Source organism: Tachyglossus aculeatus, chromosome X4 (assembly GCF_015852505.1).
Source record: "Tachyglossus aculeatus isolate mTacAcu1 chromosome X4, mTacAcu1.pri, whole genome shotgun sequence".
NCBI lineage: Eukaryota > Metazoa > Chordata > Mammalia > Monotremata > Tachyglossidae > Tachyglossus > Tachyglossus aculeatus.
The window spans coordinates 39,309,886-39,454,064 of record NC_052098.1 but is presented as its reverse complement, the minus strand read 5'-3'; the positions used below and the strand labels follow the sequence as shown (position 1 = coordinate 39,454,064).

General features: G+C 43.9%; 1 protein-coding gene and 2 non-coding genes across 10 annotated transcripts; 2 read left to right on the top strand and 1 right to left on the bottom strand.

The window, feature by feature from the left end:
• Nucleotides 1–20,209: 20,209 nt before the first annotated feature.
• Nucleotides 20,210–20,347, bottom strand: LOC119948579. The gene has a single exon (XR_005456965.1). It is a non-coding gene; the product is annotated as a small nucleolar RNA SNORA7 (small nucleolar RNA).
• Nucleotides 20,348–30,415: 10,068 nt separating this feature from the next.
• Nucleotides 30,416–142,820, top strand: CSNK1G3 (casein kinase 1 gamma 3). 8 transcript variants are annotated; one of them, XM_038770016.1, is made up of 14 exons: nt 49,556–49,628; nt 50,206–50,211; nt 66,819–67,241; nt 77,856–77,896; nt 85,278–85,347; nt 107,202–107,350; nt 108,981–109,215; nt 114,624–114,709; nt 115,037–115,121; nt 118,818–118,966; nt 126,049–126,144; nt 131,235–131,341; nt 135,653–135,801; nt 142,388–142,820. In XM_038770016.1, the coding sequence occupies exons 3-14, from the start codon at nt 67,073–67,075 to the stop codon at nt 142,501–142,503; spliced, it is 1,452 nt and encodes a 483-aa protein (XP_038625944.1). In that variant the 5' UTR covers nt 49,556–49,628; nt 50,206–50,211; nt 66,819–67,072; the 3' UTR covers nt 142,504–142,820. The 8 variants fall into 8 exon arrangements, with proteins under 8 accessions (XP_038625945.1, XP_038625944.1, XP_038625943.1 ...); XM_038770015.1 differs by lacking the exon at nt 49,556–49,628 and having other exon boundaries at nt 49,979–50,211; nt 66,819–66,928; nt 67,044–67,241; XM_038770017.1 differs by lacking the exons at nt 49,556–49,628; nt 50,206–50,211 and adding an exon at nt 30,416–30,440.
• On the top strand, nt 31,250–31,392 carry LOC119948594. Its single transcript, XR_005456979.1, has one exon. It is a non-coding gene; the product is annotated as a small nucleolar RNA SNORA7 (small nucleolar RNA).
• Nucleotides 142,821–144,179: the final 1,359 nt, after the last annotated feature.

Below are 144,179 nucleotides of genomic sequence, written 5' to 3'. Positions count from 1 at the left end.
GTAAGCTCTTAACGAATACCACAATTATCATTATTATTATTATTATTACTATTATTACTACTAGCCTCAGAAGTTCCCGGTGTCTTATCAGTGTGGGAGGCACTTAGTACAGTGCTCTGCACACAGTCAGCGCTCAAGAAATCCTATTGATTGGTTGATAACAGGCCAAGAGTCATATGACTAAGCTACCCCAATACAACCCTCCTGGGGTAGCCCTCCAGGCCCTCCCGCTTAGGACTCCATCTTTAACCCTGACACAAAGAAGTTTGATTGTCCTCTTGGACTTCCAGTCTCAGTTATTCATCTTCTGCAACAAGTTCAAACTCAGTTAACTCAAGCCAAAGCGATTTCCGTGCTTGCTTGCTGGCCTTTTTTTAAAATTAACTGAGCAATTGTGTCAATCTCCGGTTTTTTTTTTTCTTACCGGCGGTGACCACCTAGCCAGAAAGTGTCGTTCATGCCAACTCAGTAAGAGGTGGATTGAACATAATCTTGCTCCAAAATTAGAGCGTTTTCATTTTGAATAATGATTCTTTTTACCTCTTTTCCGGCCTCAGTGAGACAGGAATCAATTGATACGTAGGTGACCAACAATCATCTGCCCTGAGAGTTTGATTCCCTCTGTGATTACCTGCTCTTTCACTAAGAAGGAGCTTGTACTTGAAAATTAAATACTAGAAAATGACGCAGGATGGTTGGCAAGGTGTCTCACACCACGGGCGACTCCGTGGGTCGAATGGAACAGCATTTTAATTGAGTGAGACAACCTCCCACTCCTCCCCTCAAACAACCAGAGTAAGCATCTCTGAAGGTCAGAAGATTTTTCTCTCTGAACTCAGCAAGGTTATCCTGTGATTATCTTGGCACTTTCTACTTGTGATTTCTAAGGATCCGAGACCTGATCTGTATTTGCTATATCGCCTAATGATTCAAGTCAAAAAATAAACTTTAGCCTCAATTATCTGGATATTTCTGATAATTGCTAAACTTCACTTACAAACATTTCATGTTTTTCCCTGAAAATAAGGTTTGAGTCTCCCCTATTTGGAAGATCAGTACATGGGGTTGTGAGGTGCAAAGGTATCATTTTACAAATATCAAATATCACTCTCACCACACAGGTGCCAGGTTTTTGTTTTTTTGTTTTGTTTTTAAGTAGGGGTTGGGTGGCATAGAGGGTGGGCCTTCTTAAGATGGAACTTCTGAGAGCATTGTGGGTAGGTGCTGGGGCCGTTGTGAGAGAAAGCAACCGGGAAGAGACCCTCAAGACAACTTAGATGTAGCCAAAGTCTCAGACAGACTGACAGGGACTCAGAGAGCAGAGAGACAGACAAGAACTGGAGACTGGAAGCAGAGAGCAGAGAAAGCCAGGCCCTGAAAGTATAGAGCAGAGAGAGTTGGAGTAGAGGAGTAGAGAGAAGGGGAAGCAGGTCGAGAATGGTGAGAGAAAACAGGAGAGTGAAGAAAAAGAACGGAAAGGGACTGAGACGACACTCAGGCAAGCAGATCTCAGATGGCAGGGCTAGGTAACAGGAGAGGAGATTGAAGGCCACAGCCCACCCAGGTTGGGATCCCTGTCAGGAGGCACCAAGAAGCGCTGTTCAGAAGCACTCGGGAACATCAGATTGAGCCACCTTCTTAGGTACCCTCTGCCCTCCCTCCCCTCACCTGGAATCCCACACCTTGTCTTATGCCGTGGAGTCATTTCCGACCCATAGTGACACCATGGACACATCTCTCCTAGTATGCCCCGCTCTCCATTTGCAATCGTTCTGGTAGTATATCCATAAGTTTTCTTAGTGAAAATATGGAATTGGCTTACCATTGCCACCTTCCACGCAGTAAACTCGAGTCTCTGCCCTTGACTCTCTTCCATGCCGCTGCTGCCCAGCATGGGTGAGTTTTGACTTGTAGCAGGTTGCCTTCCACTCGCTAGTCAATGCCCAAGCTAGGAACAGAATGGGTAGGCCTCTGTTTGACTCTCCCTCCCGTAGCTGAGACTGGTAGAGTACTGGAAACTCTCCAGGTGTGACCCTGAGAGGGGGGATTCCCACCCCACATTCTGACAAACCAATAGGAGCATGGCCTAGTGGGAAGAGTACAGGCCAGGGAATCAGAGGACCCAGGCTCTAATCCCAGCTGTACCGATTGCTTGCTGTGTGACCTTGGGCAAGTCATGGAACTTCTCTGTGCTTCAGTTTCCTCACTGTGAAATGGGGATTAAATCTTACTCCCTCCTACTTAGACTGTGAACTCCATTTGGGACAGGGACTGTGTCCAACCTGCTAAACTTCTATCTACCCCAGGCCTTAGAACAGTGCTTGGTACATAGTAAGCGCTTAACAAATACCATTTAAAGAAAAAAAGAGGCCAGGCTGATGCTGTTGTACTTTCGCCATGAAAATGAAAACCCTGGCACTTCCCTCTGTCCGATTAGCCATTGCTCCATCACTCTCATGGAGTTGGTACCCTTTTACTGCTTTTATTTTAATGGTTTAATGTTGCTAGGTAGCAAATAGCATGGCTTTATGAAGAGCAAATTATGCCAGACCTATTTAATTTCCTTCTCTGACCAAGTGACAGGCTGTTTACCAGCTCTCGTTTTGCTCTTGGCTGTGGAACAGCCAATGAAAACTGTCCCTTTCTTTTCCCTGAAAATCAGTACAAGGAAATTTGGGCTCTGGGGCCAGTGTAGGGTTGGCCAGATCTTTTCCAGACCCACAGGGATTCATCTCTTTCATGAGGACACACTCGTAGCCCCAGCACTTAGTACAGCACGTGGCACATAGTAAGCGCTTAACAAATACCATAAAAACCAAACCAACAAACATATCCCACTGGGTTGTACGAGGGCCGGAATTGCTAACTCTATGTCCTCTCACAAGTGCTTGGGTACAATGCTCTTCACCCAGTAGGCACTCAATAAGTACCATCGATGGATTGATCCATTGACCTCCAAAGCCAGAGCAGCACAAGAGCGGTTAGTGCAGCTCAGCCTGCTTCCTGGGAAAAGAATAGGTGGATTTCTGGGCCCCTTAAGGAGCTCTATTTTGAGGCCCCCGTGGGGGTTACGGGTATCATGAGCATCCAGTAATTTAGTAAACCAGAACTGAGTCTTTGTATTTGACCCCGTGGGAGAACAGGTGTCAGGCCGGTGTTGTGGGTGGGGCTCTTTCTAAGGCCATCTGTTTCTTCTGGTGGAAGAAAGGGCCCGACAGAGGTAAAGTCCTCTCAAAGCCACTAAGGGGCTTATAACCGAACACCAGTTTGACTCTCCAAGACCCCTGGTGCGTGCAATCGATCAGGGCCCTCCAGACCCACCCCCACCTCTCTGCCCTCCCAGGGGTTGGCTGCAACCAGAGTTCAAATTAGTCCATCTGCTGCTTGGTTACGTCCATTACTACTTGCGCAGATCAAGCCCTTGGACAACATCGGCCCAGCAGCAAAACCATGATTAGGGTGGCCATTCATCCGGTTTCATATTGGGCAGCACCGGACACATTTATGTCTGGTGTTTTCATTTTCAGGAGCCAGCCTCCCTCGGCTTTGGCTCCTGCCTCTGAGTCCTGCAACTTGGAAGCGGCAGCTGAGATCAGAGGAAACTGGAAAGCACTCAATCACGTTGTCCCCTCCTGCCTCACCTCACGACTCTCCTGCAAAAACCCAGCCCACACACTTTGCTCCTCTAATGCCAACTTACTCACTGTACCTCAAACTCGTCTATCTCGCTGCTGACCTCTTGCCCATATCCTGCCTGTGGCCTGGAATGCCCTCCCTCTTCATATCCGACAGACAATTACTCTCCCCTGCTTCAAAGCCTATTGAAGGCGCATCCCCTCCAAGAGGCCTTCCTCGACTAAGCCCTCTTTTCCTTTCCTTCCACTCCCTTCTGCATCACCCTGCCTCGCTCCCTTTATTCATCCGCCCCTCTCAGCCCCACAGCATTTATGTACATATCTGTAATTTATGTATTTATATTAATGTCTGTCTCCCTCTCTAGACTGTAAGCTCACTGTTGGCAGGGAATACGTCTGTTATATTGTTCTCTCCGAAGTGCTTAGTACAGTGCTCTGCACACAGTAAGCCCTCAATAAATATGACTGATTGGAAGCACAACAGTTTTGGAGTGGGTAGTGGGTGGTAGCAGTGAGATGTTTTACATCTGGGTGCTCTCGAACTGACTTCCACAAAATATCACATATGATCCTGTAGACTGTAAGCTCATTGTGGGCAGAGAAATGTCTACCAACTCTGTTATATCGTGCTCTCCCTAATGCTTGGTATAGTACCCTGTACACAGTAAGAAGCAGCATGGCCTAGTGGATAGAGCACAAGCCTGGGAGTCAGAAGGACCTGGGTTCTAATCCGGACTCCACCACATGTCTGCTGTGTGACCTTGGGCAAGTCACTTCACTTCTCTAGGCCTTAGTTCCCTCATCTGTAAAATGGGGATGAAGACTGTGAGCCCCATGTGAGGCAGGGACTGTGTCCAACCCTATTTGCTTGTGTCCACCCCAGTGCTTAGCACAGCACCTGGCACATAGTAAGGGCTTAACAAATACTACAATCATTATTATCATTATTATTATGTGCTCAATAAATATTAATTCAGTCATATTTATTGAGCGCTTACTGTGTGCAATTAATACCATTGATGGGTGTCATTTTGTTATGCTGTGTGGCTGGCTTAACTCATGCCACATCATACTCCCATTGTTTAGTCTCCATGAGGACTCTCAGTGGCCACCCGAGCCATGAACCCACGGGCTGAGTTTTCTGCTGCCTCCTTGCAGAACAACCTTTGACTTTGGAGAGGTTGCAAGGAGAGCCTCTCTTCAGCCATTGTGAATGAAGACAGGTTTTAGGCCTACACTACAGCCCTTACAGAGCTCCTGCTGCTGGATTTCTCTATTGGCAGCACCAGGAGCCAGGCAGCCAGCAGGCCCAATGGGAGGCCAAGGTTCAGGCCTGCACTGGTCACAGTGCCCCAGGCTTCCAGTAACTCAAAGATCACCCCAGGCTCCTTCCCCAAAAAGAAAGGTCTCCTGTCCCTCTACCCCACTTTGACCTCGCTGGTGGCGCTGCTGATGCAGTAGGAGGGGGTATGGTGAAGCAGAATGGCCTAGTTGGTAGAGCACGGGCCTGGGAGTCAGAAGGACCTGGGTTCTAATTCTGGCTCCACTACTTGTCTGCTGTGTGACATTGGGCAAGTTACTTCACTTCCTTGTGCCTCAGTTCCCTCATCTGTAAAATGGGGGTGAAGACTGTGAGCCCCATGTGGGGTAGGGACTGTGTCCAACCTGATTAGCTTGTAGCTACACCAGTGCTTGGCACATAGTATGTGCTTAACAAATACCATAATTACTATCATTACTATGGTGGAGGTAAAATTAAACTACAACAATGGGGGTGGGGGATTTGGGGGCATAGGGATGGAAGTCTCACAGGACTGCAGGGATGGTGGAGAGGGATTGAGGGGAGATCTGGTTGTCAGGCAAAGTGGGAGATAGATGTCATGGTGGGGACAGTACATCAATGTGCTTTCACCTGGAAGTCAAATTCACCTTGCCATCACATACGCCTATATACTCCCCATCTTCAAGGAAAACCCACTTCCTCCAGGGGGCATCTAAGGAACACCACCCTTGACAAATCCTGTTCCTGTTCCTTGCACAGCATCTCCCAGAGCCACCCAAACTGCTCCCTTCCTGGTACAAGCTCTGTCCTTGCCACAGCTTGACTATTGGATCAGCCTCCTCACTGGTGTTCAGGCTTGCAGCCTCTCCCCTCTCAATCAGTCAATCAATCAATGGTATTTATTGAGCTTTTCCTATGTGCAGAGCACTGTACCAAGTGTTTCGGAGAGTACAGCAAACATGTTCCCTCTCCCCAATCTGTACTACACGATGCTACATGGATCATCTTCCTGAAACATCGTCCAGCCCACACCTCTCCTCTCCTCCAAAACCTCCACCAGCTCCCCGTGTCTCTTCACATGAAAGAAAAACCCCTGACAACTGGTTTCAAGACTCCATCACCTGGCCCCATCTTACTTATTTGCTCTCTTCTCCCACTTTCCCCCAACTCACTGTCTTTGTTCCTCCCAAACCAACCTTCTCCCCATCTTCAAAGCTCTACTAAAATCACATCTCCTCCAGGAAGCCTTCCCTGATAAATCTCTCAACTCCCCACCCTATTTTCCTTTCCTACTATGTCACTTATGCACTCGAATCCATATCCCTGAGCCATTTAGGCACTAACTCCACCTCTAGACTTTGAGCTCATTGTGGGCAGGGAATGTGTCTGTTGGCTTCCGTCCCCTACATTCCACAGAAACTGCCCTCTCAAAGGTCACCAATGACCTCCTGCTTGCCAAATCCAACGGCTCATATTCCATCCTAATCCTCCTCGACCTCTCAGCTGCCTTCGACACTGTGGACCACCCCCTTCTCCACAACATGCTATCTGGCCTTGGCTTCACAGACTCTGTCCTCTCCTGGTTCTCCTCTTATCTCTCCGGTTGTTCATTCTCAGTCTCTTTTGCAGGCTCCTCCTCCTCCTCCCATCCCCTTACTGTGGGGGTTCCCCAAGGTTCAGTGCTTAGTCCCCTTCTGTTCTCGATCTACACTCACTCCCTTGGTGACCTCATTCACTCCCACGGCTTCAACTATCATCTCTACGCTGATGACACCCAGATCTACATCTCTGCCCCTGCTCTCTCCCCCTCTCTCCAGGCTCACATCTCCTCCTGCCTTCAGGACATCTCCATCTGGATGTCTGCCTGCCACCTAAAACTCAACATGTCCAAGACTGAACTCCTTGTCTTCCCTCCCAAACCCTGCCCTCTCCCTGACTTTCCCCATCTCTGTTGACGGCACTACCATCCTTCCCGTCTCACAAGCCCGCAACCTTGGTGTCATCCTCGAATCCGCTCTCTCATTCACCCCTCACATCCAAGCTGTCACCAAAACCTGCCGGTCTCAGCTCTGCAACATTGCCAAGTTCCACCCTTTCCTCTCCATCCATACGGCTACCCTGCTTGTTCAAGCTCTCATCCTATCCCGTCTGGACTACTGCATCAGCCTTCTCTCTGATCTCCCATCCTCGTGTCTCTCCCCACTTCAATGTATACTTCATGCTGCTGCCCAGATTGTCTTTGTCCAGAAACGCTCTGGGCATGTTACTCCCCTCCTCAAAAATCTCCAGTGGCTACCAATCAATCTGCGCATCAGGCTGAAACTCCTCACCCTGGGCTTCAAGGCTCTCCATCACCTCGCCCTCTCCTACCTCACCTCCCTTCTCTCCTTCTACAGCCCACCCCGCACCCTCCACTCCTCTGCCTCTAATCTCCTCACCGTACCTCGTTCTCACCTGTCCCGCCATTGACCCCTGGCCCACGTCATCCCCCGGGCCTGGAATGCCCTCCCTCTGCCCATCCGCCAAGCTAGCTCTCTTCCTCCCTTCAAGGCCCTACTGAGAGCTCACCTCCTCCAGGAGGCCTTCCCAGACTGAGCCCCTTCCTTCCTCTCCCCCTCGTTCCCCTCTCCATCCCCCCCCATTTTACCTCCTCCCCTTCCCCACAGCACCTGTATATATGTATATATGTTTGTACATATTTATTACTCTATTTTACTTGTACATATCTATTCTTTTTATTTTATTTTGTTAATATGTTTGGTTTTGTTCTCCGTCTCCCCCTTTTTGACTGTGAGCCCACTGTTGGGTAGGGACTGTCTTTATATGTTGCCAACTTGTAATTCCCAAGCGCTTAGTACAGTGCTCTGCACACAGTAAGTGCTCAATAAATATGATTGATTGATTGATTGATTGATTGTACTCTCCCAAGAGCGTAGCACAGTACTTTGCACACAGTAAGCGCTCGATGAAATATGATTGAATTGAATTGAACCTCCATGGCACTTGTGTATATTTCCTTGTTCTCTGTTCTTTTCCCACCTGTAATTTACTGTAATGTCTGATTCCCTCACTAGATGGTAAACTTTTTCAGCTCAGAGAGCATGTCTCCTTAGCCTATTGTTCTCTCCCAACCACTTGATACACTGCTCTGCACACAGCAAGCTCTCGGTAATATCATTAAATAATTGATTGACTGACTGGCAATACCTCGCTTTCAATTCTCTCGCCTCTATCCCCTCTCTCACACTGTTCCCCTGGCTTGGAACTCCCTTCCTCCCCAAATCAGACAGATCCCAAGCTTTCCTAACATGCAAACACCTCCTAAAATCCCACCTCCTCAAACAAGTTTTCCCTAATTAATTTCTGACCACCTGAGCCATATTGTATCTTCCACCAACCCTAGCACTTATAAGCTTATTTAAACCTTCCTTAGCACTCATGTATTTATGCCTTCTCAGTTTATTTTGACCACTAAGGTTATAAATATTTTTCTGTATGATTCCCCTTAGAGTGGAAGCTCATTGTGGGCAGAGAACATGTCACTTTGTTATTCTGTACTTCTCAAGAACCTTGTATGAGAAGCAGCGTGGCTTAGTGGAAGGAGCGCGGGCTTGGGAGTCAGAGGTCATGGGTTCTAATTCCGGCTCTGTCACTTGTCAGCTGTGTGACTTTAGGCAAGTCACTTAACTTCTCTAGGCCTCAGTTACCTCATCTGTAAAAGGAGGATTAAGACTGTGAGTCCCATGTGGGACAACCTGATTACCTTGTATCTATCCCAGTGCTTAGAACAGTGCTTTACACATAGTAAGCGCTTAACAAATACCATTATTATTATTATAATTATTGTATAGTGCACTACACCAAGTGGGTGCTCAATAAATACTACTACTCCTATTACTACTGTATGCATACCATCTATGCCTGTGTGTCTTCATGATAACACTGATAATCATAATAATTGTGGTATTTGTTAAGCACTTACTATGTGCCAGGCACCGTACTAAGCACAGGGTAGAGAGATACACTTTTATCAGGTTGGACACAGCCCCTGTCCCACATGGAGCTCACAGCCTGAATCCCCATTTTACAGATAAGATAACTGAGACCCTGAGAAGTGAAGTGGCTTGCCCAAGGTCACACAGCAGACAAGTGGCAGAGCTGGGATTAGAACCTTCTGACTCCCAAGCCTGTGCTCTGTCCACTGTGCCACGCTGATAAAGTAGTAGATGAGGATGACTGAGTTTGGGGCTTGCCAGACAGTGCCCAATATGAAGGGATAGGGATGATCTCATGGGCCTGGATGTAGGGCAAGCTCTAGCTATGCCCTTGACTTCAGTCACCTGTGCTCAGCCTCTTGACCTTCCAATCAGAATCAGGGCTGGCCTGGCCTACCGGTCATGGTCAGCCTCCTTCTCAACTCTTTCACCACTGACCTCTTACTCGCATCCTCCCACCTTACCTGGTTCTTCCTCCCCCCTCACATCAGGCAAACCACTACTGTCCCCATCTTCAAGGCTCTTCTGAAATCACATGTCTTCCAGAAGGCCTTCCCTGATGAATCTCTCATTTTTCTAATAGCATTTTTTAGTAGTAGAGTATTTTTATGGTATTTGTTAAGCATTTACTACATGCCAGGCACTGTACTAAGCACTGGGGTAGATACAAGCTAATCATTTAAAATAGTGAACCCTCACTGGTCTCGGTCCACAGGTCCTCATCTAGTGAGTCAGTCAAAAAAGGCCTAGGAGAATGCCTAGACCATCTTGCAGCTAGGTAGTGCTGAATTTTCCTCCAGGATTCCTGCCACTTAAGGGTTAAAATACACTGTGTCATTTCCCCCACCCCCACACACTTAACAATAAGTTTTCTTGAACATTTTTGATCCTTCCCATCATAGCAGAATTCTCATCCTAGTCTCCTTTGCAACAGCTGCAAGTCATCCTCAGTTTTCTGGCTATCAGATTCTTTGTCTTGAAATCAGAACATCTGGCCACCCTGCCTTGATTTCCCTCTCCCCCCACATATCCCCTCCCCCTAAACTCCATCTTCCCCAATCTCAGCATCTCTGGATCTCTTGCAGCACAAGTGAGAAGGTTTGTATATGTATATTGTGAGTATGTGAGTATGGGGGGGCAGGGGAAGTGACTCTTTGAAGATAGCTATTTGGGCTTGCGCACGTGTGTTTCACTGTTGGTGAGCATGACTGTGTCTTTTGAAAGTACACAAAGGAAAGGGACACTTGGAAACTAACAGAGCCAGAGGGATAGAAGGTGAAGACACCGTCATCTTCCTGATAAAAGGGAGAACAGAGAACTCCGGAAAATCTTTGGCTCTCATAAATCACATCTGTTTGTGTAATTGAGGCGATTACTAACTCTGGGTAGTATTGCTCTCTGTCTAGATGGTATTAAGGTTTCACGTTTTGTCTGAAAATCAATAGCAGCTACGTGTGGTTCTGGGTAAGGAGAATATAACAATGCCTGTCATTTAGGTGGTGACATTTAAAAATAACTTTGAAATACCTGAGTCAGTTGATGAGGATTGAATGAAAATTTAACCAAACTAATTTGGCTGGAAAAGGGCAGAGTCCTTTCCCCACACAATTTTAGGTGTTGTCTGGGGTAATAACGAGGTAATCTCTGTTTTGATCTACCTCTGCTGGGCATATATATAATTCAATCTTTTACAAGGGGATACATCCTAAATCTATACCAATTTACAATCATCATTGCATAGAATCAGTATGCAATATGAGATGAGAAGCAGAATAGCCTAGTGGAAAGATCACGGGCCTGGGAGTCAGAGGACCTGGATTCTAATTCCGGCTCTGCCACTGGTCTGCTGTGTGACCTTGGGCAAATCACTTAACTTCTTTGTGACTCAGTTACCTCATCTGTACAATGGGGATTAAATACTCCTTCTGATTTAGGCGGTGAGACTTATGTGGGACAGGAACTGTGTCCAACTTGATTATCTTGTATCTCCCCCAGTGCTTAGAGCAGTGCTTGGCACATAGTAAGCACTTAACAAATGCCATTATAAGCTCTTAGTACAGTGCTCTGCACACAGTAAGTGCTCAATAAATACGACTGAATGAATTAATGATTATCTTGTATCTACTCCAGAGTTTAGTATAGTGCTTGACACATAGTAAGCACTTAACAAATACCATTATTATATAGAGATGTCTGTATATATAGAGATCTGTATATATAGATATTTGCTGTTGGACACTTCACCATAGATAGCTACCTATCTAGATCTATATTTAAAGAAGGATCTCTATATATCTGTATATTTATATAGATCTCTCTGTTCATAGATATAGATATATAGCTATCTACAGTGAACTGGTCAACAGCAAATATTTATCTAAGTACTCAAAGTAGTATTTTCCCAAATGTGTAATTTGGACCCATGTCTTTTTTTTTAATGGTATTTGTTAAGCACTTACTATGTGTCAAGCACTGATATAAGCACTAGGGTAGATACAAGGTAATCAGTTTAGAAACAGTCCCTGTCCCACATGGGGCTCACAGTACAAGTAGGAGGGAGAACACGTATTGAATCCCCATTTTACAGTTGAAGAAACTGAGGCACAGAGAAGTGAAGTAAGTTGCCCTAAGTCACAAGCAGCCAAGTGTCTCTAGACTGTAAGCCTGTTGTGGGTAGGGATTGTCTCTATTGCTGCATTGGACTTTCCAAGCGCTTCGTAAAGTGCTCTGCACACAGTAAGCGCTCAATAAATTCGATTGAATGAATGAATGAAAATGGCAGAGCTGGGATCAGAACCCTGGCTCTCTGACTCCCAGGCCCGTGCTCTTCCAGATGTCTTCTTGATCTGAAACTGAAACTGATTCTCTTAGATTGAGTCCCTAAGTAATTCTACATTTCTAATATTTTCAGAGATCTGCCCTTCCTCTCCACTCTGCTTTAAGCTTTCATCATTTCCATACTTGTGTCCTCTCCTCTGGCCTCTCCCCTCTTCAGCAGTGCCCCGTCCCAGCCCGGCTGTTGGTCTAAGTGAAACCTTTTTAGGAGAAGAGGCAAACAAAATGAACTTGGATTAATCTCTCATCTCCCTACCCTATTTCCTCCCTACTGTGTCACCTATTGCACTTGAGCCCTCATACCCCCTTCCCTACAGTACTTCTTTACATATCTTTAAACTTGGTCACATCTCCCTACCAGTAATTTATTTTTGTGTCTGTCTTCCCCGCACAGTGTAAGTGATCAAGAAATTCTATTGATTGATTGCAAAGAGCCGGAATACAATTTAAAAACACATTAATATACCTTACTTCATTGTGAGTCAAATGGTTTTTAACGCCTCATTTCCCCCCATCTCAACCTCCTCACAATAGCTGCTTAAATGATTAGGTTTTTGTTATCACTTACTATGTGCCACAACTGTACAAGTTCTGGGGTAGCAGTGTGGCGTAGTAGATAGAGCATGGGCCTGGGAGTCAGAAGGACCTGGGTTCCACCACTTAATAATGATAATAATAATAATAATAATAATAATGACATTTATTAAGCACTTACTATGTGTAAAGCACTGTTCTAAGCGCTGAGGAGATTACAAGGTGATCTAAAATGATGAAGAGGAGAATGTTTTGGAGTGTGGTTCCTTCAAGATTTTTACTACAAAATGCTGGAAGCCAGGAAAAACCCTCTTATTTTCCCAGGTGTTGAGAATCCAAGAGTTGAGGTTTACAATTAGTAATCCAGTTGATTGCAAATTTAGGATTAGATTTATGTTTTGTTTTTTAACCTTTTAATCTATTAATGCAGGTATACCTGCACTGCTTAAAATCTTACACACACTAGGTAGACTATTACTCATTTGTCACTGCCTGATTTTTCATTTCTTCCAAAATTCAGTGTGGAACTGTGGGGACTGGAGTTCAGTTTTGTATCACTGAATGTGATACATACTTTATTTTGGAAGTGAACCGCTTTATAGGCTTTAATTTAAACTCCATGATTGCCTGTCAATTAGCTTTCCACTGACTCCAGACCAGGAAAGCCTGCCATTATTTGTAAAATCAGACTTAAGAGTTAGCAAGAGATAGTCCCATTTTATGTATTTAATGAATGACTTGTGCTAAATTGCTTGTAGCAAAAGCTTACCTAACATTTACCGAGGCTAGAACTGTTTATTTTGATGATTTTAAAAAATGATTGTATACCAAAAATCATGTTACTTATATGTTAACAAGATAGGTATTTGAATATCCATTGCCCCTCCCATCTCACCTCCCTGACTGCCATTCTTCAACTGTTCACTTTCCAATAGCTCCTTCCCCACTGCTTTCAAAGTGCTCATGTCCCCATCCTAAAAAGAATCCTCCCTTGACCCCATAGTTCGCTCCAGTTATCACCTCATCTCCCTCCTACTCTTCCTCTCAAAACTCCTAGAGTGAGGTGCCTGCATCCACTTCCTGCTTTTCTCCAATTCTCTCCTTGACCTCCTCCAATCTGGTTTCGCCCCCCTTGACTCCCCCGAAACTGCCCTCTCAACCGGCATCGGTGCTCTCCTTTCCAAAGCCAGTGACCACCACTCCCTGCTAATCCTCACCCTCTCAGCTGCCTTCAACATTGTGGCTCACCCCTTTCTGGAAACATTATCCCATCTTGGCCTTGCTGACAGTGTCCTCTCCTGTCTCTCTGACTGCTCCTGTTCGGTCTCTTAATAATGATAATAACAATAATAATAATAATGGTATTTGTTAAGTGCTTAACTATGTGCCAGGCACTGTACTAAGCGCTGGGGTGATTACAAGCAGATCAGGTTGGGCACAGTCCCTGTCCCAGGTGGGGCTCACAGTCTCAATCCCCATTTTGCAGATGAAGTAACTGGGGCCCAGAGAGGTGAAGTGACTTGCCCGAGATCACACAGCAGACAGGTGGCAGAGCTGGGATTAGAACCTGTGACCTTATGATTCCCAGGTGCGTGCTCTATCCACTATGCCATGCTGCACCTCTTTTGTGGTTTCCTCCTCTGCATCCCACAGGCTAACTGTGGGTGTGCCTCAAGGTTCAGTTCTTGGTCCCCTTCTATTCCCCCTCTACACCCGCTCCCTTGGAGAGCTCATTCCCTCCCATGGCTTCAACTACTGTCTAAATGGATGATTCCCAAATCTACCCCCCAGCCTTGACCTTGCCCCTTCTCTGCAGTCACACATTTCCTCCTGCCTTCAGGACATTCCTACTCAGATGTCCTTGTACATATTTACTATTCTATTTATTTTGTTAATATGTTTTGTTTTGTTGTCTGTCTCCCCCTCTAGACTGTGAGCCCGCTGTTGGGTAGGGACCGTCTCTATATGTTGCCAACTTGTACTTCCCAAGCGCTTAGTACAGTGCTCTGCACACAGTAAGTGCTCAATAAATATGATTGAATGAATAGGTTGTCCTGCGGTGGGCTCACAGTCTTAATCCCCATATTACAGATGAAGTAACTGAGGCACAGAGAAGTTAAGTGACTTATCCAAAGTCGCACAGCTGACGTGTGGGGAAGCCGGGATTTGAACCCATGACCTCTGACTCCAAAGCTCGTGCTCTTTCCACAGAGCCACACTGCTTCTTGTTTGCTGTCTTGTGTGCTGTTTGACCTTGGACAAGTCACTTAACATCTCTGCACCTCATTTTCCTCAAATGTAAAATAGGGATTAAGACTGTGAGCCCCACATGGGACAGGGACTGTGTCCAACCTGTTTAGTTTGTATCTACCCCAGTGCTTAGTTCAGTGCCTGGCACATAGTAAGCAGTTAACAAATGCCATAATAAATAAAATACAAGACAATTGGGTATGCACATTTCCTGCTCCACAAGGGGCTCACTGTCTTAAGAGGGAGAATAAGTATTGAATCCCCATTTTACAGATGAACTGTAAGCTCGTTTTGGGAAAGGAATATGTCTGTTATATTGTTATACTCTCCCAAGCACTTAGTGTTCTGCACACATTAAGTGCTCAATAAATACAATTGACTGACTGAGATGAGGAAACTGAGGCGTAGAGAACGTGTAACTTGCCCAAGGTCACACAGTGGTAGAGCCGGGATTAGAATCAAAGTCCCCTGAGTCCCAGTTCCAGTCCCCCACTTCTCCCCCAGAGAAGCAGCGTGGCTCAGTGGACAGAGCCCGGGCTTTGAAGTCAGAGGTCATGGGTTCAAATCCTGGCTCCACCACTTGTCAGCTGTGTGACTTTGGGCAAGTCACTTAACTTCTCTGTGCCTTGGTTACCTCATCTGTAAAATGGGGATAAGTCTGTGAGCCCCATGTGGGACAACTTGATTACCTTGTATCTACCCCAGTGCTTAGAACAGTGCTTTGCACATAATAAGTGCTTAATAAATGCCATTATTATTATTAGTATGTTTTTTTCACTGGACCATGTTTCTCACTAATCCTGGCTCCACCACTTGTCTACTATGTGACCTTGGGCAAGTCCCTTCACTTTTCTGTGCCTCAGTTACCTCATCTGTAAAATGGGGATTGAGACAGTGAGCCCCATGTGGGACAGGGACTGTGTCCAACCTGATTTGCTTATATCTACCCCAGCGTTTAGAACATTGCTTGACACATAGTAAGTGCTTAACAAATACCACAATTATTGCTATTAATAATAATAATAATATTAATGCCCCCTCCACCAATTCTCCCCCAGCCCCACCGGGGGTTCAGAACTACTCAGTTTTATGCCCCCCTTCACCCCATGAGCTATGATATCATTACATCACGCTGAGCATGGTACAGTGTGATGATGTCATTGTGTCATATGGCTGCTTCACAGCAATAGCTGTTACTGTCTGTGACAAAGGGAGGGGAGGAAAAGGAGGGGAAGTGAGGGAAATGAAGAGAATGAGAGGGGAAGGGAGAGAGGTGGAGCAATTGGCTGGCCCTGGCAGAGATTAGTCTCTCCCACCTCCCCTCCCCTCCCCTCCCTTTTCCCCACTTTCTGACCCCAGGGATATGAGAGGGCATGTGGTTGAATCCAGAGGGTAGTGGCACAAAACCTCCCTCACTGCCAGCACCCTTCCCTCACAGGGGCTGCAGAGAGATCTCTGCTCACAATTGGGCCCTGCACTCCTCAGGACAGAACAGGACAATTTCCCTTCATGTCTAGCGGTCTGCAGTGGATTTTGGCTGTGCTGCTCAGGTGTCGGAGTCACAAGGAGGGCTTCTCAGGGCTGCATGTTGAGGGCCTAAAACCTGCTCTTGTCCCTGCTCCTGTCCTCAGCCTCCAGATTCCCTCCTTCCCTCAAAGTTTTGAGGAGCTGCTGAGCTCATGCTGGGCTTCCCATCTACGACAGAGTGAGAACTTCCTCCCTGGACTGAAGAGGGTGAAGATTCCTCGGTCTGAACCCCGCAACCCCTGGTCTGCCCGGTGCTGAATCCCCTCTGCCCCCGGTAGTAATGGACCAGATAGGACCCGGCAGCCCCATCTGGGGCGGCCCTTTGGATTATTTGAGTTAGGGGTGCCATGCACGGTAATGGCACTGCACGCTGTGGGGTGGTTGGTGGCAGGTTGCCCGTGTGGCAGCTCTTAGATCAGTTATTTTAGGGGTGCCATGAGTGGTAACACCGCTGCACATTGTCGGCTGTTTGACGGCAGGTCCACCACTTAGCCAGAGGCCCGGCAAGTGGTTTTAAATACCTCACTCACTCTCCCCGGCTTGGTTCCAAGGCAAGCCAGATAGGCTCTTGAGTCATAGGTTACCGACAGACCTGTGGTCCAGTGGAAAGACCACAGCTAACCCCGGCCCCGCAAATAAGGGAATCCTTGCTGCGGCTTTGCCTTCATCGACGGAGACCTCTGACTGATGAGCCACACAGGACGATCCATGAAGAGGACGAACACCCAGCAGGAATCCCAAAAGGAGGAGTTGGCCAGTGTGACCAGCGGAGACCACAGCAGATACAGGAGAAATGGCCTGGGGGTTTTGGCGATATGGCCCTGCACCAGCATAATACTGGTGTCCCTTTGGCCCTAAATGGGTCTTCCACTGTAAAAAGCCGTTGGGTACACGTCACAATGTGTTGCAACCCTGCCTGCCTTCTCATTTGTGAGGTATTTCCCTGAATGAATGCACCAAGCACCTTCTTGTCACCACCAACACCATCTTCCACCTGCCAAACCAAATCAATCAATCCATCATATTTATTGAGCACTTGCTGGGTGTAGAGCACTGTACTAAGTGCTTGGGAAAGTACAATATAGCAGATTTGGTAGGCATAGTCCTTATCCACAACAAGCTTACAGTCTTGAGGGGGAGACAGACATTAATACAAATAAGTTACAGATATGGGCATAAGTGTTTTGGGGCTGAGGGAAGCATGAAGACTGTAAGCTCGTTACGGGCAGAGAGCGTGTCTGTTTATTGTTATAGTGTTCTCTCCCAAGCTCTTAGAACAGCGCTCTGCCCACAGTAAGCACTCAATAAATAAGATTGAATGAATGAATGCAAATCCAAGTACAAGGGTAATGCAGAAGGGAGTGGGAGAAGAGGAAATAAAATGAGGGCCTAATTGGGGAAGGCCTCTTGGAGGAGATGTGCCTTTAAAAAGACTTTGTAGGTGGAGAGAATGATAGACTGTTGATTATGAAGGGGGTGGGCATTCCAGGACAGAGGCAGGTTGTGGGCAAGAGGTCAGCAGTGAGATAGATGAGATTGAGGTACAGTGAATAGGTTGGCATTAGAGGAACAAAGTGTGAGGGCTGGGTTGTAGAGGGAGAGAAAGGAGGTGAGATAGGAGGGGACAAGAGGATCGAATGCTTTAAAGTCAATGGTAAGGAGTTTCTGTTTGATGCAGAGGTGGATGGGCAACCATTAGATGTTCTTGTGGAGTGGGGAAACATGGACTAAACATTTTTGTAGAAAAATGATCTGGGCGGCAGAGTGAATAATAATAATAATAATTATGGTATTTGTTAAGTACTTACTATGTGCCAGGCACTGTACTAAGCGCTGAGGTGGATGCAAGTAAATCGAATTGGACACAGTCCCTGTCCCCCATAGGGCTCACAGTCTTAATCCCCATTTTACAGATGAGGGAACTGAGGCCCTGAGAAGCGAAGTGATTTGCCCAAGGTCACTCAGCAGACAAGTGGAAGAGTGGGGATTATGGACTGGAATAGGGAGAGACAGGCTGCCACACTAATCAGGGCAGGATAGGATAAGTGCTTCTCCTCTAGACTGTAAGCTCATTGTGGGCAGGGAATATGTCTGTTTATTGTTGTATTGTTTTCTCCCAAGCACTTAGTTCAGTGCTCTCACACTGTAAGGGCTCAATAAATACGATTGAATGAATTAATTAATGTGGTAGCAGTTTGGATGGAGAGGAAAGGGTGGATTTTAGCAATGTTGTAAAGGTTGAACCAACAGGATTTGGTGACAGATTGAATATGTGGGTTGAATGAGAGAGATGAGTCGAGGTCAATGCCAAGGTTACGGACTTGTGAGACAGGGAGGGCGGTGGTGCTGTCTAACCAAAGAAAAACAATCTGGATGCATCCATGAGAAAAACAGTGGGCTTTCTAGATCAGAGCGCAGCAGAGGGGCCCCAAGGGGTATGCAGATCACAGCACTTTTGTGGGAAGCAGAAAGCTGCCCAGAGACCAGCATCATCTGAAATAATAATTATGGTATTTGTTAAGTGCTTACTATGTGCCAAGCACTCTTCTAAGTGCAGGGTTAGATACAAGGTAATCAGGTTGTCCCATCTGGGGCTCACAGTCTTAATCCTCATTTTACAAATGAGGTAACTGAGGCCCAGAGAAGTTAAGTGACTTGCCCAAGTTCACACAGCAAAATGGCGGAGCCGGGATTAGAACCCACAACCTCTGACTCCCAAGCCCATGCTCTTGCCATTGGGCCATGCTACTTCACGATATGCTCCCACTGACTGAGGGACCAGACCCCTGACGCCATGTGGATCACCTTTCCCTCACAGAGTTGCCGTCAAACCCCCTACCCTTTGCCCTCTGCCAAGCAGGGCTTGAAAACCTAGAGATCCTATCACTTGTGAGGGCCATCTCTCCAATTCAGGTCCAGTAAGATCCAGTCAGTCAGTCAGTCATTCGTACTTATTGAGTGCTTACTGTGTGCAGAGCACTGGTCCAAGCGCTCAGGAGAGTATAATGTAACAATATAACAGGCCCAGTCTCTGTAATAATAATGATAATAATAATGGTAATGATGGGATTTGTTTAATGCTTATTATGTTTCGAGCACTGTTCTGAGGTCTGGGGTAAGGACAAGGTAATTGGGTTAGACACAATCCCTGTCCCACAAAGGGCTCATAGTCTTATTCCCCATTTTACAGACGAGGTAACTGAGTCCCAGAGAAGGGAAGTGACTTGCCCAAGGTCCCACAGCAGATAAATGGCGGAGTCAGGATTAGAACCCAGGTCCTTCTGACTCCCAGGGTGTCAGGGCCTGGGTCCGGCCTCAACCCGAGGCATACTTTTATGACCTGACTCAGCCCCGCAGATCAGGCAGTTCTTTAGCCCAACCTCGTCTATGGTCCATGCAAAACGCATTTTTCTTCATTTTCCCACTGGCTAGACAGCAGTTTTTTGGGGTTTTTTTTTCCTACAGAAGAAAGACTCTGATTCATGGGGGCAGCATAGTCCAGAGACCGCAATATTGTTGTCTCTTCCTCTAAATTCTTCCATCCTTATCTTTTGAAGAGAAGAAACATTCTTCAAGAAGCTTTGCCCGGATCTTATTCCCATCTGGAAAGAAGCTATTTTGCTTTTGTCGAATCTTTGTCACTAATTTTCTTTCCTCCCTCAAAAAGACACATCTGATACCTATAGAGTTACTCCGTGTAACTTCATTTCTAAAAAAGATGGAATCCAACATTTATCTTCAGATTCATTTAAAGAGAACTTGGTTTTTTTGACGTTTGGCAGAGAATGTGTCTGTTTATTGTTATATTGTGCTCTCCCAAGTGCTTAGTTCAGTGCTTTGCACACAACAAATATGACTGACTGACTGACTGAATGAATGAATGAGGTTTGTTTTGGCTGAAGTGGGCTGCCTTGGACTTGTCTCGTCTCGACTTTTGCTGTCAAATTGTCTCCGACCCATAGTGACTCCATGGACACATCTCTCCCAGAACGCCCCACCTCCACCTGCAATTGTTCTGGTAGTGTATCCATAGAGTTTCCTTGATAAGAATACAGAAGCGTTTTACCATTGCCTTCTTCCATGTGGTAAACTTGAATCTCCGCCCTCAACTCTCTCCCATGCCGCTGGCTGCCCAGCACAAGTGAGTTTTGACTTGTAGAGGATTGCCTTCTACTCACTAGCCACTGGCCAAGCTAGGAATGGAATGGGTATGCCTCTGCTTGACTCTCCCTCCCATAGCTGAGACTGGTAGAGTAATGGAAACTCTTCAGGTGCGGTCCTGAGAGGGGAGGCCTTGGAATTAGCTTACAGTTAATTACCTGTAGAGCATGGGATATCGAGACCCACGGTCAGTGAGGCAATGGTGGAGCCTAGTGTCTGGATTCATTCATTCATTCAATCATATTTATTGAGCACTCACTGTGTGCAGAGAGCACTGTACTAAGTGCTTGGGAGAGTACAGTATAATGATAAACAGACATATTTCCTGCCCACGATGAGCTTCCAGGCTAGAAGGGTAGAAAGACATTAATAGAAATAAATTAATGACAGATAGGTACATAAGTTCTGTGGGGCTGGGAGGGGGGATGAATAAAGGGAACAAGTCAGGGCGATGCAGAAAGGAGTGGGAGAAGGGGAAAGGATGGCTTAGTCAGGGAAGGCCTCTTGGAGAAGATCTGCCTTCAGTAAGGCTTTGAAGGGGGCGAGAGTAATTGTCTGACAGATGTGGGGAGGGAGGACATCCCAGGCCAGCGGCAGGACGTGGGTGAGAGGTCAGCGGTGAGATCGAGGTACAGTGAGTAGGTTGGTGTTAGAGGAGCAGAATGTACTAGCTGGGTTGTAATAGGAGCTCAGGGCAGGGCAGATGGGGACTGATCTGGTCTGGGTAATTGGCAGAAGAGTTAGCTGGGGACAGGAGCAAGAGCACTTTCTGTGATTCAAATGTAGATTGCTTGCGGGGTAGGGGGCAGGGCAGCGAGGGTCTGTCGAGTGCTGGTTGTTACCCCTTAGCCCAGGGACTGCCTAAGCCCAGGTCCCTACCAACGAGCAATTTCAACTTGTGCAAGTGTGTAAAAACTGAGTTGACATTTTGTGGTTGCAGGTTTGGGAGTAAAACTAGAGCAAGATCAGTGTAGCTGTTCTGCACTGTTATTTTCCTTCATCCTTGTACCTAAACCACAGAGGTTTGGGGGAAAGATTATTATTCATCATGTGAGATTCTGAATAGCATCTGGAGTTCCTCAGAGGAAAGGGATGCAATAAATACAAAATTATTTGAACAGTTTTACTGCCAAGATCAGTTACCAAAGGCAGAATTTATTGGTGTCACCAGTCTTGCAGATAGCCTGCCCACAACCCTAATTTTTGCCGGGTGAAGAGGAAAGAATGCCAAAAAGAGAATAGTCAACCAATTTTATGCTGTGTTCTGGTTGGCGGCATTTGGAAACTGGATTGAACCCCTGAAATGTAGTGTTTTTTCGGGGGGACACACTTGTTTCGGTTGCCCCAGAACCTTTCCATTCCGTTCCAGGTCCCTGTTGCCCCAGGCACTGCTTCTCATAGGTGGATGCTTTCAAATTGTTAACCACCACCACTTCGCCCCTGCTTCCTTCCCACTCCATTATTGTCCCCCTAGATGACATATCCCTGAAACTTACCATCTGAAGCCAGCCCTGGTAACCAGTTGAAATCTCCAGTCTGTTATATATTTTGAAGATTCAGTGTGTTTACAGATTTGTTTGAGCACTTTGATCACTTTGATCTGTGACCTTTGGACATTTGATATTTGCCCACTCCTAACCCCACAGCACTTATTGTATGTATCTTTGAATTGTAGGTTATAACTTAATTATATTAATGTCTCTCTCCCCCTCTAGACTCCAAGCCTGTTATGGACAGGGAATGTGTCCGCTAATTCTGTTGTACTCTCTCAAACAGTTAGTATGGTGATCTACACATAGAAATTGCTCAATAAATACCATTGATTGATTGATGGAATCATACAACTTGATTAGCCAGAAATTTCAAATTTTGGATAATAGAACCCTGCCACCTAAAGTAGCAGCATGCGCTGTTTTGTACATCCAAATAACTTGGGTGAAGGGTTTAAATACATGTTGGGGTTTTGTGGTAAGAGCTTTTCAGATGAGGTGAGGCAAGGGTGGGGTAGTAGTACTGATGTAATAATAATAATAATGATGGCATTTATTAAGTGCTTACTATGTTCCAAGCACTGTTCTAAGCACTGGGGGGATACAAAGTGATCAGGTTGTGCCTGTAAGGTTCACAGTCTTAATCCCCATTTTACAGATGAGAGAACTGAGGCACAGAGAATCAATCAATCAATCATATTTATTGAGCGCTTACTGTATGCAGAGCACTGTACTAAGTGCTTGGGAAGTACAAGTTGGCAACATATAGAGACAGTCCCTACCCAACAGTGGGCTCACAGTCTAAAAGGGGGAGACAGAGAACAGAACCAAACATACTAACAAAATAAAATAAATAGAATAATTATGTACAGGTAAAACAAATAAATAAATAAATAGAGTAATAAATATGTACAAACATATATACATATATACAGGTGCTGTGGGGAAGGGAAAGAGGTAAGATGGGGGGATGGAGGGGGGGGCGAGGGGGAGAGAAAGGAAGGGGCTCAGTCTGGGAAGGCCTCCTGGAGGAGGTGAGCTCTCAGTAGGGCCTTGAAGGGAGGAAGAGAGCTAGCTTGGCGGATGGGCAGAGGGAGGGCATTCCAGGCCCGGGGGATGACATGGGCCAGGGGTCGATGGCGGGACAGGCAAGAACGAGGTACGGTGAGGAGATTAGTGAATTGACTTGTCCAAAGTCACACAGCTGACAAGTGGTGGAGTTGGATTAGAACCCATGACCTCTGACTCCCAAGCCCATGCTCTTTCCACTGAGCCACACTGCTTTTCTAATAATGGCATTTGTTAAGTTCTTACTATGTGCAAAATACTGTTATAAGTGCTGGGGGCGATGCTAGGTGATCAGGTTGTCCCATGTGGGGCTCACAGTCTTAATCCCCATTTTACAGGTGAGGGAATTGAGGCTCAGAGAAGTTAAGTGTTTTGCCCAAGGTCACACAGCTGATGTGGAGGAGCGGAATTAGAACCCATGACCTCTGATTCCCAAGCCCATGCTCTTTCCATTGAGCCATGCTGCTTCTACTAGTAAGTAGTAGTAGTAATAGCATTTACCAAGTATGTATTTCATGATGAGAAACAGCATAACCTAGGGGATAGAGCACAGACCTGGGAGTCAGAAGGACCTGGGTCCTAATCCCAGCACCGCCACTTGTCTGCTGTGTGACCTTGGGCCAGTCGCTTAACTTCTCTGTGCCTCAGTTACCTCATCTGTAAAATGGGGATGAAGCCCCATTGAACTGAGCCCCACGTGGGACATGGATTGGGTCCAACTTGATTCCCTCGTACCTACCCCAACACTTAGTTCAGTGCCTGGCACACAGTAAGCTCTTAACAAATATCGTAAAAAATAAAATAAAAGTGCAAAACACTGTCCTAGATGCTTGGGATGTACTAAAGAAGTGACACGGTCCCTACCCATCAAGCTCTTACATGCTAACAGGGGAGACAACCATAAAACTATTTACCACACTCTTAAAATAAATGAATTGAATGGACATCTTTATGTGAGTGTTAAGGTTGGTGTCAACAAGTTCCTAAATTCTAGATAATATGGTATTTGTTAAGCACTTATGATGTGTCAAGCACAGTTCTAAGTGCTGGGAAGATACAAACTAGTCCCTGTCCCACATGGGGTTCACAATCTTAATCCCCAATTTTACAGATGAGGTAGCTGAGGCCTGGAGAAGTGAAGTGAAGTGACTCTATCCTCATCCTGCTCCCCAGCAGACCCACTCCCATGGATCTATCAGGCCTGGATTGGGAAACGCCTCTCCCCAGGAGAAGGTGAGAGCAGGGACAGAAATTTGAGGCTGGAGGTTGGGAGAGACATTTCACTTTCCAAGCTGAGATAGACTCAATTAACCCATCAATTAAGAGTATTTACCAATCACCTGCTGAGCACTGTATTAAGCACATGGGAAAGTACAATAGTTAGAAGACATTAATTCAATAATTCAATCATATTTATTGAGCACCTACTGTGTGCAAAGCACTGTACTAAGCACTTGGGAGAGTACAACACAACAAAAAACAGTGACATTCCCTGTCCACAATGAGCTTACAGTCTAGAGCAGGTATGTAAGTCAATAGGTACAGAAATCCCATGGATAGGTGTGAGTGCTTAAATGCTTGGTGGTGTAGAGGTGGTAGTTGTGAGTTGTGAATATCACATGCTGAGGTGGTAGTTGTGGGGGTTTGATATGGGGAGAAGAGTACTTCATCTGGGAAGGCCTCCTGGAAGGGATGGGCTTTCAGAAGGGTTTTGAAGATGGGGAGAGTAGTGGTCTAGTGGATTTGAAGGGGGAGGGAGTTCGAGGCAGGAGGGTGAGTGTGAGCAAAAGGTCAGATGTGGAAGAGATGAGAACTGGGCATAGTGAATAAGTGAGTTTGAGAAGAACAAAGAGTGCAAGCTGAGTTGTAGTGGGATAGTAGAGTGGATAAATAGGAGGGAGAGAGTCGATGGAATGCCTTAAAGCCAGTGGTCAAGAGATTTTGCTTGATGTGGAGAGGAATGAGGAATTTTTGAGGAGTGCAAAAATGTGTGTAGGATCTAGGCATAAGAGGTGAAGTACGGACTGGAAAGGGAGAGGCTTGAGGCAGGGAGGCCAGTGAAGAGGCTGATGAGTAGTCAAGCAGGGATACGACAAGCACCTAAACCTGGGGATGTAGAGAAAAAGATCTGAGAAATGTTGTGGGGGGAAACCCAACTGGATTTAATGACAAACTGACTATTAGGGTTGAAAGAGAGGGAGAAGTCAAGGATAACGCCAAGATTACAGGCTTCAGAAATGGGGAGAGTGACAGTGTGGTCAATTGTGATGAGCGTATTAGGTGGGGGAGAGGATTTGGGAGCAAAGATGAAGAGTTCAGTTTTACACATCTTAAGTTAAAGTGTCAGCTCTACATTCAAGTGGAGATGTTCTGAAGGCAAGATGAAATGCAAGATAGCAGAAGAGTCAGAAGGTTGGGGTTAGCTGTGTGGATTTGGAAGTCATACGCCTAGAGGTGGTTGTCGAAGCCGAGGGAGCAGATGAGCTCCCCAAGGGAGTGAGTGTAAAATATGAAGCAGCCGTGGCTCAGTGGAAAGAGCATGGACTTTGGAGTTAGAGGTCATGGGTTCAAATCTTGGCTCCACCAATTGCCAGCTGTGTGACTTTGGGCAAGTTACTTAACTTCTCTGTGCCTCAATTACCTCATCTGTAAAATGGGGATTAAGACCGTGAGCCCCCCGTGGGACAACCTGATCACCTTGTAACCTCCCCAGCGCTTAGAACAGTGCTTTGCACATAGTAAGTGCTTAATAAATGCTATCATTATTATTATTATGAAGAGGAGACCCAGAACAGAGCCTTAAAAGGACACCTACAGTTAGCAAGAGCTAGCAAAACAGCCTGAGAAGGAGAACCAGATGAAAACTGAGTTGAGAAAATCAAATTTAGATTGCTTTTTGAGAGGAAGAGAACGGTTTTCCTGTGTTAAAGGCAGTCGAGAGGTTGAGGAGGATTAGACTTGGCAAGAAGGAGGTCAGTGATGATTTTGGATAGTCTGATCTCAGTAGAGCGAAGAGGGTGGAAACCAGATTGAAGAAGACGGAGAAGGTATTTGGAGGGGAGAGAGTGGAGGTGGTGCGTGTATATCACAAATTTGAAGAACTTGGGCAGGAGTTGGAGCAGGGAGTTGGAGAGATAGCTGCCAGGTGCAGTGGGATCCAGGGATGATTAGTAATAATAATAATTATAATAATAATTATGGAATTTAAGTGCCAGGTACTGTACTAAGTGCTGGGGTGGAGACAAGCAAATCGGGTTGAACACAGTCCCCGGCCCACATGGGGCTTACAGTTTTGATCCCCATTTTACAGATGAGGGAACTGAGGCACAGAGAAGCTAAGAGACTTGTCCAAGATCACACAGCAGACAAGTGGCAGAGCTGGGATTAGAACCCATGAATTTCAGACTCCCAGGCCCATGCTCTATCCACTATGCCATGCTGCTTAGAGAGGCAAAGTGACCAGGTTTTAACATATAGGAGACAAAAAGAAGCAATCAGAGTGAACTATTGAAGGGGGGTCAGGGAAGGAAAAAGAACCTGTCTCTCTAGGCCCTCCGCAGTTGGAGGGGGAGGATGACAGAGAACAGCAGGGCACCACCATCATATATCACTTGACCAAAGGGATTTGAAGGCCCTAAAACACAATCAATTCACCAGAAATGAAGAAATGTTCACAGCAACACAGCTCTGCTGGACGGGACAGAAGAATGGATCATAGCAGGATCCCTCAGTGACTGTCGAAAGGGTGAAACCAAAAGCGGGCGTTATACAAACCAGGAGGGCAAAAATCCAATTTAAAGCTATAGTGATGGTGGTATTTGTTAAGCACTTACTCTGTGTCAAGTACTGTTCTAAGCACTGCTAAAGTAATCAGGTTGGACACAGTCCTTGTCCCACATGGGGCTCACAGTCTTAATCCCCATTTTACAGAGGAGGTAATTGAGGCCCAGAGAAGTGAAGTGACTTTCCCAAGGTCACACAGCAGATAATTAGCAGAGCGGGATTAGAACCCAGGTCCTTCTGACTCCCAGGCCCGTGCTCTGTCCACTAGGCCATGCTGCTATAGTGAAGCACAGCCTCAAACAAAAACATAGCAGTGGACTGTTGGAAGAACCACTGCAGTAATAATAATAATAATGGCATTTGTTAAGCACTTATTATGTGTAAAGCACTGTTCTAAGCGCTGGGGGATACAAAGTGATCAGGTTGTCCCACGTGGGGCTCACAGTCTTAATCCCCATTTTATAGATGAGGTAACTGAGGCTCAGAGAAGTTAAGTGACTTGCCCTAGGTCACACAGCAGACATGTGGCGGAGCAGGGCTTCGAACCCATGACCTCTGACTCCCAAGCCCGTGCTCTTTCCACTGAGCCATGCTGCTTCTCTGCTTCTCAGTAGAAAGATCAACTTGATGGGCAGAAATTGAGAGGCATCATGAATATTGGGGTACCAAGAGGTGGGCTTGAAAACAGAGACAGACCCTGTTTGGAATAAACTCATTATTGCAGAAAGAGTCTATTCTTAAGCGCACTGCAGGGAGAGTGCTTTAGTCACACTTCAGTCTTTTCAGTCACACTTGCCCAGCTTCACGTTCAGCTGTTTTGCTTGCTTTGATGCTCTTGGGGTTTTCTGCCTCTGACCTGGCTTATGCCCTCTGCTCTGGTTTCTCTTGCTGCCAAGCCTCCTGTAGCCTGGGGGAAGATGTTGTCACATTCCGGGCATGAGAGCACACCCTGTTATAAGCACAGTTAGAGATGCATTTCAGAAAGACAGTGGACCAAGCAGAGCAGGGACCAGAGCAGTGTCTTATTTTTATTATCATTATGATAGCGTTTGTTAAAGCACTTACTGTGTGTCAAGCACCATTCGATGCACTGGGGTAGATACAAGGTAATCAGGTTGGACATAGTCTCTGTCCCACAAGAGGCCCACGGTCTAAGTAGGAGAAAGAACAGACATTGAATCCCCATTGTACAGATGAGGAAACTGAGACACAGAAGTTATGTGACTCCCAAGGTCACACACCAGGCAACCATGTGTATGAACATGGTTAAAAAAGACCTATGAAGAAAGTAGGGCTAGTTCATTCATTCATTCATTTGTATTTATTGAGCACTTACTGTGTGCAGAGCACTGTACTAAGCGCTTAATCCTAATGGACATGACCCACACCCAGTTTACTTCTATTTTCAAGCCTGCCTCCTGGCATCCTGAGCTTCAGGAAGCCATTTTTCAGGGAGAGTGAGCCCTCTCACAATTTCTACCCTCCAGACTGATAATAATAATAATCCATAATAATGCATCTTCTTGCAGTGGTCTCCTGAACAATTCATCGCTCTGTCGCATTATTTGAGATTGAGACTGTGCTTCACCATGTCTTTAAATCATTGATTTTGTTCAACCAGCTAGGGTACATCCCCTTTCATTTCCCTTTATGGCACAGCTTGAGTCATCTGTTCTCCCTGCCTGTATCTCGCCTGGCAAATCTGTATTGCTGTGAGGAAGCTCGTTGTGGGGCAGGGAACATGTCTACCAACTGTTTTAGAGTGTTTTCTTCCAAGCACTGGATACAATGCTCTGTACAAAGTAAATGCCCAGTAAATACCATTGATTGATTATAATGATAATTATGGTATTTGTTAAGTGCTTACTATGTGCCAAGCACTCTTCTAAATTCTGGGGTAGTGACAAGTTAATGAGATTGGACACAGTCCCTGTCCCACATGGGGCTCACACTCTTAATCCCAATTTTGCAGATGAGGTAACCAAGGCCCAGAGAAGTGAAGTGTCTTGCCCAAGGTCACATAACAGACAAGTGGCGGAGCCGGCAGTAGAACCCAGATCCTTCTGACTCCCAGATCCGTGCTCTATCTGCTAAGCCACACTACTTCTCAGCTTCAGTGCTGCCGAACTGACTGCGTTTGAGAGCCTCGTTGCGGGTAATCTTGTCCTGCCATTTGATTTTGAATAGAGTTTGTCGATAACGCTGACGAAACCGCTCACAGGCCTTGCAGCCATATAGATATGGTCTGTCGGTTATGTAGGGGGAGGTAATTCCAAGTAGGCAGGAAGGCTTGAACAAGAGGGTGACAGGAGATGAAGTGAGAGTGAGGGAAAGTGAGTAGGTTAGTGTTAGAGGAGTGAAGTGTGTGGACCGGGTCGTGGTTAGAGAGGAGCAAGGCTAAGTAAGGGGGAGAGAGCCGATTGAGTGCTTTACATCTGATGGTGAGGAGTTTCCACTTAATGTGGAGATGGATGCCATTGGAGGCACTTGAGGAGTGAGGAGATGTGGGCAGAATGACTTTTTAGAATAATGATCTGGGCAGCAGAGTGTAATATGGACTGGAGAGGGGAGAGGCTAGGGGCAGGGAGGTCAGTATGGAGGCTGATAATAATGATGGTATTTGTTAAGCGCTTACTATGTGCAAAGTACTGTTCTAAGCGCTGATGGAGAAGCAGCATGGCTCAGTGGAAAGAGCATGGGCTTTGGAGTCAGAGGTCATGGGTTCAAATCCTGACTCCACCAATTGTCAGCTGTGTGACTTTGGGCAAGTCACTTAACTTCTCTGGGCCTCAGTTACCTCATCAGTAAAATGGGGATGAAGACTGTGAGCCCCATGTGGGACAACCCGATCACCTTGTATTCCCCCCTACCGCTTGGAACAGTGCTTTGCACATAGTAAGCACTTAACAAATGGCATTATTATTATTATTATTATTATTATAGTTGAGACAGGATATATGACAAGCGTGTGAACCAGTGTAGTAGCAGTTTGGATGGAGCGGAAGGAGCAAATTCTGGAAGTTTTTTTTTAATGTGGTAGCTATTAGGCACTTACTATATGCTAAGCACTGTTCTAAGTGCTAAAGTAGATACAAGTTAATCAGGCTGGATGCAGTCCTTGTCCCACACGGGGCTAAGTCAGAGGGAAACAGATATTGAATCTCCATTTTACAGATGAGGTGACTGAGGCACAAAGAAGTTGAATGACTTGCCCAAGGTCACACAGCAGACCAGTGGCAGAGCCAGGATTAGAACGCAGGTCCTCTGACTCTGAAGCCTGTGCTCTTTCCACTAGACCACACTGCTCCTTACTAGGCCACGCTGCTTCTTGTAGATCTTGGGGAGGTACAATCGACAAGATTTAGTGACTGTCTGAAATGCAGATTGAAGGAGATGAGTCAAGGATACCACCAAGGTCTGTGGGCTTGTGAGACAGGAAGGATGGTCTTGTTGTCCACAGTGATGGGAGAGACAGGGGGAGGGGAGAGTCAACTGATCACTACCCAAATCTCAATGTGGCTTCAGAACAAAGCTCAGTACTGCAAATCAATCAATCAATCGTATTTATTGAGCGCTTACTATGTGCAGAGCACTGTACTAAGCGCTTGGGAAGTACAAATTGGCAACACATAGAGACAGTCCCTACCCAACAGTGGGCTCACAGTCTTATGACCTTTGCAGGTGGACAGATACAGGAAAAATGCAGAGAGCAACATTGAGACCTCTATGCTGTGTGACATCACAAAGCATATGACAGGATCAATAAACCAGGGTTCTGGAAGTAGTTGAGCACATGCGGCAGTCCTGCTGCTAGCCTTTAACAGAGTGGTTGGGTGACTCGGAGTCTTCCTTAAATATTGGAGTTCAATCAGACTTCGGGGTAGGTCCAGTTCTATTTACGATAATGATAATATCAGCATTTATTAAATGCTTACTATGTGCTAGGTACAGGGTAGCTACAGGAAAATCAGACTCTGATCCACACCAGGTTCACACTCTAAGGGGAAGGGAAAGCAGATATCTCATTCTCATTTTACGTATAGGAAACTGAGACCTGTGGCAAAGCTGGAACTTGGAAACTCCCAAGCGCTTAGTACAGTGCTCTGCACACAGCAAGTGCTCAATAAATACGATTGATTGATTGATTGATTGGAACTAGAACCAGGGTCCTCTGACTCCCAAACCTGAATTCTTTCCTCTTGGCTATGCTGCCTTTCAACCTATTCTCTGCTGCTATGTTCGAGGAGGCATCTTGGGATCTGGAAGCTGGAGTTAGAAGATATTTCCGTTCGATCAATCAATCATTAGCACGTACCGAGTATTTATTGAGGACACTGTCAGAGAAGCCATGGTGAGACGGTGCTTTCTGGGCGCTGCAGGTGCAGTAGTGGTGCGGTTTTCAGACCAGGGAGCAGACCAAGGTGTTCGTTCCCATGCTCCCGGCAACGGCTGATGAAGGGAGTCAGTTCCGTGGTCCCAGAGGTTCGGTTCTGTGGAGTCTCTGATGGTATTTGAGGCTTGGGCTTGGTGGAGCGGATGAGTCAGGGAGGGTTTTCTGGTGCAGATTTGGGTCGGGCCATGTGGCCATCGGGGGAGCAGGCCAAGGAGAAACCAAGGAGAAATGGATCCCAGGTCCGGGTAATGGCTGGTCAGAGATTTTAGGATAAATACTGGGTAAAAGTCCCCAGTCACCTCTCAGGGTCTCATCTGGAGAGTTTCCAGTACTCTACCAGTCTCGACTATGGGAGGGAGAGTCAAGCAGAGGCCTGTCCATTCCATTCCATCCCTAGCTCAGGCAGTGGCTAGTGAGTAGAAGGCAATCTGCTACAAGTCAAAACTCACCCTTGCTGGGCAGCAGCGGCACAGGAAAGAGGCGAGGGCAGAGACTCAGGTTGACTGCGTGGAAGGAGACAATGGTAAACCGCTTCTGTATTTTTACCAAGAAAGCTCTATGCTCTACCAGAGCGATTACAGATGGAGGTAGGGCGTTTTGGGAGAGATGTGTCCATGGCGTCACTATGGGTCTGGCACGACTCGACAGCATAAGACAACAACAACAACAACAGCAAAAGTCCCCAGTATGTGACCCAGAATGGCAAACAGGGTGAGGGGAGGGAAAGAGTGCTGCAATGCTCATGCCCTGGATTTACCCATACAGTTTTCCTGAGAGGAGGCACACCCAACTTCCCCTAAATGGAGGGTTTCCCGATCCGTGGGGAAACTCGTCCAGTTCAACCGGCCATGAGCATCATCAGAAAAGTCATTGAGATAGGGGTCCAGAAACTGCTCTAGCAATTGTCTGTGCTCTCAAAGCACACCCACAAGAAGACATGCAGTTGATTATTAATTGCTTTGCAGATTCAGCATAGCACTATGGTCTGACAATAAGTCTGTAGGAAATGGAAGTTAATTACGAGCCTCACAAGAGCTTAGATCTTGGAGTGAGACTCGATAAAGCAAGTCTCCCACCTCCACTTCACTCTCAAGGGTTGCCTGGAAGCTGACCAAATCTTCAGGAGGAGGGGACCAAAGGGAATTCCACCAGAAATGTAAAGTCAGATGGCTTATTTCATAATGCTCACTTGTTAAAACATATTTGGGTTCCTTTTCTGTCAGATCCCCCAAAGTTCAACTTCTGGTTGTTAGTGTTATTTCCGTGGATTCAAAAACACTGAAAGGAGAATGGTTCATTGGAAATAGCGAGCCATAATTTCAATGGAGATGTAGATTCTATTACAGCTTTCTGTTTTCAGCAGGCAGTGGCATTTAGGCGTTAATCTTTCCCAAATGTACTGCACTGCTGTTCAACTCCTGCTGTCATGAATGAAATCCGAATGAAGTGACGTCCTTAGCAACAGAGAACAATTTCACTGATGAAGGAAATAAAGGATTGAGTTAGTGATCAGGATTTCTGCCATCCAAGAGAGGCCCAGTGGAAGGAGAGATGGGATCCATTATGGTTCATAAATGCAACCCAGGGCTTTCTCAGGCCATTGAGAGGTAGATATTACCCAAATCTATCCAGAAGCGTGATTCTTTGGTCTTTCAGGGGGCACTGTGGGTACCGAGAAATACTTTCTGGTTCTGGAATTGAGATCTGTAAAAGGTGGATGCAGGAGAGAGATACCTACTATATATATTATGTGTATACATATATACATACATATATATATATATATATATATTTCATATGGTATTTGCTAAGCACTTGCCAAGAAACAGGCACTGTTCTGAGCACTGGGGTAACACAGTTAAGCACAGGTTAATCAAGGTTGGACATGGTCCCTATTCCACATGGGGCTCACAGTCTAAGTAGGAGAGAGAACCCCCATTTTACAGATGAGGAAACAGACACCATAAGCTCACTGTAGGCAGGGAATGATGATGGCATTTGTTAAGTGCTTACTATGTGCAAAGCACTGTTCTAAGCACTGGGGGGGATACAAGGTGATCAGGTTGTCCCACGTGGGGCTCACAGTCTTAATCCCCATTTTACAGATGAGGGAACTGAGGCTCAGAGAAGTTAAGTGACTTGCCCAAGGTCACACAGCAGACATGTGGAGGAGCAGGGATTCGAACCCATGACCTCTGACTCCAAAGCCCGTGCTCTTTCCACTGAGCCAAGCTGAATGTGTCTATTGTTATATTGTACTCTCCCCAGCACTTAGTACAGTGCTCTACACACGGTAAACACTATAAATATGATCAAATGAACAGCAGGTAAGTGGCAGAGCCAGAATTAGAACCCAGCTCCTCTGACTCCCAGGCCCGGGCTCTATCCACTAGGCCATGCTGCTCCTCAAGTGGTTTTCTGTGAGAGGAAAATTCCCAATTATGCTTTTGCATGTAATTTCATTCTATTACAACATAGAACAATAAACCCAAGAAACAAGGGTTCCCATCTTTAGTTTCCTACTAGCAGACAAGGAAACAGAATTGAACGGTTACCAGGCTCAGGGACAGCCCTGGGAGGGGTCCCGTGTGTCCATGAATCCCAATCTGTATGTGATCGATCCATTGCAGTCACCATTGCCTGGTCACTGCTCCAAGGCATGATCATTCAAAAGCCTGTCTCAAGGCCTGGTGCAGCAACGTCCTTGGTCCCCCCTCACCACTAGAGGTTCCGATTCCCCAAAGCTCTGGGCATATGAATAGATCTATGGAGACTGCTCAAGGACACATAATGAACTGAATGGAGAGAGAGAGAGAGAGAGAGAGAGAGAGAGAGAGAGAGAGAGAGAGAGAGAGAAAGCGGGGAAACAGGCTTAGACACCAACATAGGGAGAAAAAAAAATGTTTCCTCAACCAATGTCATTCAAATGACTCTTAGAAGCATTGTACAGAACTTAATCTCTGTTTATTATTAATGTCCGTCTCCCCCACCCCCTTGACTGGTAAGCTCGTTGTGGGCAGGGAATGAGTCTATTTATTGTTGCATTGTATTCTCCCAAGTGCTTAGTACAGTGCTCTGCTCACAGTAAGCACTCAATAAATATGATTGAATGAATGAATGAACTTATAATGTAAACTTGAAGATTATATATACAGGTTAACTTGGTTACAATGTCTTTCTTTCTTTAGCACCCTCTGGACTATAAATTCATTGTGGGCAGGAAATGTGTCTTCCAACTCTGTTGTATGGTGCTCTCCCAAACACTTAGTTCAGTGCTCTGTACACAGTAAGCACTCAATAATACTACTGATTGATTTAGTCTTTCACCTGTAATTATTATTATTTGTCATTATTATTATTATTACTTGTATTATTATTATTATCCACTTACTATGTGCCAAACACGTGGATAGATACAAGATTATCATATTGGAACACAGTTTCTGTACCACATGGGGCTCATGGTCCAGGTCGGAGGAAATAGGATTTAATCCCTATTTTTACAGATGAAGGAACTAAGGCACAGAGAAGTTAGGTGACTTGCCCAAGGTCACACACAGCAGGCAAGTGGTGGAGCTGGGATTAGAACCCAGGTCCTCTGACTCCTAGGCCTGTAATCTTTTCACTAGGCCACACTACTTCCCTAATGTAATGTCACACAGAAGTTGGCACAAGTGAATTCCAGCATAAGGCATATACAGGCATACCTGGTTCCAAATGTCTAAACTCCTTAAAAACCCAGAGATACATTATGTGCTAATTGCTGATGTCGGCCAGTAGGCAAAAACATTGTCCAACATCACATCCAGTCACTGCATAGCATGTATTTCCCTCACCACCTGGCCTTTTTATTTTATTTTGTGGTATTTATTAAGCGCTTACTATGTGCCAGGCACTGTACTAAGTGCGGGGATAGATACAAGTTAATCAGGTTGGATGCAAACCATTCATTCATCCATTCAGTTGTATTTATTGAGTGCTTTGTGCAGAACACTGTACTAAACACTTGGGAGAGAACAATGAACAAACAGTCCCTGCCCACATGGTGCTCAGTCTTAATTCCCATTTTATGGATGAGGTCACTGAGGCACAGAGAAGTGAAGTGACTTACCCAAGGTCATACAGCAGACAAGGGGCGGAGCCGGGATTCAATGGGTTCTCCCATGCCCTGCGCCTCCCAAACACAAACTGAATGCCAGCGTCCCTTCTCTGCCCCAAAGCAGCAGAGCAAGCAATGTGGTGCAGCAGAAAAGGCTGCTAAATCCAACTAAAATCTATGATCTTCTACCTCACCCCAATTCTTTGCTGTTTTGGAATGGAATGGAGAAACCCTCGTTGAGGTGCCGCCCCACCTCATTCATTCATCCATTCAGTCATATTTATTGAGTGCTTACTGTGTGCAGAGCACTGTACTAAGCACTTGGGAGAGTACAATAGAACAACGAACAGACACATTCCCAGCCTGCAATGAGTTTACTGTCTAGAGTACAGTCTTCCTCCCCCACCCCTCCCCAAACACTAACTGAAAGCTAGGCCCACTGGTCTATCCAAATTCATTCATTCAGTCAATTGTATTTATTGAGCACTTACTGTGTGCAGAGTACTGTCCTAAGTGCTTGGGAGATTACAGTGCAGCAGTAAAGAGACACATGCAGCAGAGAATCTCGATGAGGTAGAAAATGATATTAGATCCAGCTAAAACACCTCTGTCCTTCTACATCCACCTCCCCTCCCCCCCGCAATTCTGGGCCACTTTCGGATGAAGCGGAGTGATCCCCGGTGGCGGTGGAGAAGGTTGTCATGGTTGCTGCTGGGGCTAAAATCTTAGCACCACCAGTTACAATTTTCACGTTAAAACGTTTTGTGAGCATTTTCAAGAAAACAAATGAACATTTAAAAGGTGATCAGAGAAGACATCAGTCAGGGCCATGATGAGGTGGCATGGGTCCACATACAGGTGTGCATTGCCTGCACCCCGAAGTTATGTCCTGCACGGTATGCTGATTTACCCCCAGCATCTGTAAGCCCCACCTCTGATGTTGTAGCCAATCACTGCAGGTAAGTGAATTCCCTCCTCCAACCCCTCCTTTCCTAATCCAACTCCCTTCCCACTCCTATTTCCAGCAAATTTCCTGCTCACCGCCCCCCAGTCCAAACTCAGCCCTCTCCTCATCTCCTCCCTGAGTATTTTTTTTTTAATTAACCTTATTGATGCCAGTGACTTTCATTGCCATCACACCACCACTCCACTTCACTTTCCTGTTCCTGACTTGTTATTGCAGCAGGACCTGGAGCAGGCACATGAGGGTTACAAAGCAGGAAGGGGAGAGGAAAGGGGAAAGTTAACACAATGGGCCTGGTGGCAATGTCTGCAGCTGCAGTAAAAGCTGTTGCCATGATTAGTGTTCAGAAGAGGACAAAAACACTGGAGTTTGGAGGGTAGAGGGGGGCCAAGTTCAACACGTGTGTTGGGGGGGTGGGGGCTGGGGGGACAGGAAGGAGAAGGAGGAGGCACCGAGGAACTTTTATTTTTACTTCTCGGAGCTGGTTTTGGTGCAGAACCTTAAGTAACTGCTTGTAACTCTGTAGGCAAATGTATCCACTATAAAGCTGTTAAGGAGACTCCTGTGAAGCATTTGTTCAGTTCTTTCTTTCCTATTTAGCCAACTCCCTGTTCCTACTCCACCCCAGTTCACACTCTTCATTCCTTCCAGGCTAACATACTCGCTGTGCCTCGTTCTCTTCTCTCTCACTGCCGACCTCTTGTTCATGCCCATTCCACTGTCTGGAATCTCCTCCCCATTCCCATCCAGCAGGTCACAGCATTTCACATCTTTAAAGCCCTTCTGAAATCCAATCTCCTCCAGGAGGCCTTCCCAATAAACCTCTAATCTCCCCCCTTAATATCCTTTAACAGTCACTTTGGCCCTTCTGTGCCACACTCACAACCCTCCCCTTAGCACATATGTACATAAAGTATCTACTTTATTGCTTCCTCTTAATTATAATATAATGAAGTGCTTGTCTCCCCCACTAGATTGAGAATTTCTGTGGGGCAGGTATCGTATGTGGAAGAAGCAGCATGGCCTAGTGGAAAGGGCATGGGCTTGGGAGTCAGAGGACCTGTGTTCTAATCCCAGTTCTGCCACTTTTCTACTGTGTGACCTTGGGCAAGTCACTTAACTTCTCTGGGCCTCAGTTACCTCAACTGTAAGATGGGAATTAAGACTGTGAGCCCTCTGTGCAACAGGAACTACCCCAGCGCTTAGTACAATGCCTGGTATGTAGTAAGTGCTTAACAAATACTACAACTATTATTATAGTTATTATTATTGATGATCATTTCTTGTACTCTCATAAGTGCTTAGTACAGTGCTCAGGACCCAGTCAGGGCTCAATAAATGCTATTGATTGATCAAGACAGCCATGTTTGCAGTTGCACAAACACCTGCAGAGGGCCAATAATCCCAGGATACAGTATGTACATTAATGACTTATGTATCGTTCAATACTATGGGAATATAAATAATGATGGACAAGGATAATAATAAAAGAACAATAGAAGAGGAAAAATACAAGGACTATGTTGGTGTCAATTAGTAATAAACAGTACAAAATCTTTGGCTTAAGTATCATAGATAGGAAAGCCCCCATTAAAACAATAAAATGCACCCATTCTGGGAATAGAGTGAAATAATAGATCACACAAATTCCATAGGTAAAATCTCTCTACAATAGGAACATACTGGAAGACTTGCCAGGCCTCCCAACTCAGATTCAGCAAAGAAAATGAGGTCATTGTTCCTCTCTGGAGTTTCTTCTTTTGCTGCTGTGGGACATTTCTCAAAAAAACAAAAAAGAGTAATCACAGCTCTGTTCGTTTACCCTAAAAATTGCTGAGATTATTTTTATGTATAGAAATTATTTATCATGGCCTATGAATGTTACATTCATAGAGAGTGGCCTTGGTCAAAAGAATGGTGCTTGTTTTCATAAGCTAGCTATTGTTTTTCCCTCCGTCCCAAAGTATCTCTTTTCGTTCCACACCCATATCAAAATGTTCTCACAACTTTCATATTCTTTGACCTTCATAGTTCTTGGGATCTCAGCGGGTTACTGTTTTCTGGTCTATGGATCTTCCTGGTTTTTCAAACCTTTGGCTCTCTTAGCCTGAGTATCCTTTCCCAGCTTTGTGTCACGTAGGGCTCACGTCCACCGCATTTCAAGGAACATAGCCCCAGCACAGATGTACTGTGGGGTCACACCTGTACTTTTCAGGTTGGGTTTCCAGCTGCCTAACCTTGGACCTCTTCAGCCTCCGCCTGTCCATGCTTGCCGTGCATGTCATAACATGGGATCCGATAATCACCCCTTTTGTCAGGGTTAACAGGAGCTGCTAGGTGTTGATGAAGCTCTGCTTTCTTAGCTGCAAGCATTTCTTTGGTCCTGGTTCTGTCTGTTTCCAGTCTGAATGGTTGTCTCAAATACCCACCCATTTGCTTGGCGCTATGGTAAGAAGTGCATGGAGTTTTTTTTTCTCTAATAGGGCTGTTTTGATGTTGCTATGGAGCTTCTTGCAGATATCCTCAAAAATCTCCAGTGGCTACCAATCAATCTGCGCATCAGGCAGAAACTCCTCACTCTGGGCTTCAAGGCTCTCCATCACCTCGCCCCCTCCTACCTCACCTCCCTTCTCTCCTTCTACTGCCCAGCCTGCAACCTCCACTCCTCCACCGCTAATCTCCTCACTGTACCTCGTTCTCGCCTGTCCCGCCGTCGACCCCCGGCCCACATCATCCCCCGGGCCTGGAATGCCCTCCCTCTACCCCTCCGCCAAGCTAGCTCTCTTCCTCCCTTCAAGGCCCTGCTGAGAGCTCACCTCCTCCAGGAGGCCTTCCCAGACTGAGCCCCTCCCTTCCTCTCCCCCTCGTCCCCCTCTCCATCCCCCCCCATCTTACCTCCTTCCCTTCCCCACAGCACCTGTATATATGTATATATGGTTGTACATATTTATTACTCTATTTATTTATTTATTTATTTATTTTACTTGTACATTTCTATCCTATTTATTTTATTTTGTTGGTATGTTTGGTTCTGTTCTCTGTCTCCCCCTTTTAGACTGTGAGCCCACTGTTGGGTAGGGACTGTCTCTATGTGTTGCCAATTTGTACTTCCCAAGCGCTTAGTACAGTGCTCTGCACATAGTAAGCGCTCAATAAATATGATTGATTGATTGATTGATTAATCTTAATTCCCAACACTATCAGCAGTGTCATCATTACCTACCAAGGATAATAATAATATGATTAGACACTGACAGTCACACTTTTTGTATAGCAGTGATTTAGGAAGTTGTTCTAAAGGTAAGTTGAGATGCCCTTGAAAGACCTTTGAGGGTTAATCTTATCAATCTCATTACACCTAGAAATACTAGCCTTACGGTGTCACTCTGGGTCAATGTTAATATTCCATTACTTATGTTGCTATTACCAATCCAATGCTTCTTATAGTTCCATCTCCTCTCACATTAGAATAATTTTCACTTACATGACCCTTCATTTGACTCTCATTCGGACTTTCCAGTCCAGCAGCAAGCAGGGGGGATGGAGGACAGATTGAAGGTGGGAGGTGGGGGAGGGAGGAGAGGTTTTGTCCCTACAGAATTGTGACCAAGGGAGGAAGTGGGCAGGCAGGAAGCAGGAGCCACCTCGGGGTTTCTAGCCATCTGTGACTCTCTCTCCTGCTCCTGGCCTTGGTGGGAAATGGGCATAACCGGCCCCATCTGGTTTTGTGGTGAGCCGCGAACAGGTGTTCCAGATGCAGCCCAGCTCTGGCCTCAGAAGGGAACAGGTACTCTGCACTGGACTCTGGTCACCTCAGCCTCAGTGAGGAATCAGCACTGTGGGCCTCTCCGCTTCCTGGCCTCAGTCAGTGGTATTCATTAAGCTCATGCTGCGTACAGAGCACTGTACTGAGAGCTTGGGGAGAGTACAGTACTATAGAGTTGATTGACATGATCCCATCTCCCCTTGTAATTGGGAAGGGGCTTTCTGCCAGGCCCTGCTTACTTTTTCCATGTGGTTTTAGTTCTGTGTGTGTCTGTCTTTCCCCCTCCCCACCCTGTGTCTGTCTGCGTGTCCATTTTTTGAAGCGTGTGTGTGTATGTCTCCACTTCTCTGGTCCTATGCACCCAACTCCAATTACTCAATAATAATTAAAAGTAATTATGGTATTCATTAAGTGCTTACTATGTGCCAGGCGCTGTTCTAAGTGCTGGGGTGGATACAAGCAAATCAGGTTGGACGCAGTCCCTGTACTATACGGGGTTCACAGTCTCAATCCCCATATTACAGATGAGGTCACTGAGGCACAGAGAAGTACCTTGCCCAGGGTCACACAGCAGACAAGTGGCAGAGCCAGAATTAGAACCCATGACCTTCTGACTCCCAGGCCCATGCTCTATTCACTACATGATGCCGCTTCTTTATTGGGAGCATATTATGTGCAGAGCGCTGCATTAATGGCTTCGAAGATTCCAGTAGATGTAGTAGGCATGATCCCTGTCCTCAAGGAGCTTATGTGTGTGAAACCTACCTGACCCTATTTATTTCTTTGTGTCCACCTCACTGAAACTGTTTATGTGTCTCTCTACCTCCCTGACCTTGTGTGTATATGTGTCTGCATGTCCACCTCTCTGGCCTCAGGTGTGACTTTCTTTTTTTTCATAGATGGTATTTGTTAAGTGCTTACTATGTGCCAAGCACTGTTCTAAGCACTGGGGTAGATACAAGGTAATCAGGTTGCCCCAAATGTGGCTCACAGTTTTAATCTCCAGTTTACAGATGGGGTAACTGAGGCACAGAGAAGTTGGCTTGCCCAAGGTCACACAGAAGACAAGAGGTGGAGCCGGAATTAGAACCCACGTCCTCTGACCCCAAACCCGTGCTCTTTTCACTAAGCCATGCTGCTTTGGGAGTCAAGCCCAAATATATGCCCATGCTCGAAAGGAAAAGTTAGCACCCCTGCCAATAAGGGTGTTATTTATGTTCCCCAGGTGGAGAAGCGGAGGCACCAAAAGGATGATTAGTTTGCTTATTTTTTATGCTATTTGTTAAACTCTTACTATGTACCAGGCACTGTATTAAGCGCTGGAGCATATACAAGATAATCAGGTTGGACCCAGTCCCTGTCCCCCATGGGGCTCACATTCTGCATCCCCATTTTACAGATGAGGGAAATGAGGCACAAAGAAGTGAAGTGACTTGCCCAAGGTCACACAGAAGACAAGTGGTAGAGCCAGGATTGGAACCCACGTCCTTCTGACTTCCAGGCCCGTGCTGTATTCACTAGGCCATGCTGCTTTTCCATGCTACTTCATCACATAAATGGGAACAAGAACAATGAGAATAAGTTGATAATATGGCTTCTAAAATTTGTTCATCAATCGATCAATCATATTTATTGAACACTTACTGCCTGCAGAGCACTGTACTAAGCGCTTGAGAGAGTACAACCCAACAGAGTAGGTAGACACATTCCCTGCCCACAACGAGCTCTCAGTCTAGATGGGGAGACAGACATTAATGTAAATGAATAAATTATGGATATGTACATAAGTATCATGAGGCTGAGGGTGGGGTGAATAAAGGGAGTAAATCAGGGTGATGCAGAAGGGAGTGGGTAAGGAGGAAATGAGGACTTAAGGAAGACCCTCTTGGAGGAGATGTGCCTTCAATAAGGGTTTGAAGGTCGGGAGAGTAATTGTCTGCTGGTTACGAAGAGGGAAGGTATTCCAGGCCAGAGGATGTGGGGTGGGTAGTTGGTGGCGAGATAGATGAAATCGAGCTACAGCGAATAGGTTGGCATTAGAGGAGCGAAGTGAGAGGGATGAGTTGTAATGGGAGAGTATATGTTGCCGATTTGTACTTTCCAAGCTCAGTACAGTGCTCTGTACACAGTAAGCGCTCAATAAATATGATTGAATGAATGAGAGTAGAGAGGAGAGGGAGGAGGGAACAAGGTGAGTGAGTGCTTTAAAGCCAGTGGTTCATGATCAACAGAGAAAGCAAAGGGGAGGTCCTGTTGCAAGAATGGCCTTATGGGAGAGTGAAGTGGTTGATAAAAATGATTGTTGGAATTTTCCTGGTTCTCAAAGTATTCGAATGAGGACTACGTACCCCATAAACACACGGGACACACGAATCTCCCATCTCTTTCATCTGGCTCTCCCACTCTATTGGTTTGCCAGGCCAGGTTGGAGATTTGTTTGGGGGTTTTTGTCAAAGGCTGGTTTTAAGCCCTTCCAGAAGTTTGCTTATTGATGATTAAACAAACATATAATTGTAAACAAAAACAAATTCCTTATCTTTATGTTTGAACTCATCCAATTCTTTGCTATACATGAAAGAAGTAACAGCTTTCAACCTTGTACCAGTTAAATTTGGAGTCAGTCTCCTTCCCTCTTAGATGGTGAGTCAAGTGTAGGGGCAGTGATTGCACCTGATCTATTAGCCCATTTTATCTACCCCAGTGCTTAGCTCACAGTAAGTGCTTAATCTCACAATTATTATTATTATTGTTATTACAGGTCCCAGAGAGCTGGTAAGATGAATTACAACTGAGTGCCAGTAAGAGGAATTGCAACTAGTTACACATTTCTTATCCTGGAAAACACACAGAAATGGAATTGGCTGATTTGAGACCTAGCCAGTTTCCAAGAAACTGGCCTACCTTTCAGGGGGATCTACAGTACTTCCTTGTTAAAATAGGTTCTCAAGAGCTGAGTTTCCCTTACATTCTGTAGAAGTTGCTTTACTGACATGAAATCCTTGTCTGAATGTGGATTCCGAGAGCTCTGTTCATCCAGGCCAAGTAGGTTTTTTCCTCCTTCCCATAATTTAAAGGAAAACCATGTCAGACCTTTGGTTCCTAACTCTGCTCCTGGATACTATCAGTCACACTGTGGGATCCTGTCTCTTCTGGCACCTAGTTTACACTGACTGCCCTGTTCAAAACTGCAAAAAGGAGGCTTTGTTAGGCGTTAAGGATAACCTACAGAAGATACATTTCTAAGTACTGTCTGGAGATGTGGTGATTTTATAAGCCATAAACAAGTTAGACCACCCTTTACTGAATTTCAAATGCAATGTCTTTGGGACCACCTTTTAGCTGTGGTCAGATGGCAGTCTAACGGTAAGTGAGAAGCAGCGTGGTCCAGTGGATAGAGCACGGGCCTGGAATTCAGAAGGACCTGGGTTCTAATCCGGGCTCCACCACTTCTCTGCTGTGTGACCTTGGGCAAGTCAATTCCCTTCTCTGGGCCTCAGTTGCTCATCTGCAAAATGGGGATTAAGACATGTGGGACATAGATTATGTCCAGTCAGACTAACTTGTATCTACCCCAGCTCATAATACAGTCCCTGGCACATAGTAAGTGCTTAACAAATACCATAAAATAAAAAAAGAAGCTTGCTATGTATCCCTCCAGGGTTATGCTTTCACAATTTTATGCTGCTAGCCTTGCCATCACATAGTCTGGAGGGTCATCTCCCTTCACTGTGTTTGAAGCAGGATCAGCGATCATATCCCCAGTTCAAGTGATGTGTGGGGCCTCCAGTTGAATTCTCTATCTGGGGCCTTCCTCATAAGAAGCAGCATGGCCTCGTGGAATGAACACAGAGTTGGGAGTTAGAGGACCTGGTCTCTAATCCTGGCTCTGCCACTTACCTGCTGTGTGACCTGGGGCAACTCAGTTCACTTCTCTGGGCCTCAGTTCCCTCATCTGCAAAATGGGGATCCAATACCTGTTCTACCTCCTACTTGGACTGAGAGCCCCATGCGGAACCTGATTGTCTTGTATCTACCCAGCGCTGAGTACAGTGCTTGACACAGAGTGAGCGCTCTTCAAATGCCACAATTATTGTTGTTAAAACTCCTGACTTTCTTGCTTGCATTTTCCTTCAGATAATGCCCCAGGCAGAAACACTAGGAAAAAAAGGAATTGGGCACAGTTTCATGGCTGATTCATGAGTTTTTTAAGAAACACAACAATCCAAAATAGTTTTTTTGCTAGGGAAGCAGTATGGCCTTAGTGGAGAGAGCACGGGCCTAGGAGTCAGTGGGCCTGGGTTCTATTTCTGGCACCACCACATGTCTGCTGTGTGACCTCGGGAAAGTCTCTGTGCCTCAATTCCTCATCTGTAAAATGGGGATTAAAGCCTACTCCCTCCTACCTTAGACTGAGAGCCCCATATGGGACAGGGACTGGGTTCAACCTGATGATCTCATATCTTCATCAGCGCTGAGTACAGTGCTTGGCACACAGTAAGCACTTAACAAGCTCCATAAATAAAGAAACCATAATATACCAAAAATCACCTTAATGATCTAATGAGCTCCCTGGTCCCATCTATTCCAGTTATTGGAAAAACTTGACCAAAAAAAACATTCACTGGTTACAAAGCAGGTGCTCTGAGTAAAGGTGACTTTACTCTTCAGTAGTCATCTTAGTAGAGAAGCAGCATGGCTCAGTGAAAAGAGCACGGGCTTTGGAGTCAGAGGTCATGGGTTCAAATCCCAGCTCCACCAATTGTCAGCTGTGTGACTTTAGGCAAGTCACTTCACTTCTCTGTGCCTCAGTTACCTCATCTGTAAAATGGGGATTAAGACTGTGAGCCCCCCGTGGGACAACCTGATCACCTTGTAACCTCCCCAGCGCTTAGAACAGTGCTTTGCACATAGTAAGCGCTTAATAAATGCCATCATTATTATTATCTTGATGCTGCTGCTGAAAGGTTAAGAAAACACCTCCCTCCTCGATTTTACATGGAGAAGGAAATATCCCTTCTTCACATTAGGAAGTCACAATCCGGCATGAATTTCAATAGTCTTATGTCTCCCATTTTCTCTATCTAGTTGTTGTTAATTGAAGGAGATCAGTCATTGGAAAGAGAGACACCGGTGTCTGACACATTCAACTCTAAAGCAGTGTCAACAAGTGTTAACTTTTTGAACCAAACTCCAGCTTGTACATTCCTCAAGTCATTTGGCCCAAATCGATGGCCTGTTGTTACGTTTTAACCTGCTAATACCGGGGCAGTGTTGGTTGGTAGTTAGTCATGCCATTTATGAAACACACGTTCTGTGTCAACCCCCCTGCTAAACCCTGGGGTAGATACAAGATAATCGGATCAATCACAGGTCTGAATGTTTGAGCTGTTAGGACTGTTTAGTAACACCAGTGAAATTTTTTATCAAGTTTCTGTTTGAACAGAATGGAGTTTTCCAATAATGTCTTCCTAGTACTTGTGATAAAAGGAAGGATATGGTTATGTTGTGATGATTTATGTGAAAACAAAAATGGAGTGTTGTTTGTATAACTACTGATGAAACAAGAATATCGCGCTAATAGGTTTCTTTTATACTTACATAGAAATGAGAATGCAGGAATTCCAGTTGATTTCAGACTTTTCCGTATAATAACTAGTATGTCAACGATTATGGTCAGTAATTATTGAATTTCACACTCTCTATGTTGTCATAGAAACTTAGAGAGCAACAAAATAAACGTGAGGTAATAAAAAGAAAAGTTTTGCTTTCGGGGGAGTGGAGGGAGAGACTCAATGGAGACATGAGTTGATATGGGAAAATACAAAGAAGCAAAGAAAAAGTCTTTGGACTGTATATGTGCAGACAAGATACCAAGAAGCAAGGAATCAAAGGTTTGGAACAGAGGCCTAATAAAAATGTTTTTAAAGCCTTCCGTATCCACAGGAAAATAAAGAAGTGACTATATAACCATTATCTGCTTAGTATGTGGGTGTCCAAAGTGAGACTGTGTCCAACCTGATTAACTTGTATCTCTCTCAGTGCTTAGAACAGTGTTTGACACATAGAAAGCATTTAACAAATACCGTTATTATTATTATTGTTATTAGCAGTAGTAGTAGTATCGTTATTATTCCTTGATGTTCTGAGATGACAATTTGCCTTAGAATGGTGGTTTCCCTGTTTTAGCCCTTTCTGAAATACCTTATTTATTGCTCCTGAGTTTTTAAAAACTATGTTTTTGAGAATTGGAATTTATCTATGTGTGCTTCTCCTCCCTGCTTTAGATTACAAGCAGGGACCGTGCCTGCCAATTTTCATTGTATTTTCTCAGTGCCTAATTCAGTGCCCTGTGAGGTGTCCCTTACCTCTCACAGACGTGGCATACATGACCGTTTTGGGCAGGGAATGTGTCTTTTTATTGTCATATTGTAGTTTCCCAGGCGCTTAGTACGATGCTCTGCACACAGTAAGCACTAAATAAATACCATTGAACGAACTAGGGTGAGTGCCAGGGGACTCTCGGCTAGGCAGGGTAATTTCTTGGGTCCCCAGGCATCGCAAAACAGACTTAAAAGTACTTGGGAAGCAGAGCCCAGCGAGATTTCCCGATGTAGTGACCATCAACTTAGGTACATGAAGAGGAATGAGGGCTGGGTGTGCCAGGAAAGTATAGCATGGGCCCCAGAACTCCTGGGACCTGTTTCTAGTCTACTTCCAGGTCCACAGTGCCATTGGAACTCTAGGAAACTGGGGGTCCATTGGCCAACCCAAGCACCCCACAACACTCTTCCATGTCTGGTGCTATGCTATTTCTGGAGGCAGTAAGAGTCCCAACAAGGGCACTGTCAGAAGTGGCTCACCTCTCCAATTGCTGAGAAGCAGCATGACTAAGTGGAAAGAGCAGGGGCTTGGGAGTCAAGGACCTGGATTCTAATCTCGACCCTGCCACTCATCTGCTGCGGGACCTTGGCCAAGTCACTTCACTTCTCTGTGCCTCAGCTACTCCATCTGTAAAATGGGGATCAAGACCGGGAGCCCTATGTGGTACAGGGATTATCTTTTATATACCCCAGAGTTTAGTACAGTTCCTGGCACATAGAAAGCACTTAACAAATACCATAAAAAAACAAAACTACTGACATCCTGTTTAGTGACAGTCCCTTGCAAGCATGACACCTAGTTCACTAATAATGTGGAGATTTCATTCTAGAAAAACCTTGCAGCCAGGAAAGCTTATGTTGTCAATCAGTGTGTGAAGTCACATGCGTTTGCACAACTGTTTCTCCTGGTACAGTGTCGCGTTGTATCCAAACAGGCTCATGTTGTTGGAAGAACGTTCCCTAATTTCGTTCCCTGGGGTTCTAATCAAAACATGTAGCAAAAACATGCTTTATGGCAAAACTTGAGCGTGTTTGGAGAGCCAAACGGTTGGAGGCCAGATGGTCAAGGTCTTACTGTATACATTTTTTTAAGCTTAAATAACTCTGCCTGCATTGAAAAATTAGTCATTTTCTTAGCTCTGCAGGAATTAAGGTTCTTTCTAGGCCTTTCATCTGCAGTCAATCATTTTGGTATTTTTTATTATTTCCTGGCAGGTCATCACTCTGTGATTTTGAAGTGACTTTTATTTTTATAGTAAACATAGGAAAAGGCTCCGTTCAGTCCTGCCTTTAACAATCCGAATCTGACTCCTCCGGTTGATGGTGAAACACAGACAGCAAATCAGAGAGGAAATGCTCTAATCAATCAATCAATCAATCAATCGTATTTATTGAGCGCTTACTGTGTGCAGAGCACTGTACTAAGCACTTGGGAAGTACAAGTTGGCAACATATAGAGACAGTCCCTACCCAACTGTGGGCTCACAGTCTAAAAGGGGGAGACAGAAAACAAAACCAAACATACTAACAAAATAAAATAAATAGAATAGATATGTACAAGCAAAATAAATAAATAAATAAATAGAGTAATAAATATGTCCAAACATATATACATGTGCTGTGGGGAAGGGAAGGAGGTAAGATGGGGGGGATGGAGAGGGGGATGAGTGGGAGAGGAAGGAAGGGGCTCAGTCTGGAAAGGCCTCCTGGAGGAGGTGAGCTCTCAGTAGGGCCTTGAAGGGAGGAAGAGAGCTAGCTTGGCGGATGGGCAGAGGAGGGCATTCCAGGCCCGGGGGATGACGTGGGCCGGGGGTCGATGGCGGGACAGGCGAGAACGAGGCACAGTGAGGAGATTAGCGGCAGAGGAGCGGAGGGTGCGGGGTGGGCTGTAGAAGGAGAGAAGGGAGGTGAGGTAGGAGGGGGCGAGGTGATGGAGAGCCTTGAAGCCCAGGGTGAGGAGTTTCTGCCTGATGCGCAGATTGATTGGTAGCCGCCTGATGGGTACCCTGCCATTTTTCCTAAAGTTTTCCATTTTTCCATTTTTCTTTCATTTGTTAGACAAACACTACCAGATAATACACTTTTTATATAAAAGAAACTCGCAATCCCCACCGGAATCTGGCAAGGTCTGTCGAGTGTTGAAACAGGCATTTACTAGGTCTCTGATGTCACATGGATCACTGACATGGCCAAAGGCATATGGGCAAGGAGTTTGCATCGGCAGGCCACAGATGACACAGGAGCCCAACGAAGTGTGCTGGGGGAGGCAGGAGAGAACCACATCATTTTGGGCGGATTTTCAAGCTGCTCTTTTGGTGGCAGAGGAACTTTTAAGGGGTAAGGATCATGTCGAATACTTCTGTAAGGTTTATGCACACAGAGTTCTTAGTTCTGCGTCCTGCACATTTCCTGCATCGGACAGGCTGCAAAGATCGTGTCGGCTGTGCCCTGCTGTGATCTAAAGCCACACTGTGAATCCCAGAAAGTTCTGGGGTTGATACTATTCAGTAGTCAATTTCAGGAGGACCCTGGCTGGGATTTTGCCAGCAAGGGAGAGCAATGAGATGCCTACAATGATTGCTACTATGTGATCTGTCACCATTCTTCTTGCCAAAGGAGATGATGGTAGCATTTGTTAAGATTCCGGTAACATCGCCTTGGGATTCCGTATGTCGAGGTGGAGCTTGTGGAAGTGTTTGAGCAAGGGGTGTCTCCTCCATACTTGTTGATCTCGAGTCCAGGTGTTCTGTGTCATTTTCCATGGCTCTCCTGCACTGACTTCCCCCCAATAGTTGGGACAGAGGTCATGCACCTGCATGTTGGAAGGTCTTTCTATGTTTCGCTGGGCCCCGTTTTTCAATTTTGGAGGGGAATGTGGAAATACCGTTGCCTTGTCTTAAGGATTTCTTCCCTGCCTCTGAGGAGGCTGGAGCCATCTTCAGTCATCGGGGGGTGGGGGGCGGTGCTTTGATGGCACGTAAAGGGACATGTAAAGTTTTTCCGCAGCGTGTGCAAGTTCGGGGCGAGGCGACGGCCTGCGTTTGTCGCCCGTTTCGGCATCCTCCCACCTGTCGCGGAGGTTCTTCAGCAGGTATCTCTCTACAAAGCCTCGGTCTCGGCACATTAGCGGAGCCCCCGCCTACCTGCCGCCCAAGAGTTCCCATTGGTCTGTTTGCGAATCCCTTCCTCCGTCTCCCTCCCGGTTTCTGGCCCCCTCCCCGCGAAGCATGCCATCAAAGCCGCCCTCCCATTGGCTGTTGATCTTGACCATCCTTCCACGTGTGTGTGTGTGTGGGGGGGGGGGGGGGGGGGGCGCGTGCTGGATCTCGGAGGCGGATAAGGGCTCCCTCCTCCCCATTCTCTCCCCACCTCCGCCGCCAATTCGGGTCTCCGCCTATTTTTCCTCATCCCAAGTGGGGAATCCGTCAGATCGGAGGCGGTTCGTCCCCTCTTGGCTTCGCCGCCGGTAGCCGCTCTCTTTCCCTTCTCCTTCCCGTGCCGGCTCAGAGGCGGGGCTCGTGGCCTCCGGCAGCGGCGGCGGCGGCGGCGGCGCCGGGAACGTTTTCCATCCTGCTCCCCTCTGACTCGGAACATTTTGCCCGGGGAACCGGCCCTCCTCCCCGCTCTCCCTCCCACCCACCGCCCCCCCACCCGCCGTCGGCGCGGGCCATCTTTCCGTCCCGCGCGCTCGGTCCCGCGCGCCTTGTCCCGCCGCGCGCCCGGTCTCGCGCGCCTTGCCCCGCGCGCCTCCCTCGGCGCGTGCGGCCCCTCGCTCCTGGTGTAGTTCGATCCAGGCGGTAACGGTGTTAACAACCCGCCTAGGGGGGCGGCCGTCGCCCAGGGAGGCGGGAGGGGGTGCCCGGGACCTGCCGAAGACCCGATCTGTCCGCCCTCCTTTCCAAGTGTCCCAACCTAGTCATTTCTCTGTCCCTGCCATCGATCGTCTCTTGCATTTCTTTTGCATTCTTCCTCGCCGGTATGTGATGTGCTTCGGCCGCCGTTGCCACCGACTCGCCCCTCTCCTGCCACTGGGGACTCGACAGCTTGAGGTAAAATTCTCCCATTTCCCCTTCATTCCCTTGCACTAACCCTTCCCTCTTGATCTCTCCTTCCTTTTCGTCTGTGCACAGTTCAAGCCTCCGAGCGGCTCCAGATCCTCCCCTCGCGCCCTCCGCCAGCAACCGCTTACTTCTGGGGTGCGGGAGGGGTGGGACGAGTCAGGGCTAGGGGATCGAGAAGCATCTGGGGGGGCCTAAGGGGTCGGGGAGAGGGGTCTGTGCCGAGGAGCCCGGAGGGAAGGTGAGAAGGTTGGGGCAGACGGAAGGAGGATGGAAATTGGCGGAGTTTGAGGGGGTGAACGTTTTGGGTCCGGAGGAGAGGAAGGCAGGTTGGGGTTTGGGGGAGGGAGGAGTTGAGGGGGACGGGGGGCGTGACAGGTTAGGAGGCTGAGAAAGGATGGGGCTTGTGGCGATGGTTAGGGTGGAGCCCAAGTGCTCGAGGAAAGGGGCTTAAAGTTGCCAGGAAAATGGGAAGGTGTGAGAAGGGGCTGGAAATGCGTGCTCTTCGGCTGGGGAGTGAAAAGAGGCAAGCTGGCAAATTGCTGAACCTGGCTGGACAAAAGGTTTTAAAAGTCAAAATCACGATTCCAAACGCACCGTTATTGAACTTCAGAAATTGTGTGTGTGTGTGTGTGTGTGTGTGTGTGTGTGTGTGTGTTGGGGGGTTGGAGGTGACTGACTTAATGCACGAAAAAACACCCCGGTCATATTGAAGGAATTGTTGGAAGGTCAATTTAGCTTGGTGGTTCAAAGTCTTACTATTTGGTTGAGTTTTTTAAGCGGGTAGAGGGTGGCCTCCCTCTTGATAGGACAAAGCTTTTGACTCGGGCTTAGTCAATTTATCAAAAAGACCAAATTTTTTTTAAAATCAATCCTGCCGAGGAAGTCAATGCTTTCCTGATGCTCGGTTGTATTTTATTAATCAGAAATGGCCCGCAGCCCCCTCTGCTGTGTTCTGAAGGCAGCAAAGGAGGAGGATAGGTCATTCCAGTTCTCTCCCACTGCTTGTTTTAGTTGTAAAAGGGAAGAAGAAAGTTGAGATGGACAGAGGGAGAGTACAACATCTTATATGGGAGAAGTTTGGGAAGAGGAAGGCTCTCTGTGCAGAGAAAATATGAGGTTTAGCCGTTACAATATGTCCGTTATATTGTACTCTCCCAAGCGCTTAGCACTGTGATCTGCTCACTGTAAGTGCTCAATAAATGCGATTGAGAGAAGGGGTAGGAGTAGTGAGAACAGGTCACTGTCTCCTACATGAATGTAGCGGGGTGTTTTTTTTTGGCGAGGGGGCTTTGGTTGACTTCATATTAATGGATTAGTTTATTTTTTCATGATTACTCAAAGATGAATGACTAAATATAGCAAGTGTTATATTTGGGGCTTCTGAAATAAAATGTTTAGATTGTATTCTGGTATTATTGTTTATAGCAGTGAACTTTTGAAAGCACAGTTAGCCAAACCAGTAAGTATTTAAAAACAAAGAGACTACCAGTTAAAAGCAGAAATTAGACAAATTCATGTCTATCGTAATGAACAATTCTTAGCAGGTATCATGGGAAATTTGGGTAATAATACAATTTTGTTCAAACTTTCCTTACATTATATCTTGGTTTAATACCATTTCTAAGGCTCATTTATAATTAGCTTTTGTACCTAAAAAAAACCAGGGGCTTTTGCCCTTCTGGAAATGAGATCCATTTTAAAAAAATCAATCAAGAAATTAATATTTGCATGCTCCCAAGTTGCAGAGCATCATCGGACACTGAGAAAATGGCTCTCTGAGAACTTGTAGCCTCATTTGATCATTTTGACTCGCTACCCATACCCAACTGGTCATTCCAGTGGGTGGAGGGGAGAGAAGAGATGTTTGTATAATATATATCATCTGACCTTCAGGTTTGAAGAGGACACCACCGGCAGTGAGAGTTTTATCAGTGTGTGCAGATGTAGCCGATAGGACCCATTCAAGACTGACAGTCCCTACCATATTGCATTTAAAGTTTGTCCCCGGACCCACAGCTGCAGTTATTTACCGTACCTGGTGCCAATTTTGTATCTCCCTCTTTGGGTTGCAGTCTTCTAGAAGCATCTGCCCTGTGTCTCACCCATTTCTAATTGCTTTATGCCTGGCTGATCTGTCCACCCTGTTTATAGTTTTCCCATTTCAGCTCACCATACAGCAGCTGTTTAGGAATCCTGCTGTTGTCCATTCTCCTCACGTGTCCCGCCCAGCAAAGGTGCGATACAGGCATTGCTTCAATGGTGGTGGACAGACTGCGTTCTGGGACTTCACTGTTGTGAGCCTGTCTTGCCATTCGATGTTACATATGTCTTGTAAATGTGATTTTGGAACTTCTCTAGAAGTCGGATGAGATGTGTTTAGTAAGGCAGTGACAGTTGCTTGACTCTGAGTTTTGTGTCAGTCTTGATGACAAATAGGCTCACCATTCGGTGTAGCTCTCCCAAAGGACATCCTAGCCTTCTTGATTCAGTTTTCTACTCCCTCATTTTTCTTTGCATCTTGGCATATGTAGCAGAATTTAGTGATAGCTTTCGCAATTGGTTTGCTAGCTGAGAACTGCTTCACTAAATCAGTAAAGTACATGGTCCGACAATTAGCCCAAAGAAGATTGAGATTATGTACCAAAAAGAAATAACTCCTTTTGGAAGGTCAGGTATGTAATTAGCATAAAGTTGAATAACCACGATGACTCAGGCTTAGGGCCGAAATGTGCATTTTCTGCAGTTTGACTGTTGTTACCTTTAGGTGGGGTGCGATCCTCTTCCCCTCCTATGCATTGTCAATTTCAGTTCCTGCAAACCTAGTCCCCAAGTCAGTGTAGATCCAGTTTTTTCCCCAAGAAACTCTTCTCCTCACCCCTTCTTCTACGACGGACTGAACTGTAGGTGGTAAGTGGAGTTAGTGTCATAAAGGCCTTAAAGTTGAAACTAAAATAAGGGGTAAATTTAAAAAAATGCCATGACTTGAAACATAAATTGAGGACTGCTTGTAATTTCTGTTTTTCAAAAACTGTGTGCAAGGTCATCTCCTAGGTTGTGTTGGAAGTTAACTTTACTCTTTGTTACAGGTAAGACTTAGATTGAGTTTTCTTTAAAAATGGAAAAATCACTTTTTCCCGCCAAAATTAAAGTTCAAGACTAAACCAAAACAGTATTTTCTGTGAATTCTATCTTCTATCCCAGCGATGATACTAAGGTAAGCCAGAAGCAAACACAGTGGAAAGAAGATGGGAAGTTTTTGCCACTGACCTCAGTTTCATGTGCAAATTTAGGGCATGTAGGGTTTCTTTCAGATCTTAATTGGGGAGTCGGGGGTGGGGGAGGTGGAAGGGGAGAGGAAGGAAGGATGACCTCATATTTGTGTGCATACGATATACAGTAGTCATGAATGATATTTAGTATAAAAAATATAGGCACAACCTTGCTATGAGGATCTTTTTATAGCAAGTGGGGTGGGGAAGGGATCAAATTGCACCAAATTAGGAAACCAATACTGTTATAGTTGAAGTTGTCTCTAAGGCAATTTCACTGTAACAGTTTTTCAAAATGAGGTGTTTTATAAAGTGGTTTCTTGACTGAGGGAAAAAATGGGATCTGATAATAATAATAATAATTATAGTATTTGTTAAGCACTCATTATGTGCCAAGCACTGTACTAAGCGCTGGGGTAGATACAAGAACTCACAGACTAAGTAGGAGGGAGAACAGTTATTGAATCCCCATTTTGCAGATGAGGGAACTGAGCTACAGAGAAGTTAAGTGACTTGCCCAAAGTCACACAGCAGGTACGTGGTGGAGCTGGGATTAGATCCCAGGTCCTCAGACTCCCAGGCTTGTGTTCTTTCTGCTAAACCATGCAAAAATATTGTGGTCCCTGTTGAGCCATATCTACTTATTTAGCTTTGTGGGTGGACTCCGACATCAACCAGCTAGAGGTGGATGAGTTTAAATTGAAGTTGGGTTGGTTTTCCTATAGGTTTTATCCCAGCTCCCTTTAATCCCAGAAACCTCAATGTGCTGAGTTCCTTGGAGACATCAGAGAGCCAACTCCGTCATATTGTACTTTCCCAAACAGTCCAGTGCCCTGCACACAGTAGGTGCTCGATTGATTGATAGAAATGGAATTATAGCCAAATCTCTGATCAGGTTCCTCTTCTCTCCCCTGCCCCCCCACCTACCTGGGGGAAAGTGGGGTGATCCTTCCCACATAGCCATGACGTAAGCTCACGGTGGACAGGGGAACGTGCCTACCAACTCTGTTATATCGTATACTCTCCCAAGTGCTTAGTACAGTGCTCTTTGCCCAGTAAGCATTCAATAAATAAAATCAATTGTGTTTTGTTTGGGATAGCAAGGGTTACAAGTAACTCAGTTTTTCCACTGTATCCAAGGACTTTGGAGTAATACCGCTGAGGAAAGGAGGACAGAGTGTCCGCTAACCCACCAGATCTCAGCCTCGTCACCTTCAGTCTCCTAAAATCCAATCCCCTCCAGTGAGCTTTCCCTGATTACTCATTCAGTCAATCAGTGGTATTTATTGAACGCTTACTGTGTGCAGAACACTGTACTAAGTACTTGGGAGAGGACAAAGCAATAGAGTGGGTTGATATGATCCCTGCCCACAAGGAGCTCTGTCTGTATATACTCTTATATGTGGCTCCTCCTTTAGAGTGTATGCTCTTTGAGGACCAGGGAGCGTGTCATTTCTTAGTTTTGTAATTCCCAAGAGCTTAGTAATCAATCAGTGGTATTTATTGAGTGCTTACTGTGTGCGAGACATCCAGGTACAGATGTCCTGAAGGCAGGAGGAAATATGAGACTACAGAGAAGGAGGCAAGTCAGGGCTAGAGTGGTAGTTTGGGGATGACAGTTGAAGCCACGGGAGCGAATGCATTCTCCAAGAGAGTTGGCATAGATGGAGGGGACCCAGAACTGAGCTTTGAGGGACCCCTTCTGTTAGGAGTTGGGAGGCAGAGGAGCTGCCCGCAAAAGAGACTGAGAATGAGTGGCTAGAGAGCTAGGAGGAGAACCAGGAGAGGAAAGTGTCAGTGAAACCATGGTTGGATAATGTTTTCACAGTATCAAAGGCAGCTGAGAGGTCGAGGCGGGGTTAGAACAGAGTAGAGGCTGTCAGATTTTGGGAAGATTAACTCCCAATACTCTGAATCGTACGAACCCAGCGACTACCTCTATCACATGTATTTATTCACACTCATCCGCAGCACTTAGGGGTATATGTGTATTCCAGCATACAATCTATTCATTGATTCTGATTCCGCCACCCGTGTACCCCATGCTACAGCTAGATTATGTTTCTCAAAAATATATCCTGGGATTTGTTTTCTTATAGACACAGGTAATTAGTTGGGTTGTTACAGAACCACTCCTGACATGATGACCAGGCCCTGCAGGTAAGTCAAAATTACAATGCAAATCTTTCCTGATTCCTGTGCTCCCTGCTTCCTTCAGCTTCCCTACTTCAAACACAGTTTCCTCCCTTCACTCCCTTCTCTAAACATTCTTTTTTTGGAAAGGTGGTATGCAAAGAACCCCACTGCTGCCACCAGGACTGGGAAAATTTTGCTGAGACCCTCATCCTGGCTTTTTTTTCTCTCTCTCTCCCTCCCATCTCCCCCTCCCCCTACCCCGCCAAGCCACTCACGCCCGGACTCTGTGGTCTCTGCAGCTGTCCCACCCAACCCCCAGTAGCTCGGGACCAACATCTCCGTGCTCTGGACTCCTTGACAACTGGGACCACTCTCTAGTTGACTGGTACCTTTTCTCTCTCACTTCACGCTTACCCATCCCTACCTTGTTTCCTGGCAAATGGAGCCCGGCGGTCTCCGATGTCGTTGTCCCTAAAAGAGTGGCTAGTGATGGCCCCCTTGAGAACCCTCCACTGGGGAGTGCAAGGGGCAAGGGGCACGTGGATGTCTGCTCTTGGGGGACTTAGGGGCTGGGGGTATCATCAATCGTATTTATTGAGTGCTTACTATGTGCAGAGCACTGTACTATCTATCCACAGCAGGGCCTTAGTACAGTGCATCGCACACAGTGGGTGTTCGGTAAATACCATTACTACTACCCTCTCATCCCCAAGGCTTTGGCAACTGCAGCTATTCAGGAGGCTGCTGATGATTGAGCAAAATCAATCCACCAGTCAGTGGCATTCATTGAGCACTTACTGAATGCATAGCACTGTACTAAGCACTTAGGAGCATACGGCAGAGTCGGTAGGCACGTTCCCTGTCCACTGTGAGCTTACTGTCTAGAATGGGAGACAGACATTAATATGAATAATTTGAAGATATGTACATAAATGCGGCGGGATGAGCATCAAGTGGTTAAAGGGTGCAGATGATAATAATAATTACGGTATTTGTTAAGCACTTACTATGTGCCGAGCACTGTTCTAAGCGCTGAGCACTGTTCTAAGCACTGAGCACTGTTCTAAGCGCTGTACAGATCCACGTGCAAAGATGACTCAGAAGGGTGAGGGAGTCGGGGTGGGGGCGCAAGAGGGCTTCATTGGGGAAGGCCTCTTGGAGGAGAAGAGCTGTGGAGGCCTCAGACAATTGGATTGAGAATCTTGGTTGGGCTGGTCTGGTCTGTTTCTGTCTAAGACTGGTTAGTCCAGTAGTGGACAGAAACAATGATGGATATTTGTACTTATGCACAGATGGATGGACACATTAGCACCGTAGCCATGATAATGTGCTTTTAAATGAGGTGTTGATAAGTGCAGACATTGTAATTTTGTAGTTCCCAATAAACACTCCTTTTTTCACTCCTTTTTTGATGAATAGAATAAAAGGTGAACTACAGAAAGCACTCTGCTCAGTTGCAGTAATGTTAAGATGTTAACCAGACTTTTTTATGGGTGGATTTTTTCCCCCTTCATGCTCTTTAAATAGGTATTCAGAGTTATGGAGCAAATTATATAGTTTAGTTTGGAAGAGTAAAAGGTTCTCTGAAGCAGGTAGTAATTTTTTTCTAGAATTAAATATCAAGGCACGTTTGGATCGTATGACGTCAGTCATCGAAGGACCCTCCTTCAGGATTCCAGAAAATTTACTCCTGCTCTGTTTTCAGATATATTCAGAAGTGTATTTAGAAGACTTTGCCCTCCAAATAAGCTGGTAAATTAAACATGTAAAATTTGAAAGTAAAAGCTGTTATAGAGTAGGTATGATAAGGACTTGAATAAGCGGTTGATTAGAGAAATGGTTTTTGAAAATAGCTTGATTATTAGGTAGAAGAAAACTAAAGACTCATTGGTGGAAGATGCATTTTCAGTTCATCAGTAAGAGTTGGCTATCTCGCTTTCTGCAAATGATTAGAAAGCAGTAAAGTTTTGACATTTGGAACAATATAATTGAAATAATCAAGTTGTGAACTTCCCAAGGCCCATTTCCCTCTCACCACTACTGCTGCTTCATCTTTCTTCTGCCTTCAAACTGTTTCTCAAGAGGAAGTCTCCCATTGCTCTCTAGATCTCACCTGCTCTCTCCCACTGCCTCTGACTCTGTTCCCTCTCACTTCCTAAAACCACTTGCTCTCATTCACTCTGCCCCACTTTACTGCTACTTTCAATCTCTCACTCCTCGATGGGGTCTTCCCCTCCCCCTCCAAGCTTGCTTAAATCTCCCCCCTTATCAAAAAGTCCCCTCCAACTTTCAACCCATCTCCCTGTTCTCATTCCTGCCCAAATTTCTGGAATAGGTCATATACAGCTGGTGCCTGCCTTCATTTCCTCCCAGCCAATTCCCTTCTTATCTCTCTGCCATCTTGTTTCTTTCCCCTTTACTCTATCGAAGCTGCATTCACCAAGATCACCAATGAGTCAGTCCTGGTGAAATCTAATGGATTCCCTTCTATCCTAATCCATACCAACCTCTCACTATGGAGCCCTTGAAACATTCTTTAACCTTAGTTTTACCAACACAGTTCTCTCCTGATTCTTCTCTTACCTTTCTGGATACTACTTCTTGGTCTCTTTTGCAGCTGCTTCTTCCCTCTAAACTGTGGGTGTCCCTCAAGAGTGTCTGGATCCCTTTTTTCTTCTCACTTATTGCTTCCCAAGGGAGTGAGTGTTTCCACTCTGACTTCAACTACCACTTCTTTGTGATGATTTGTAAATCTGGCTAGCCCTGACCTCTCACCTCCTTTGCGATCTTGCATTTCCTCTTGCCTCTAGAACATCTCTCCTGGGATAGTTGGCCAGCACCTTGAGATCACTATGCCTTAAACTGAACTCTTCTTCTTTCCTTCCAAATCCTCTTCTCCACCTCAAATTCCCATTACAGTTTATATGAGCACCTTGGCATTATCCTTGACTCTTTCTTTTCTTTCAACTCCCTTATTCAGTCTGCCACTAAATCCTTTAAGTTTTTACCCCACGATATCTCCCAGATCCATCTCTTCCTTTCAATCCAGAAGTTCACTACCCTGGTCCGGGCACTTACCATCCCAGCTCGACTACTGCATAAGCCCACCTCACTGATGCTGCCCAGATCATTTTTCTAAAAGTGTTATCCTGCATAAATCTTCCCACTCCTCAGAAGTTCTTCAGTGGTTACGCATCCAGTTTGGCTACTGGTAAGATGGGAACTCCTGGCCGTTGGCTTTAAGGTATTTCATAAGGTCTCTCTTTCTTACCTATCCACTCTCTTCTTCCACTCTACCCCAGCTCACAGTCATCATTGTTCCCAAGTTAACCTACTCCCTGTCCCGTTTGCATTTCTTCTGCCTCTGACCCCCGGGCTCTCCCTCCTTCCTGGAGCTCCCTACCTCTTCAGATCCTTCAGACCACAGCTCTTTCCATCTTCAGAGCCTTTCTGAAATCTCATCTCCTTCAAGAGGCCTTCCCAGTTAAGTTTTAGTTATCTCCCTATGCACTACCTTCCTAACTACCTCTTTAGCACTTCTCCACCAGATATGTGCTTGTTTTCTCACAACCACCAGTAGCACTTGTATACAAATTGTCTTATATGCCCCAATTTCTGAAACATTCACCCATCTCAATATCCTCTATTCCTTTTATTTGCTATTCCCTGCTCCTCGCTCCTCCCAACCAGGTTATAAGCTCCTTGAGGGTAAGGATTGTGTCTAACACTGTTATATTCTCTCAAGGGCTTCACGCAGTGCTGTGCATACAGGTGCCCAATACATGCTACTGATTTCCATTTAGCTGCTGAGGGAGAGTAGGAGCTGCAGCTTACAAGGCTCACGACAGGGAGAGAGCTTGAGGGAACCTGTTTGTCTAACACAATTTCAACACAATGCAGTTGATACTTATTAAAGAACGTGGGGACTTCTTTATAAAGTGGAATTTCTGTTTGTCTAGAGTCCTCTAAAGGAAACCAGGCTTTAGTCTCAAATAGGAAGCATTTGCACTACGCTGTGGTTAACAAAAGCTTTCAGTTATCTTAATTGTTTCTGCTGAATGGAGCATCAGGGAATAGTAACAGGGGAAGTGGGGAGAGATTGCCCTCTTGCTGAGATAGTCAGTACTCAGGAGAATCTTGGGTAACTGGGAGGCAGTGTGTGCCTATACACATGCAGGGAGATATTTTAAGCACAGGTGTACCCCGGGTTCTGGTCATACCACAATATGTGCCAACTGGAGACACAGCCCGCACTATTTGTTGATGTTCCTCAGGATCCATAAGCCTGCTCCCAACTTTATGTCCAACCATTGCAGGCAAATCCAGTCCCTCCCCATCCTCTCCTCCATAGACCCTGCTCCTTAGTTTTCTCTGTTCTGAGCAGTTTTCCTCCCCACCATGAACTTGGATCCCATCCTCTTGCCTTCCCCATTCCCCTCCCACCCCACTGAAACTAGCGATGCATGCACCAGGAACGGGAAGAGAGGGGGCTTATGGCGGAAGCGCCATCTGGGCACATGAGAGGAGCAGGAAAATACTATTTGGATCCTGGATGTGGCCTTCCTGATGGCTAGGTGCCTGTCTCCTGGCTCTGTATTCTTGCCCTTAAGAGCCGGCTTGCTTTAATTCGGCTACGTCCCTCTTGGATTGCTCCCTGGCTGGCCCAGACCTTCTCACAGCTCCAGTTCGACAGTCTCTCCAGGGGGATCATATCTGAGTTTTACACTTGCTACCGGTGGCACAGACTTCCCTGCCCCCATCCCTGTCCCTGGGGAAGCTGCCTGCCAGTTGTTGAAAATATGGTTGGCTGCATGGGGTGGGCTCTGCCGCTGGACTCTGTGGTCATGAGGCTGACCACTGTGCTGGAGGCAGAGAAGCCAGGGGCAGCTGGGCTTCATTTGCTGGGAAACGAGGGATGGAGGTACGTGTGAGGAGATGTGGCCAGAGAGAAGGCTGAGAGGGTGGTGGAGGTGGGAACAAACCAAGTCGACTTCTGGACTTCAGTCTTCCGGAAATAAGGCACGTGATCGGAGTATGGCAGTTAGCTTTCTTAACCGCTACTTCCCAGTTCACTTGCTTGCTTCATTCCTCCCAAGCTAACCTTCCAAATGTTTCTCACTCTCGCCATTTTCACCTCCCTTCCCATGCTCACACTTTTCTCCAGAATTGGATCTCTCTCTTCCCCATGATCTGACAGCCGATAATAATAATAACATTTATTCAGTGCTTACTGTGTGTCAAATAATAATAATAATAATAATAATGATAGTATTTATTAAGCGCTTACTATGTGCAAAGCACTGTTCTAAGCGCTAGGGAGGTTACAAGGTGATCAGGTTGTCCCATGGGGGGCTCACAGTCTTCATCCCCATTTTACAGAGGCCCAGAGAAGTCAAGTGACTTGCCCAAAGTCACACAGCTGACAATTGGCAGAGCTGGGATTTGAACCCATGACCTCTGACTCCAAAGCCCGGGCTCTTTCCACTGAGCCACGCTGCTTCTCCATCCTCCATTAATCCTCCATTAAGTGCTCAGTTAGAAGATAACCAGATTGGACACAATTCCTATTCCACACAGGTCTCACCATCGGAGGGAGGGAGAACAGGCATTTTATCCCCATTTTACAGCTGGGAGAACTGAGGCACAGAGAACTTAAAATCACAGATTACAGGGCACAGCTCTCTCAATGTTCCTAAAATGTCTCCTAGAATCCCCCCACCTTCAGTAAGCCTCCCTCGAATAACTCCCAGTTAATGCAATGGCCATCTCTACCACTTTCATATTTATTTTTACCTTTCATATGTATTTTTACCCTGAAATGCATAATCACTTGAAGTCAATTATTTCTTCTGACTACTTGATTTGTAAATACTTTCATGTCTCTCTCCCACATTAGAGTGTAAGGGAACATGGGGAGGGAATGTGTCTTGTGCTTCTTTGGTATTTTCTCAAGCCATAGTGCAGGGAGTGCTCAGTGTAGTGCCATTACTACATTACTGCTACTATAGGCAAACACAGAGACTATGCACAAAATGGAAGTGAAAGGGAAAGCATAGTAAAAATGAAGGTAAAATTGACAAATGAGTAGATTAAGTAAATCGAGCAGTCACTCTACCCAGAAATGCTAAGGGTGGTCATCGGGTTGGTTGGGATTGATCAATCAATGTCTCCAGGAAGAGGTGGGTTGTTTTGGTAACACTATGAAGGTTGGGAGGTAAATTGCTTGTCAGATTTGAATGGAATTCTTATTAGCAAGAGGAAGTAAAATCCATAACATAACACTCTATAGCTCTGGTAAAAGGTTTGGTATGGGATAGCATTGAAACTTTCATGTGAAACCTTAAAGTGTTCCTGTTGATTATTTATATTTCATTTCTGTCCTCCGTTGTTACGAATGATTGTGAGTTAGACACATTTGAAATTGCTCTAACTGGTTTTACAACTTATCATCTACTGCTTTTAGAAGCTAGGGAAATTTCTCTAATGAAGCGCAGCTTGCTTGCTATTGATGATTCCTGTAACATTGAATGATCCTAATTAATTTTTAAGCCAAAGGCCCTCATTACAGGCAGTCAGTGTGATTTTTGGATTATGGATTGGTGTTACCAACAGAGGGTATAAATGCTCAAAAACATGTAGAAGAGAAAGTCGGGATCATGACGATTTTTTCACTTTGGCCTTGAGGAAAATAATTGCATTAAATTTCCATTCTGAAATTCTTATTAATATTATTCATTCATTCATTCATTCAATCATATTTATTGAGCGCTTACTGTGTGCAGAGCACTGTACTAAGCGCTTGGAAAGTACAAGTCGGCAACATATAGAGACGGTCCCTTCCCAATAAAAGGCTCACAGTCTAGAAGGGGGAGACAGACAACAAAGCAAAACATGTAGACAGGTGTCAAAATCGTCAGAACAAATAGAATTAAAGCTCTATGCACATCATTAACAAAATAAATAGAATAGTCAATATGTACAAGTAAAATAAAGTAATAAATCTGTAGAAATATATATATAAGTGCTGTGGGGAGGAGAAGGAGGTAGGACAGGGGGATGGGGAGGAGGAGAGGAGGCGGGCTCAGTCTGGGAAGGCCTCCTGGAAGAGGTGAGCTCTCAGTAGGGCTTTGAAGGGAGGAAGAGAGCTAGCTTGGCAGATGTGTGGAGGGAGGGCATTCCAGGCCAGGGGAAGGATGTGGGCCAGGGGTCGACAGCGGGACAGGAGAGAACGAGGTACAGTGAGGAGGTTAGCAGCAGAGGAGCAGAGGGTGTGGGCTGGGCTGTAGAAGGAGAGAAGGGAGGCGAGGTAGGAGGGGGCAAGGTGATGGAGAGCCTTGAAGCCGAGAGTGAGGAGTTTTTGCTTGATTCGTAGGTTGACTGGAGATTTTTGAGGAGGGGAGTGACATGCCTAGAGCGTTTCTGCACAAAGATGATCCAGGCAGCAGAGTAAGTATAGACTGAAGTAGGGAGAGACAGGAGAATGGGAGATCAGAGAGGAGGCTGATGCAGTAATCCAGCAATCCAGTAATCCAATCGATATTATTAGCAATAATAATAATTATGGTGATATCTGTTAAGTGCTTTATGCCAAGCACTGATCAAAGCCCTGGGGTAGATAATGAAGATTATCAGCTTGGACACAGTCCATAAAGGGACTAAAGGGGGAGGAGGACAAGTACTGAATTTCCATTTTACAGATGAAGAAACTGAGGTACAGAGAAATTGAGTGACTTACCCAAGGTCACACAGCAGTCAGGTGGCAGAGCTGGGAAGTAGAATAGGTGGGAATGGGTAGGGCAGGGGAGTAGCTGAATAGGGTTTTTCTATTTCAGGTGAAAGCACTCCACAGTAGGTGTAGGAGAGATAGCATTGCCTAAATCTTAAGATCTCTGCCTCTCTCCTGAGATCCTGGCAAGTGGAGAAGTGGGGCTTCAAGATTGTGTTTGGGAAGGGGCAAGTGGAAGAAGGGGTAGGAAGAGAATTGAATTCCCTGCTGTGGTTACACATAATGGAGGTGGGATTTATGGATCCTGGGCTACATCAGTGGATCTTATATATTGTGGTTGTTTGGAATTGGGGGTTCACCTGTATCTCTTAACTGCATTTTTGAAAAAATAGCATTATATGGAAAGTATATTTAGGTAAAGTAGATGCATAGGCAGTCAATGGTATGTATTGAGCATTTACTGCTTGCAGGGAACACGTCCACCAATCTGTTATATTCTACTCTTCCAAGTGCTTAGTACACAGTAAGTGCTCAATACATACTATTGACTGATTGCAGAGCACTGTACTAAGTCAATCAATCAATCAATCATATTTATTGAGTGCTTACTGTGTGCAGGGCACTGTACTAAGCGCTTGGGAAGTACAAGTTAGCAACATATAGAGACAGTCCCTACCCAACAGTGGGCTCACAGTCTAGTCTAAGTGCGTGGGAGAGTACAATACAATAGAGTTGATAGACACAATCCCTCTCCTCAAGGAGCTTGCAATCTAGATGGGGAGGCAGACAGTAAAATAAATTACAGATAGAGAAAAATGGCAGAGTATAAGGATAGGTACAGAAGTGCCGAGGAGCTGGGGACAGGGTGAGTGTCAGAGTGCTTCGTTGTGAACAGGGAATGTGTCTACCAACTCTGTTATATTGTACTCTCCCAAGCACTCTGTACATAGTAAGTGCTCAATAAGTATGATTGATTAATTGAAGTACATATCCAGGTGCAAAGGTGACACAGAAGAGAGAGCAAATAATAATAATGGTGGTATTTGTTAAAGCGCTTACTATGTGCCAAGCACTGTTCTAAGTGCTGGGGTAGATACAAGGTAATCAGGTTATCCCACATGGGGCTCACAGTCTTAAAACTCCATTTTACAGATGAGGTAACTGAGGCACAGAAAAGTTAAGTGACTTGCCCAAAGTTACACAGCTGACAAGTGGCAGAGCCGGGATTAGAACCCACGGCCTTTTACTCCCAAGCCCGTGCGCTTTCCACTAAGCCGCGCTGCTTCTCCTATAGGGTGGGGAAATGAGAGTTTAGTTAGAGAAGGCTTCATGGAGGAGATATGATTTTAGGAGGGTTTCGAAGATGGGGCGATTGGTGGTCTGTTTGGGGGAGAGTGTTCCAAGCCAGAGGGAAGAAGTGGGCAAGGGGTCAGCAAGATCCAGTTACAGGGAGTAAGTCGGTGTTAGAGGAACAAAATGTGTCGGCTGGGTTGTAAATAGGAGATTGAGTAAAGTAAGAGAGGGAGAGCTGACTGAGTGCCTTAAAGCCTATGGTAAAGAGTTTTTGTTTGATGTGGAGGTGGGTGGGCTGCCATAGGAGGTTTTTGAGGAGTGGGGAGATGTCGACTGAATTTTTTTTTTTTAATGATTCAGGCAGCAGGAAGTATGGAATGGAGAGGGGAGAGATAGGAGTCACGGAGGTCAGCACAGTGTTAACGGATAACTCAGTTTCCCAGAAAGCCAGAATATACATTGTGTTTTCACATTCTTAATTGATGGTTTGGCAAATGTAGTGAGAAATAAATTTTTCTATAAAATTAGCATAATAGTTCTCCTACAAAGTGGGGTTATGTTCTTGAAGAACCACACATTAAGGGAAATTTGAGTTGAAGTACTCAGCCCGTGGTGTATCTGTGCGTAATCGTTTCTTCTGACACTGCATTGTGTTCTTCCCAGAGAGATGCACATTGTAGGAAGAATATTCTCAAATTCTACCTTTGCACTTTATTCAAACTCTATCATGAAAATGCATGTTCCAGCAGAACTGACTTTAGTTTGTTTAATAGATACCTACAGATAGAACTATAGAACTAGATAAAGCAAACAACAGCTAGATGATAAATAATATCGGTGGTATTTAAGTGCTTAATTGCTGGGATAGATACAGGATAATAAGGTCAGATGGTTTAAGCAGAAGCAAGAACAGGTATTGAATTCCCATTTTATAGATGAGGAAATGGAGGCACAAAAAAGTGAAGTGAGTTGCCCAGAATCACAGAGCAGGCAAGTGGTAGAACTGAGATTAGAACCCTGGTACTCTGACTCTCGGGCCTGTGCTATTTTCTTTGCAAAAGGTCATTTAACCTATTTTCCTACTGATAAACTCTCTCTTATTGATGATCTATTTTCTTACTGATAAACCTCAAGGACATATATTTCAGTTGGCATTCATCATTTGATGGCAACCTACTAAATAGGTAGATGTTATCAGGAGTCTTTCAAAAGTGGCACAATCTGAATATTTTTACTGTAGTAGTTATACAGTAATCCTTGTGGGGAAAAAAAGAACAGCCCCCATCACTGGTTTTGCAACTGAACAATTTACCTTTTATCGCTAAAAATTTTCAAGACCCAAAGAGGAGTTTAAGGTAATGGATTAGGGGAATCTCCCCGCCCCCCCCCCCCCCCCCCAACCCATCCCCATGTAAATCGAAGGTCTAATTCTCTGTTTGGGTAAATGACACCCAATAACCCCTTACAGGCAGAATGGGAAGAAAGAATAAGGTTGGTTTCTGCCTACCTGTCTTGAATTTGAGAAGGTAAATCTCACCTGAAAAACCTCCTGACATTTAAAGCCATAAAGAGGCTACATTGTAATACCACTCCTGTGAAGAGAAAATTATTTCCCCAACCCGGTTGGTGGACTGGCTAGTAAACCCTTTTCTGTCCCCATTATTTTCAGGCAGTTTTCTGCCTGAATAGCTCCTCTAGGCGGGAAGTGAAGTTGGCCACTTACCAGGCCACCTTTGGTTGGGAGCCGCCAGGGTCCTGCAGCTAAATCCTCTTGATTACTAAGAAACGTGACTGAAAGCTGCAGATCAGGTTGTGATTAAGGGATGGCCAAACCCAATGCTGATATAACTGTTCCATTCACAGCCTTGAGTTGTACCTGTGGAGCTGCTGGGTGAGTTCCTCTGCCTGCTGGCACTGGAGGTATTATTTGATGGCGTTACTTACAAAAGCCAATGTCATGCTTCTGCAAAATGGCTTGAAGAAAGGAACATGCTTCCAAGAAGATAATGGTCATTTCCAACAGTTATGGCACTCTCATTCTTAAATGGTCCTTTGACCCCAACATAGGGCTTGATATCCAGTAAACAGAGCTCATGTATCTGGGGCGGTGAATTGTGAAAGACAGTTAATGCATCTTTTCTATTTGGCTAATTTTCCTTTTCATTTTTCAGCTCTTCTCTGCGAATTTGTCAACAGTCTCCTGAACAGCTCCCATTTGAAGATATTTAGCCGAAACGTCAACCAAAGAAAGACACTTTGCAGATGGAATGATATGCTCCTTGTCAGTGATCTCTCAATCCCTCTTTGAAGCTTAATCTTACATAGCTAGTGCAGGTAATTAGGGATGTTTCTGTTTTTGCAGCACCCTATTCTGTAATTGCTTGTCCTAATTGCAGAATTCAAAGTGGAGTACCATAAACTAGCTATGGATAAGAAAAAGGACAAGATAGATGATAAAGCGGCACGCCCTAGTGGCCGAATGGGGCACCACCCTCGAGGGATGGGACCTTCAAGTACTGGCGTTTTAATGGTGGGACCGAACTTCAGAGTCGGCAAAAAGATCGGATGTGGCAATTTTGGAGAACTGCGATTAGGTAAGACTCTTCTCTCCTACTCTACTATTATTTCAACACATGCATTTCATTGCTACCCATGAAAATGTTTTCCAGTCACTGTGTTTGAAAATGAAAATGTGTTCCAAATCGCTTACTGTTTGATAAATTTTGGTCATCATATTTACTGAGAGGAAGGAATGGAGACTTTCTTTCTAGGTTTTGGTGATCTTCAAGGAATCCTCCAAATCTAACCAATAGGATTGCAGTTGAGCATTCCAGTTATTATGTGCTCACTTTATGATAAGTGCTATACCACATACTATATTCTTAAGTGCTAGACGCTACTAAGTGCTGGATAAGAGTACAGATGTACCCTAGGATATATCTGTAATATTTTCCTCAAAAATGTGGCTGTATTGTGAATGGTCTTATAAGGGTATATTTTACCCATAGATTTACATTCAATTAGGTTCTGTTATATAAGCTTCCCCAACAACAGTATAGAATAAGATAAGCAAAAATTACATGATAGATCACTCCTCGCTGCTCTCCTTTCCCTTGTTAATTTCCTTTTTCCTGACTTGCAGTCCTGTGCTTTTTCCTCTAGGCCACACTGTTTCTCAATTCCTTTATGTAGATGGTATTTGAAGTACCTTGTGTCTCTTAATCCCACTTTCCAGCCGGCACTTAAGATCCTTTTAAGGTGCTGTTCTTTGAAGGAAATCCAGTGCTTATTTAGTGATTCAATGGTGTGGTCTAGCGAAAAAAGCACGGTCCTGGGAGCCAAGGGATCTGGGTTCTAATGCTGGACGCACCCCTGTATGACCTTGGATAAGTCATTTAAATTATCTGTGCTTCAATTTCCTCACCTGCAAAATGGGGATTAAATACCAGTTCTCCCTCTCTCCCTTCAACTGTGAGCCCCGTAAGGGACAGGGGCTGTGTTCGATCTGATTGGATTGCATTTACCCCAGTGCTTAGTACAGCGCTTGGCACATAGTAAGTGCTAAACAAATAACACAGTTATTATTACAGGATGGGGTGGCATTAGCCCCACCAGTATGAATGAGAACTTTAGTGGTTATTTGAATAAAATTTGGATTAAAACCTTAAAAGTCCATAATCTCACCATGAACTATTCAAGGAGATATTGGAATCAAAAGCTTTATGGGTGTTTAAAGTCTGAGTGCTGTAAGTTCACAGTCTGTATTTAAACAGTTGTAAGCGATATAGGGTATACACACAATTAGTTTTCATAAAGAGTGCATTACATCCAGCACTCAATAAATACCATTACTGCTACTACTACATCCAGTTTGACATTTAGTTTATGTGACAGGAGAAGGTACCATTACTTGCTAGCTTTACTTCCCAGTATTCTAGTGACTACTGCTCAGGGTCCATTTGTATTCAAACTATACATTTGAAAATAAACGATTCTGAACTTCAATCACTGCCTCCATTAACAAAAAATTGTGTGGAATTGACTTCGAGGGAGAGATTCACATGCCAGAATTTGGTGAGGGACTCTCTCCTCAGAGTTTGGTTTGAAGATAATGTTGCCAATGGTGGAGAATTAAAAAAGAAGGGAGGAGGGTGGCGAAACATAGAAAGGAAACAGGGAGTTGAAGAAGATGGGGAGTGGATTGGGGTCCCATATCATTTGGGCTACCCTAGGCTGCAGTGTAAAAATGGTCAATGCACACAATACTGCTGAAGAGAAGCTAGTGAAGAGCTGGAGCCAGCGTTTCTGTACTGCCTAAACCAGTAAACTGTAAACTTTCTGCAGACTGTAGTGTGGTCATTGCAGAAAGCCAATGCCACATTCCTGGATGAAACACTCAGAAAACAGCCATCTCCAGGGTTGTCCTGGCCACTTTGGACAAGTAAGTGAGGAAAGCTGGTCATTAGAATAGCAAGGTTATGTGGTTAACTACAAGTGTTTACTTAAGCTTTTCATGCAGTAATTCAAGAATCCCTACAGGTAATAGGAAGAAGTGACAACTCTCTTGGTAAAGTGGTTCTTAACATATTCATCTTAAAAAGAGGTGGGGGGAAATCCCTACTATGGTGAACCAAATTCAAATGAATCAATGGGAGAAAGTTTTTTAGGGGGAAAAATCTTGAGGGGGAAATCAAGAACCAATCACTTATTCGTCAAATTCCAGTTAATGCTACTGACAGGGCGATCTTATCCACGTGTGTAGGTGGGACTGATGATCCATGCCACATTATGTGCAGGCAGAGATAGTCCTTTGCCCTGCCGATGCCTTTCTGTGTGGCAGCATCAGTTACTGGTTTTGAAGACACCTGTTGGAATCACAATTTTTCTGAAACCTCCTTTTGAGGAGAGGTCTGTCTGCTGCTGTTGTCTACTAGTTGTCCACTACTATATCATGTTGTTTTGGACATTGCTTTACTGCATCTTTAAAGCATTCTGCTCTCTTTTCTTGCACATTCCCACTTTCAGCTCACACCATAAAACAGCTGCTTCAGTGTCGGGCTGTCATCCATGCTCTTTCACTTGTCTCACCCCAGGAAGCTGGGTGGTGATAATATCATTGCCTCGGTGCCGGTGGACTGATTGTGTTCCATAACCTTATTGTTAGGCTAGCCTGCCTTGCCATTTAATGTTTATTTTAGCTTCTAGGTGATGCTGATGAAACTTTTCTGAGAGTCCAGGCCTGCTTTGGTCCAGGTTTTACAACCACCTGGAAAGGTTGGACATTATTACAATTTTGTAGTTGGTTTGACGTTAGATGCCAAGTTGGAGCCACACTTTCAGACAGACATGCATTGGTGGAAGAACATTCCCTAATCGTGCCATCGTTTTCCTACCTAAAATGTGTAGTGAAAGTGCACGTTTTGCCAGATCTGAGTATATTGTCCCCCCAGGTCACGTCAGCCCAGGACTGGGAGACAGAAGGACCTGGGTTCTAATCCCGGATCTGCCCTTTCTCTGCTGTGTGACCTTGGGCTAGTCACTTAACTTCTCTGTGCCTCAGTTACCTCAGCTGTAAAATGGGGATTAAGACTGCGTGCCCCATGTGGGACAGGGACTGTGTCCAACCTGATTTGCTTGTTTCTACCCCAGAACCTATTATAGTGCCTGGCACAGAGTAAGTGTTAAACAAATACCACAGTTATTATTGTTATTATTATCATCATTATTTTCCCATCAGTCACCCTTAGCACTTAAGCATACTGAAAAAACGCCCATCAGAGCTCATAACTACTTCTTTGAAGGTGGCATATTATGTGCTAAATGAAGTATAGATTCCCATAGGAAATAATGTAAACAGCATTACTGCATCTCCAAGAACCAAAAAATTAACGAAAACAATCTAAATATATTTGTGATACAAAGCACACCATATTTAACACTATTAACATACATGGTCAAATAGCAGTGTAAATTTGCGCCAATAAGATTATTAATTTAAACAAATGCTAACATATATGCACATTAAAAAACTCATAATTGTCCTCACTTTTGACCCCGCCAAACAAAAAACTTTGCAGATCTTCACAAAATCCAGACACTTCAGCAGAACTAATAGACTTGCTATACTTGAGGTCTGAGGATTTTTTTTTTCCTCTGCATTGGCAATAATAGTTTTGGTAGCTTGTTTTGAGGCCCTGGTGTAGTGTATCTGGGGTAACTTTACCTCTGTATATATCTGACACACACAGAACACACATATGCTGTTCAGGACATCACTAATCAAGGGAGAGCTAGCAAAAAAATCTCTTGGTTCCTCTTGAGGGTTGCTGCCTATGGAAGTCCACCTCATTCTGATACCTGGTCTTCACTGGGTTATGGACTCTTTCCCAGTGTTGCCCACCCAGGAACTGCCATCCCCCAGTTTAGGGTCTCACAAAGCAGCTGCCCAATTCCAAGTGTTCTCAAGCCTCCTCCCTTTCTGACTCCCACACACACCACCTCAGACAGAGCTTCACCACTCTGAGCCTGGCCACAACTAAATTTTGTTTATCTGCAGTTATTCAGACTCCCTGCTGAACACCCCTTCCATTAGGATAGATAGTAGATGGTATGCTGCACCAATAAATTGACCAATGTAAAATCTTCTCCTAAAATTAAGCAACTTCCTTATAGATTCTTTCCCATATTTTTCCTTCTATATCCTCTCCCACATCAAATACCAGTGGCTTCACCAATTCATGCATTTTCAGAGAAGTGGAAACATCATGTATTTATTGAACACCTGCTCTTCACAGAGAACTGTACTAAGGGCTTAGGGGAGTACAATAGAAGGAAAAGACTCAGTGCCTGTCCTCATACTCTTCTCTTTGTTTGCATTGGGTTTCAGTAGTTCACCAAAACTGGGGAGCCACCGGAGTAAGCTAGTAGTAGTACTAAGAGCAGTTTTGAGTGTCCACTATCCAAAGCATTTGGGAGGGACAAAACAAGCAAGTGACAAATTCCTGCCCTAATGGAGGAGACCATTAGGGCAGTGCTCTCTAAACTGTAAGCGTGTTGTGGGCAAGATATGTGTCTACCAACTTTGTTATATTGTATTCTCTCAAGCGCTTAGTACAGTTCTGTGCACACAGTAATCAGTAAATACGATCAATCGATTGGTTGACCAACGTAAAAACATGAACGAACGGAGTCATCAAAATACATAATTGAACATAAAATTGAATAAATGTATATCCATAAGTAATGAGGTTGGGCATAAATGATTCCACAAGGGTTAGAGAGGTTTGATCGGCTATTTGACTGGGAATACTGGGAATTAATCGACGGAGGCATGTTGAATAAGGCGGGATTTCAGAAGGGGCTTTGAATAAGGGGAGGGCTGTGATCCATCCATCTAATATGACCTCCAACTTATTCTCTCTGACTACTTTGAAGGTGACATATAAAGCTCTTGTTTCTCCTCTACTTGCAAAGAAAAAGGTTCAGCACATTTCTTATCATTTATTGTTAATTTGCCATGTAAGAATGCAGGACAAGCATTCAAATTCTAATCCTTCCATCCAGTGTGTATTTTACATCTCTCAAGTAGGGATACTCAACTTCATTTCTTCATGGAACCAGTCTGTACTCAGTATTGCCAGTGTCAGAAAAAAATGTATGCTTTGTTGCTAAAACTTACGCACTCATTGATTGATAGTTTCCAGATTTGTCACAGCTGAATGCTGACTTTTTTCTTCTTGTACTAGTTCATTCTCACCTATCTCTTGTGGCTTTTTGGTTGGAAAGATATAGACAGAGGCCCCCATAATGTCAGACTGAAGACCAGTTTCAATTTTGAAGGTCCAGCCACCCAGGAAAACCTGTTGTCAGCCTGACACCAGGCATAAAAACCACAGTTAATTTACTGCTTTTCCGAAAGCATAAATCCTTAACTGTCAGTTTAACTTAATCCTGCAAGAGCAGGGTTGTCTGCAAAAATTTAAAAAAGGAAAATGAATAGTTGAGGAAAACAGAAATTTTACCATTTACACACCAGCCAGTTGGAACGTAGTTGAGTTTTCTATGAAAAACCTTCAAGTAATACTTTGGGTTCAAAAGTACTATCTTTTGCTGTAAGCGGATGGTTGGAGTTTAAGATTGTGCCTTTGGGTTTTGGTTTTGACTCTCCCACCCTCAAAGGGGAGAGGCAAGAAGAGTTATGTGGGAAGTAGAGCAGGTATGAAGGAAAAGATGATCAGAGAGGGTGGAGAAGAAAAATTGTGCAGGTAGCAGTGGGGTGGGAGGAGACGGGGAGTCCTGGAGGCCACTGGCCTGACTTGGGCAGAGGAATGGCTGTGGTGGGTTGATTCAGCTCAGTCCTGCCCACCTGCTCCCTCTTTCTGAGCATCGACTAGGCCTACAGCTTTGAGGAATTATGGCTGACTGTACCACTCTTGAGTGCTTATAAGACTGCAGTTTGGGCTTTAAGGGGTTCCAAGTTTCCAAAGTCCAAGTGGGATGTGGGCAGTCAAACAGTAGGGGTTAGTCAAGTGGTCAGGCCTAGCGCTGCTCCCCGAAAGTGGGGAGGCCAGCAAAGGCCCATAACTCTGGCAAGCCTAGAACTAGACCAAGGTGTGAGAGTTCCTGGACCTGGACTTGGAGAGCAAAGTTAGGCCCTGAGTTGACAGGGGCTGTAGGGAGAGGGAGCAGTTTGGCAGCACCAGTGATGGGTGGAGTCTTTTGTGCAGTTGTGTTTAGTTGAGAAGAATGATCAATCAATCAATCAATCGTATTTATTGAGCGCTTACTGTGTGCAGAGCACTGTACTAAGCGCTTGGGAAGTACAAGTCGGCAACACATAGAGACAGACCCTACCCAACAGCGGGCTCACGGTCTAGAAGGGGGAGACAGAGAACAAAACCAAACATACTAACGAAATAAAATAAATAGAATAGATATGTACAAGTAAGATAAATAAATAAATTAATAAAAAGAGTAATAAATATGTACAAACATATATACATATATACAGGTGCTGTGGGGAAGGGAAGGAGGTAAGATGGGGGATGGAGAGGGGGAGAGGAAGGAAGGGGCTCAGTCTGGAAAGGCCTCCTGGAGGAGGTGAGCTCTCAGTAGGGCCTTGAAGGGAGGAAGAGAGCTAGCTTGGCGGATGGGCAGAGGGAGGGCATTCCAGGCCCGGGGGATGACGTGGGCCGGGGGTCGATGGCGGGACAGGCGAGAACGAGGCACGGTGAGGAGATTAGTGGCGGAGGAGCAGAGGGTGCGGGGTGGGCTGTAGAAGAAGAGAAGGGAGGTGAGGTGGCGGGCGGGGGGGGGGGGGCGAGGTGATGGAGAGCCTTGAAGCCAAGGGTGAGGAGTTTCTGCCTGATGCGCAGATTGATTGGTAGCCACTGGAGATCATAGTAATGGAATTTTTCCTTGATTTTTGCCTTTTCTCTGATCCCTCCCTAATGTTCTGTAGAAATTACAGTCAAAAAGTCCATTTGTTCTGCTAACGCTTTGAGTTGAGTCTCTTTCACGAGCCCATGTATGGAAATCTTGAACATTCGATCAGTATTTGCATTACATCTAGAGGTTTCAAAATCTGACTGGGGTTTATCTTGTTAACGATGACTTTTTGAATAAAAGATTACTGGAAAATGATCATGCTTCTCCCTTTTAATGTTTCTGTAGTCACAATTTAATTCTCTTGCTCTTTGGCTGGCTCTTTCCTTCTCCAGAACCCCTACAGATAAAAGGCAGTCTGAGAAGGTAAGAACTAGTGTCTTGGAGTCAGTGTTGAACCTTTGCTGCATGCTGGCTTCCTCCTGTCCAATCTGGGAAGAACATTCATTTGTAGCCCTGGGAAAGCGGAGCCTAGATCAGTCGGAATGGAGAGGCCTTGCAGTACCCTGCCCTTTACAGGAACACTAGTAATTTGAAGACAGGGATTAGTCGAGAACCTGAACTGTTCTTTACATCTGCAGTATGCTCTTGCTTGCTCATTCCCCCTTGTACTTTTTGTCCATCTCTCGTTTTCCCTCTCCCGTTGCATATACTTCCCTACTTTGCCGAGGATTTGAGACTAGTCAATGTTCCTAGTCTGAATGATTTTGTACAGCTCCTTGAGTTCTTCAGATGGAAGGTGGTGCATGCGTGCTCGCTCTCCCTGTTTCCTTCCCTCTCTCCTAGCTCTTGGTGTGTTTGTCTTTCAAAACGTGCCCATTCTGAGCTGGTGAAATATGAACGCAGTTGAAGCTTTCCAGTATCTCCTCTCGTTGGCTTTTTTTTCTAGAGGCAGGTGTATGTTATTCTGAAAATATAAAAGCTGTCTTATTTTTACTTCAAAGCTATATGTTCTAAATTACAGGCCTACCCCAGTTTACAACCACCCCGGGGATACAACAAGTATTGTTTGATGCCTTACCCCATGCATGTGCTCGACCGGCTCCAACATTCCGGCCGAGCGCTACAGGTAAGTAATCCCCTTCCCGTCCCCTCCCCCTCTTGCCTGAAATTAAACAAGCAACAATAAATGGATCTTGGAGGAAGCTCGGCCCACAGTTTGTGTTAGGGAAGGCACTGAAGAGACCTGTGAGCCGATACCCAAAGACGTTGTTGAACTGGGGAGCCAACTTAATGTAGAAATGGATGATGCAGGTTGTATCTCATATAGAGGAATCATTGTCCTACGAGGACCATCTCCAACTTCAGCAATCCAGTGCATCTTCTGGGCATATTACTCCCCTCCTCAAAAGTCTCCAGTGGCTACCAATGAATCTGTGCATCAGGCAGAAACTCGTCACCCTGGGCTTCAAGGCTGTCCATCACCTCGCCCCCTCCTACCTCACCTCCCTTCTCTCCTTCTACAGCCCAGCCCGCACCCTCTGCTCCTCTGCTGCTAATATCCTCACCGTACCTCGTTCTCGCCTGTTCCGCTGTCGACCCCCGGCCCACGTCATCCCCCGGGCCTGGAATGCCCTCCCTCTGCCCATCCGCCGATCTAGCCTTCTTCCTCCCTTCAAGGCCCTACTGAGAGCTCACCTCCTCCAGGAGGCCTTCCCAGACTGAGCTCCTTCCTTCCTCTCCCCCTCGTCCCCCTCTCCATCCCCCCCATCTTACCTCCTTCCCTTCCCCACAGCACCTGTATATATGTATATATGTTTGTACATATTTATTACTATATTTATTTATTTATTTTACTTGTACATATCTTTTCTATTTATTTTATTTTGTTAGTATGTTTGGTTTTGTTCTCTGTCTCCCCCTTTTAGACTGTGAGCCCACTGTTGGGTAGGGACTGTCTCTATATGTTGCCAATTTGTACTTCCCAAGCGCTTAGTACAGTGCTCTGCACATAGTAAGCGCTCAATAAATACAATTGATGATGATGATCTTCACAAGATGCCAAAACAGGTGAAGAAATGATGGTTTCTCCACCACCAGCCCAATCTTGGCACAAACAAGTCTTGGATCAATTTTCAAGAAAATGGATGAACGGATGCAATTGAAGAACTCGGCCCTAGTGGGGAGAGGGGTACAAAGGTGCGCAGAGGTGTTCAGAAAGTGTTGGCCTACCGCAAGATGATGTTTGAAGAAAAGAGGCTGCCGTTCAACCTAAATTGAACAATTCGTCACTAAACTAGAACATCCATTACTGCAGTCAGTGGAACAAACCTCTACTTCTGCAGTCTTTCTGGAAACATTCATAAGTAGTAGTAGTAGTAGTAGTAGTAGTAGTAGTGGTAATGGCATTTATTGAGCACCCACTGGGTGTCATGCACTGTACTAAGCACCTGGGAAAGCACAACAGAGACATCCGACATGTTCCCTACACACAAGGAGCTTACACTCAAATGAGGAAGGTACATGTAAAAGTATTTACAAGTAGAGTAATCTGAATATAAAAATGACTGTGCAGTTGACTATACATAATGACCCAAGTGCTGAGGATGGGTATCAATAAATATACAAGGGCTAGAGGTGGTCATTTTATTGTTACAACGCTGGATGTTGAGGAAGGCCTGTCGGAGGAGATGGGATTTTAGGAGGGTTTTTGAGCTGTGAACCGTTGAATTTATAGGGCCATTCCTCATTTAATGTCATGATGTTATCCTTTGTAATACTTTAATAAAGATGAAACGGTAGTTTATCGATGTTAATCATTACAGCATATAGCAGGTTTCAGCATTTCGTATTATTTTCCATAGGGTTTTGAACAGATCCTAATTATTAACATGTTAGGCTGTGGGATAGCATACCCCATGATTCAACCATTCACACTACAACAACATTCTCAAGGAAAGTAACCTGGTTGTATTGTGGAGTAGGCCTGTATATGGCTGCAAAAAGCACTTCAAATCAGAAAATTTTCTATTTTCAATAGGTAATATGGTTCTAGAGAAATTTTTATAGGTATTTTTAAATCCTTAAAATAGTCTCTCATGGATGTTTGAACACTGGTAAAGTATATTACAGATTTCTGACTTGTATTGAACTATGGATTTTGTGTGTCCTTTGATGTTATCCATTATATCGAGCCTTTTCCCTTGTAATTATAGTTGTTGTTTTAATCTGTGTGAAAAAGAGGTAAGTAGCAAGTATGATTTAAAGTTTAAAACAAGGCTTAAAGTTTTTGTTTTTTTGTAGGTCCGTTTTATACTGACCTTGAAGCCAAGATTTTACTCTCGTTAACCAATGTTAACTTTTATTTGCAGAGTTGCACCTTTTATTGCTGTGAAAATAGTTATTTTTTAAATATTTATTTTCATGTGCAGTAAGTATAAAGTTCAGTAATTGTAGAGCCATCAAACTTCGTATGTGTTTATGCTCTCCTAGAGTGTTTTGATTTTAAAACAAATACAATATTTAGGTTTGACCCTTATTCGAAGATGTTTGATTGCACTTTCTAAACAGTGTAAAATAATATGGCAAATAAAAATAAAGACTTTGTCCTTTGTAAAGATTTTGGCAAACATAACCATTACTTTTTTTGCTAAGGTCATATGTTATTTGAATACAGTCTTCCAGTGAGTTGAGCACAAATGCAATTTTTACTATGTTAGGCACTTTGGCAAGTAGCAGATTATGTTGTTGAAGCAAATGACTATCGTTAAGCACAATCCCATTAAATTGGGTTGTATAGTATCCTTATTCATAGACTAAAATGTATTTTAGTTTTAAACCAATCTTTAGCAGAATCTGACATTCAGGTTTTTATTTTCTTTAAGGGAAAAATCTGTACACAAATGAATATGTGGCAATCAAACTGGTAAGTTCCCATTTATTGTTTTCTACTTAATGTTCAAGTGCTTCTTCCTTGAAAATATTTTTAATGTCTGTGTATTGGATTTCTTTGGTGAAGGCTGGAAAACATTTTTCTTAAAAGAGGTACAATAGGGTCAGAAGACAGAGTATACTGGCGTTTGGCCAATCTGGAATACACTGTGGAAATTGCAGAAAAAAGGGGCATTGCATGGTAGCTGTGGGACACCTGTCCCATTCCTTCACCCTCCACCCCACAACCCTGGACTGATTCTGGGGACCTCTTTGGTAGGGTGAATTTGTACCCTGCTCAGATAATAGGCTGCTCCATACCATGGTGTTTGCATAAAATGCTGTGTGTTGCAACATCTCTCCAGCCTAATTTTGCCAAAACACAAAGCAGGATGCTATTCAATTGTTGGGGCCCAATTGAAACAATTGGCTGAAATGAGAAACACCAAAAAAAAATTTTGATTGCCAAGTGTATCAGGATTCTTTATCCAGTCTATCCCTTGGATCACTGAGAGTTGACTAATTGAAAATATGGGGTCATTGTAATCCCTAAGGTTCTCCAGCATTTTCCAGATGAAGACAATTTACTATACTGGAAGTCCGTTTGCCATAATAGTTCAAATTTCTGAGCACTGATTTTGTTTCCTATAGAAGTAATTCATTTTGAACCTGGCTTTGGGGTCCAGCTGTTTAAGTCAACCATGAGCAACATGCTAAATGCATTAGGTGCTGAAGTAATCAGTTTATACAGGGCAGCAGTTCAAAACACATTTCTCTAACTTTTTAGGAAATACAATCATTAGTAGCAAATTGGGCTCCTGGGATTCAGGACATGCTCCGAGACACCTTCTCCCAGCTGGGGTGCAGTCCCCCGAATGACGTCTGCAGCGTTTTCCAGACCTGATTGGTGGTGTCCTGGGGTCCCTTGCAGGATGGAGTTCCCTGGGGGAGTCCAGTATGCCTGTAACTACAGTGCCACCGTAATAATGTTCCCCTGACTGAGTGCAAAGTTTGTCTGGGAAACACAGCTGAGGAGAGTTGGGGTATCAAAGGAAAGTCAATTTCAAATAATTTTTCTTGCTGTGTTGGGTAACGTAATGGGATGGTAAATCCATTTAACTGGTTAAACTCTGAAGTGCCTCTGTTCTAAAAAAATTAAGAGAGTCTGCTAAAAGCTTTGGAAGAAAATGGATTAAACCATAGGATAAGAAAGAGAGAATTCACCCCCTTGTGCAAGAGTGATTTTTTTTTCAAAAGACAAGGATTACTCTCTATTAGTGGACTATTTCAGCAGAAAGCAAGGGAGTTAACTGAGCTTTGCAATCAGTGGGACAGAAGTGCAAGAAGGGGGAGGCTTAAAGATTTTCTCATCCTCGTGGGCAAGGATATTGACCACCAAGTCTACTATAATAATAATTATTATTATTATGGTATTTGTTAAATGCTTACTATGTGCCAAGTTCAGAACTGAGGTCTGGGGGAGAGAAAGGTAATCAGGTCAGGCACAGTCCCTGTTCTAAGTGGGGCTCCCTAGGAGAAAGAACAGGTAATGAATTCCCATTTTACAGGTGAAGAAACTGAGGCACAGATAAACTATGCCCTAGGTCACACAGCAGGCAAATGGCAGGGCCAGGATTAGAATCCAGATCCTCTGACTCCTGGGCCCATGCTCTTTTCACTAGGTCACGCTGCTTCCCGTAAGTGCTTGTTTAGTAAAGTGCACTGTGCACACTAAGTGGCCAATAAATACTGTTGACTGATTGATTGATTGTTCCAGAATCTGTTTTGCTCATGGTGAGGAGGGAGCCTGGGGTCAACATGAATGCATAAATACCTGTAAACTGCAGCTCTTGCAGTGTTGATAATCTCAACAGTAGGCCCCTATACTCACTGCCTGTGTAGAATATTGCTTCAGAATAAGAAATGTGGATTAAATTTCCAGGTGAAGTAGCGTAGGTTTCTATAGATTTTGATTGCAAGTAGAAGTTGTAGACCACCGGGCCAAAATACCTGTTTTTGGGGACTGGCTGCAATTTCTGTAATTTCACTGTTGAGTCTGTGTTCTACCTGAGTAATTTGTATCTACCCCAGCACTTAGAACAGTGCGTGGCACAGTAAGTGCTTAACAAATACCGCAGTTATTGCCATTATTATTATTATTATTATTATTATTATTACTTTCCTCCATGGGTTTAAATGGTTGTGGGCTTAAATGGGAATTCCATATGTAACTCCTTTTGTGGAATTGGGTGGTGAGCAGGTATGGCTAGTTTGGCTGGAGAGAAACTGCTATCTATTGATAAGAGGAAGCTTGGTCATCCAACCTTTCTGTGGCTCCTGCAGATACACTACGGGAAACTTGATATATTTCCACACATGCACCAGGTGGAATTTTGTTTTGCCATTTTTTAAGTCTTTTCCAAATAATAAATGATTTGAAATAGTTTGAGGATAAGCCATATGAAATCATAAAAAAATTTCAGCACAAATGAATCCAAACCATATTCTTTATATTTAACTATCTCCCTGCTCCAGAAGTCAGAAATATCACTTTAGAAAATGAATCACCATGCTCTCCGATTAAGGTAAAAACTTGAACAAATGAAGCTAGAGGCTTATGACAGAAATCTTTTTGCAGCAAGGTGGAGGGATTATTTTTGTTCTGTGAAGTTTTTTTTTATCCGTTAACTCGGGGGCTAAAATTATTAATACTGGCCTCTCTTGAAGGCAGTCACATAAGCCTCAGCATAGTCTTCTATACAAAGCAAATAGCTTGCAACTTTTACTGCTCCAGTTGTTTTGGAGGTTCAGTGTTCTGAACAACTAAGTTGTTTCATGTTTACCTAACTTGAAGAATTAAAGGCCCTCCGTGTTGAAATGTGTCTTAAAATTTTAAGTCTCATCACACCCCTTGAAAGGATAGTAGCACCATGCAAATAGGCTGTTCGCATTTGGAGTTTCTTTTTTTTATGGTATAGAAATGCTTACTATACGCCCAGCACAATACTAAGTGCTGGGGTAGATGCAAGCTAATCACGTTTGAGACTTTCCCTGTCCCACATGGGGCTCACAGTCTTAGTTCCCATTTTGCAGATGAGGTAACTGAGGCGCAGAAAAGTGAAGTGACTTGCCCAAGGGCATGCAGCAGACAAGTGGCTGAGCCAGGATTAGAGCCCATGTCCTTTTGACCTTCAGGCCCTTTCTTTGTCTGCTAGGCCATACTGCTTCTTGCAAAGCTTCCCTTTGAAAGATTTCAGCAGCCATGAAGACAGTCAAAATCCTGTTAAAATGTGTTCCAGCCATTCAGCAGTTACAAAACTGGCCCCAAATGCAGATACAATGCTGATCAGATTCAAAATGGGGTGATTCCTGTCTACCAAGTACCTACCATTTGAAAAGCCATAATGGCAATTTTAGCTGTGATACCAGCATTCAGCTTTCAAAAGCATACATTTTTCTACACTGCAAATTCCATAGAAACTGGACTGTACTTTAAGTAATCTTCCATTCAGATGCCTTTGGATGTTTTTCAAATACGATAATCAAGTTGATTCTTAGCTGTAATTCAGCATAATTAAACCCAGGGAATTTAATATGGTGAATTTGACTTTTGTGAAAATAGTGTTTGGCCAAACAGTGCTCTTTCTAAAGGACACTAGAGATGCTGGTGGTGCTATCTTTTAAACCCAAGTCTTCCTTTTTAAGATAAAAATACAACTAAATAAATAAGGTGGAATTCAAAACGGCTTTTCCATGGGTGATTAGGACTGGGGAATCGAGATTCTGAGATGGCCAAATTAGCTCAATCCTGAGCTAAAGAGCTTTGACTTAACGCTCTTATTTTTACTTTGTGTAGTTGTCTTTTATGCTGTTTCATTCTTTCTTGTCTCCCCCTTCTAGACTGTGAGCCCATTGTTGGGTAGGTACCGTCTCTATATGTTGCCAACTTGTACTTCCCAAGCTCTCAGTACAGTGCTCTGCACACAGTAATCGCTCAATAAATATGATACAATAAAGTCTGTCACCAATTCCTTCACAGTCAATCAATGAATGATATTCATTGAGTGCTTACTGTGTCTAGAGCACTGTACTAAGTGCTTTGGAGAGTACCGAACAATAGGAGCCCTTCCCACAAGGAACTTGCAGTCCACAGTTCCCTCTTATGTTCTTAGATTCCTTGAGGGCCAGGGACTGTATCTAATTCCCACCTCTTTATAGTGTATACAGTATATTTTTCCAGTGCTTGGTACAGTGCTCTGCACACATTAAGCTCTTACTAATTACTATTACTGCTACTATTCAAGGGGATTTTATTTTGTGGTACTTTATGTACCAGGCACTCTAATAAGGGCTAAGGGCAGATCCAAGATAAATCAGGTTGGATGCAGCCCCTGTCCCACAGGGGGCTCTCAGACTAAGCTGGAGGGAGAGGGAGGAGGATTTAATCCCCATTTTACAGCTAGGTTGCCTGAGGCCCAGATAAGTGAAGTGATTTGCCCAAGTTCACAAAGCACATGAGTGGTGGAGCCAGGGGTAGAACCCAGGTCCTCTGACTCCCGGGCCCTCACTCTTTCCACTAGCCCACACAGTTAGTGGGGGCTTATTTTTATTGCTTTATCTTAATATTAGCCATGAGTGTTAGTGGGGGGCAGGAATTTGGAGAGGAGAAAAACACTGACTTCGGGGCAGAAGCTTGACGCGATAAGGTGCTATGGCAATGGGAAGCAGCATGGCCTAGTGGCTAGAGCATGGGCCAGGGGAGTCAGAAGGACCTGGGTTCTAATTGCGGGTCTGCCACCTGTCTGCTGTGTGACCATGAGCAACACACTTCACTTCTCTGGGCCTAAGTTGCCTCAGCTCTAAAGTGGGGATGAAGCCCCCTCTGGGACATGGACTGTGTCCAACCATTTATCTACTCTAGCATTTAGTACAATGCCTGGCACATAATTGGAGACGATGGTCCCCGCAGCCACTTGAGCTGGACCCTCAGAACTAATACTGGGTTAAGACTAAGATTAAGAATGTGAGCCTCAAGAGGGACAGGGACTGTGTCCAACTCGATCTGCTTGTATCCGCTCCAGCGCTTAGTAAAGTCCTTGCCACATAGTAAGCTCAACGAATACCACAATTATTATTATTAACTACTCATTATAGTTGTCTAATGACCTAAGATTTACCAGTCAGGATTAAAAAGACCCAAAATGGTAGTTTTCTGGCCCATTATCTCTTTGAAACCTATCCCATTCCAGGATCCATCCCCTATAATATCCCTGCCCCCTTTTTGGCCCTGCATTCAAAATGAATTGTTGTAGCCCATGATGAAAGGATCGAGAGACTGTACCATATCTTCAAAGTAGTGGGTTTTATAGAATCTACAGAACAGTTCATTCATGTAAATGCAGCACTTGGTAAAGTGCTCTGCACACAGTAAGTGCTCAGTAAGTATCATTGATTGATTGCAGTGCTGAAAAAAATTTAAGTTGTGCTGCTGCTTCCCCCTCCTTTCTCATCAGCAAACAGTTGCTCACCTAGCTATAGTTTGTTTGTATTTGTTTATTTGCCTACGTGATATTACCAAAGCACATACTGACATTATAAAAAAGAAAGTGCATTCTACTTCATAGAAATTTTCTGATTGATATATAAAAAGTTTGGTTGTATTGGAATTTTGAGCCATCTACTGCCCATTCATTTATTTCCCTTTGAAATAATGGTTGACATAATGCTAGATTTTGACAATACAAGGGTTTTCAAGAGCAAAGCTAGCACATTGTAGCAGGATGGCATTGCCTAATGGACTCTGTACTTATTTGCTGGCTACATGGTTGTCCCAAGTTGTCATCCCCCAAATTCAAAGAATTATAGAAAAGCATCTTCTGACTACTGGGGTATACCCAGTTCTATAAAACTGGGGTTGCTTTCTCTTAGAACCCCATGTTAAGAAAAACTTGCATTTTAGTACTCACTCTGTCCAACGCTGCAAACGCATGTGCGTGCACAACTGTTTCTTCCAACAGTGTGTTTCACTCTGTTTAGTCATGCTGACTTTTTGGAAGAATGTTCTCTAATTCAGCTGTTGAGTTCTAGCCAAAATGCCTGGTGAAAACATGCATTTTGGCTTAAGCATTTTGGCTTTGAGTGTATTAGAGAATTTGGACCACATCATTTAGATGACAAATATAGCATGATGTAAATATTTCATTAACTTTTCTGCATTCATTACCTTAATTAGTTGTTCCAACAAGACAGCAGTAATTAAATGAAGTGCTTTGAATAGCCTACACGGGAACCCACAATTATGAAACGGAATAACTTCAGCTCATGTCTGCTGTGCTTGAAGGTTTAACACTTCTAGGGAAGAAAGTGAAAACTGAGAATCTAGTTTTACTTGTTTATGGTGCCTACAGGTTCTCAAGGAAAATTGCAAAACCCTCAGCATTTATCTTCAGGTTTAAAGACAATAGCATTAAGCATTTTGGGTGCGACCCCATGGGGAGAGCACAAGAGTTGTGTAGCTGCACTAGCGGCATGTGTTCCACCTCTCTAGAGGCTCCCATGGCCTTTTCAGGACCTGGACCCATTTCCGATTCTAGCTGTAGCTTATTTCCAGAAGCCAGATGGAGTTCCATGTCTATCCCAGGCCTGGTTGAATTTCCAAAGGGTGCTGCTGCACAGATGCTGAATGCCAGTGCATGCGTGGTGGCCCTCCTTGGGCTACTGGAACTTTATAGTCCCCCTGGGGGGGTAGGGGGGGCACCACCGTATCCACACGAATGAACATGGCACACATAACCAGCAGTTCCCCGGGAATCTGTGCCGTGGCCCTTCATGTTTCAGGTGAGGTTGTGTCTGCCTCCTTCTGGAGCACGTAGTGAGGCAATGTGTTAGATTTTTGTAGACCTTTTGAAGTAGTTCAAGAGCCACAGATCCCCAAGGGGTCGATTCAGGTGGTTGATGATCCGTTGATTGATGCCATCTTGGATATGGGCCATTCTGGGTCATTTTCCAATAAAGTTGTCATTTTCATGTTTCTCTTCTCTTAAACCTTTTGACCTACTCATCTTTTTTTTCCATTGAACCCAATCCCTTTCACCAGAAGTAGGAGGTAGGGGAGCATTACAAAGGGGGAAAAGAAAAGAAAGATAACACGGCCTTGGGAAACCTTTGTCAAGCCAAAAATGACTAGTGCAATCTGGTAGTTCCTTGTTGTAGGTGAATAGCATTGGTTTATTTCACTTGAACGATAAAATGATTAAAAAATAAAGATGTCTTAACGTAGTCACCTCTAAAATTTGATATTTAAGATTTTGTCATTTGAAATGCGGATCAAGTTGTCGGTTATATGTTAAAATCTTTTTCTTTTTGGTTTTTCTCAGGAAGCAATGAAATCCAGAGCCCCACAGCTGCATTTGGAATACAGATTCTATAAGCAGTTAGGATGTACAGGTAAAATACAATTAGCATAAGGCTTTAAAAATAGATTGGGCTAGAGTATACATCAGAGTGTTGAATAGTTTAAGAATTGATTTATGATACTGCTTCCAGAAGCAAAGCCTTAATTAGGAGAACTGGATCAAGTGGAAAAAACCTCAAAGGGTGGGCAACCTTTTTATTTCAGACCTAGCTTTCACTGAAACATCTAGTTAATGCCAGTGCTGCTTTTTGTCTAGAAATCGATAAGACTAGCCAAGAAATTTAGGATGATTCCACAGGATTTACCAACCTGTGGTGTGTACCCAGACTGGCAGCAGTGTGACAGTTAAAATACTTTCTGATAAATTTTATGTGAACAACAAGGTAAATGGTAATTAGTGTTTTTTATGGAGGGAAAAGCTGATAGGAAACTATTGAATTGTTTGCAATGCAGAACACTCCTTAGTGTGAAATCTTCTTGCTGCTCTAATCATTGCTAATTCACTGCTGCTCTTATAACTTTAATGATTTGAGTACACAATCCTCCTAAATAGATGGAAGGGTATGGTTCCCCACATATGATCCCCCAATTTCCCAATGTTTCCTCTTTCAAATGTCTGTTTCAATTGTTAAGCATGCCTGCATTGTTTACAAATCTTTCCCATGTTGTTTCTAAATGTAGGTTCTATAGGCAACTGTCTACTGTAATACAGGGAGAAGTGGTTTGGATATTACAAAATAAAAAAATGGGGAGGGGCTGTAGAAACTGTTTAGACCCTGTGGGGTGGCAGCCCAGGGGGAATGGTACCTGGGAATGGTACCTTGCTAGGAACCACTGTGGTGATTGGCAGGTGCCACAGCGATAAGGCCATGCCAAAGAAAAGCCAGGCTTAGAGTTGGCAGAGCTTCAGAATCTGCCCCAGATAATGCATTCATTGATAATCAAGGAGTGATTTCTTACCCTTTTCTTTCAGGAATGATGGTTTCCAGAAGAGTCTCATAATCTGTTATTTGAGTCTCCAGGTGTGAAGGTGTATATTAACGCATTTGTACCTTTATGTTTTCTAGCCAGGCCTCCAAAGCATAGTTGTCACAGCCAATGCTAGTGACCTGGCTGTGGACCCCTGACATGACACTGGGGGGAATCACCTATGTGCTCAGCTCCGTTCCCACAGTCTAAGAGGAGTGTGAGCTTCTTGTACTGCTCTCCAGAGCAGGCAATGAATGGGGATAGATATTTCGAACTCCCTGGACTGGAGTTAGTCTTGATTGCAAATTGTAGCGTCTCTGCTACTGACTTAGCTGTGGAACAATTAGTCAATTGACAATTTACCGTGTGCAGAGCATTGTTCTACTTGCCTGGCAGAGTAGTACAGTACAGTAAACCTGATAGACATAATCTCACCCTCAGCAAGTTTACTATCTGGAGTCTGTGCAAGAATAATAATAATCAGACTGGTTGTGGTATTTGTTAAGTGTTTACTAGATGCCAAGTGCTGTACTAAGTACTGGGGTTGATACTGGATAAAAATAATAATAATAATAATGATAATAAAGGTATTTCTTAAGCACTTACTATGTGACAGGCACCGTACTAAGTGCTGGGGTGGATACAAGCAAATTGGGTTGGTTACAGACTCTGTCCCATGTGGGACTCACAGTCTCAATATCCATTTTACAGATGAGGTAACTGAGGCACAGAGAAGTAAAATTACTTGCCCAAGGTCACACAACAAACAAATGAGGGAGCTGGGATTAGAACTCATGACCTCCTGACTCCCAGACCTGTGCTCTATCCACTATGCCATACTGCTTCTCATAAGGTCAGGCATAAGCCCTGTCCTACCTGGGGCTCAGTCTAAGGGAGAAGGAGAACAGGAATTTTATCCCCATTTTGTGGCTGAGGAAACTAAGGAACAGAGAAGTCAAGTGATTTGCCCAAGGTCACACAGCAGGCAGATGGCAGAGCCAGGGTTAGAACCCGTCCCCTGACTTCAAGCCCATGCTCTTTTTGCTAGGCCCCGCTGTTTCTCAGTGTGCTAGAGCTAAGTGGATCGCATATCTAAGCTACCTGGAGGTCTAAAGAGTTTGGAAGGGCTAGAGATCTACACAGACATTAGAAAATGATGATGATATCTGTTAAGTGCTTGCTATGTGCCAGGCACTGTACTAAGCACTGGGATAGATAAAAAATAATCAGATTGGATGCAGTCCCTGTCTCTCATGGAGAAAATGGAGAAGGAACATCCCTGACCTATTTTCCCAGTGGCAACTCTCTCCTCATGTTCATTTTCAGCACTCTGTATAGCGACTGTGCTGTTTTTAGTCATTTTTCCAGGTACTTGAACAAGTAAGATCGGCTTTTTTGAAGGCCAGTGATGTCAAAACAGTGCATTCTCTTAATTGGGAAATGTATGCTTGTTCTACCTAGTTGTTTTGTCAGACTTCATACAAATAAGTTATTTTGGGAGAGGACTTGCTTTTCTAATGGCTTGTTTAATTTTAGTTTCAGTAGCAAATTACTCTCCCTTTCAAAAGAAGTGTCCCTGACCACCAAAGATTTGATAAAATTAGGCAGTGGTATGACTATAGAAAATCCAACTTTGTTATGGAAAAAGGGTTTCCTGATTTGTGACAGGACGTTATTTTATCTCAGCTTATTAGCTCTTCCAAAAACTAATTTCTGTGAATCATATGGGGCCTGCTTCTGCCATAAGCGATTTTTATTTCCTCTTACCATTCTGGATATGTCTTTGCAAAGAGGATTACTCATGTACACCAATATTTAATGGGTCAGAGAAGCTTTAACTATTTGGAATGAAACATAATTTGAGGAAGTAACTTTTAAAATCTTACAGACTTCAGCCCTATTTATTGATTTACATTTGTGGGTTTCACATTTGTCACACTATTAACATAATCTCCTTTTAGGTTGGAGGAAATGCTAACTTTATTTTTTCCCTTTAAAGCACATCTGTGCTATTCCTCAGAGTAGTGGAATTCATTTCTCTGTATCAATGAAGGGAGTCAGGTCATTAAAGATTTTTTTTCAGCAAGGGGGAGTGGGTGCCAAGAGATCTATAGGTGGTGACAGAGCAGACCATTCCATGAACGCTAAAGCCAACCCTTGCAAAATTCATTTCTTATGGGCAACTGAAAGCTGAAGGTTAATTGAGTTTGTGTAAGGAAGTGCAGTGGAAATCAAGATATGGTCTTCACAATTCACACAGCCTTGGGAAGGAGTGGCATGTGGGTGATCTAAAGCAAGAGTTCTAGGGTAGACATGGTAGAGACTAGGAGTTCATTCAGTGTAATAGTATTGAATATTCTTCTTATTATTAATAATAATCATCATCATATTTACTGAGTGCTTACTGTGTGCAAAGCACTGTACTAAGTGCTTGGGAGAGTACAGTATAACATCAAACACATTCCCTGCCCACAACAAGCTCACAGTCTAGAGGGGGAGACAGATATTAATATAAATAAATAGATAAATAAATAAATAAATTACAGATACACACAGATATATACATAATAGCAAAGCAGAACCCAGCTTCCCCTAAACCATCTTTCCCATTTGGCAGGCTAACTGAAGGGATTCTTAGTTAACCTTTTGCAGTAACTGGACCCAAATGATTTTCTTTCTATTTAATATAAATGCATCTTGCTAGGATGTCAGGAGTGATGTCAGCAGATGAGAGAAGGAGATTTCTCTGAATGCCAAGGATTTAATGCGAGATTACTAAAATATATGAAAACATTCATATGGAGTGCGTTGTAAAGTTGACAGAGGAGATGAATTCTGAATCACGACTTTGGTTTTTTGAGGCAAACCAACAATTTAATGATTTAAATTAAATTTTGCATGTAAAGGGTGTAATTCACTGTTATTTTAGTATCAGGTAAACAGACACGAACGTATGCTTAAAGATTAGCTTGCCACCTCATCCGTGGCATTTTAGCTTATTGGCACGAAAGGGAAGTTCACAAACATGCAGAAAGAGAAGGGCATGTGGGGGACATGGAGGAGAAGGGCATGAGGAATGCCAAGGGTCATCATGGAGGGGAGGCAGAGACAGACCCAATAAATACACCGACTGCCGATTTGCTTCCTGTTGCTTGCCATTCTGATGAGTTTTGGCCTTAGCTGCTGTACTAGTTGTGCTCCTGTGGGAGGTGGGGCTAATACTGTGGCAGTAGTGGTCTGGTGGGCAACCAGGCGGGGAATTGAGTTACCAGTGTGCCTCCTGTCCATATCCCCCGTGTGTGTGTGTACACACACACACACACACACACACACACACACAAAAACAACACCCCCCCCCTTGTTGCCAATGCCCGCCTCTCCTGGTAGACAGGACTGTGGGAGGACAGGGAGGAGTACGATGTGCATCCCTCCCCCAGTCCCATTCATCCTAACCAATCAGAGCTCACACAGGCACAGGGACACTGGCAGCAACATGTAGTGATCTCTGTACACACACAGGGATATAAGAGCTATTTAGGTTGAATGATTTCCTGTACCCAGTTAAATTGTTGGGAAATTGCGCAAGACATCATTGCAGAATTGGGTGACTTTTAATGACCCGTAAAATGTTTTTTTCAGGACCCCAACTTTTAGAGTACTGGCTGTACTTGAATCATCCCATGTACCCCGAGTCTGACTGGCCAGAGAGTTGGTTAAAAGGAAAGCCTAGGTTGGGGCCAGGCTTGGGCAGCATCCCCAAGTCATTGTTGTATTGTATTCTCTCAAGTGCTTAGTACACTGCTCTGCACACAGTGAATACCATGGATGATGATTAAAGACCTAAGCGGTGCCTTTCTGGGTCAGACCAGTGGTCCGTGTAGCCTAGTATTCCATGTCCAACTGTGGCAGTATAGGTTCCTTGGGGGGAACAGTGTGAAGTGGTCAGTCTCCTTTCCATACATCTTTGTGGTTAAGGATCTAATATCCCTAACGTTTCCTCCCAATAATCCAAAATGAACCAATAATTTATGCAACAGTTGAATCTTTCTTGAGCCCCAGCTTCCTGTTCCAGTGTCTCTAAGTCTTCCTTTTATCTCATTAAAGACCTCTCACTAATGAATGTAATCCAAACCCTTCTAGATGATTTCTGCTGCAGGACTTCCAGAGATAAGGAATTCCTTATTTATATCCCCTCTGTGTGGAAAAGTGTCTCAAGTGTGTTCTGAATCTTCCCACCTTCACACTTTAGCAGATGCCCCCTTATCCTGGTTGCATGGAATTCCAACTTGTGCTTGGGAATATTTTTCTCTGTTTGAATTGCCCTCCACTTTCTCTCACTGAAGCTTTGTCTGCCACTTTTCTGCATGCTCATTTGGTTTGATGAGGTTTTCTTGAAGTTTATTCCCATTTGCCTGACATTTAACCACCTGGAAGAGATTGGTGTGATCTCCAAACCGGGACATTTTCACTGCAAATTCCTTCTACCAGATTTATTCATTCAGTTGTATTTGTTGAGTATTTATTGTGTGCAGAGTACTGTCTTAATTACTTAGGAGAGTGTAATATGACAATAAACAGACACATTCCCCTGCCCACAATGACCTTACAGTGTAGAAGGGGAATGAGCTTGCAGTCTAGAGGGGGAAGCAGATAATTTGTGGATGTTATAACATGTCTTTTGATTGTTCTGCTGCAAGAAATGATTTAGATGTTGGAACCGCCTAAACATTTTCTTCAGAAAAGACCTGACAAAAGAATTCATCCAGTTTCCTCTCTTTCTCCATTTCATCCCTGACTGCATCTTCTACATCAGTCATTGCATGGCTTCACTGATTCTCTCGATGGTCTCCCACTTGTTAATATTTCTCAAAAGCTTTGGCATTCCTTGAAAGGTACTCTTCAAAATTCTTTTTGGCCCACCATTTTTTTGCTTACACCTGACCTGCCATTTTTTATGGACTTGTCTGTTCTCAGGCAGGTTTTCCATTTTTCTGATTTATTGCATCGGATCTCTTGAATTTTCCAAAAATCCAAACCTCACCTTGCCTGAATTCAAATGCCTAAATTTATTTGTGGCACAGTGCTTTCTGGGCCATGATGACCCTAACAGCAGCCATTGAGAAGAGCACTGAGGGCTGCTCTGAAGGACTTCACTTTCTGTAATGGATTGTGTGGCTGTTTTGAGGAATGGCATATAACAGAAGGCAGTTCAGTCATTTAAAAGGGTTGTTCACAGTTAAAATTTTTTGCTTAAGGCAGGACTGATATTTTGAATATTTTGAGATCCAGGCAGGCCAAATCCTGAATTGTGCAATAACTTTCTGACTTGGCTAGGCTAAAGCTGGACTAGGAGGCTTGACAGGGGTGGGCTGGGCCCCCCAAATTGAGGCTTGTGCAAGCCTCTTCTCAGCCTTTACTACCCAAATAATCACGTTTCATGTTCAGCAGCAATTTTTTCCCATTGGGTGGAAAATAATAATGATAATATTTTTCAAGTACTCACTGTGTGCCAAGCACTTTGTCAGTGCTGGGATAGGTACAAGATAGTCAGATCAGACATATTACCTGCCGCACATGGGGCTCACAGTCGAAGACGGAGGGAGAACGGGTATTTTATCGCCATTTTACGGATGAGGAAACTAAAGGCACAGAGAAGTGACGTGTCCAAGGCCATTATAGCAGCCAGGTGGCAGAACTAGAACTTGGGTCCCTGACTCCCCGTTCCACTAGAACATGCTATCTCGGCAAAGTAGATTGTAAAAATGAAATTTGCAAATTTGAGACTTTTAAAAGTTAGTAAATACATTTATTTCCCTAATGTAGCCTCATCATCTTATTCTGCCACAGACTGGTAAGAGGTCTGGAGCAAATTTAACTTCTCTTTACCATTTATGAAATAGGTTGGTGTCCCATATATATTCCTGTTTTGCTCTGTTTGCAGTATTTTGCAGAATTCCTATTTGGCTAAGAGCCAGAGTCTTACAGTGGAGGGGTTCAGAATTTGGAGTGGGAAAAGGATACATTTTTAGCAAGTTTTGTAATGATATATACCTAAATAGTGAGGGTGGGTGAGAAGTGAGGAGGTTTGGTATGCATACTATGAGGGGGGAATTGCAAATTATAATGTAAAAATATCCATTAAGGAGACCATGTTGGAGTAGCTAGATTAAGCCTTCATTTTGTGTTTGAATATCTGCCCGGTAGGCTCTTATTTATCTTTCCTCATGTGTCTTGGGAGAAGGGGAATCATCACAGTCATCAAAATGCATCTACTAGACTTTCATGTAAACATTGCATTGCAAAGCCGTAAACACAGTTCTCTATCCTCTGAAAACCCGGTTTGATCAGCACCTTTGATGTGGACAAACATGAAAAGGGACTTAAATAGACACAGGTGACTCCACATAGATGACTCCTGCCTCCTTCCCCTCGTTCAGGCTGTTTCCCCGGCTTGATACTCTCTCCCCACGTCAGGCAGACCTCAACTCTGTCAGGGCCCTCCTGAAATCTCACCTCCACCAACAAGCCTTCCATGATTAATTCCTAGGATCCCAATTTGCCCAAACCCGTCAACCATCTCTAGCACTTATAGGCTTATTTATGCCTGTCCTCAGTACGTTTGTGCATCTGCTTACTCAACTGTACATTCAAGGATTTTGATGATCAGTCCATTCTGTTGAGCTCTTCCTGTGTGCAGAGCACTATACCAAGTGCTTGGGAGAGTACAGAACAAGAGAATAGGTAGGTATGAACTCCTGCTTTAGAGTGCAAGGTCCTCAAGGGCAGGGAGCTTGTCACTTGATTTTGCAATTCCCAAGAGCTTAATAATCAATCAGTGGTATTGACTGATCAAAGCACTGCACTGTACTAAGCATTTGGAGGAAGAGTGCCTTAAATGCAGCAGAATCTCAGTAAATTCATTCATTCATTCAATCGTATTTATTGAGCGCTTACTGTGTGCAGAGCACTGTACTAAGCACTTGGGAAGTACAAGTTGGCAACATATAGAGACGGTCCCTACCCAACAGCAGGCTCACAGTCTAGAAGGGGGAGATTCTGACAGCAGCTTTCAGATTTGCATTCTTGAACCGGGACGGAAATATCACGCAACCCTGCATCATGGGGAAGAGTCAGCCAGAATTTCTTCAACATTTAACTCAACCAATCATACCTTCATGAAGCAGCCTAAGAGTCTTGGTGCATTTTTTAAATGTTATTTGTTAAGCACTTACTATATGCCAGGCACTGTACTAAGCGCTGGAGTAGATACAAGCTATTCAGGTTGGACTCAGTCCCTGTCCCACATGGGGCTCACGATCTTAAGCCCCATTTTACAGATGAGGTAACTAGGCCAAGAGAAGTGAAGTGTCTTGCCCAAAGTCACTCAGCACACAAATGGTGGAACCGGGATTAGAACCTAGTTCCTTCTGACTCACAAGCCTATGCTCTATCCACTAGGTCACGCTGCTTCTCGAGAGAGTCAAATTTGCTAAGCATTTTCCAGGTCTTTTGATGGTGTCAAATGGTTCTGTAAAACCAATAAAGTAATTTTACCAACAAGCTAACGCCATTTGGAGTAAAATCTGCCAAAATGTTTAGTTTCTCTTGAAAGAATGTACGATCTGAGCTCAGAGTGATTTTGAGCAGTTTAACATGATTTATATATTCATTTCTTGTAATTGTAGGTAGCAATAAAATACACCTGCATAAAACCAGCCAATCAAACATCTAGGGATGTCTTTGGGATTGAAAAGCATGATATTATTTTAAGCAGTTCTCTGAAAGTTGGGTTATATCATAGTAAATGCTAAATTGCATTTATCAAGCTATAATTATCACAGGCCCAACAGACATATAGCACCATCCTTTTCAATTTTAACAAGGAGGTAATTTTCTGGTGGGTTCAAGGATGAGAAGCTACTCTCCACTTCCCAAAACACTCACCCAATTTTCAGGAGAACTAATATATTTAATCCTTCTGAAACAGATACTTCAGATCTGCTTTCAGAAATCCCATTCAATCTAGGTGCACACAAGCTGCTACATGTGAATACATCCCCACCATACTCTCACTACTACAAATAGGTGTATGTCGATCAATAGTATTTATTGAGCACTTTTTGTATGTGAAGCACTGGACTGAGACCTTAGGAGAGTACTGCCCTTATAGAGGGATACAGGCAGGCATGAAGGATACTAATGGTGGGAGTAGGTGAAAGAGCAATATTAGAACTGTTGAGCAGGATTATAGCTGGATAAATAGATAAACATGGGTCAATTAATATCAATTTCTATACATAAGTGCTAAGGATGGGCATGTAAAAAGAAGTGTGAAGGATAACAATCAAATTATTGACATGACCTGGGGAGGAGGAGCGTTCCAAGAGGGAATGCCTTTTGGAGAAGGTCGATTTTCAGGAAGACTTTGAAGATGGGTCAAGCTGGGTTCTGGTGATCCAGTGAGAAAGAGACCTCCAGGTAGAAGACAGCAACCATGAGCAAGTTGAGAATGGAGCACAGTAACCAAGTTAACTTTGGAGGAGTGAAGAACGTGAGCTGGAGTGTAGGGGATGAGTGTAGAGGAGAGCTAAAAAGTAGGAAGAGAGTGGGTGGACTGCCTTGAACCTAATGTTCAGGAGTTTCTGCTTGCTGTGGAGAGAAATGGTAAAGCGTAAATGCAGATTATTTTTGAGGAGTGGAGAGGCGGGTGGATGTAGTAAAAATTGGATATGACGGGAGGTGGAACCAAGGTGCTGGCTGTTGGGATGGTGAAGAAGGGGCTTATCAAGGAAATGTGGAAAAAGAAAAACTGGCAAAATACCACTGCTTTTTCAAGACCTGAAGTCTTTTTTTCATTCATTCAATTGTATTTACTCAGCACTTGCTGTGTGCAGAGTACTGTACTAAATGCTTGGGAGAGTACAATACAACAATAAACAGACTACTCTAAAGTAGCAGTAGTTGTTTGATCTAGAAGAATGCTAGAAGGCTCTCTCTCTCTCTCTCTCCCTCCCTCTCTCTCTCTCTCCCTCTCCTTATTCCCTGTCACCCCTTAAAAAATATCCTACTGGTAGATTACAGTAGCTCTTGCTTTTCCCACAAATTGACAATTGCAGTTGTTCACTCATTGGAAGAAGTTGCCTAGACATGTCTTCCAAAAAACTGAGGGGTTGTGCCTTTAGAAATCTGCCAGCTCTTAAAATTCTCATTTTTAATGTCTCAAAAATATTAAATGGGCTTGTGACAGTATGCCTGTGTTGAAATACTAAGTAGGCTGTGAAAGCATAGACAAATAGCTCTGTGTCTCAACTTGAGAGCTCGCCTAAACCATTGCTTTGCCTTCATCTAAGGTCACGCCACACCCTCCAATTAGTGCATCATTGTTGCCAGAGTCCTCAATTGATAAACCCTCCAAATAATGATAATAATTGTGGTATTTTTTAAGTACTTACTATGTGTCAAGCACTGTTACAAGCGCTAGGGTAGATACGAGATAATCAGGTCAGACACAGTCGCCGTCCCACATGAGGCACACGATCTAAATAGAAGGGAGAACAGGGATTAAATTCCCATTGTACAGATGAGGAAAGTGACTTGCCTAAGGTCACACAGTGGGCAAGCAGTAGAGTCGGGATTAGAACCCAGGTCCCCTGACTCCCAAACCCACACTTTCCACTAGGCCACGCTGCTTTGATATATACCAGCACTTGAACGATTTGAAACAACCCCAATTGGTTTTTTTTACAATTATACCAGACTGAATTTAGCTTTCTAAACTGACATTCTCCTGTCTAAATGTCACTTTCTTTCCCTTAACAATCAGACTCTTTCCTCTATAAGTATAACTTGAGGGGGAAATGGATGCTGTTCTAGCAGGGTATTTCTTATTTTATTCCCTCTCAAGTTCATCTGAACCACAATTTCATTCCACAGTTTCTTCACTGAAGAGCTTGTGGATAACTTCAGTCAGGCACTGGGGTCTGTAAAAATAAATTTATAAGCATGGGTGAATTTCTTTGTTGATCTAGCAGCCACTGGTCAGCACTTCCTTATGAGTAGTTTTATTGATGTGTTGCAAAGTTATCCTTTGCTGAATAAGTCTCTGATATTCTCATGCATGTCTACTCTTTTTGTGCTGTGATATTACCTGAGAGGGCAGAAGGAAGATGAAAACACATATAGGGCTTATACATTTAAAAAATCCTCCATATAAACTGGATTATTATCAGGATGGATGATTTGGTGTTTGAGCAAGTCCTAGCCAAAGGGCTGCTTCCAGCAGAAAAAAGCACTAAATATGGGGATGGAGTAGTTTATAATGATAATAATTGTGGTTTTTGCTAAGGGCTTACTATGTGCCAAGCACTGTACAAAGTGTTGGAGTAGATACAAGATAACCAGGTCAGACACAGCCCTTGTCCCTCATGAGGCTTACAATCTAAATAGAAGGGAGAACAGATATTTAATCCCTATTTTACAGATGAAGACCCTGAAGCACAGAGAAGCCAAGTGATTTGCCCTAGGTCACACAGCAGGCAAGTGGCAGGGCTGGGATTAGAACACAGGTCCTCTGGCCCCCAGGCCTGTGCTCTTTTCACTTGACCATGCTGCTTCTCTCATTCTTAGAAATTCTTAAAAATACAGATAAGACTTACTTTTGGGACTTGTTACTTTGTGCTAATTGGGAGTGACTATGCAGGCACCTACATTTCCTCTCAGAAGAACACGATCGCAATTTAAATTGGAATTCATATACTTTTAGAATTATCCTAATTTTCAACATGTTAAACATTTCACAGGGCAACCTTTGCACTCTCGTTATTTGGGCACTTGAACAAGAAAATGAAAACTGCCAGAAATAGAACCAAGTGGAAACACAAAATATTCTCCACAGGTTCCTATCTTTTGAAGAGCTGCTACAATGAAAACATAAGCAGTTGAGTAACTTTTATGGCCACACAAATAAAACTAGGAAGGCTCATCATAAAACTTGAAACAGCAGCACAATTTGACTTTGAATCATGTATTTTACAAATGTACCTTGGGATTTTTTTTAAATGTGAGGCTTTACAATCAGTAGTATTTTATTTAGTGCTTATTTATTTAGTGCAGAGAACTACACTAAGTGCTTGGGAGAGTACAGTACAACAGTGTTGGGCGATATATTCTGAGTCCTCAAGGAGCTTACAGATTAGAGGGGGAGACAGACATTCAGATGTATTACAGATGAATGTGTACATAAATAGTGTGGGGGTGGGGTGAAATTCAAAGTGCTTATAGGAGTACAGGTCCAAGTTCATTGGTTACCCGGAAGACGGAGAAGAGGGAAAGTGAGAATTTAGTCAGGGAAGGTTACTCCTTGGGGGTCACATATCTAGTTTAAGTTATATGATTAAGTTAAATTTAAATCATTAAATCATTGGACTTGACAGTAACATACCTCTCAGCTCTTATGACATTATATCAAGATTGTATAACCTTTTTAGGAGTAAATGTGGGGAACTGAGTTATTCCATGCCATCTTTCATTTCCTTGTTTGAGCTAATATGACTCCTTTATAACTAGGAGATTTATAGGTCAATATTAGATTTAAAAAAAATCCTGGAATTTTAAGCTTGTCTCTGCAACTTCATGGTTCTTTTAACTTCCACTTTACTCCATAAATCCTTGATCTGAAAGCATAATACTTCATTTTTCATTAATATTTCCTGAGGCTTTCATTGTGTATGTCCTGCTAGGGCCCAACCTAATAGGCTGAAAAGGACCTTTGTCTTAATGGCACTTATCAGAGGGGTAGTAAACTACTAGGGTCTTTTGTCACAATCCAGCCCAGGAAAGAAACTTGAGAGATTGGGGCAGAGTATCCTCCTGCTCTTCCCCACACTCTCCCCCGCCCACCTTCCTTTCTCCTTTTCCTTGCTTCCCTTCTCTCCCTGCATCTTTTCCCTCTTTTTCCTCCCTTTTTTCCATTCTGTCCCTGGGGTTTCCAGAATGACTCTACTGTTCCTACTTTAGGAGGGGTTCAGATGGCATTGGGTGTTCGCAAGCCTTCGTAGAACCTTGACTCCAAAGAATGGATTAGTTCTGGAGCTAATTCTGCAGAGTTAAAAGGTCCCTTTGCCACCCACAACGGTTTGGGTTTTAGAGCAAACATGAATTCACAGATTAAAAAAAAAATAAAGTTATAGGCAACTACTTAGATTAGAATAGCTAGATAGGATGGGGCTACACAATTCCATTCAGGGCTCTAAAATCAAAATCACAACTAAATTTTAGTTTACTGCAATATTATTGCACCTTGTGCTGAAGAGAAATGAGTAAAGCATGGAAGATGAACAAGAAAAAATGTGATCAGTAAAAAGAAAAAAAACCACATAGAAATGAATTGACAATTTTCACTGCCACCTGCTGGTAGAAAATAGGAGCTTTTAAATCTACATATAAAGTAAAGCTATTACTGTATTTTCCTATCCCTTATTCTCCTTGTGGGCAAGGACTATGTCTACCAACTCTGTTATATTGTACCCTTGCAAACGCTTAGTACAGTACTCTGCACATGGTAAGCGCTCAATAAGTAGCATGATTGATTCAAGTATGATGATACTGGTGGTGTTGCCACCTTGTACTTCCCAAGCGCTTAGTACAGTGCTCTGCACACAGTAAGTGCTCAATAAATACGATTGAATGAATGAATGAATGGTGGAATTACATCGGTTTGTGTCTGAAAAGACAGTTTCTTTCAATTGTTCAAACAAGCCCCTTACACAATTGGAGTAACGTGCCCCTGAAGGACTGCTCAAGCACCAAGTGGATTGTCAAAAAGCCCTGCCACTATTTCAGCAACTGAGAAACCAGTATCAGTTACCTGCTTATGAGGGGAGAGGGAAAGGAGCGAGTGCAGTGCAAGGGATATGGACTTGAATTGTTTTTCCAGTTGTGGTGATGGGTTACTCTATATTAATGTCAGTCTCCCCCTCTGGACTGTAAGCTCCTTGTGGGCAGGGAATGGGTCTTCCAACTCTGTCGTACTCTCCCAAGCACTTAGTACAGTGCCTTGCTCATAGTAAGCATTCAATACCATTGACTGAGATGCAAATATATAATATATATAATATGTATGTACATATATATATATATATTTGCATTCAGTACATTCAGCACTGCTAGGGAAAGGTACACGGATAACAATTCAGATCTAGTCCCTAACCCACAGGAGGCTCACAATCTCAGAGAGGGGCAGGGAACTGAGGACACACAGAAAAGCAAGTTAACAAACAAAGACAATGACGACAAAAACAGTAACTTACATTAGCTACATTAGTTTATTGCTAAAGGAGCAGCCTTCAGCCTTCTCTCTGCCCCAACGGGGATGTCTCTAAGTGTAACATTCTAAAAGGTGGCAAGCCATGTTACAGTTTCAGAACTTGACCCCTGCAATGTTGGGGCAGCGGGTGGCATCCCTCACATAGGAGGAGTAGCCTTCCGCTGGTTGGGAGGAACCATCCTCACTTTCCTACCCAGTTCCCACATAGCCGACAACACACTTTGAGATGGCTGGCAGGAGTTGGTATTGAACAGAAATTGTCTTCTGTGAGGCTCTCCCACTTCATGAGCCCCGACTGCTGAGTGAGGCACTTGAGTTTGGCCATACTCAAGATTGGGGCTTTTGCTTCTTGCTAAACATGTGGAAATGTGAGCTCCATGTGGGACAGGCACCGTGCCCAACCTGATAATTGTCTATCTACCCCAGACCTTAGAACAGTGCTTGACGCATAGTAAATGCTTAACAAATACCATAAAACCCCCCAAACTAGGTGGGCTTGTCACGTCTTGGGAACAGACATGAATGTTTCATGCGCTTGATGTGATTTTTATCAGGAGAATTACGGTGGGCAGAGAAAGAGGAAAAATGAGGCCGGAGGAATTGAGTTCCACCTACAGGTGGGTAAGATCCAGTCAAAACTGTCTCTTCACATTATGGGGGGGGGCAAAAGAGGGACCTCAGCCATCCTCCCCATTCTTGACTCCTTCCTAGTAACAAACCAAACCCTTCTTCTGGACTCACAATACTAGTACTGAATGTGCAGAATTTTAAATTTAAGTGGCAAGAAGATATTCTGGATATTTGATATCCAGTAACATTTTATGCTGACCTTTTTTTAGGTAAAATCACTTGGAACTCTTAGTATGGGGAAAAACACATTTGAGGTGGAACAAAATTTGACTTTAAATTGTAGGTCAGAATAATTTAACGTTTTTGTTAGGTGAATCGAAATGATGAGTTCTTTGTCACTACAGGATAATATCGCATTTTGGACTTTCTCCAATTATAGTTGATTTTCAGGAGCTGAAAAGAGTCTTATGCACATGGTATTTGTTGAGTTCTTAGGACATGTACCAGAGTGTCAAAATTACATATCTTTATTTTGAGCTGGGTACATGGTGCCCCAAAAACACATCTTTTCTTCTTCCCTCAGTACATTCATTCACCATTTACCCACTTGTGCCCACTATAGTTCTGCTAATTGGCCCTCTCAGGTTCAGTTTCCTTGTGTCTTTCCTCCTAACTCTGCCTCTCCTTTTCCAGTCAGACAATGACATTACCACGGTGCCAATATAGTGGGGATGTGTGCAGGAGCATACATTTCAGTGCAAGTAAGCTATATACCAAATATAAATGCACTAATACTTTTAAGTAAGTGTATGTGCAGTGCAAATCAGATTGGTTCAGCAGGGCCCAGGGTCATCTGTAGTAACTTTGCCGGGTTCTAAATTGCGAGGTTAATACCCATCTAGTGGTTATTTGTGGATAGTGCCAGTAGACCTGTTAAATTTCAGGCAGTGTTGAGCCCTTGCGATATGTCAAGGTGAGCTGGATGCCCAGATTCCCACTTCCGTAGACCCATTCTTGATTTCCCTCATCCTTGCTTCAGTCATTGGAAGGGATGTTGCCGTGAAGAGCTTGTTATTTTGGTCTGTGACCAGTTAAGAAAGTAACTGGAGAATCAATCAATTGCATTTATTGAGCACTTACTGTGTTCAGAGCGCTGTACTAGGGACTTGGGAGAGTACAATGAAACAGTGTTGGTAGACACTTTCCCTGACTATGTCCAGCTTACAGTCTAGAGGGGAAGACAACCATTAATATAAATAAATGAATTATGGATATGTACGTAAGTACTGTGGGGCTGAGGGAGGGGTGAATAAATGGTGCAGCTCCAAGAGCCAAGGCAACTTGGTAAATACAATTTGGGTGACTGAGCCTTATTTTAGGGTTGAAACATTGAATTATTGAAAAATAATTTAGAACTTGCCATAGTGGGAATTTAACCTTTTTGGATAATGTAGCTCAGGGAATGTGTCTGTTACTTCATCATCATCAATCGTATTTATTGAGCGCTTACTATGTGCAGAGCACTGTACTAAGCGCTTGGGAACTTGTTATATTGTACTCTCCTGAGGGCTTAGTATAGTGTTCTGCACACAGTAAGCGCTCAATAAATACGACTGAGTGCCTGAGGAAAAAAAATGTGGAAATAATTAAGCTACAAAAACCATTTATTTGACCCCTCGGGTTGAAAAATGTGTTGAATTTCTGAACACTTGTTCAAAATATTTTTGCTTGTTAGGACATGTGTTACCAATGAATAGCATTAAAATTAGGTTATTATCAATCAATACAGCAGAATTAGCCCATAACAAGCTTACAGTCTAGAGACTGTAGTGTAGTAGTGCACTTGTAGTTTCACCCTCAATCTATTTTAAAGCCAGTTAGAACGTAGTTTGAACAAACAGTATTAGATATTAGACTAATCCGTGAGGGAAAAGCCCATGTATTCGAAGCTAGCTTTTCAGTAGGAAAACAAAATCAGCTTTAGACCCAGTTCTCAATGGGGCTAACAATTGCCCCCAACCTAATGCCACTGGAAATTGTGTGCATACTCTGAATACTAGGACACAGGTTTTCCTTAACATGAGGTTTGTCAAGAAAGTAGTCACCTTTTTGCAGGATAATTGCATGTATTGCAGGTACCATTATCTCCACTTTCAAACCCATTCCAGAAACTTTGATGTCAGTGTGTCAGTTCCCCACCCCCCCCAGCCTCTTGCTTAGCTGCCACCCTCTTGTCTCCCTGCAGTCCCACTGTCCAGGCAGACTGGTCAAGGACAAGGAAAGCATACCGAGGCAGCAGGTATACTGTGACAGCAGATTCCAGTTGTTAAGATTCCCAGCTGAGTTAGATGGTTCCACATCGATCTGGCGTACTTTGCTCCTACTAAATTTTAAGGAAGCTTAATCCTTCGAGATGATCCCATTAAGGGATAGCCCGACCTAGATTACTAGGTCACCGGACTTGAGGTGGACCGGGAGATGGGCACCCAAGACGCGTCTAGATTGCAACTTATGATTGAGGATGGGGAGGTGTCACCACGTGGGACCATAATTCATTCCCTCTGCCTCGGGATTGGTAGAATTGATAGGATGCCTGGACAGTTTCGTAAGCCAATAGCATGACTGTCATGCAGATCACACTGTCAGTTATGTGGAACAGCGGGGTTTTATGGAAAATGCATATTTTCCACCAGGTCTCATTTGTAGGTTTCAACAAGTAACAAGTCAGGGGTTGTTATCTAAAATGTGGATTCAAAATAATGATCAGGCAGTAAGCATTTATTGTGGGAGCAGAGAATTGTATTGGAAAGGAAATCATCATTTCAGATTTGCAAGTGAGTGCAAGTGAGATAGGAAAACATCTTTGATTAGTTGAAATGATGAATATCAAGTTTTCTCAAAAAGGGCTGTTAAGAGTTCTGGATGCTTCCTCAATTAAAATATTCAGCACTTAGTAAACTGTCTAGTAATTATGAAAAATAAGAGTATTTACAGGAATAGTGATTGCATCAAAAGGTATAGTACACTTATAAGGCTCTAAAATACCGAGAAAGTAAAGGGCTTGATTTGGATGCACATAAAGGAGTGGAAGTTTCTGCGTTCATATTTTAACTTTCCGATGGAACCGAAATTAAGTCTTGCCCATCTAGTAACCATTTTCCTTCACCACATATGTGAACTATTTTAAAAAGTGTTGTTTTTTTGCTACCCAAATTACCTCTAGATTATGCAATGAGTTAGTTTTCTGACTCATAGTCAAGAATCATCATCAGACTTAAGTCTTAACTGTTTTTCTTACTGCCCAAGCCAAACTCTACTCTTTTGGCTTCTCCTTCAGGAACTGCCTGGGCTGAGCAGCAGGAGACGGGTGGAGGGTGTAATACACCTGCTTCTTCCTGTTTTTACATCTTGCCTGCTGTCTTTCACCAGCATTCATCCCCAGAATCCCCTGCTGCCGGCCAAATGGGAGGAGGGTTTCCCTAGAGCCCAGCCCAAGACCAGAAATCTTGTCTGCTCTGTGATCTTGGGCAAGTGACTTCACTTCTCTGGGCCTCAGTTTCCTCATCTGTAAAATGGGGATTAAGACTGGGAGCCCGATGTGAGACAGGGACTGTGTCCAACCCAGTTTGCTTGTATCCCTCCAGCTTTTAGTACAGTGCCTGGCACATAGTAAGCACTTAACAAATAAAACAATTATTATTATTAAATAGGAACCAAGGAATCTTTGAATTTGGCTAAAGTGTGCATTCTGATTCCCCCCCCACCCATTGTGCATCAGAGGTGCCCATATTTTAATGGGTACCATGTCAGTGGGCAATATTTCATCAGGCTAGCAGGAGGCATGGGGTGTAATACCTGTACTTCAGACAATGTTCCTTGAATTAGGAAACCCTGTAACACCAGGTGTGGTGGTGGGAAAGGTGGAGGGAGGGACGTTCTGGAGCTAGGTGGGTGGTTGTGTGGGAGGTTCAGGTCACATGGGGACTAGAAACCTTTAAGAATTTTTTGTGTGTGTGTCAAATCGTGGACAGGTGTCAGGAGATACTTCAGTCTTGATTCTTAAGGAGTAGGGAAACATGGACTGAACGTTTTTGTACTCCTCTCTGCTACCCAGATCATATTAAAAAAAAATTCAGTCTACATTTCCTGTCCCCTCAAGGACCTCCAGTGGTTGCCCATCCACCTCTGCATCAAACAGAAACTCCTTGCCATTGTCTCAGCAGTGTGGCTATGTGGAAAGAGCATGGGCTTGGGAGTCAGAGGACATGGGTGCTAATCCCAGCTCTGCCACTTGTCTGCTGTGTGACCTTGGACAAGCCACTCAACTTCTCTGTGCCTCAGTTACCTCATGTGTAAAATGGGGATTAAGACCATGAGCCCCACGTGGGACAACCTGATTTCTTTGTATCTACCCCAGCACTTAGAACAGTGCTTGGCACATAATAAACACTTAACAAATACCATTATTATTATTATTTAAAGCTCTCAGTCACTTTGCCCCTTCCTCCTTTACCTCACTGGTTTCCTACTACAACCCAGCATGCTCACTTGACTCTGCTAATGCCAGCCTATTCACTGTATGTCTGTTTCATCTGTCTTGTCACTGATCCCTTGCCCAAATCCTGCCTCTGGTCTGGAACTCCCTCCCACTTCATAGCTAACAAAGCATCACTCTCTCAACCTTCAAAGCCTTATTAAAAGCACATCTCCTTCAAGAGGCCTTCCCCAACTAAGCCTTTATTTCCCCTACTCCCTCTCCTGTCTGTATCGCCCTTTCAGTTGGATTTGTACCCTTTAAACACTTGATATTCATCTCACCCTCAGCCCCACAGCACTTAACGTTCTTTATCCGTAACTTATTTTAATGTCTGTCCCCCTCCTGTAGACTGTAAGCTCCTTGTGGGCAGGGAACATGTTTATCAACTCTGGTATTGTACTCTCCCACGTGCTTAGTACAGTGCTTGGTACGCAGTAAGCGCTTAATAAGTATGATTGGAGACTCTCTACTAGGTAAGTGAGAACCCCCTAGTGAATTTACAGCTGTGATGTTCTAGTGCATACTCTACTTGGATAAATACCGGATATGGTGTTTGTTTAGTAACCATGTATGGTTTTTGAATTGTCTAATTTAAGAGTTGTATAAAAGTGTGTTAAAAAGGCTTATACTTTCTATAACTGGCAAAGCAATACACTATACAAAGAATATTGTTAGTGCAAAACTCAACCAGCACTTTGCCAGAATTCTGTGTTGAGGCTGTGTCACTCACCTAGGGAATTGTGGGTCTCTACTCTCTTGTCCCCAGATGGTGGTGAATTAGAAGAGTGGGTGCTGTTTTTAGCAAAAGATGAAAGTTGATTTTACCCCAGGAAATATCTGTAGAGAAAAATCTCTAAGAAGCAGTATTGAATTGACTTCCCAAATCATGCAAACTTTGGCCCCCTCCCCAGGATCATGGTTGCTTAAGGTGATGGAGTACCTGCCGCAACCCCTAGGGTGATGAATTATCTCAGCTTTTACTGGTGTTACCTTTAAAATGAATGAATAATCATGCATCTTATGTTCTCTGTTATTGATTTTTGGTAACAGAAGATGACAGAGAAAACAGATAGCCTTACTTTAATTGGCTAAAAGTCTTTCAAGAAAAGAGGTTGTCTAAGTCACATTTCAAAATGGAGTAACCTAAGGCTCTTAGTGAGCTCAGGATTAGCTAAGTGTCCTCAGTAATTACCAGACCCAAGATCAGTTGATAGAGCTTACAACACCTTTTGACTTTACACCGGAAGTACAAAGGTTTTGGTGGTGTTCCCTGCATTTTTTCGGTAACTGTTTTCCATAGCTACCATCCTGTGATCTTGCCAGCAGTGAAAATCAGTGAGACACCTCAGGGGTTTTTGCATTCAGCTCTGTCCCCTTTCTTCTTAAAGGTGGTGAATATGGAGGCATTTTTTTATGGTATTTGTTAAGCACTTACTATGTGCCAGGCACTGTTCTCAGCACTGGGGTAGATACAGGTCAATCAGGCTGGGCACAATCCATGTCCCACACGGGGCTCACAGTCTTAATCCCCATTTTACAGATGAAGTAACTGAGGCACGGAGCAGTAAAGTGACTTCCCCAAGATCACACAGCAGGCAAGTGGTGGAGCTGGGCTTAGAACTCAGGTCCTCTGACTCCCAGGCCCATGCTCTATCCACTAGACAATGCTGCTTCTTTTTGAAGTCCTGAGGCATTTGTTCAGTATTCCACATTAAACGTTGGCTCATGCAGACACCTGAAGATTAGCTCCCCTCTTTGCATGTAGATTTCAATCAATTAGTGGTATTTATTGAGCACTTACTGTGTACAGAGCACAGTACTAAACACCTGGGTGAATAGAATGCAATAAAGTTGGTAGACACAATCCCTGCCCTTAGGGGAGTTGCAATCTATAGTGGATTTCTAGATTTCTGCATGAACGCCATCTAATCCAGGTGCTTTTCTTTTTTTCATAGCTTGGATTATAAAAGTTACTTCTTCAAAAGTTACTTCTTCAAAAGTTGATGTCTGTAAAATGGGGAGTAAGACTGTGAGCCCCATTTGGGACATGTCCCACCTGATTACCTTGTATCTACCTCTGTACTTGGAACAGTGCCTTCAACATAGTAAACGCTTAACAAATGCCATAAAAAAAATTGGAGAATTTTCTCCGAATAGTGCTTTGGGGACCAAATGACATGGCTCATTTCTTCGCTTCAGCATCTTACATAATTGCTCTCAGTTTTTCCTGGAAAGGATTTATTTTCCCTCAGTGATCCTAATATCTCAAACCGTTTGGAGAAAGTAGCTTTTAAATGAAACTTGGTTGTGGTTGAGACATTGAAACACAAATGTGTTTTTTTTTGCAAGGCCTTTAAATTTGTTCTTCTTCTGGAACAGGATATCCCATAAATTAAGTCTAGGAACTTGAACGCTATCAAGCATGAAAAACAAGAAACCTGGTGTTGAACTGGACAAATTATTAATATTGAGTATTTTTTTCCCAGATGGCATACCTCAGGTGTACTATTTTGGACCTTGCGGCAAATACAATGCCATGGTGCTGGAACTACTGGGGCCTAGTTTGGAGGATTTATTTGACTTATGTGACAGAACGTTCTCTCTTAAAACAGTTCTCATGATAGCCATTCAGTTGGTAAGTGAAGGAAAGACATTATTTAAAATTGTGTTGAGCAACTGTATGCTTGTACTCTTATCTGCGTTCATTATTAAATGTGTGAGACATTGTACACCAGCCTTAAAGGAGCAAGTGCCCTTACCAAAAATGTTTATATAAACAGTTTCGTATATCATCAGCTCTTTGATTTGGGCACATAAATGATCTGTTTGGAAGTTGGAACTTCAGTATCAAACCAAGAATTCTTTAGATTACCTTTTCAAGGAGGAGGAATGAGAGGTTGGGAGGAGAAAGTGAAGGGGAGAGAATATAAACAGCTGGAGGAGATGGAATTTAATCAATCAATTGTATTTATTGAGCACATACTATATGCAGAGCACTGTACTAAGCACTTGGGAGAGTACATTATAACAGAGTTGGTAGACATGTTCCCTTCCCACAACAGGCTGGGATTTCGTTTTCATTGAAGTAATCTTAATGATAGATATCAGAGGAATGAAAGCGTATATCAAATCGGACATTTCTGTTAGGATAGTTATAGAATATTCTGTGAGATTGCAACTCTGAGTCTAGTTGTCAGGTTAAATAAATACTTAACTAATATTTAACTATTCATTCGATCGTATTTATTGACACTGTTGCATATTTCCTTTAATGGAATTGTGGAATAAAGAGCCTAAAGGTTTTTTTTTTTCTTTTTTTCATGTAGATTGTTTTCCTCAGGGTGGAAAAATTCAGCTCTTTAGTCATCAGTCAATTTCAGAAATGACCTGTAATCCAGCAGTGTATATTCTAAAGAAATCACAGATTGGCAGAGTGGTTTGGGGTTGGGGCTATGGCAAATAGTTCACTCATGAGAAGATCTCTTCTTGTCTCTCGAGGAAAAGTCTGAATTGCTATTTTTACTCCATTCGTTTAATTTGAAATCCAATTTTGGAATGAAGAAAGGCATATAAACACATTCTATTCTCTAAAACATTACTGCTTACTTACGCAGATATCACGGCTGGCCAAGCAGAATGATTCCCTGACCAGTGTTGAGAATTATATGTAAACATGCACACAAATCTGTTTTCACACTTGATTCACCATGGGAACTTTTTCTCTCCACTTTTATATATTAAGATTCATTAAAGGTTCAAGTTTAGCTCTATGAATGTAGTCACCTTTTGATACTTATGTATAATTTCCATTAGCTCCTTAATAACAGATGGATGAATAGGCTTAGCTTGTTTTAAAGAGGTTCTTTTATATGACGGTAGCCTTACCTAATCAGTTTGATAATAATAATAATGATGGCATTTATTAAGTGCTTACTCTGTGCAAAGCACTGTTCTAAGCACTGGGGAGGTTACCAGGTGATCAGGTTGTCCCACAGGTGGCTCACAGTCTTAATCCCCATTTTTACAGATAAGGCAACTGAGGCACAGAGAAGTTAAGTGACTTGCCCAAAGTCACAGAGCCGACAATTGGCGGAGTTGGGATTTGAACCCATGACCTCTGACTCCAAAGCCCGGGCTCTTTCCACTGAGCCATGCTGCTTCTCCGGGAAGCAGTTTAGTGGGACAACAGTAGTTTGCCTCTCAACCTTTCTTAAGGTCTCTGCCATTTATCCTAAACCATCTCTTCTTTCTTCTTTTGAATTAAGATTTCTCGTATGGAATACGCCCACTCAAGAAACTTGATATTCAGAGATGTCAAACCGGAGAACTTCCTGATAGGTAGACCAGGAAGCAAAGCTCAGCATATTATCCATATAATAGATTTTGGTTTGGCAAAGGAGTATGTTGATCCGGAGACGAAGAAGCACATACCATACAGAGAACACAAGAGCCTTACTGGGACTGCTAGATACATGAGTATAAACACGCACTTGGGAAAAGGTACGTGGTAATTTTACAGTAGAAAACTTAGAAGTTAGCCACTTTATTCATTCGGCTTGAATTCTTTGCTTCAGGGTCATAATTTCGGATTGTAATTTTTTTTGTGAATGATAACATTTCATATTCCACCCTTCATTTCATTTTTCCTCATTTGAAGAAACCCTGTAAGTAACTGGTTGGTGGTTTGCACCATTCACTCATTTGATCATATTTATTGAGCGCTTACTGTGTGCAGAGCACTGTAATGAGCACTTGGAAAAGTACAATATAACAATAAATAGACAGACACATTCCTGCCCACAATGACCACATTTTAGACTTTCAGTCTCTCACAAATAGAAAATATCTTACCTGCAGTGGCTTCATCTTCAAAAATGAAGGGTATGTATATGGAATTTGACTGCAAATGCAATTATTTTTGGCCCCTATCTTCTATCAATCAGTCAATCAATCAGTCGTATTTATTGAGTACTTACTGTATTCTGTACTCACTGTACTAAGCATTTGGGAGAATACAATGCAACAGAGTTGGTAGACACTTTCCTTGCCCACAATTGGCTTACAGAGGGGGAGACAGATGAATTAGTAATGTATATTAAGTGCTGTGGGGCTGAGGGAGGGGTAAATAAAGGGTGCAAATCCAATCGCAATTCTAGGGTTTGTTATGTTGACACCTTTCAATTTGCTATCTTCGATATCCAAAGAATTAAGAGAATTTTATAAAAACATATTCCTTCCCCTCTTTTTGGATAGACAGCCACCATAGTATTACTCGTACAGGCCCAGGATTTAACCAGCTGCTACTGAATATGCGAAAAAGATTTCAGGCTTGTCCTTGCTTGCTCTCCTCCCTCCTGTTCTTTCTTTGACTATAATTTGAAAGCTTCAGTGCTTGTTGAATATCCTGAAGTTCCATTTGGTCATAAATTCACTTCATTTTTCGACTGAACCTGTGAAGGGAGAATATTTTAAAACTGATCATTTCCCATTCAGTTCTTACACTATTCAGTACTCATGACCTGTATAGCACAAAGTATTTCACAAATGGGAAGCTGCCCCCTTGTGCTTCATGCTACAGGTTTTTGAAAGAAAGCCCTGCCTACTTTTATGAAACACCTGAAAGAACTGACTACAGTGAAAGCTCTTTTTTTATTCAAATACCATGTCTTAGTGTCCCAAATAATGTTTTGCATACAATGTAGGATGAAGCTGAGAAGCAGCATGGTCTAGTGGATAGAGGATGGGCCTGGGAGTCAGAAGGACCTGGGTTCTAATCCCAGCTCTGCTACTTGTCTGCAGTGTGACCTTGGACAAGTCACTTCATTTCTCTGTGCCTCAGTTATGGATTAAGACTGTGAGCCCTGTGTGGGAGAGGGACTATGTCCAGCCCAGTTACCTTGTATCTACTCCATCACTTAGTACATTGTCAGGCACCTAGTAAGCGCTTTACAGATACCACAGTCATCATATGACTTACGGCTCAGCATGGGGATTCTTTAGAAAGAAAGCCCCATTTACTTCTATTCGATACCCCCCAAAATTGGCAGGATATAAACGTTTCCCCCAGGCTGTTATTTAGAAGTGATCTACATATAGATCTGGATCTGTGCTTGACTTTCTCTTTTATTTTCCTTTGTCCTCAACTTCATCTTTCCCTCCGTCTCTCATTTTTTTCCTCTTCCTCTCAGTCATACAGAGAGTAAAGAACATCAGCCATATTTTTCTCGGTCCCTCAATCCCTTTCTGGGTGACCCCCCCACATTCCCTCAATGTCCTCTCCCTCTCCTGGCATTTTTCCTCACGCTCTTATTGTCCTCATAACTCTGATTTTATTTAACTTGTGGTGTGAGGCCATATTGATATTAATAACAGTTGATCTATAATTGTAATGTCTTCAACCAGACCGTAACTTCACACTGAAGAGTTTCAATTACAGTAGGTCTGCAGTTAGCTTTTTGAGTTCTTAAACCCTCATGGCATTTCTCAAAAGAATTTCACTGATATTTTACAGAAGCTAGCAAGTCAGAGCAGTTCAGGATACAAAGAGTAGTTTGGGCTGTATAAAATGTATTATTTGGAAGTATTTGAAAGCAACCTGTTTCTTGTGCAAGAAATCATGTTGGGAATTTAAAACATAGCACAGCTATGAAATGAAAATTCAAATGACAAGACTCTACAATTATGCAAAGAAATTGATTTCTTCAGTGGGATAATCACTTCAATTTTGCATTTTACTTGTTCTTTGCATTTTTTAGAAATGTCCTTTTTCAATTTCCACCCACTTCAGAATAGTTCTCTGTACTAAGAGACATGATTGTTCAAACAATACTGAATCAGAAGTGTGTTTGAGTTGAAAATACCAGTTATTCTGTGTAACTGTACAATATGAAATTTTCAACACTTGTCATTAAAAATAAACATTGCAATTGTTTGCTGAAATATTTTATGACACTGTAGAACTTGCCATATTGCTCTTGTGATCAAGATTTTACTTCTGCCCCTGACCAGAAATGATTATTCCACGAGAATTTCAGAAAAAGAAAGCCCAATGTGCCTGTCTGGGGGAGGGGGGTGGGGGGGCTACCTGTTAGTGGGCAGAGGTAGGCCTACTGGTTTTCTAGGTGATATAAGGCAAGTCACTTAACCTATCTGGGCTTCAGTTTTCTCAGTCGTAAAACGGGAATAAAAATGCCTGCTCTCCCTAATTTTAGATTTTATGTCTCATGTGGGACAGGGACTGTGTCCAGTGTGATGATTTCATGTCTAGCCCAGCATTTAACACAAGATAAACAGTTTTTTTTAATAGTATCTGTTGTGTTGACTATGTGTCAAACACTGTTATAAGTGCTAAGATAGATACAAGTCAGTAACCTAGGACACAGTTCCTGTCCCTCATGGGGCTCACAGTCTAAATAGGAGGGAGAACAGGATAACTGAGGCATAGAGAAATTAAGTGACTTGGCCACTGTCACCCAGCAAGCATTTGGCAGAGCCGGGATTAGAACCCAAGCCCTCTGATTCCCAGGCCTGTGCTCTTTCCACTAGGCCATGCTGCTTCTCACTTAAGAATTATGTTCTTGCTATCTACTTGGCAGTTCTGAGTCAAAATGTGAATCTGCCTCAGTGATCGCCCCCCTTCTAGACTGTGAGCCTGTTGTGGGCAGGGATTGTCTCTCTTTGTTGTTGAATTGTACTTTCCAAGTGCTTAGCACAGTGCTCTGCACACAGTAAGCCCTCAATTAATACAATTGAATGAATGAATGAATGATCTAAAGAGTAGCGAGCCTTTTTAGAGACCAGTAGCCGAAAGACCTGGTTTGCACCTAGTCTCCCTTGCCTCCCCTCCGGAGCGAGACTCTGTCGCTCTTCTCTCTGTCTTGGGCCCGAAGGGGCAGTGCTGTGAGCTTCGTTGTCTTGGCTTCTTGGGCTGGAAGGCTAACAATAGCTGGACCGCCCTGCCCCTTTGATCCAGAAATGGGCAAGAGGTGGAACCAGGATGGCAGCTCTACTTCGTACACTCTGTGGGCAGGACACAGACCTGGCCTGACCTAGTGACTTTGGGATTCTCATCACTGGGCTGGAGAGTGAGCCAGAGCAGTGCCTACGGGGGCGATCCAGCCCCTTCCCTGACAGTAAGCTGCCTCCCCCTAGCCTTCCTCCCTATCCCTTGTGTACTACTCACCCACTGCCCTCATCAGTAAGCAGCAGCTGGGTCCAGGGCAGGCCAAGAAAGCAGACAGGAAAGGGGGCCCCTCCTTCCCATCCCCCAGTGCTGGGGCAGGAAATAAGAGCAGCTCCTGTTCCAGACGCTAAGTGCCCAGACTGGCAGAGAGCAAGCTGCACTCTGGGCAGGGACGGGAACCAGAGCAGCCCCCATACCATCAATCAGTCAGTGGTATTTGTTGAGCGCTTACTGTGTGCAGAGCACTCTTCCAAGCGCTTGGGAGGATACAATTTATTAAGAGTTTTCAGACACGTTCCCTGCCCACAGGGCACTTCCAGTCCAGAGGACTGTGTGCCGCATGCCCTGATGTGGCAGAAGGTAGGCTGGGCCCTGGGCAGGGGAAGGAGCCCTGTGCAGTCATGTACCATGTGGCAGCGGACTGCTGGGGCATGGAGTGAGGGCAATACTTGTGCCCAGGTGCTGTGCGCAATGATGGCAGGCCCCACGGGCACCGGCGAGGAGATAAACTCATCTCTAGACTAAGCTTGTGGTGGGCAGGGAATGAGTCATTCATTGTTATATTGTACTGTTCCAAGCACTTAGTACAGTGCTCTGCACAAGTAAGTGCTCAATAAATATGACTGAATGAGAAAATGAACAATTCAACCAACCTGCACCCCAGATGCAGCACAGCTTACTGACCTGCAGCCCAGTGTGGAGTTAAGCAGTGGCAGAGGAGGGCGGAGGGCAAAATGGGGAAAATGGACAAGCAGGGTAAAGGTTTGCCTGGAAATTCCACCTCCAGACTTGCAGCTCGTTGTGAGCAGGGAACATGCCTACCAACTCTGTTGTATTGTCCTCTCCCAAGCATTTAGTACAGCACTCTGCACATAGGAAGTGCTCAGTCAATACTATTTGATTGATTTGTTGGGTACCTATGCCTACTGTGTACAGAGTACTGAACTAGGCATTCCTGTGACTCCTGTGACAAGTAATATAACAGTTGACCTTTGGCCCTATAGAAAATCTCAGGACTGAGACCTGCACATAGGATTTGGGGGTAATAACTCCTATCTACCCCAGTGCTTACAACAGTGCTTGACACATAGTAAGCTCGTAACAAATACCACAATTAATAGACGAGACACAGCCTCAAACGCTGTCTTAACCTTTCTCTCCCTCTCTCTTCCTTTTCCTTTCATCCTACTCCCCTCTTCCTTCACCTTTCCTCCTCTTCCTTCTCCTCCTCCCTGTCTTTTTCTCTCCCTGGGCTCAGCACTACCCTACCCCCCTCGCTATGTTCCCCCACTGTGTCCTTGGAAGGATGCATAGGGATAGGGAATACCAGGGGATGACGGGTCACTGCTGCCCAAGTTCCAGAATTCCTACCAGAGCTCAGCAGTCATCTCGACCGAAAATGTCTGCACCCAGCAGGGGCTCATGATAGACTGCTAAGCATAGGTGCCATGCTTAGCACACTTAGGCACAAGGCGGGGTGGTTTTGAGTCTCTTCTGATGGGTGAACTTAAGGGAAAACACGGCTGCATTTATGCAACACTTCTCTCCAGACCAAATGAAGGGAGGCGAGATGGCTCCCCATTCATATCTCATTGATTCTGTTCAAATTGCTAGCTGTGAATCAAACTTTAGACAGGAATTTGGAATTGATGCAACTCTGTGAGACTTTCTGCTACTCTCTGCCACTAGCCAAGAATTTGACATGTCCTTGCATCTTATGTTTCAGAACAAAGTAGAAGAGATGACTTGGAAGCTTTAGGTCACATGTTCATGTACTTTCTGAGAGGCAGTCTTCCTTGGCAAGGTTTGAAGGTAATGGATTTTGACCCTATCATTTCTAGATCAACAAGTGTTCTGCTGTTTCCCTCTTTTCGTTTGGAAGGTCCCTAAACAACACACCCTTTCAAGGCTGAAGAAACCACCCCCCACACCTCCTGTCAGACTTTCTGCTCATTTTCTAGGGCTGCCTTCTGGTGTGCATAGGGAAAGACTAGTTTGGGGTCCCTTTTCTCCCAAATAAAATAGTGCTCACCCCTTCTTCCTCCCTCCCAGCCACCCCCCTCCCCAAGCAGGAATAGAATTAGGCTTCCTGATTTGTGGGATTATAATCTCCGAAGCCGTCACTTATTTTTTTTTCAGGCCGAAACCCTGAAGGAAAGATATCAGAAAATTGGAGACACCAAACGATCCACGCCCATTGACATCCTATGCGAAAGCTTTCCAGGTAATAGGCAGAATAATACTTGTGTTTATTAGGGAAATTTACATTTTAAAATATTCTCTAAGTGAAAAAGACAAAGTATGGTTTTAAGTGGCCTGTATTTTGTACAAACATTTTCTAAAATGTTGTGTATTTTTAAGACAAAATGGCATTAACATTAGGAGAAAATTGCTTTCATCAACTGGTACATCTTTACCAGACGATGTGTGATAAGTTTATTTCTTCAAGAATAAGATTCCAATAGCTTTTGCAACCAAATACACTCAGTTCTGCCAGAGTCATGATTTCCCTATGCATCTTGACTCAACGCAGTGTCAGAGTTAGGGAATATTCTTTAAACAACATGACCCCATCTGGATACAGCTCAACATGATATTGGACGAGGCCATTACAGTGGGAATAGTAATAGTATTTATTAAACCCTTACTGTATTCAGAGTACTGTACTAAGCATTCAGAGCACTGTTCTAAGTGCTAACAAAAAGTACACAATCAATTGGTGGTATTTATTAAGCGCTTATCCTGTGCAGTGCATCGTACTAGGCACATGGGTGAGTATAATATAACAGAGTTGGTAGACATGTTCCCTGCCCACAAGGAGCTTACAGTCTGGTGGGAATTGTGGGCATACTTGCAGCATCAAACACAGTGTATCCTATAAGGCAAGGCAAGTTTTCCTTAAGGTGGGGTTCCGTGCCAACACAGCTGTTGAGTTATAGGACAACTGGGTGAATTTATAAAGTTCCATTGAATATAAAAATTTCTGTCTTGGCTCAAGCCAGTGTTCGGATGTAATGTAACATTCTGGGAGTGTCTGACTACACCTAGTGGTAGAAGAGGGAACTATAAGGTGCACAAGTCAATCAGTTTTTTTTAACAGTACTTTTTAAGCCCGCACCATTTGTCAAGCACCATTCTAAGCACTAGGGAAGATACAGTTTAATGAAGTTGGACACAGTCCCTGCCCCACATGAGGCTCATGGTCTAAACAGAAGGGAATAGGATTTCATCCCCATTTTACAGATGGGTAGCTGAGGCACAGAGAAGTTAAGTGATTTGTCCAAGGTCACACAGCAGCCACATGGCAGAGTTGGGATTAGGACCCAGGTCCTCTGACTCCCGTGCCCATGCTCCATCCACTAAGACACCCTGCTTCTCTGTTGCATTTATTGAGTGCGTACTGTGTGCAGAGCACTGTACTGATTACTTGGGAGAGTACAATATAAGAGAGTTCCCTGCCCACAACAAGCTTTCAGTCTGGAGCTATATTTCAAAATTAGGGGATGAAGAGGAAATTCATTTCTGATCCCAGCTAGTGAAAAGCACAGGCTTGCAAGCAGAGTAAACTGAGATTAGACTCTAAGTGGAGTGTGGATGTTCAATACTCATTTAGACTTCACAGTAGAAATGAACAGTTCAAATCACAATAATTGTGGTATTTAAGTGCTTACTCTGTACCAAACACTGTATTAATTTCTGGGGTTGATACAAGATAATTAGGTTGGACACAGTCCCTACCCCAACTGGGGCTCACGGTTTAAGTAGGAGGGAGAATGGGTAATAAATCCCCATTTTATAGATGAGGAAATGGAGGGGCAGAGAAGTGAAGTGACTTGCCCTAGGTCATTCAGCAGACAAGTGACCGAGCCAGTATTGGAACTCAGGTCCTCTGACTCCCATGCCCGTGCTCAAAGCTAGGACGGTCAGAAACTTGTTTTCAGGTATTAAAATCTGATATACAATTACCTTCCTAAAGACTTTTACAAGCATGTGTATAATGATTTCTTTCCTAAACAACCCACAGTATTGTTTGATTATGGCTAATGATGCCCAAACTGTACCTCAGCACTATTAATTAAATGATCGAAGAAAGAGGGTGATTAATTTTGAGTATAGGCCTTGTATGGGGAGTAAACTGTACATTGAGTAAATTCTTGGTGTTAGCGAGTTCTATAAAATCTTCCAGACCTCCATGTTATCATTTAGAGCTGGTGCTTAGCCTTTAAGCCTAATGATACTGCAACTATTTTTTCTGGGTATAAATAAGTATAACAGGAAAAAAAAAGCTGGAAGCATCCTAGTCTGCCTTGAGTGCAATTATTGGCTGGCTAAAGCAGTGTGGTTTCCTACCCATATGCCAAGAACCCAGGGCCCCTCTTCTTACCCTGGGGCACTCACAAGACATGAGGAACAGTCTGAGAGCTAGAACCCATGGTGGAATAGAAATGTAGGGCTGCAGTTAAATTGCCTCAGGCCCTGCTCACTTAACCCAGCTTGGCCTCAGCACTGGATGGCAATATGGGAGCAGTGCTGAACTGCGAGTGACCCCTGGCCTAACCAGAAGTGTCCCAAGACTCACTTTTGGGAACCACTGCCAAATTGGCATATTTGCCTTGTGGGCTACAATTGCACTAAAGTGAATCCTGGACTTTTTCCTGAGTTTGGTGCCTCTTCCATTGCAGCTTTTATGCCCAGCAGACTCCTGGGACTTGGGGTAAGTGGGGTGAGACCAGCCCATGCAAGGGTCGACTGGAGAGAACCATTTCTGGTCCTTCCCTTTCCCTCCTATGCACTTTGGAATGCTCACTGACAACTTTTCAGAGGCTCAATAGACCGTAAGCTTGTTGTGGGCAGGGAATGTGTCTGTTTATTGTTGTATTATACTCTCCCAGGTGCTTAGTACAGTGCCCTGCAAACAGTAAATGCTCAATAAATACGATTGAATGAAAAAGGAGGACACACTGGGCTAAGATAATGGTCCAGTTCAGGACCACCTGGATAGTGTATCAAGAGACCGCATATTTTCCTACTGTTTTAGTCACTATTCATTCATTCATTCAATCGTATTTATTGAGCACTTACTGTGTGCAGAGCACTGTACTAAGCGCTTGGGAAGTACAAGTTGGCAACATGTAGAGATGGTCCCTACCCAACAGCAGGCTCACTGTTCTGAGCGCTAGGGAGGTTACAAGGTGATCAGGTTGTCCCACGGGGGCTCTCAGTCTTAATCCCCATTTTACAGATGAAGTAACTGAGGCCCAGAGAAGTTAAGTGACTTGCCCAAAGTCATACAGCTGACAATTAGCAGAGCTGGGATTTGAACCCATGACCTCTGACTCCAAAGCCCGTGCTCTTTCCACTGAGCTACGCTCCTTCTGATCAGGGGGTCAGTATTGTACACTGTTTTATAGTTCTGAGTTATTAGAACAAATAATAGGAAAAGTATTTAAATGTGAAGGACACAACTAAAATTTAATTAGTGTCCCCAGATTTTCAGTAATAGGTGCTGTTCAATTAATTGTGAAGTTTCTTATGACTAAATAAGCCACAATTTAAAATAGTTTCACTGTGTCCCTTTGAACACATCACAGATAATTTTCCGTAATTGAAAAGCAGTGTTGGGAAATTAAAAAAACAAACAAACCCTAAAATGTTTGTAAGTATGTAAATTATGTCTTATTTCCCTACTTGAAAGAACAGAAGTTCTCTTCCCCTCAGTTTTATTGTAAATGAAGGAAAAATCAAAGTGCTTATCAGAATGCAAAATTATGCTTCTTGTTTGTTCAAAATAAATGCTATTATCATACTAAACTACTTAAGAATTTATGACATTCAAGTTTGGGTTTTTAGTGTACCTGTTACATAGTTTTACGAGAAAGCACTGACACAAATTGTTCTTGTTCAATTTTACCCTGTACAGATGAAATGGCTATGTACCTGCGTTACGTAAGAAGACTGGACTTTTTTGAAAAACCAGACTATGACTACTTGAGAAAGCTCTTTACTGATTTGTTTGATCGGAAGGGGTACATATTTGACTATGAGTATGACTGGATGGACAAACAAATGGTGAGTAATTAGTTTGTCTTTATGAGAAGTAGTAATTTCAAAATATCCAAGGATCGGGAACTGAAGGAAGCACTGACATGCCTCATTCACCTTCTGGAGGAGTCTGTGCCCTCCCAGTGTGTCTTTGACTCGATACGTGCCCAGCTTTCTGTCTCTGTACAGACTGATGACAGTTACTTCTTCTCTGGAGTGCTCAGTTTCTCTATTGAGCCAGTTGAATAAGGTTTTTCAATCAGTGATCTAATATGATTGTCACATTTTGGAGGTGCAGGGAGGCGTCACGGTATAGCTGTGGCTAGGCTTTTCTAAAACTTTTTTTTTACAAAGTGGCCTTACTTGAAGAAGGTATTAATGGCTTAAACATCATTTCTTCAAAAATAAATTTTGATCGCACGTAGCCATGTAGTAAGCTTTAAATTGAAAGTCCTGGACTGATTGATGACTGCTGCTCCTCTCCTTAGTGCATTGAGCTTCCCAAGATGCTTACCATTTTTCTCCTCAAAACCCTGGTGATCTCGACTACATGTTAGTACCTGCATTGTACTAAAGCCCTTCTTCATTTGTTCCGTACAGTTTCAACCACCACCTCTATGGAGGCGACTCCTAAATCAACTTCTCTAACCTCTGCAGTCTCACATTTCCTCTTTCTTCCAGGACATCCAACGGGCACCTTAAACTCAACATGTCCCAAACTAAAGTCATCTTCCCTCTCAAATTCTCTCTGCTTAAATTTCCCATCCCAGATGACACCACCACCATTGCCCCCATCTCTCTAGCCCAACCTGTAATTGTCATTTCATACATTTTTATGCTGACTGACAGGTTTGTGCTTTTGTTTTTTTCTTAGTTCACATAAGTCCAAACAGTTTCAATATGCAGTCTGGAGCAATTCATGTCAATTGTGTATTGTAGTCAACCCAGCTTTGGTCATTTTACCCATCCAACAGAGAATCAGTCACACCAGAATAGAGAAAGCATACAACAGTCCTAAAATTCAGTTTGCAGTCCTTTTTGGCATTAAATTTCATTGATCTGAGTCTGCATTATCTTCCAGAAGTCATACTTTGTAATGTGTTCAGGTATTAAAATTCTTTGTGCCAAATGACAACTTCTGTTTATTGTAGTTTTCTGTACTTAAATCAACAATTTTTTCATGTTCTTTATACAGATGGTACTAAAACCATCTGGTGCATTACTGATTTACTGTATTTTTGCCTGTTTTTTTTTAATGGCATTTAAGTGCTTTATGTTAATCACTGTTCTAAGTGCTGGAATAGATACAAGTTAATCAGGCCAGATGCAGTCCCCGTCCCACATGAGGTTTGATAAATATCCCTTAACAAATTTATTAATAAGTACTGTAATTGTACACACATGAGAGTGTTGTTTTGATTTCTAGAAATTGTACATTTTCTGGTATGATCTTGGAATGCAGAGAGAATGACAGGATTAATTAAAAAGCAAACTTTATTTCATGGCCAAGTAAAATAGCATATTTTTAAAAGTCAACCTTAACATATCCGGTCAGAAAAGGCAGTTTAAAAAGATGCCTGACTTACATCTTGCTCTGAAGATTAGTCAATAGGACTCCATACCAGGGCAGTCAGGAACATTGCATAAATGAGGAGCCTGTCTCCTCAAATTCAGACTTCCCCAGATTTGTAAAACCACGTGTTGTCTTTCAAGGACTCAGATTTGTGGGCAGAGTGAGCACTTGATGGATAAGGGACCACCGAAGGAGTGATCTATTTTTCCCATCAATTCATCTTTTTGTCCTAAGTTTTTTTTTTAATGGTAATTTGTTAGGTGCTTACTATGTGCCAGGCACTGTAGAGGAAATACAAGTTAATCAGGTTGGACACTGTCCATGTCCCACTTGGGGCTCATAGTCTTAACCCCATTTTTCTGATGCAGTAACTGAGGCCCAGAGAAGTTAAGTGACTTACCCAAGGTCACACAGCAGACAAGTGGCAGAGCCAGGATTGGAACCCATGACCTTCTGACTCCCAGGCCCGTGCTCTATCCACTACACCATGCTGCGGGTTCTTGGTTGCCTACACATCCCTGTTCTGCCCTATCCCTGACAACTTTTGAATGAGCCAGAAGTGGATTGAACCCGCATCTGAATGTAGTTTGGGGGCAGGGAGGGGAAGAGGGAGAAGAGGTTGAGAGCTCTCTGTTTCGTTTTGGGAGAGGATTGAGCGTATTTTTGCTTCGGAATTTGACAATTGATTGTAGACTTGGGATAGATTTTTGTGGCCCCAACTATAGCCCGTTAATGTGAATTTTTACAGTGCAAACTATATCTAGATGTCTGGAAGTGGCAGGGATGTAAGCCTTGTTATAACTGCAACCTCAGCAACTTGTAAAAAAAAATAATATCAGGCCTTTAAGGTAACTTCTTGCCACACGTGGAAGTTACAGTCTCAGCCTTTGCTATGAATTGCAAAATTATGCCTGGCAAGGTATTCTATAGTACCACAAGCTCATTGTGGGCAAAGATTGTGTCTCCCAACCCTTTTGTATTGCCCTCTCCCAAGTGCTTAGAACATCCAGTGCTCCGTAAAGAGTAAGTGCTCGATAAATACCATTGACTGATTGATTATGGTATTTATTACAGACTTAGTATGTGCTGAGCACTGGACTAGATATTGTATAATCAGATCAGACCTGGTCCTCATCCCACTCTGGGAGTACAATCGTAGCATATAAAGACAGCTAATTGCAAATAACAGTAAGTAACAACTAACAAAGAGAAGCAGCGTGGGCTGGGAAAGAAAGATCCACGGGCCTGGGAGTCAGGGGGCCTGGGTTCTAATCCCGGCTCTGCCAAGTGCTTGCTTTGGGACCTTGGCTAAGTCACTTAACTTCTCTGGGCTCAGTTTCCTCAACTCTAAAATAGAGATTAAATGCCTGACCTCCCTCCTTCTTAGACTGTAAGCCCCACACGGGACAGTGGCCATGTCTGACCTAATTAACTTGTCGTACCCCAGCCCCTAGGACAGTGTTTGACACATAGTAAGCCTTTAATCAATACCATGAAAAACAAACAAACAAAAAATACACAGGAATGTTAATATAAGTAAATAAATAATTCTTCGGAGGGGCCCTTACGACTACTCCAGGCAAACATCCCTTAGTTACAAACCAGCATAGTTTCCCCAGTATTGGAAGCATTCTAAAGGTAAGCATCTTACATGTGGTAGTCTGGGTGCTGGGGGATGTTGGTACGGACATCGGACTGCTGTGACCCTGGAGCTCTCCATCTAAAATAGGGGTCTGGGCCAAATGGACTTTTTCATGCCATGCTTGGGTGTGGGACCAAACGCTTACCGGAGGTAATATTTTTGCAGCCCGGACCTTGCTGTGGCCTACTTGGGCTTTGGCGCTGCAGGAAGTCAGGGGCCAGGGTCTTGGGATCCAGGACAAGGCCCATCCCCAGTGGCCCAAAAGTTAAAAGGGTCTGCTCTTTTAACCTGGGTCTCCCACTGCCATTGGAGTGTAGGTCTCTCTGCAACTGTCAGTGTAGAACCTTAGAAAGGGAACCCAAGGCCCTTATGTGTAAATATTCTTCCATTATATTGTATTCCATTTCCCCTTTCTGTAATGTATTTTCATGTTTGCCTCCCCTTGTAGAATGTAAGCTCCTTGTGTGCGGGGATCCTGTCTGTCAACAATATTCCCCAAGCGCATAATACGTGGCTCTGCACACAGTAAGTGCTCAATAAGTACCATTGATTGAGTGACTGATTGTTAGGTCCTGGTCAAGGCCTTTCATATCCGACAAACTCTCCCCACCTTCTAAACCCTATTAAAAGCACAGCTCCAAGAGGCCTTCTCCGGCTAAGCTCTCATTTCCTTTTCTCCCACTCCCTTCTGCATTGCCCTTGCAGTAGGATTTGCGCCCTTTATTTGCCCTCCTCCCTCAGTCCTACAGCACTGATATAGGTATCCATAATTTATTTATTCATATTAATGTTCATCTCCCCCTCTAGACTGTAAGCTCATTGTGGGCAGGGAATGTGCCTACCAACAGTGTTGTATCGTACTCTCTCAAGCGCTTGCTACACTGCTCTGCACATAGTAAGCGCTCAATAAATACAATTGATTGATGGATCTATTAACTAAACCAATTGGAATAATTTACATATGTTCCCTTTGACTTTTTTCTCAGTTAAATAATTGGGTCTGCAACAGTGAGGGAGAAAATAGAGCCTGTGGGCTGGATTTGGCCCGGCTCTTAATTGGCACTTCCACCTCCAGAGACTCCTCCCTGGATCCAAGCCTGCCTTGGTTAAAATCTCCAGTGGCTACCAATCAATCTGCGTATCAGGCAGAAACTCCTCATCCTCGGCTTCAAGGCTGTCCATCACCTCGCCCCCTCCTACCTCACCTTTCTCCTCTCCTTCTACAGCCCAGCCCGCACCCTCCGCTCCTCTGCTGCTAATCTCCTCACCATCCCTCGTTCTCGCCTGTCCCACCGTCGACCCCAGGCCCACGTCATCCCCCGGGCCTGGAATGCCCTCCGTCTGCCCATCCACCAAGCTAGCTCTCTTCCTCCCTTCAAAGCCCTACTGAGAGCTCAACTCCTCCAGGAGGCCTTCCCAGACTGAGCCCCCTCCTTCCTCTCCCCCTCATCCCCCTCTCCATCTCCCTGTCTTACCTCCTTCCCTTTCCCACAGCACCTGTATATATGTATATATGTTTGTACATGTTTATTACTCTATTTATTTATTTTACTTGTACATATCTATTCTATTTATTTTATTTTGTTAATATGTTTGGTTTTGTTCTCTGTCTCCCCCTTCTAGACTGTGAGCCCACTGTTGGGTAGGCACTGTCTCTAGATGTTGCCAACTTGTACTTCCCAAGTGCTTAGTACAGTGCTCTGCACACAGTAAGCGCTCAATAAGTACAATTGATTGATTGATTGGTTGCAGTTTACAATCCCTGGCACCGTGTAAACCTCATGAACAGTAGGCTACACGTGCATAGTTTACCATCCCCTGCTATCTTCATCCCACTCTTATCCTGATGTCAGGATGATTTTACATGCCGTACTGGGTACACCTCGAAAGTCCATAAGTGAGTGGCCTTTCAGCCAATATAACTGCCTACCCTGTTCTACAGTCCAAATAGCACAACTTATATTTCGCCTATGAGGTAATAAACTTTCCATTGATAGGGGTGGGAGAACGAGGGGAAGAGTTTATTATCGAAAGGCAGCTTTCTGAATGGCCTTTCAAGTTTCATGACTTAACTTCTTGTTATTTTTGATCAATGAATAAGACAAAAGAGTTCTCTCATTCAAAAGCTTGAGGATTTTACAGCTGAATCCCGGGTTGCTACCACCCCGAGGAGATGAAATAAAAATAATAATAATAATTGTGGTGGTTATTTAGTGCCTACTGTGTGCCAAGCAGTGGCATAGATACAAAAATTCTCAAAAGATACAAAGATCCTCAAAATCTCCAGTGGCTACCAATCAACGTACTCATCAGGCAAAAACTCCTCACTTTCGGCTTCAAGGCTCTCCATCAACTTGCCCCCTCCTACCTCACCTCCCTTCTCTCCTTCTACAGCCCAGCCCTCACCCTCTGCTCCTCTGCCGCTAACCTCCTCACTGTGCCTCGTTCTCGCCTGTCCCGCCGTCAACCCCTGGCCCACGTCCTCCCCCTGTCCTGGAATGCCCTCCCTCTGCACATCTGCCAAGCTAGCTCTCTTCCTCCCTTCAAAGCCCTACTGAGGGCTCACCTCCTCCAGGAGGCCTTCCCAGACTGAGCCCCTCCTTCCTCTCCCCCCCCCCATCCCCCCACCTTACCTCCTTCCCCTCCCCACAGCACCTGTATATATGTATATATGTTTGTATATATTTATTACTCTATTTATTTATTATTTTACTTGTACATATTTATTCTATTTATTTTATTTTGTTAATATGTTTTGTTTTGTTGTCTGTCTCCCCCTTCTAGACTATGAGCCCACTGTTGGGTAGGGACCGTCTCTATATGTTGCCAACTTGTACTTCCCAAGTGCTTAGTACAGTGCTCTGCACACAGTAAGCGCTCAATAAATACGGTTGAATGAATGAATGAACAAGGTAGTACGATCAACATAGTCCATGTCCCACATGGAACTCATAGCCCAAGAGAAAGGAAGAACAGATATTTTATCCCCCTTTTGCAGAAGAGGAAACTGAGCTTCAGAAGAGTTAAGTGACTTGCCCAAGACTACAGAGCAGGCAAGAAGCAGCATCTGGATTAGAACCCAGGTTTTCTAACTTCCGGTCCCTTGCCCTTTCCACCAGGCCATGCTGCTTCCCTTCATAATACAACTTCTACTATTGGGTGACTCACCCCAGGATATGCACATCCTGTCCCCATGTCATGACTGAGTGCTGACGCTAAGTAAATCCCCTTCACTGTCCTCCCTCTACTGTCTCTTTTGTCTCTCCCGTGCTCGTCCAGCTATGATTTATGTACTGTACAGTAAGGGGTTTTTTTCCTCTTTCAAAACCTGAATTTTAACTTTAGTGGTCACTGCCCCAACTTCCGCTTCCCCTGCTTTTCCTCTCCAGCCAAAGCCACTGGGATTGTGATGGGGAATTGGGGGTGACAATGCATGAGTAGCAGCAGTGGAGGTTAAGGGAGGGGGAAAGGGGAGACCGCAAGCTGGGAAGTTGGGAGGGGCGAATGACCCCAACCCTAAAATGAAAATTAAAGTTCAGAAAGGTAAGAAAATGTTGCACAGTTCCAAAGCCCTGGGGAGAAACGGGATCAGAGGTAGGAAAGCCGAAGGGAATGGGAGAATAGTGGCAGAGAGGGATCTGCAGTTTAGTTAGAATTGACCTGTAGTGCTTTGCCTGATACCAGAGTTGGTTCTGGATTGGATCCCAATTGATAACATGCAAGTCTAGGAGGAAATGGACTCCAAGGTCCAACCACATTTTCAAGGAACAGCTGTGTTGTAGGGTATACCTGCAATCCGTAATATTGTGTCCAGAGTTCTAAACTAAGATTACTGTGTTTAATGTATTTTGGGTTTCTCTTATTCCTCTTCCGTACGTGGTCAACAATGGGCAGGCGGCAGACCACAGGGCAGCCTGGGACTCTCAGCAGGGCAATCCCCATCATTTGAGAGCTCACCTAGCAACTGACAGACATGGTGGCTCAGTGCAGGTATTTGCTTTTTTTGCATGAGTAATCATCTCTCTAACGTCTGACCTTATGCCACTGCAGAGCGCGTGGCATGATTGGCTGTTAGCCAAAAAGTTTGCTCCTTTGTAATGCTCCCAGCTATTTTCTCATATTACCTCGTAATCACTCCAATCAAATTTAACACCATGTAGAAGGGCTGTCTGCTTACACCAATTGTCTGCTTATATCAGAAATATATCAACAATAATTTAGCAATCTGGCTTTCTAGCAGCAGACAGACAATTTGTCTAACAAATTATGAATTGTTCGATGCCTAAACCAGATTTATTCTTGCACAACTGCAACCTGAATATTTGTTTTAAAACCCAAATTAGTTGACAGCAAATTTTCATTCATGCCTTCCATTAAGTATTTACTCCCCTTTTCATTCCTTTTTTGCTTTGACATCTAAGTAGATTTTTAGTTTCTTAACATGAGCTGATTTGCTTTGCTTCGTACCGAGAAAGTATTTGAAGACAAAATGAACCATTCATCTTGGTTTTGTGTATGTATGTCAATATAGAGTTTATAATCTGGGTAGAGAGAACACACTTGTATTATAAGACATTACATGGTGATGATGACGGAGTCTCAGTAGTATTTATTGAGAACCTACTGTGTACAGAGAACTGTACTGAGAACTCGGGAGAGTACAGTAGAGTTAGTGGACATGATCTTAGTGGACATGATCCCTTCTCTCAAGGAGCATACAGTCTACCAGGAGAGACAGATGCTAAAGTAAATTACAGGTAAGGGGAAGCAATTGAGTATAAAGAGATGTGTATATACGTGCAACGGGGTAGAGGGGTGGTGGAGATGTGGAATGCTAAAGGGGCATTTGGTGGGCCGTGGAGGGTGGCTATAAGAAGGTGGAGTGAGTGGTTAATTAGGGGAGGCCTTGTGGAGGATATATGATTTCAAAAGTGCCTTGAAAATGGGGGAGCCCATTGTGAAGGGGAGACAGGCAGGAGACAAAGTAAATTACAGATAGAATGAAGAAAAGAATGGAATGGTGGCTCTGTGCTTAGTAATTGCTTATATAGTCGAATTAAGTCGATGAAGTACTATGGGTTGTTGTGAGCGCATATGTCGGAGGTTATGCAAAAGTGCTGAGGTGGTAGTTGGGAGGATATGACCTAAAGAGGAGAAAAATGGGTCGGGGAAGGCCTCCTTGTGGAGTTGGGATTTCTGAAGGACTCTGCAGATTACCGGGTGGATTTTAAGGGCGAGAGAGTCCGAGGTAGGAAAAAGAGCTTGAGGGAGAAACAAGAATGATGCACAGTGAGTGGGTTAGCTTGAGAGAAACAAAATAGTTCAAGCTGAAATTTAGTCGGAAAAGAGAGCATGGATAAGAGGGAGAATGTCGGAGAAGTGCCTTGAAGGCAACTTTTAGGAATTTCTGCTTAATATGTGGATAAATGAATACTTGAGTGAGTAGATGTTTGCAGAATGATGTCTTCGAAAAGTGACCTGGGAATTAAGTGTGCACTGGAGGTGGGGAGACGAGAAAGCTTTCTGATAAGTAGTCAATCCATGATATGAAAAGTGTCTGGACCAGGATGGTGCCTCTTTGGATGGAGAGGAAGGGATTGATCTGAAAAATGTTATGGATGAAAAACCAACAGGGTTTAGCAACAGACTTAATGCAAGAGTCGAAAGAGAGAAGCAGGTAAGTCGATGAAGTTCTGTGGGTTGTTTTGAGTGCATAAGTCTGGAGGTTATGCAAAAGTGCTGAGGTTCAGTTGGGAAGATATGACCTAGAGAGGAGAAAAATGCATCAGGGAAAGCCTCCTGATGGAATTGGGATTTCAGAAGGACTTTGAAGATGAGCGCCTAGTGGGTAGAGCACAGCTCTGGGAGTCAGAAGGACCCGGGTTCTAATCCCGATCCACTTGTCGGCTGTGTGACCTTGAGCAAGTCACTTCCCTTCCTTTGTGCCCCAGTTACCACATCTGTAAAATGGAGATTAAGACTGTGAGTGCAATGTAGGACAGGGACTGTGTCCAACCTGACAACAGCACTTAATACAGTGCCTACCACATAGAAAGCACGTAACAAACACCATAAAAAGTTTAATGAAGATAATACAAATAACATGGTATTTGTTAAGCACTTACTATGTGCCAAGCACTCTGCAAATCACTAGGGGAGTTGCACCATAATCAGATTGGACACAGTCCCTGCCCCACATGTGCTCACAATCTAAGGGGGAGGGAGGAAAGGCATCAAACCCCTATTGTACAGATGAGGAAACTGAGGCCTGCAGAAGTTAAGTGACTCGCCTAAGGTCACATAGCAGACAAGTGGTAGAACTGGCATTAGAACCCAAGTCCCCTGATTCCCAGACCCGAGCTCTTTCCACTAGACCAAAAATCCCAGGGAGGGTTAGAATAGATTGAACCTCATTGGATTTGGCAAGGGAGGAAGTCATTAGTGATCCTGGAGACTGCGGTCTTGGGGGAGTGGAGGGGGCAGAAGCCAGATTTTAGTGGGTCAAGAAAGTAGTTGGAGGAAGGAAGGAAGGAAGGAAGGGGTTTGGACAGGAATGGTAGCGAGGAGACGGAGCAGTCATGGGAGGGTGCAATGACCTCCAGAAAAGTTATTTTTAGTATAAGGAATATGTGAATGTGTTTGACAGTGGAGGGGAAAGAACTACCAGTGAGCGAGCATTTGAAGGTAGAGGTTGGGGTTGCGGGGAAGAAGAGTAGGAGCAAGTGTTTTTAGAAGATATTGGCAGCGGGGGGGCATTGTATGACACAGGGAGTGAGGGTAGGTTTTGAAAGCAGGTGGGAGATTTTCTCTGGAGAGGGTGCTGAGAAGGATGAGAGAAATGATACAGGGAATGGAAGGAGATGGGGATGTGAAGGGAAGATTTTGGGGAGCGCATGCCTGATGATTTTAGTGTTTTCAGTGAGGTCATCAAGGGCAAAGACCAGGGAGTGGGGGAACTGGGGGTTTCATGAGGGACTTACTGTCTGGAATGACTGGTGAGGGGAATGAGTATGGGAGTCGACGAGGGAGGAGAAGAAGTGTTGCTGAAAGAAACCAGTGGCCTAGTGGATAAAGCATGGACCTGGGAGCTAGAGGACCTGGGTTCTAATCCCGGTTCCACTACTTGCCTGCTGTGTGCCGCCTTAGGCATGCCACTTAAGTTCTTTGTGCCTCAGTTTCCTCAACTGCAAAATGGGGATCCAGTTCTTCCTCCAACTTAGACTGTGAGCCCCAGGTGGAACAAGGACTATATGTATCCAGCCTGACTAACTTGTATTTACCCCAGTGCTTAGTACAGTTCCCGGCACATAGTAAATGCTTAACAAACACCATTAAAAAAAATGGATAGAGTTAGCAAGAGAGGGTGGATTTGAAGTGGTTGAAGTTGGCCTGGTGTCTGGATATCTCCTTCCCTTCCCCACAGCACCTGTATATATGTATATATGTTTGTACATATTTATTACTCTATTTATTTATGTATTTATTTATTTTACTTGTACATATCTATTCTATTTATTTTATCTTGTTAGTATGTTTGGTTTTGTTCTCTGTCTCCCCCTTTTAGACTGTGAGCCCACTGTTGGGTAGGGACTGTCTCTATATGTTGCCAATTTGTACTTCCCAAGCGCTTAGTACAGTGCTCTGTACATAGTAAGCGCTCAATAAATACGATTGATGATGATGATGATGATGATGATGATATCTGCCAGTAGTGCTCTGCAGTATGAGCAATGCCTGCTCTAAGTGTCCTGGGGACCAAGGACATGTGTACATAGACACGATCATCAGACTAACGAGGATCAACTCTGATACTGGAATCATTTTAGTAGTGGCATTGATGGAAGTCAAGGGCAAAAATAGTACCTATACAGATGCCCTAAGGAATTTCAGAGTGAGCGGCCCCACCATGTGTTCACATACTGTTTCTACATAACCCCTGACTCTCCAGTAATGCCCAAAGATGAGAGTGAAAGGGACACCCTTCCATAGAGCTAAAATTATAAGTATCTTATTCATTCATTCATTCAATTGTATTTATTGAGCGCTTACTGTGTGCAGAGCACTGTACTAAGCTCTTGGGAAGTACAAGTTGGCAACATATAGAGATGGTCCCTACCCAACAGCGGGCTCACAGTCTAGAAGGGGGAGACAGACAACAAAACAAAACATATTAAGAAAATAAAATAAATAGAATATGTAAATATGTACAAGTAAAATAGAGTAATAAATCTGTACAAACATATATACAGGTGCTGTGGGGAGGGGAAGGAGGTAGGGCGGGGGGGATGGGGAGGAGGGGGAGAGGAAGGAGGGGGCTCAGTCTGGGAAGGCCTCCTGGAGGAGGTGAGCTCTAAGTAGGGCTTTGAAGGGAGGAAGAGAGCTAGCTTGGTGGATGTGCGGAGGGAGGGCATTCCAGGCCAGGGGGAGGACGTGGGTCGGGGGTCGACGGCGGGACAGGCGAGAACGAGGCACAGTGAGGAGGTTAGCGGCAGAGGAGCGGAGGGTGCGGGCTGGGCTGCACTCAGTGCTCTTTGGATCCCGACTGTATTCAACAGAATTAACTGAAAAAGTTAAAGCTTTCCAAGTCTTTCAAAGAACTGTTCTCCAGTTCTGCATGAGAGAGGTCAAGAGACAAAAGTAATATAAAACAGTAATCTTTAGTATATCAAATATATGATGGGAATGGTGTAAAACGTTCGTTTTAAAGTTGACCACCTTTTAGAAAAACAGGTTTCTGATAGAAGGTTGCATTGAACTTCAGTGAGTTTTCCTTTCCAGTCAAAAGAGCTTAATGGAGCATCTAAACAGGGTGTGGGGTGAAAGAGGGAGATGAAAGGGGAAGAGAGACAAGTGCAAGATAGAAAAAGGCAATGAAGAAATCAGCTCTAACTTCCCAGGACCTCTATTTAAGGCTTTGGCTTTCTCGGTGCCCTTAGAGGGGCCCTTAAATTGCGTTCAGCTGTACCTCAATTTTTGAAGTCTTTTTCACATTAATCATTGATAGCTTAAGTAGGCTTCTTTTCCAGGATATTTTTTTGCATTATTCAGCCTAACATTTTGAATTCATTTGGTCTTTACAGGTTGTAAGCGTGACAAATGGTGAACTTAATACAGATGATCCCACCGCAGGTCGTTCCAATGCCCCTATTACGGCCCCTGCAGAAATTGAAGTTCTGGATGAAAGCAAGTATGTATTCGGTCCACCTGTGGTGGTATGTTTTTAGTTAAGCCCCTCACATTGGGGAGTCTAGCCGTTTCAAATGACCCTTGATACATTTTTTAAAAGCAGGCATATTTAGTGTTTAAAGAAGGTTCGTAAAACTCAAGATTGGTATTGAAATCTGAAGGATGCAGAATCTAGCTGCTCTGGTAAAGCTTTTATTTTACATATCTATTCTTTCCTTGTACATATCTATTTTATTTATTTTATTTTGTTAATATGTTTGGTTTTGTTCTCTGTCTCCCCCTTCTAGACTGTGTGCCCACTGTTGGGTAGGGACTGTCTCTATATAATGGAATTTATTAAGCGCTTACTATGTGCAAAGCACTGTTCTAAGCGCTGGGGAGGTTACAAGGTGATCGGGTTGTCCCACGGAGGGCTCACAGTCTTCATCCCCATTTTGCAGATGAGGGAACTGAGGCCCAGAGAAGTGAAGTGACTTGCCCAGAGTCACACAGCTGACAAGTGGTGGAGCCGGGATTTGAACCCATGACCTCTGACTCCAAAGCCCGGGCTCTTTTCCACTGAGCCACGCTGCTTCTCTATATGTTACCAACTTGTACTTCCCAAGCGCTTAGTACAGTGCTCTGCACACAGTAAGCGCTCAATAAATATGATTGATTGATTGATTGATTGATTATCTACTCGGGAATCGTACCTAAATTTCTGCTTAGAATGAGTGGTATTATTTTAACGTTGCAGTTAATTCTCGATTATTTGCATTAGTTGGAGGGAGAACCAAAACCAACAATCCAACCCGGGGAGTCGTTTGAGACCCCTGCTGGGTGGAGGGGTGGAGTGGCCCAGGAGGGATCAATCTATTTAGGAAAGCCTCACCAAATCTATTGACTTGGGAGAGCTAGTATTGTGGACTGTGTGTTGCCACAGGGTAAGAGGAAGTCAGAAGAATGGCTGGTTTACAGCTGATGCAAATTTGAAAGGGAGAGAAACTGCCATAGATAATCCACAAAGTGGATAATCCATTTGCAGACAATCTTGAATTAATTGTATTGTGTTTCACTTCTTTACATAATATGTCAGTTACTTAAAAAAATCACTTCACATGTTAATTTACTCTTTACGGATTTGAAAGTAATTGTTTCCTCCCCATTTTAAATTCCCAACATCTGCATGCCTTAAATTAGTCTAGAATGAGCTATTTTAACTGATTTTTTTTTAACAAAGCATGATATAAGAGTAAGCATGATCAACATTGTGGGGAAAATTGACATTTCACTGAGGGCTGTTCTGCTTTTTTGACGATCTCTTTTTCCCTTGTATTCTCTCTGTGTATAGCTGCCAGAAAGTGTTGAACATGTGGTGAGTTCCAGAGTGTAGACAGGCAGAAATAGCTCCTTCGACTGTAATTTCAAAATCTGGTTTAAAACTGTATTTAATAATAATAAAAAAACTGTGCTAACTACAAATAGTAAAACCCAACCAAAGGGATTTGAAGCACAGCACACTAGTTTTAAACAGAAAGAAATAATAGTTTGAGGAGCTGTTTTGCCTGCTGCAATTTGTTTGCTTCAAAGTGGCTTAGTTTGGGGGTCACTTTCTAAACAAGTGGATGATGCAGTTTCACTCTCTGAGCTTCTTTAGCACTAAAGCTTTATATGCTTCTTTAGATGGAAAATCAAGCTTTCCAAACTTTTGAGCTACTGGCTACATCCTAGTGCTTCAGTATCTATTTTATTTTTAGATCTAGCTAGGCCCGAAATAGTAGTAGTAGGACAGTACACTCATTTCAAAATCTTAACTTCAGGAAACATCCAGCATAATGACAAATGCAATAGTGTACTTGTAGGTCAAACAGCATCCTCATCAGAATTCACTTTCTGATATTTGTAGAAAATGAAGCCAAATTCTAGTTAGTAGACATGCATTGAGTTTTAAGTGCTGATTACAGGTACATCCTTTCTTACTGAAGTGGTTGTGTCAAAACCATCTTCTCTGTATCAGGACTGATTTTGAAATTACCTGTTGGGTCAGAAGATGATAGCTCTCACAAATTATAGTTGTCACATATCATTATCCATGGCCAAAATCTTCCTCTTTAATCCACTTTCCAGGTAGTCTTTGCTGGCCCCGAGTTCAGATATACTTTTGATAACCAATTTTGATTTTAGACATGAACATTTCAACTGTTTCTGTTGTGTGTTCCCAAGTGCCTATGCACACAGTGCTCTTGTTGATGATGAGGATGATGGTTCACGTAGACTATTTTGGAAGTAAAATTTTTGGCTGTGACACATGTTGGCAGCATACCTTAATGTGCTGGCTTTCAGGATATGGTGGGCCTTCTATCTGTGAGGATTTTCATTGGGCGTGAAAGAGGAGCAAGGCATAGGCAATTAAGGGTATTAGGATGTAGAACTATCCCATTGAATACAGGTTATGCAGCAGTGGATCCGATACAAAGTATAAGTGAAATCTTCAGAGCAAATTCTTCTTCTCAGAAACCTTGACTACCTCTTCAAATCTTTTTCTTCCTGAGAATTCTCAGAACCCTTTGCAATCCGATCTCAAGAGAACAGTGTCTTTTAGGAAATCTGCCTCGGGTCTAGTGAGGTGAGCCATTTCCACCACTGCCTAAGTGAGGAAACAGAAATAGTCTAATTTCCTAGCCATAGTCATTTGCAGAAATCTTTCTTGTTCTCAACATCGGTACAGATGTACGGAGAACATACCTGCCCATCTCCCCCGCCCCCATAGGGCTTAGATCCCAAATGGAGAGATATGACAATCAGATAGTAACAGGCACATGAGTTAAAGGAATGTAGTTTTTGTGCCTGTCTCATTCTCTGTCTAGCGAGGTATCTTGAGCTCCTTTGCCTACTCTTAACCAAGACAGAGCATGGGAGTGGTTCTTAAAGCTATCTCAGATTCTTTCTTCAGTCTCTCCACCTGGTCCTTTAAGTCCTCTTCATCACAGCATTTATATTTAGAGAGGTAGCAGGCTTTACAAATGCAAGGCAGTGTCACGTTGGTCTATGCTGTTGGCAAACATGCTGGATGCATCTCTAACATACTCTTGTCATCAGATCTGCCCAGCATAGACTTGATCTTCTAAATTGGTATTGTGTGTTCTTGGGGTCCAGTGTGTTAGGGAGTGAGAAGTCCATCTGGGGTCCTGACTGCTAGCTACATGACCCAGCCATCATCATTTTGTTTCTAGACTGTGAGCCAGTTGTTGGGTAGTGACTGTCTCTATATGTTGCCAACTTGTACTTCCCAAGTGCCTTAGTACAGTGCTCTGCACACAGTAAGCGCTCAATAAATACAACTGAATGAACGAATGAATTTGGCACTTGTTCACAACCAAGTTTCTTGTTTAGAACATGCTCTTGCCCTTGCATCACTCCAGTGTTCTCTGGGATTTAGCCATTTCTGTTCCTTAGTGCATATAGTTGACTGATGTTCTGCTCTGAATATCACCGATGGCAAAACAGGGGAGTCAGCGAGTTCCCTCCTCTTCTTTATGGGTAGCCCACCATTCACTGGTGTAATTCCAATTTTATTGAAACTGATCCACGCTGCTTTCCTCCTGCTTCAACATTTACTGTTGACTAGTTTATTTTTGGCTTTGGTATATGGCGCTTCCCTCTTCAAATTCTTCACCAGTTGACCTGAGTAGATGTTTCTGGGCAATATTTGATGCACATTGAATTCCTTGTTTAGGAGTTGCATCTCTAGTCCCACTTTGTGGGTCTATGTCTGTGATCGTGTACGTTTCCACCAGATAAAGCTCTCTCTGTATACATGTGTACAAAAGAAAATGAAAAGGAAGCCTCTGGGCCTACCCTGTTACCACCACCACCTGGACCCCCTTTTTTCAAGGCAGGAAGGAGTGGAGGCTGGTGGCATTCACCTTCTTTCCCTCCATCTCCTCCTCCTCACCCTCCAAAAACAGGAGGGATTCCACACTGACTGGATATAGTCTTCTCTCAGGGCAGGATGGTGATCCAGTGTGGGTCATGAAGCTATTTAAAGCTTCCACGCTGACAGGATGTTTCAGCAATGTGGTTTCCTAGGCTACACGCAAAAGCCTCTTCTGCCGAGTTGGGGCGGCTCACCCTCTTACTTTCCAGTAGAGTCCCCTCCTTTCTGCCCCCCCACCCCCACCCCCGGCACACTCAACCCAACCCCCTGGGCTAGCTCCCTAGGCATCCACCATTGTCTAGGTGAGTGGTGGTTTCTAGAGTGTCTAGATACAGGAGTAGACTGTCCACATATTTCCCAGGGTTGTGTTGTGACTCTAAATTTCTGGGCCTATAGAATGCTGACTCAGGGATTGGACAACAAATCTATGCCACGAGCTGTGGGGGTCCAGGGAGAGGACTTCTCCATAGCACCTGGTGTGCCAGCTCATGGTCATGGTCACAAGGAAGAGGCAACAAAGAGACAGCAGGAGCCAGAGGCTCTAGGTAAGTCCTCATTCCCTGGGGAGTCCTGCACAGGCCCCATCCAGCCTGAGGGTTCCACAGGTCCAGATTCCAAGGAACCAGCCCATGCTCGCACCAAGCCATATACAGTTGGGTATAGGCCAGTGCCCCTGCACTCCCCTCCCATATGCTGTCGGTTCCACTGCTGACTCGGCCACCAGAGGAAAACAGGAGAAAGAACAGAATAGGTAAGTGCAATTTGAGAGGTTTTTGTTTTGTTTTGTTTTTAATAAAAACCCTCCTCCAGTAAGTACTACTCTTCCAACGGAGCTGGGATGGCCGAGTGAGCAGTGTATAATAATAACAATAACGATGATAATAATAATAATAAAAATGGCATTTATTAAGTGCTTACTATGTGCAAAGCACTGTTCTAAGCTGCTGGGGAGGTTACAAGGTGATCAGGTTGTCCCCCGGGGGGCTCACAGTCTTCATCCCCATTTTACAGATGAGGGAACTGAGGCACAGAGAAGTTAAGTGACTTCCCCCAGGTCACACAGCAGACATGTGGCAGAGCCGGGATTAGAACCCATGACCTCTGACTCCAAAGCCCATTCTCTTTTCACTGAGCCACACTGTATGTGCAGCCAGAGCCACTTGGCCATTGTCAGACTGCACCAGCAAATCTGCTTTTGCCTCTACTTGTCTACCAGGGGGTGGGGAGGGCCCAGGTCCCTTGGCCTGTGCAGGCCTCGACTTTCCCAGGCTTCTCCCAGCTTCTGTCCCCGTGTAACTCTTAGCCATTTTGGATGCGGAGGTGTTGGAGAGTTGAGCACACAATTCCAAGAGTTCCTCACAGTCCTTCCCCTTATTCCCTCCTGCTCCCAGACCTCACAAGGGACTGGTGGATGAGGGGGAAGCGTCCTTTCCATGTGCAACTGGTTTGAGTTGCGCTATCTCCGCTCTGTGAGTCTTTTCCTGGTTTTCAGGGAGTTTGCTTCTGACCACATTGGTGGAATCCATGTGAATTCCTCTAAAGGCAATTCAGGAACCTTTCAATATGATTATCAGAGGAGTGGCTTCCCATTGGATAGGGCAGCGAGGAGAATGGTGGATCTGTTGATCTTTGAGGGGTGCTTTTGATTTGAACTTACCGTCTGAGGAGACTGTTTTTTGATGCCGTTAGGTTACTCTGGTGGGTTTTGTGTCTGTAAAATAGGCAGAAAACTCGGAAGGACTAGTGTCTTATCATTTCTTGGCAATTCACTTCAGCACTAACCCCAGTGTTCTCCACCAACTGAGGGAGCCTGAAGACTGTTTGAGAGAAAGGGGCCAATTCTTTATGGAGCAGATGTATTCTAACGTACCCATTTCTTAACCTGGTGTGCAGGGCATCGATTGGGGGAGGTGCAGTGGTGATTTTTGTCACATTGTCACATTGCTTCTCAAAGGACAGGGCGTGTGCTTTTGTTGTATGCTCCCAGACACCTAAAGGCAGTGCTCAATATAATGGTGGTGGTAATGGCGATAGTATTTGTGTCAGCCAAACTGTCGGGCTGATGTTTTGGAGAGCTGATGAGCCTGTGCCTTTGGGCAATCCTCCTGTTTGCCTGGGAGTCCACCTGGATGGAACACTGAGATGGCCATGCAAATACAGAGAGTCCCTGGAGTAGGACAGTGAAGGGCTGGAGGCATTTCAACATAAACTGTGTTATTTAGGATCAGAAAAGTGGATCAGTGTGCCTTCTGTGCCCTCTTCTCCTGAGAATGTGTAACACAAAGGAAACAGCAGACAGGAGTTGAACATACCTCAGTGCCACCTGTCAAACCGATGAGCTATCATCAGGGTACCCTCATGGGAGCTGAGCCTGGACTCCGATTGCAAAACCGTATCCTTTGGCATCATGGAACTACCCCTGCCAGTGGGGGGGCGGCATAGAGGGTGAGCTATGCCCCGTTTAGATTTGGACTAAAAAGACACATTTTCAGAGGAAAAATCCATTCAGCAATCCATTTGCCTAGAGCATACTTGATTTCATCGGAATAAGTAATCACAGCAGTAACTTAGTCATTATTTGTACTGAAGCATATACATTGTTTTGTATTAGTATAAACAATTCACTCAGGCAAAAAAAAATCACTTTACAGTGTTCTTGAATGCCCTGTTTTCCTCTCATCTGTAACATCTGAAGTTAATCTGACTACTCTAGATATTTCCTAGTTCAGCGGGAAGGCCCATGGATCTCTAGACTGTGCCTTTTGGAGAAATCCATATCACACATGATCGTGCTGCCCTCTAGTGGTGATTGGGATTACAGGATGCCTGTCTTTTCTTCCCTTATGAATGTGAGGAAAGATCCTTGATAGACTGAATCAACCTTACAGTGCTGCTGTCTGGTAAGTTCATTGCCATGCAAGATTCAACACCCATTTCGGCAGTGATGCTAAAATATGAAGAAAAATCATGGGAGTAACCTGGACTAGAAAGTTAAAAACAAGGGCCAATTTCTGCTCAGTGAATATGCCAAACATTAACTTGTAAAGACACCTCGGTTACACCTAAGATTTAAACAAGGATACATTACTAGAATAGCATTGCCTTTGCTTGATATCTGAAGGAGAGTCAACATTAGTGCTGATATGGAAGGGGGACAAACAGTTTGACCATCTCTTGAATACTTTCACTAAAGTCTTGCAAACTTCAAGAGAATGAAGACACCTGCAAAAAACATCTTGACCCAAGCAAAAAACCCCCCAGAAGACCTGCACCTGACTGTAAGCTGATTTTCAGAATTGTCAAGGCACTGTGAACTGACAGTTCAAATAAACCTACCAAGGTTCTCCAAGGTTCTCCCACAGCAGCACCTAATTGAAGGCTGTTAATGGATTCTACTACCTGAGCAACACATCGCACATAAGAATAATAGTGGTATTTACTATGTGCCAAGCAGATAGTACTTCACTAAGCGATGGAGCAGATGCAAGATTATTAGATCAGTCTCTGTCTCACAGGAAGCCCATAGTCTAAGAGGGAGGGAGAGCAGTTAGATGAGGAAACGGGCTCAGAGATGTGAAGCCACTTGCCCAAGGTCACACAGCAGGCAAATGGCAGAGTCAGGATTAGAATCCAGGTCTCCTGACTTCCAGTGCTGCACTCTTTCCACTAGGCCACTCTGCCTCTTGTGCAAAGAGGTAAAAAATGAAATCAAGAAGTCTTGTTTGGGAGACTGACAGTGATGTGGCACCAATATGACCTCAAGCTTCAGACCAAAATGAAGGGCTAGAGTGAAATTAAAGTGAATGGGGCACTCTTAACATCAGATTGAAAGTCAGGATCATGAACAATGAAGTACTGGAATGCAGTCAGACCTGTAGTAATAATAATAATGATGGCATTTGTTTAGCGCTTACTATATGCAAAGCACCATTCTAAGCGCTGGGTATCGAAGCGATGCTGATCAAATCACACCTTCTCTGGTCAGGATACACAAGAGGGATGGACAAAAGCATGATAGCTGATGAATGGTGAGCTTCAGTGGGAGACCATAAATAGAATGGAAGAAGAAATGCTTTGAAGACACCATAATGCCAAAACCTGGGCCATCTGACGTAGCCCCGGATAGTTGTGAGATGGTGGCACTGGAAGATGGCAGCTCTGGAAGATCACAGCATGAAAAAGGATAAACAAAAACAATGCCCAGCACTGTGGGCAGCAAATAGGATGGCACCACAAGCAGCTATCTTTGCACGCCTTGTATGTGGAAGGGTCATCAACAGGCATGGGCCTTATTGGCCACATTTGCACACGCTACAGAAAAGCTCACTGTCAGTAGCATAGTTTTTATGTGTAAAGGACACAGAGAGCAGATGAGAGTGTGTGTTATGTGAGTTCCCCTTTGGGGTTGGTGAGATTATATCCATGTGTGCAAGTGTGATTTTTTTTCAAATGGAGGTCATTTCTGCAAAAACAATAGTTATTTTCGATGGCTTGGGCCATAAAATGCCTCTCCCATGACCATTTAAAAAATATTTGATTTTAAATAATTTCATATGATTCTAATTGCAATGATTTACCAAATGTTGCAGATTGAACATATTTTCTCCTGGCAATGTACTATCTTTGCCTTCAGTTACATTTGCACAGTTCAAGTGAGAGTTGAACGCAAACTGGAAAAAAAAAATCAACCCTCAGATTATCACATTTATGAGAAGTACAGTCATATGTGTTAAGCATTAAATTATGGAGCTGTAAATATCCCACTTGAGTGGCTGGTAAATGTGCAAAGGTCTTGGGAGTTTAACCCTTATTGAGAATATTTCATACTCGACCATTTCTGTGTGGAGTGTTCTTAATGCAGCAACCAAGTACAATTGAAATAGAAATATAACAAAATTGACCTACATCCCTGTGGAGCACTGAGGTGGCCATACAGATTTGGAACACTAGTTGCTGGTGGGGCTGTCTTCTTGGAATATTAGTTTACTATGGCTGTGCAATTCATTTTTCCCACAAGTCAAACTGTTATCACTAGTGTAGCCTGTTGTATTCAGTGGGTGCCAATTAATTTTTTCTTGCTGATAGAAATTTTCCAAATTCTTTAATTACGTGCTCATCCATTGAGAGTTTAATAGTTTTTGTTGCTCCTCTTTCAAACTGTAGTTCATTACCATGGAAAAAGTCAGGTGGCTTTGTTTTCTCAGTTGCTTGGACCTCAGAGAAGATATTTCTCCATGTCGAGAATTTTGTCACTCCTTGTGAGATTTGTAGAGCTGTCTGGAAGAAAGCTTTGCCATATCACATCTTCAGGTTGTGCAAAATGATACCAAGTACCCCACTAGGACCTGTTTGTAATTGTGCTGCAGTGACTCCCGTGGACTCTGAACTCTGACTATGTAGCCACCATGACTGAGTCAGCGTGCATACCATTCTGCAGTCAAAGCAGTACCTGAAAAATTGACCCCACACACCCATTTTGAATTGTTCAGGCTTCATACATTGATCTGCAGTCAGCAGTCACTACTTAAATGAATGCTAAAGTGAAATTCAGGTGTTCTGCTTTTGAATACCCTCTGAGTAGTAATGTGGGCATGCTCCTAATCCCAACCAAGGGCCTGAAATGATTTCTCACCTGAAAGAAGATGGAGAAAGTGATGGTGCCTTTGAAACCAGAGTTTTCTGGCCATTTTGGCTGTCATATAGAAAATTGTAAAGGAGTTATCTTCTTGCAGGCATTTCAGCTTCTGGGACTCTTGATGACAGAGATCTTGGAATTTGACAGGGAAAAAGTGAATTTCCATTTAACAAGCTCTGTCGGGGATTTCTGGACAGGCTTCTTAACCTTGGTCCATTTCTTGACAGTGTGTTTATTTAGACCACCAATAGACTGTTTCAGTAAAGGTAGTTAATGACCCCTGGCTGTTCTCAAGGCAAGTGAAGCTGGTGGCCCTGAAGCCCAGCTGATGTGAGGCTCCTGGGATGGTCATACCAGTCCCTTGACAGCATGATGGTCACACTGAAGTCACCACCCCCTTTCAGAGACCGCAAATCTTTGGTCTTGGGATTCTCATTGTGTTCTTCTTAAGGACAGCACTCTCTTGGGGTTCAACTTTGACCAGCTGTCCTAAGGCTAAGGTCTTCACAGGGACTTGAGCCATCAGGAGAGATGCTGGTGAGGAGATTGAGGGACTAGTCCTCTTGAGAGAGCGGTCCTGGATTCCTCTGTTGAACTTGGACGTCAGGTTGCAACCTCACAGAGAACATTATTGGTCACAGCACTGAATCAAGCAGGTCATTCTGAGGAGGCTGGGCAAAAATACCTCCTACTTCAGGGAAAGTGTAAGGCAGGATTAGGATATGTGTCTGGCCTAGCAGTTGAAGAAAATCTCTGTGAAGAGATAAAAGAGGATTCCCCCTGTACATATATGGCCCCTTCCAGAGCCTGAAGTGTTTAGGCTAATTAGTGTGGTGGCGTCATTTGTACCCTTTAGTAGAATCTGGTGTTGGATGCACAGCCTGGCCCTCTTTTGAACCCTGGACTGGGACAGGATTCTGAGAAGAAGAGGAGGGAAATGGCCTTTCTGGGAGTTAGGCCCTCCTTTGCTATCACGTATTTCCATTCTGATCATGCATCCAGCCCTCGTTGTCTCATAGACACGAGGAGAGGGAACCCATGAGAAAGCTTCCAGGAAAAGGTGAGCTGATGAGGAGGATTTACTGAGTCGACGTAGAGTTTAAGCAAGATGCTTAATTTCACATGGTGAGTCAGGATCTGGGGTTAAAATACAGGACACTCTGGCTGCTCTCTCTCTCTCTCTCTCTCTCTCTCTCTCTCTTGCTCTCGATTTTTGTCTTGGCTGAATGCTTCTGTAGCCTAGTTACTTTTTTTTTTGTTGCTCAGCATGTTTGGCTGCTCCTAAAAAATTCACTTTGGTGAAATGTCTTAGAACTCATTCTGCGGAAATTTCACTAATCTGTATTTTGTTGCCCTCTTCAATGTGTTCTTTGCAGTAGCCTGTTCCTTGGTATATAAAAATTACATTGATAACTGCATTAGACTCATCCTTACTCTGAGTGTCTTTTTTGTGCCTTCGTAGTAACTGAAGTGTTATTTTTCCCAAACATTTAAAGGTGCTGCTGTTTTCATAAGCGAAGAAAAAGGAAAGCCATTCAACGCCGCAAATAAATCTGCAAGCAGACAGACCTTCGGGAATTACTTAAATATTCAGCCGCTGCCTCGTGATTAAAATAATCTCTGTAGTGACCATAATTGTTTGCAAGGGCACCCTCTTAATGGAAGAAAAAGAAACAAAGACATCATTGCCTCCCTGCATCAGTTTAGTTGTCTTTTATTTGTATTTCATTTTTCGCCGTTTCTTATCTAAGCTTAATTTAGTGAAAAATGAGTGCTTCTCTGACCATCAAAAAATGGATCAATGAAGTGGTGCAAATGAATACTACTGTATCTTCAGCAAGACTTTAAAAGTATTTTTCCTATTTTAGAAAGTGTTAGCAGTGTCTTAACTGATAATTATATAGGCCCTGTCTGGTTTTTGATTTTTCTAACATCAGTTCAAAAACAGTTGCTTTTTCCTTGGGTTAGGGGGTGGGGGGATGGGGAGAGGAGGGGGGAGAGAACAAAAACCAAAAAATGTAGCTGCTCAAACATTTGAAAGAAGTTTTATCTTGAGCTTTCGTACTTTGTAATACATCTGCAGTGATTTTCAAAATTAGGGTTGGTACTGCCTTCGTGAATTCTAGTAGCATTCTCTTCCAGAAATCCTGATACAGGCACTGCCCAAAGGTACTAAAAAAATAACAAGATGGATTCAGTAGAATGGTCAGAATATTCCGTTTGTAAATGAATAGCTATGAGTCAGGAGTAAGCACTTTCCCTTGAGTGTGTGCTAATTGAGGTGCCACGTGGCTGCTGGAATGCCAGCAGCACATGCCCCACTGAAACACAGCATGTTGGTCTACTACAGTGCTTTTAGGGGAAAAGGCTTACTAGGTAGCACGTGATGAGGGAGGAATTTTCCAAAGGGGAGGAAATATGTAAACTTTGTTCAGAGGATCGGGGATCCAAGCTGAAGACAATCTCACTGCTGCCTCCTGCTACAGGACAACACCTTCCCGAAGCTGAAAACTTTGGATGTGCCATATGACGGTAAATTTTATTGCACTCTACTTAAAAAAAAAAAAAAGAGAATGTGTCAGACTGTTTTGCCTTTTGTGCAAATTAGCCTGTGAGACTCAAAGCTTTATTGGGTTCTCTGAAATGTTTGCCCCTTTTCAGTGTCGTTGCAGCTGGTGTACAATATAGTCTCTCCAAGTGCCTGTGCTATGAACACACCAGTTGTCCTGTAGAAAAGGCAATTCATTCCCACTCTTCTCATTTTTTTTCATTTAAGCCACAAAGACCGAGGCGTGACTTTTGTCACTAGCCAGGAATTTCTAGGGAGTATTGGAGAGAGAAAGAGAAAATTGGGGAAAGAGAGAGAAATAGAGAGACGAAGAGAGAGAGAAATTATATTTACAAAATCTCAGATTCACACTTTTGGAAAGCAAGTCTCCTCATATTAATGTATTTTTTGTCTTATTAAGCTCATGCCTATTTGGCATACCTATTTATTTTTTTTTCTTTCGAGCTAACTTTCAAAAAGTGTATTGGAATAAGTGAACACATACATTTGAATTCATTATTGCGTTACAGGGATTTTAATTGTATTTTATCATTTATTTTGAAGCAGCCAGGAGTTCAGCACTTTTGTTTTTTTGTGAATTTGGCACTCACACCTACAAATTGGACATTCTCATTGTTGCCATGAATGATCTAGTTAAATACTTGTTTTTAAAGACCTGAATTCAGTCTTTGAAACCTTTACGGTAACATCTGGTCAACAGTTTCCATTCTATCTATTCA

Coding starts and splice junctions, on each gene's coding strand:
- CSNK1G3 (XM_038770017.1), top strand. CDS start 67,073: ATGGATAAGAAAAAGGACAAGATAGATGATAAAGCGGCACGCCCTAGT. Junction 77,897..85,277: donor AATATGTGGCAATCAAACTG/GTAAGTTCCCAT, acceptor GGTTTTTCTCAG/GAAGCAATGAAATCCAGAGC. Junction 85,348..107,201: donor TAAGCAGTTAGGATGTACAG/GTAAAATACAAT, acceptor TTTTTTTCCCAG/ATGGCATACCTCAGGTGTAC.